Below are 125239 nucleotides of genomic sequence, written 5' to 3' on the forward strand. Positions count from 1 at the left end.
AGTAAACTTCCAGAAATGAAGCAGGGGACAGGGAGGTAAGCGGTACTGTGATAGTCAAATTGCATGACCTCAGCAACAGCCAAATACAGAGAAAATCTGAGCACAAAGTAGCCCAGAAAAGAGTTCGGGATTTTTGTCTAATGAGGAACAGTGTCGTTTACCAATTAACATCCGAGTGAGAGAAGTGGGTTAAGGAAACCTGATCAGGTAGATGGGCACTGGGGTTTCAGGCTTACGCTTTCATGCTTCCCAGCTTGGAGAGAAAGTAAAAGTCTCTTGCCCAGCTTGGCCCGAGTGCTTTCTCAGCAGGACAAGTCTACCTTAAGCTGTTTGTAGTCTGTCTTTCCAGTAAAATGACAAACTCTAACCTTGGCAGGCAGCCACTGTGCTATGATCAAACCCGAGTGGAAAAAGTGAGTGTCAACTGTTTGGGGGAAAAACAAGGGGAAGCAGTTCAGGCTGTGATATGGTTTGAGTTTTGCGCTGCCTTGGGTCAACCTCAATTTGAGGTTTTCGGTTTTAAATCCTTTGTTTGGCCTGGTGCAGGGTATCTGCAGAGCAAGGTGGGTTTCGGGGCATTATTATTTTGATCAATGCTGCGTGTGTATTTTGAAAGCGAAGCTGTTCACGTATTCTCTGCTTGCAGTAATTCTACCAAAAACCTGCTTTACCCTGGGAGAAAAATCAGGTGACTTCTTACTCAGACTGTCAAAAATAACTTGAAATAACTGAAAGCTGAAAGAGAACAACGGTTGAGAAAGACAGGAGGCTTCGTATGCCCGAAGCCCTAGAAGAGGTGGTATGGGATGCTCCGGGCTCCTCCTGTGTGGCACATGAGCGTGTGGCAGTTGGACGCCACGGGCTGCACATGTGATGTGGTAGAAATGTCTAGATCGGTCTAATTGGGGATGTCGTAGCTTGGTGTGTTGGTAGTGGGCTGGTACTAGAGGCTGCTGACTCTGGGCTGTTCCACGTGTGCTGGCGGAGGTGTCTCGATGGCTCGCTGGAGAGGAGCTGACCGCGCACGGAGCAGAGGGTGTATCGGGAGGTCGTGTTCCTGCAGCCAGGCCAAAGCCTCTGCTTTAGGAATGGGCTTGCAATTAAACTCAGAGACATCCCTTAACCTGGTAAGGCGTGCTGAGGTCTGAGAACTCATTCAACAGCCCCAGCTTCACAAGTTTGATTGCTTTTGATTCTGTGTCCCCGGATGCTGATTTATTAGAGCCTGAACATGCTTGATTTGAGAGATGTGTGTCTTCACTGCTCTGAGGGGATGGTAAATTCCTTCTGGTCTTGACCTGGAGCAAACAGCTGCTCTGTTAAGCCTGATAAGGACTCGTACAGCTTGGTCAGGTCTTAAGAAGGTTGGATGCCCTCCCAGCCTGGGCAGGTCAGCCCTGTGGGTAGGGGCTGGGCTCCAAGCTCAGCTGCCCTTGTAGTAAGATCAAGAAAGGCAAGATGGTTATGACAAAAGTTTCCCTGCTGGATGGTGAAGGAAGTATTAGGGCAAAAGAAATAATAAATATCTGTCTCTAATCTCTGGCACTTTGTTTATGAAACATATATTTGTTTATTAACCTTGCAGCAACTTATGTGGAGCAGATGAAATGTCTTTAGAGGAAAAAAACACCTGTCTCTTCATAACACAAAAGTATGTAGATTGTGCTGCCAGGTAATATTGAATACTGCTCAGATGGGGTAGACACGCTGGTAACTTGCACTATAGCTGCCCATTTGTCTCATTTGCAATACAATGAAGTTACAAGATTGCTGAAAATGTTTGCAGAATAGATTTTATCGTTATTATTATTATTTGGATATTGCTATGGCAACCATGCTTGATACAAAACCAGGTATGACTGAAGGTTTTGTCATCTGTGTTAGTCCAGAACAGAGAGACTCAAATTATTACTATTATCCCACTCAATACTGCGCTCTGAAAAGCCGTCCTGTCAAGCCTTCAAATGATTTTGCGAGGCTAGGGTAATCTTCTTGGGAGGTGTCACGACTACTGGGGTGACTAGTGGTGTGGGAACACCAGCACTAGCAAGTACTGCACAGGCTACTTGGTTTAGAGGAAAGTGTTCAGAATGAAGGTAGTAATGACTGTGACTGGCGAATATCTCTTAGGTTCCAGAAGTTTGTAGAATCAAATCAAATTCCAAACCAGTGGAATCTGAGATAAGGACAAGCACAACAAATGGATATGTCATGTGCGGGGGGGGGGGGGGGGGGGGGAAGAAAGGGCTATTAATATTAAAAGGCAAAAATGTAGGTATCTTTGTGGCAGAAGAAAGAAGCGACCACAGCCCCGCTGTGCCATGGCTCAGGAGAAATGAGGAATACTGCCTCCTGCCCACCTGGAGCTGGTAACAGTCAGCTGGAGGCAGTGGATGTAAAAGGCGAGAAAGTAATTGCTCATATGTGAAGTTAGTGCAAGTATGATTTATTTATTTTTAAACTCTGACAAGATTTAAATAGTGTGCTTTCAGAATATCTCTCTGGAGTATTGTGGTGATATTACTGCTGAATATAAATCTCGAAGCTCAGATCACTCTTTCGGTGCCATAAACACATGAATGTAAAGAACAGGCTGTACTGAAAATGAACTAACATTAAAATTCCTGCTTAAGAGCTGACTCTTCTGAGCTTCCCTCAGTCATAAACAATATTGTGTGGTTGGGTCCTTGTACTGAAACCCTGTTTCAAAATCCCCCAAGCCTTAGTGTCCAAAGTGCTGTCCTCTTCCAGCAGTGCTACACAAGCTCATCCCAAAAGCCTGCTTCCAGAGTCAGGGTCTGCCAAAGCTTAGCAGAAACATCTTCCATGGTGCCTAGTTACACCTTGTAAAGCTTCTGCTTTAACATGAAACAACAAAAAAAAAGATGGGGGAGGGGGGAGAAGCGATGTGGCACTGCGTGCAGTGCCTCACTATCCTTCCAAGGCTTGTTCAGAACCTTACGCACCCTCACACAATCGTGTTGAGCAGCGGAGCAGCAAAATGTAAAAGCCAATGTCACGGAGGGCAGTATGAGAATAGCGAAGGTGCTGGGCTTGGGGACATGTCCCTGAGTTGGAGGAGCTGCTGCGTGCGTTCAGCTGATGGCTGCTTATTCAGTTTTTCTCCCCTAATTTGCAAAGCCTGGAAACCCTAAAAGGTAAGCTGCTCAAAATGTATTAACTTCATTTACATCGTACAGGAAGTATTTTATGCATTAGTGTAGGAATTTTTCTCTGAATTGTGTAACCCTGGTGTCTTTAAAAAACAAACAAAAAAAGAAACCCTGAGAACACCACTATGGTACACTTATCGCTGTAGAATAAAGAATATCCTGTTTGTCTATTTGCTAGCGTGAAATTATCAGTTTGATTTAATTAAATAAAAATCGTACAATTCATTCTTATAGCCCAGGAAACAACAGCTTGATCCTCAGCAGTGAGTATTTTCAGTATAAGGTCAACTTCCACCATGAAGAATGGGAAGTGGAGTGTGCAAGAGTCACGTTTTGTCAGTAACGTCTTTTTTGCATCTTTCAGCCTCTTGAAAGAGGTGGGGGGTGTGCTGGTGAAGGTTTAACTGTTTCTCCCAATTGCTGTTTGTTTAGTTTAATCAGCTTGGTGGCCTCACTGCTCCCTGCCCAGGTCTTTTGCTGGCGTGTGGAGACATCTGCTGCCCAACCCTGAGAGCTGACTTTGATCTGCTTGCGGAATGATGGAGCAATCTTGTGCAGAGTAGTACTGTAGGATTAATCCTTTTCCCCTAAAGGTCAAGTTAAATGCAGCTTTTTCTGGAGATTGTCCACTTTCGTGGCTTTTTCTGTATAAAGTAATTGCAGGTGGTGTTAGAAACCAAGAATTTGTCTGCTGTCTTCCACTGTTAACTTCCAACTTTGTGCTTGCAACTGCTTTGTCTAGACTGAGTTCATGGAGTGTCCCGATTGTAACTGCATCATGGAGCTAGGTTTGTCCCAAAGAACTGTTACAGCAGTGAGGGCTGGCTGGAAACCTTGGTCTTCCTCTCTGAGCAGTCTCGGGAGTCTTGACTGTGAAGAATTTGGAGTGCAGACCTGTGTGGTATGCATTTGCCACCTCTGGGGAAGGTGTGGATAACAGCTTGAGTCACAACCTTTTGGCATTACCTGTGCAAGGCTGATTTGGCCCTGGGGTAGGGGGAAGGTCTTGGCTGTCCCTTAGGGTCTCTATCTGCTCTCTCCCAATTCTGTATCCCATGACCTTTGTGTTGTAGAAGGAAGAAGTGGAAGATAACACTGACGCAAACATGGAAGGGGCTCTGATAGCCCGGGACAGAGTCGGGGTGCAGGACTTTGTGCTTCTGGACTCCCACACCAGTGAGACTGCTTTCCTGAACAACCTTCGCAAGCGATACCAGGAAAACCTCATCTACGTAAGTGCCAGTCGTGTGCGTTCCTGCAGCCTGTGGCAGATGAAATGTCTCGAAGTGTGGCATGCATATATGTAAGGGTAAAAAAAAATTGTTGTCCATCTAGATGGGATGCAAGCTAACACTGCAGGGGCAGGAGGCACTATCAGTGCAGAGAATACTCTCGTACTCTCCCAGCTTTGTGCTCTGAGAAAACAAGCCTTGTCAGATGTTAGTATTACCCAGCAGAGTGATCACCCAGTAGCAGTCTGTCTACTTCACCTGATGAAAATAATATTCTCAGCCTGCTCAGAGTTGCCTTACAAAGATCCAAGCAGTATGCAGTAGTGTTTCACTTTCCTACTCCCTTACTGTATTCGAAGGCAAGTGCTGAACATGGCATCTCATGTGTCTGAGGAGTGCAGAGTACTTCGTGGTGCAAATGAAGACAACTTCACAGCCATGCCCATAGTCTCAGCAGCCTCAAGGTTATACGTGGGCTTACAGCAGTGGCGAGCAGTCTCTAAACATGCCCTTTATACAAATATCAGTCCTCATTTGACAACGCTAACAGAAAGAATAGAAAAGAAGGTAAAACAGGGCATTTTGACATGCTGAAAATGTATACAAATAAGGGAAAACGTAATGTGTCCCAAAACATGATGTTTGATCACCTTTCCCAGTCAAGAAGGAATTTTTTCTGTTGAACAGCTATCTATGGAATAGACACCCTGCCTGGCTTTCCTTCGCAGCATTAGTTATTGGCCATTTACAAAGATTTTTGTGAAACTGAGTTGGGATAGTAAATGCATTATTATGTTAGCTTTAAGTAGTGAAAAAAAAAAAAAATCCTTAAGCATCATGAGATATCAAAACCTTGTATATAACATGCAAGGCCCTAAACTTGGGTTTTGTAGCTCACCTCTACTCTTAACTAGGGAGATTTTGCAAGAAGTTTGGTGTTGGCTTTGAAGTAGTGACACCTGTGGAGGACTGTTTTGTTTGCTTTTTTCCTTTTTTCCTTCTCTCATAACAAGTTCTGTACCATCTTTTTCAGTCCTGATATGCTTGACTCCTCTTGCAGGAGCTGTCGTTGTAGTGATGGAACAGGTCTCCCACCCGTATGCACTCTTTCTCCCTGCAGACATACATTGGTACTCTTCTTGTATCTGTCAACCCTTACAAAGAGCTGGATATCTACACAGTGACACAGATGCAGCTTTATCGAGGGGTTAACTTTTTTGAACTGCCACCACATCTGTAAGTAGAACCACTGGGATTTCAGTTTATACCAATAAATGGGATTTTCTCTGTAATGCTGTGTACTAGCACCGTGGATGTGTAGCCACAGTCACTAGGTCTGGTGAATGCTGATATTCTCATCTTCCTGGAGGTAAGGCTGTATTTTTCTCTGTCTTCTAGCTGACTGCAAGAACAGAAGTGGACCAAAAGGATTGCAGAAGTGATATTGGGGAAGCTGTAGGGGAAGAGTTATCTTGAAGATAACTGTCCAGACTAGTGCTCAGTGTGTCCTTCTCATTACACATGGTCTAGTCAGACCATTGCCCAAGTCAACATCTTTTCCTTCAGTTGTCCAAAACACTCTGGTCATCTTTCCTTGTCCTCTGAGACCCTGTGTTGGTACAGGCAACCACAGGACTACCACAGCGCTTGTGCTCAGTCTCCACTTGAACTCCCCAAGAGGGGAAGAAACCTCAACTTTTGAACTCTGAGCTGGAATTTTTGTAATGGTTGGAAGCTGTTGTGTAGTCTGACTAAGTTTTTCTTTTTTTCTTTTCCTTAAGTGGCATATTGGTGAAAGCTCCACTGTTGGTTATCTTTGTCTCTATCAGCAGAAGTTGAGATCTTTCCTTTACTGAAATTTGGAAGAGGGAGTCCCTGCTGGGTATAAACTGTATTCACCAGAAATACATGGAGCCTGTATAAATCCTACAGCAACAGCGGGGGAAAAGAGCAAGCCCTACCTGTCCCTTGAATGCACACTGGGGTTTTACTATGAGACCTTAGGTCAGACTCATGTTTTGAGCTGTGCTTCCCCATCACGTACAACACTCGTCGTGTCAGCCGAGGAGTTAGTGCTTCTGAAAACTGCTGGTGCTCTGCTGCCTGTGGCCATTTCTAACAGATGCTTCTCCCCTGAATACTTCTTGTGATCCTTGTTCAGATATGCCATAGCTGACAACGCCTACCGGGTGATGTGCAGCGAGTACAACAACCACTTCATCCTCATCTCCGGGGAGAGCGGAGCTGGGAAGACAGAAGCATCCAAGAAGATCTTGCAGTATTACGCGGTAACCTGTCCGACTACAGAGCAGCTGCAGATCGTCCGGGATCGCCTGCTGCTTTCCAATCCTGTTCTGGAGGTAAAAACTAAATAAAGGCACAAAATGCAGAAGAGTTGGCGTTGGTGGCCTCGCTCCACAAGGCTTCGATGCGAGTCTACACACCCGCACCCAGGAATGGCCTCCTGTTTGACATGATTCTTGCCCCTGCATACACAACACGCATAGTAACATATGCCAGGCCTCTTGGCAGCACAACCTCCGCAAGAGTGCTTGCGGTTTAATATCACTTAACGTTTAGAAACTTAAACTTGGGTTTTGTAGTGGAGGATAGCTGAAACCTGGGAGTACAAGGAACCTGTACAACATGCAACAGTTCCCCATGCTTCAGTTACAGGTCATACAAGAAAGAGTGATACCTTGTTTAGCTGAATTCCACATCAAAGCTAGGGAAATATGCTAGCTTGGAATCATAGAATGATTTAGATTGGAAAAGACCTTTAAGATCGAGTCCAACCATAAACCTAACACTGCCAAGTCCACCAACTTTGTATTTCTGTAATCCCACTAAATTCAGTAGTAGGACCCAGCTGACACAGCAAATCTTTATTTCTGGAGCTTCACCCTACCATGGGTGTCAGTTCTCATTAAGATAAGTGACTTTATCTGTTTATCCTTAGGCTTTTGGAAATGCAAAAACTCTGCGTAATGACAACTCGAGTAGATTTGGAAAATACATGGATATCCAATTTGATTTTAAGGTGAGAACAAACTTAATGGACCGCTATTAAAACAAGCTATATCAGTGAACCTCTTGGACACTTACCAGGCAGCACAGGATTTATTAAGACTTACACTGCAGATTTCTGACCCTATTTTTACAGGCGTTGCATTTTGCGAGTAAAGTGATTAGTTTTACATCCTGAAAGCTTCCTATATTACTGGCAATACTGCCAGCACGCGGTAGAAAGCCACTATAAATTGTTGTAAAGCACAAGATACACTAGAAAGACACCAAACTCTTTAGATACAACTTGTACTATTGTCGGATGCTAGCTCTGAAACACAAGATGGCAGGTAAGTGACAGCAGAAACACGCTTCTCCTGACGCTGCTGCTTGCTCCAGGTTTGGAGGAACAGCCATCACAATGATGTTGTTTGTGTCTGTTGGTGTTGATCTGGCTGCTTTGTTCTGCCAGGGAGCTCCAGTGGGAGGGCACATCCTCAGTTACCTAATTGAAAAATCCCGAGTGGTCCATCAAAACCATGGAGAAAGGAACTTCCATATTTTCTACCAGTTGCTCGAGGGTGGAGACAAGGATCTTCTTTGCTGGCTTGGGCTGGAGCGCAACCCCCAGAAGTACATGTATCTCATCCAGGTCAGTGAGAGCTTGTCCCTCTCTCTTTATCTTCAATCTCAAACTGTAGGGATTGCAAATGCAGCTTTCCTGACGTACTACGGGCGCTGCTGAGCTGCGACGAGAACCCCCTGTGTGTCACGTTACAGCGGAACTTGCAGGCAGGTTGGTTGCAAACATGCTCGCTCTGGGGCTGTCGGACACCGTTCTACCCCGGGTGCTTTTGTAGCAGGAGCTGTTCCAGCTGTGGTGGCCCAAGGATGCAATGATAAGTGGCTTATGAGGGGCAACATCTCGTATTGGATCAGCAGATATGGTTGTGGGGACAGAAAGACGCTTTTGGGCAACATGACCCAGGGACAGCAAGGCCATCAGATTTTAAAAGTCACTTTCATCAGTTCTCTTATTGATTGCGTACTCCTCGTGTCCTGTGTGTGCAGAGTGGCTCGCTGCTGCCATTCATACTGCTGGTGTGAGAACGTAGATGCTCGTAAGCAGAAGTCACTAAACTGTTTGACCCTGGTCCCTCTGGTATGGTCAGGACGCTTCTTGATTCATTGAGAAGAGCAGCCTGAGCTACTAAACAGCAGAGTAGTGTCTGTCTGCGAGTTACACTTTGTATAAAGGCACTTCTTCCAATGCCCCTGTGTCAGGACCTGGTATAAAATGAGTTTCTCGGGATTTATGGACCTCCTATTCTAGAGGTCCATAGCTATGGCTATACAGCACACAGCTCACTTCGTGGTAGTGCTCTCTGTTTCCTCTCTTCCTTGGTAGTGAAGAATATTTGGGCAGAAGGTATTATTACCATAGAAATGGAAGATGGCTGTAAGCTCGAGCTCTTCACAAGACTTAGCCATTCTATGGTAATTCACTACTCAAGCTCAATGCTTTAAGTTACCTGAAGCTGAAGCTATAAACTGAAGTATCTGACCAAATAAGCTGCTTTCAGGATCAGCGGGAGTGAAATAAACTTGCTGGCTAGTTGCAGACTGTATCTATACAGGCTGAGGAAACTGGAAATGGAAGCAGTATGCCCAAAGTGTGCTTTATTTGTTGCTGATAATAAAATTGCTTTGCCAATTAATTGTATTCTTCATCTTTCTTTTACTGTATAGGGTCGATGTGCCAAAGTGTTTTCTATTAATGACAAGAACGACTGGAAAACAGTCCGCAAAGCTTTTTCTATCATTGACTTTACTGAAAAAGATATAGAGGTATGCATGTGAAAGGGACTGAGCCTACCAAGGGGAGCTTAAGGGAAGATAGCAGCACACTTGATCCTTAAAAGTGATGGAAGCAGTCTTGCTTGGGGGAGGTGATAAGGATGGAATAAGACATCACTTTGGGAGGGAGTGGGTGGGTGAAGAGCTCTATCCTTTGGCACAGCACGATGGCAACTGGGGGTAGCGCATCTCTGAAGCAGGTTGTCTGACTCACCTCCTTCAGCCTAGCCAATATTCCATTTATTAGCACACACAGCAAAGATTAGTACCATCCCATGGAGCTGTGGGGATCTGTTTTCTAACTGTGTGTATGTCTCATTATTAGCACCTCTTCGGAATTGTTGCTAGTGTGCTGCACCTTGGGAACATTCAGTTTGAAGAAGACAGCAATGGACATGCCATCATTCGTGATGGCACGCAGATCAAATGGATTTCAAAGGTATCTCTTCTGAGATAATGTTCGTGTTACAAGTGCTGTGAAGAAAGCCTTAACCTAGCTGTGTTTTCCTCTTAACCTGTTCCTGAAAGCAGAAGGATTGCTGTAGAAATACTCAGCTCTTGTTATAGACTACCCTGAATTGTAGGGCCCCTTTTCTCTGTAGGACATCTCACTGCAACTTCCTTACTGTTCCTCAAAGATGAGCGTAACTGGGAATGGGATGAGGGGTTGTGCCCTACTGATCACACAATACTGCTTATTTAAACAGTCTCCTGCTGGCCGTGCTCTCAGTGCAAGTATTTTGTTTTCTGCAGCTGCTGGGTGTGCACTTGTCTATTCTGCAGGAAGCTCTCACCCATCGGAAGATAGAAGCCAGATCTGAAGAGGTATCAAGCAGTCCTGGGGAATCTCAGGCAGCTGGGAGCCACCCCAGCTAGTGGTGGTGGTAGCAGATTAGGAGCTCTGTTTTTAGCAACATTACAGTAAAAAACAAATCGCTCTGGCTGTCTTTCTCCTGCTGTATCACCTTCCTCTTCTAGCCTGAGATGTTAAACGTGTTCCCAGTATTAGTTTTGCTGCTGAAGAAGGCAGTAACTGTTAAAAAGCTAGGAACAGGGACTTGCAGGCAGCCCTGTATTTGAGCCAAACAATTTTTTCTGCTCAGTCCCTAGAGTGAACTGGGAAACTGGGCTGCATAAATGGACAAAAGCACTGGTAAAAACTGTTCTTTGAGCATTTTGCACAAAGATTAGTAAAATTAAAAGCAGATCGGAATGCTTTACTCACTTATCTAAATTAGTACTCTCCAAAACATAGTATCACAGTCCTGCTGATGTGTGGCTGTACACCAGACCGAAGTAACGCTGAGGGTAAATAAATGGGTAGGCAGCTCCAGTTGAGATAGGCTGAGTGCTGTGCTGTGGTATACCGCAGGTGTGAACTGGCTTTGCAGAAGCTTGCTCTGATTGTCTCTGGTATATCTCTCATATTTTTTTAGGTCCTAAGCCCATTGAACGTGGATCTGGCGTTCTATGCTCGGGATGCAGTAGCAAAGGCGATTTATGGACGAACTTTCACTTGGCTAGTCAACAAAATTAATGGCTCTCTAGCCAACAAGGTTGGTTTCTGGTCTAGTGTCCTCCTAGACATTGAATGTGGAATGAAACCAGACTCAAAGATCAGCATCACACTAGTAAAGAGAGAGGAAACCCCACCACCACATCCCCAACACCCTCTTCTCCTCACTAACATGCTGAGCAGAGTTTCTCCGGTGAGGCTCTACAGCACTCATCACCAAGCGTCTCGGATGCTTGATCGCTGACACAGGGGTGTCCCACAGCTCTGAGCTGGAAAACTGTGTAGTTAGGTGTGGAAGGTGGTACGTTAAATAGTTCTAGTGGTTCACTACCTGCTTAAAGTGGTTAACTCCACTGGCATCTGACATGAAGCTCTCAAAGAAAAAGTTTAACACTTAGGTGAAGGAAACAACAAGAAACATGCAGGGAAGAAGCATCATCTGAAGCAGCAACTACAGTGCAATGGTGTTTTTAACAGGATTCAACTCGGAAAACAGTTATCGGGCTGCTGGACATCTATGGCTTTGAAGTGCTGGACACAAACAGGTAACAGCCAGTCCCAAGGCTTGGGGCAGTCTGTCCTCGTACTGGTGGGGGCATGTGCTGGAGTCCTACGCAGCTTCTTGAGAGTACTCTTCTCCCAGCAAGGCAAGCTACGGGGGACTGCAAGACCTGAGTGCCCCAGCTTAGCTGAACCCCCTGGGGAAAGCTTTGTCTTGGACTGCTTGCCTGGGGGTGAGCCCTTGGTACAACAGTGTGGGGGAATGTGTGGGTTTCATCTGTGTGGAAGTGGGTTGTTTGGCTTGAAAAGAGTAGGTAGTGGTGGGAGAAGGAAAACTGTCCATGAAATAAACAGAAACTAATGCTCATTTAACCACTCTGAAGCTTTGAGCAGTTCTGCATTAATTACTGCAATGAGAAGCTCCAGCAGCTGTTGATTGAGATGACCTTGAAAGCAGAGCAGGAGGAATATGAACTAGAAGGAATAGAGGTAACTTACTATTTTCCCCCTCCCTTTTTTCTTTGAACTGCCATTACACCAAATGCTTTTGATCATCAATGAGGAAGGCATCCTGCTTTTTTCTTTTTTGAGTTTGCATTTTTCATGTGGAAAGTATAAGACAGCCATGGGTCTCGTTCTGTAACCCTTTCTGCAGTGTAATTTAGCCAGGATTTAATCGTCTGAGCAAGGGGTAGGGCATGCCCCAAAACTCAGGTCAGTAGTGACAACGTCCCTGTAGAAATGAGGAGCTCCAACAGTGTGAGACACTGGAAGGTGGAGCGTGTTAGTGTAGAGAATAAGAGGATGGTCTTGGCTGCTGAAAGCTGGAAGACTGTAGTGTGGGGTGATAGATCACTGTGCTGTCACGTTCCCCAGCAGCTCGGTCAGTCCTAATTCATTACACTGATCTTTATGGGGATTGGAGCCTGGCTCCAAAGAACTTAAAACTTCTAAGGAAAAGATCTTCCTCTAAAACTTCTCTTCTTTTTATTTTTTTTTTTCCATCTTTCCAGTGGGAACCGATTCCGTATTTTAACAATAAAATCATCTGTGACCTGGTTGAGCAGAAGCATAAAGGAATAATCTCCATTCTGGTAAGAACAGAGTTTGTGCTACTTAATTTAAAAATGCCTGCCTGTACCCTGCTGTAATGGCCCATAATCATATATTTTTTTCCTCTAATTATGTGATGGCTCTGCATTATTCAGGACATAAACGAATAGACCTTGTTAGGAAAGACCCAGAAGACTAAGGTAGAGGCTCTGCTTGCTAGAGAGCTGTGGGTTTTAAAGGAGGTATGCTGCTTCCACAGCAACTCTGAGTGCTTGAGAAGGCAGACCTAGGCCATTCGCTCCATTTTTTTGCCTGGAGACACTGAGGCACAGAAGGAAGGTACCTGCAGCAACCTGGCTGGCTACAGTCAGCAGCAGGGATGGGACCTAGTCTTCTTCCGAGTACCCTTAGGGAGCCTGCGGAACGCCAGGAGTGCTCCTCCACCGCCCTCTGAAGCCAGACACCCGGGTTCTTGTGAAGGTGGAAGAGGACAGTTCATCCCATCTGCCCGTTAGCCTTGATGTCTGATGCTTCAGAAGGACTCAGCTAGGAAAGAAACCAGAGAGCTGCCTGCCTCCTCCTGAGCTGCAGGTCTTCCACTTGTGTCCTTGCCCTTTTGTTGTTACTGCTCCTAAAATCTGAAGATGATCCTTTTTGTGCCTTCATAGGGATGGCAGGAGAAATGGGAGAGGCTGAAGGCAGCTCCCTCCACAGCCTTTAACAAGGAACTTGTTCTGCAGTGCTGAGTACTGTTTGGTTTTTTGCTTCAATTAAGTGTGCAGTTCCACAGGGAGGAGTCTGAGCACACAAGCTAACTACTGCGGTGATACGTTCTTGAATGCAAACCCTAATTAGTAAGAAATCAAGTAATTTGCCTGTAGAGACTTGTAGCCTAACTTGGAGTGGAGCTGTCCCTTGCTGCCACCTCTGACGTGTCCACAAAGCTGAGACTTTTTATCGCCTCAGTCCAGGAGACAGCGGATTAGTACATCATAATCCAGAGAAGGCGCTGCTGAAGCTCAGCATTAGCTTCACGTTGTAACAGATGGCTCTTTTGAGCAGGACTTTTCTACCCATAGTACAACTGGGGGAGCAGGAGGAGTTGGGTTTCTTGGGTTAGAAAAGGGTAATCTGTAAGCTTGTCTTCCCCCTCCGACTCTGTGGTTCATCAAGACCAAGAGTCCTTCAGATCCTTCTGAATTTTGATATCTAATGATGTCATCTTTCTCACTGTTTCTGTTTAGATTAACTACAAATAATAAAGGATGAGGCAGGGCATTGCCAAGTTTGGGAGAAAAAGGCAGATTTGACTTAACTTGATTTATCTTGACAGTGCTCCTGAAAGCAGATGAACAAAGCTCTAAATTTAAACTAGGAAATTCTTGTATAGAATAGAACTCATCTCAAACTGTAAGCAAGCTCTTTGGTTTCGCATAACAAAGTCGTACTAAACACTGGCAAGGAGAGAGTAGTCTGTTCAGAGCAGTGTTTTGTATCTGGTGTCTGCTGTTTCAGGATGAAGAATGCTTACGACCTGGCGAAGCGACAGATTTGAGCTTCTTGGAAAAGCTGGAAGAGAAAGTAGGAGATCATGCCCACTTTGTGACGTATGCATTTATGCTCTGTATCCTATCGCAGAGGAAAGTCCCACCTCTTTCCCACAACAGAGTACTGGGGAGGGAGCAATTTGTGCTTTCTACCAAAGAAAATCAAGGAGCCCGTCTGCTGTCTAACACTGTCGTGTGCCACGCTGGTAGAGTATGACCTGGGGTATTGAGGAAGTGGGGGGGGGGATTCAGGAATCCCTCTTTACTTGTGTCATGCTGATCTTCGAGGCTGTTTTCATTCCACGCTAAAATTAGGGACTGGGACTGTAAAGATTAGATGGCTTTGGCCCATGAAGGTGGGATGGTTTTGGCCATAGATGGCATTGTCCCCCACTGACTCCATGGAAAGCTGAAGGTGTTGCGAAGAGGAGCCTAATGCCCCAGGCTGTGAGTGGTACATAAATATTTTTCACCGGTCCTCCTTGATACGTGGGAGCTTTGGGTCTGAAGAGGAAATGGAGAAACATGCTTCTGCTCAGATCTCCCAGCTGGGTGGCGTTTTGGTTAATACTCTGTTTGTAGTATTTTGGGCTTCAGTGCCTGGTGGCAGACGAACACGCTGGCGCTGGGCTGTCCTGGCAGTTCCCAGAAGCAGCCTAGGGAAGGGCTTTGGCAAGTCATTGATTCGGAGTTGTGCTGCTGAATTGTCACCGTTTCTACATCTCTGAAGTTCATCACAGCCAAGTGGAAAATGTATAGCCAACTTCCTTGTCACCACAGCGTGCTTTAATGCTGTTCTGCCTGATTAAAGGCTTTAAATAGAAGTGCTAGAGCTACTTAAATGGAATCTGTACTTGACGATACAATTGGAAGGAAATTTTGATGTACTAACGTGCTGTTGTGACACACAACTCCGCTGTTAGCAACTGCTTACAAAGCTGAAACTTAAGCTGTGAGGTTGCTCTTTTTTAAATTATTTTTTCCCTCCAGAAGTCCTTGCTTTCTAAAATTTTCCTGCTATTCTTGGAAATTTGGATGCCTCCTTTGTATTTGGGTTCTTGTTCTAGGGCAAAATATCTCAAACAAACCTTCTGGCCCCCTTTTTCACCTTGAAATTGAGGAAGCTGGTGATCTTTCTTATCTAGGCCATGGTAATGTATTTAAATGAGGGTTATAGGAAGAAATCTTAATACTTCCAGAAAGGGTGATCATTGACAAATGGCAATGAGTAGGTCACAAATATTTTGAGGGGTTTATGGGAACTGCCTTCATTCTCCAGCACTCAATTTTGCTGTTAGCTGTTCAGAATGGACAGATGATAATTTGATTATGGGCCATAATGCACAGTCAGAGCCACGTTGCTAGAACAGCCATAAAATAGGCTCCCAGCTCTGCTACAGCTGCTTTTTGTGCAGGTGACTTTCTGCAGGCTGAGGAAGCCTATCTGCTGCTTTTTCTCTTCGTGTGGTTTGGTTTTTTCCCTGCAGCCGCAAGCTTGCAGACCAGAAGACACGGAAATCGATTGACTGGGTGGATTTCCGCCTCCTTCACTACGCAGGAGAAGTCACTTACTGTGCTGTTGGTGAGTGGGACAGAAGTGCCAGGCTAGAAGACACCTGAGCTTTTAAGCCAATGCGGTAGAGAATGATTTGATGTGAAGACGAATTACAAAATACCTGCCCTCTGAAGGCACTGTTACTTGGAAGTCTTGAGCACGAATGCAGTGTGAATTTTGAGGATATAAATTTCCAGATTTTGTGTTAAAGTAGTCTTCAAAAAGAACCAAACCTTCTTTTTTTTCTTTAGGATTTCTGGAGAAGAATAATGATCTCCTGTACAGAAACCTGAAAGAGGTAACAACAAAAAAGGGTCTTGAGTTACCTTGCTTGAAGCAGAGGTGTTTTGCAGAAGATGTATTTAATCTCTGTAGCAAACGAGAATGTTTCTCTCTCCTTAGCAATGTTCTTTGGGCACCTATACACACATCCTAACCGCTGTGCTGTTCAAGCTTAGAAGGATGGCAGTAGGAATAACAGGTCTCCTAAATAAGGCAGCTCTTCACTTGTCCTGTTTCAGGTGCTGTGCAACTCTAAAAATGGCATCATTAGAGACTGCTTTTCACCGTCGGAGCTGGACAACAGGAGGAGACCAGAGACTGTGAGTTTAGTCTTGACTTTGAATATAAACTCAACTTCCCAAGTCTTCATTTAAGCACTGATCCCGTCCTCAGTTTGGAATTCAGTGGATTTTTTTTTTTTTTTTTTTGCTGGTGTTACAGCCCCGCTAGCTTCCCTGTAGTTGGACAGTGATGTTGCTGAGACAGCACCTACCCCCGTGACATCCCTTAATGTTATTATTAACGCATCCTTCTAAAACGAGCCCTGTGCCTAGCGCCCAGCAGTAGTTGGTTTCTGAAGGGCTCCCTTGCGTGTCCAGCTGCATGGCAGGGGTTCAGATACTCCGGCCAAGTGCTCTGTCCAGGTACCTTGTGATTTAACTATGCCTCAAAAGCTTTGGGCTACTGATGCGTACGTCAGCCTTTTGCTTCCCGTTTTAAGGTGGGCGTGGGGAAGGAGTTGATTTCAGTTACTGCAGTGATGGGTTCTAAAGCTAAGTCAGTTCTTCCAATGTTGTTTTAGGTTGCAACCCAGTTCAAAAACAGTCTGACGAGCCTCATAGAAATCCTAATGTCCAAGGAGCCTTCCTATGTCCGATGTATTAAACCGAATGAGAACAAGGAGCCTGGTAAGGCATTGGGCTGAAGATGCAGCTGAGAGAGTCTCCCCCACTTCATTCCTTTAGCTTGTAGCTAAGTACAGCATATATAGATAAATATATATACATACATTAAAAAGAACTTTGGTTAAGCTATCAGCAAAGTCATCACCTTGAGTAACTGTGGATTTGATTCCTTCCTCATTTGTCCCGATACACGGACAAGCGAGGGAGCTTCCGCAGAGTCTTTACCAGTGAACGTGTGCTCTTGCTGCAGGGAAGTTTGATGATTATCTGATCCGACACCAGGTGAAGTACCTGGGACTGATGGAGCACTTGCGGGTGAGACGAGCTGGCTTCGCCTACCGGCGCAAGTATGAACTCTTCCTGCAAAGGTAAGTGGGGCCGTGCAACCCTGCCTTCCCATGAGGGCTTCCGAGCAAGGTTGCTTTTAAATGTCAAGTTCCAGTGATACGAGATGTGGAAGCATCAGCAGACAGGTGGGTTCTTTTGTCTGTAGCCATTTTGATCTGCTTTGGCATCTTCTGTCTCGAAAAAAGGGGTAGGAATTTCAAGGCGAGAGTTTCAGGAAGGGGTTCCTCAAACATCAAGTCACTTGTGTTGATGTCTTGCTGATCTTTCAGGTATAAATCCCTCTGTCCAGCTACCTGGCCACATTGGCATGGGCCAGCAGCTGAGGGTGTGGAGAGACTCATCAAGCATATTGGTTACAAGCCCGAGGAATACAAATTAGGAAGGTAAATTCCCTTTTCCTGGCTGTGTTCTCTGCTGCTCAGCTGCGTGGTGCTTGCCATATTTGATCTTCTGTCTCTGACTGCAAGCCACTGTGTGGCCCTTCCCGGGGAGCTGCAAGATGTAGTGGTGTGAACAGATCCCTTTAGCTTGGCTCTTGCTTCACCACGTGAACTGGGTGAGCCTGCCTGGGTCTGCAAACCTGACGGCTTCTGATTAGTGACTTCTTTAAAACAGGCCGAGGTAACCTCACCCCAAAGGTGTACAATGCGCAGGAGCAAGGAGATGGATAAAAAGCCCAGATGCACAAATTTCCTCTTTATTTTTAATTTCCTGTTTCCATGGAAGCTTGAATCCAGCTGAGTTTCTTCCATCTCTGCATTAGGGGAGAAGGGCTGCGTTGCTTCAGCTCTGGGTCTCTCTGTGTGCTTGGGCAGCCAGAGGCAACTTACCTGTCTTAGGCTCAGGCTCTTTCTTAACCACCTTTTTCAACTGCTCCTGAACCACCATCTTGTCCTCCCTGCTAAAGGGAAGGCACGGGGCAAGGCAGGGCTCTCTAATGTCACCTTCAACCTGAATTAATGTCTAGGATAAGACAAGATAATATCTAGCTAAGACAAGAAAACCTGTTTTCACTGGCTTTCAGCTGCTTGTCCTGACCTCCACAGCCCCTGGGGAAACTTGCAGGGATCCCAGTGTTGAGAATTACAAGTTGTGTAAAGGCAGAGGTCTCCACACGGCACCTTCCAGGGACCTTGTGCAGTAATAGATGGTTTGCTTCCTTCCCTCTCCCTGCCACCCTTTGCCAAGCCCTTTGCACGCTTTTGGGATGTGCCAGCTAGACAAATGAAGAGTGGTTGTGGAAGGAGATGCAGCTTGTCAGCGTTACAGCTAGTTGGAGGACTCTGATCCTGGTCAGGGCAGCTGAAACAATGGCTCACTCTGAATAAGCTGTTCATGGTCTCTTTTTCAGAACGAAAATATTTATTCGGTTCCCAAAGACTCTGTTTGCTACTGAAGATGCGTTTGAATTCAGAAAGAACCTCTTGGGTATGGTTCCAGTTCTCTTTATATACAGACTAAGAGGAAGGGTCTGGGTGAACTGTGTTTCTGGGCTCCAGGTTCACGCAGCAGATGCACCGTGGTGAGAGCTGAGACCCCTGGTCTGCACAGCTCCGGAGAGTCCAAGGAAAACTCAGTAATCTCTTTCCAGCATGGGGAGAACTCGCTAGCTATATCGCTTGGGTTCTAGATACACATCTCCTTAGAGCTCCTTGGTTCTACCAGTAACTGTTGGTCCATGTCTAGATGCACCAAGTACCTTCCCTCTGGGACTGGGATGCCCCTGTCTCGTCCTACTGTTACCTGTTTGTACCTGCTTGAAATGCATAAACGCACGGGGCTGCCGAAGGGCACGGTTACCTACGCAGGCTGCTTTGCTCCTGTTGGTGTTCTGGCAGCTTTGTTCCTTGGTGATTGTGCAGACCCTCCTGTGCCCTGGCCCATGGTGTCTGATCACTGGGAGCACAGCTCCCGAATGCTGGGATCCTGTAGATAGGAGCAATGTCTCTGCTTTTTTTTTGAGGAGCAATGTCTCTGCTTTTTTTTTGAGGAGCAATGTCTCTGCTTTTTTTTTGAGGAGCAATGTCTCTGCTTTTTTTTGCCAGTTTCAAGACTCCAGGCCAAATATAAAGGATGCCTTGGGAAAAGAGAGTACAAGAAGAAGAGAGAAGCAGGTATGGGCTCTGGAATCAAGGATTTTCTTCTTAGGGCTACGCTTTCCAGCAGGATTTATAGCTTTGGGAGGTCACAAACCCACATTGCTGCAGATGGCAGTCGTGGTTTCCCTGCAGGGCTGTGGGTGCTGGTGACAGCTGTGCAAAGAGCGGTCACAGAGGTCTGTTTAGCTGCTTACACCATGTGCTGCTCGTGGTGTCACCCAGGCATCAGCTGTGGGAGCAGCTCTGTGCAGCGGCAGCACCCTCTGCTGTGCCCGTGGGGTCCTGAGGGACTTGCTCATTACCTGCTCGGGACACAACCCCCCTTAGCACGGGGCATGGGCTGATGTATAACGCTGCAGGCTCAAAGGCCACGTTCTAAGACGAGCTGCTGGCTGTGCACAGGACATACCTGCCTTGATGGCTGAGCTCTACAGTTGCAGGTAGTGCCAGATCAGCCAGTTACTACGGAGAGGAAAATGTTCTCTGCCTCTTACTGTAGAGATTAGCTGATGGGATGAGCTGCCAGAGCCAGTTATAACTCCTGCTGTGCGAGTTTAAAGGGTAGTATGGCACAGGACCTCTGATACTAATGCAAGGACCCGATCCATTCTTGCAGCTATCAAGCTGGAGGCTTGTTGGCGAGGGGTGCTGGCACGGAAGGAGGCCAAGAAGCGGACGTGGGCAGTTCAGATAATCAGGAAGTAACTATCGCTGCATGGTGGTCATGGGGAGGGGTGTGGGTGGCGGGGTGTAGCCTGGTGATGGTCTCTGGACAACGGGTCCAGAGTACTGACAGTACAGTGAGTCAAAACCATCTCCTTCACACCCATTTCTAAGCTGTTGTTGTAGTTAGGACGACAATTGCCCAATGGGGTTGAACAGAAATGCCTGTCGCCTCTTCAGGTGACCTCACTGATTTCTGTTGCTCTGCTAGTTTATACCGGTACGGAGAATCTCCCACCCAATTCTTTGTGTACCCTTCTGTTCTCCTGTAAATGGTCCTCCATCTCCACTCCCTTAAACCCAGCTCCTGAATACTGCATCAGAGTTAGTGCTGAATTTTTTTTTTCACTCCGTTTTGGCCAACAGAACTTGGAAAAACAGGTTAATGCTTGGACTATTACACAGCTTAAGATCTCCATTGCTGTAACACAGGTCACAGTGTATCTGAGTTAACATCAATGATGTGTCAGCCTGTTGTGCGCCCTCTGTGACCTGCCTTTCGTTTCCATTTATTTCTGAAGGTAACATCTAAGTTCTGGTTTGGGTATCTTCTGTAGATTCATAAATGGCTTCATCAATCGGAAGAAACCCCTTTGCCCAGAGAACATGGAGTTTGTGCATCTTGTGCAGTACAACTACTTGATGAAGCTCAGAGACCACATTCCAAAAAACGTCTTGGACAAGAGCTGGCTTGAACCTCCCACCATCCTGGAAGAGGTGAGGGTTGCCGCAGGCTTGAGGGAGCGGTGAAGATGGCTTCTGTTCTGTGCGCACTTCACGTAGGGAAAGAGCAAAGATCTCCTGCTGGCTTGGCCTCTGTTCAGGCATGATGGCAGAGCCTCTGGAAGACCTTGAGACCTTCTGAATTTGGGGGAGAACGGCAGCGGGAGGAACGGTGTTGTTGCTTAAGTTTCCAAGGGAAAGGAGGGAGCTCTGCGCTTTTGTTCTACGCAATAGAAAGGAAGAAGCACTGCTAGAAAAGTGAACTCATGAGCCCTATTAAAGACAAAATTAATCCCACAATGCTTCAAGCTTGCAGCACAGACACGTGTAGCCTTTCATCTTGTCGGGGCCCTTGGCAGGACAAGTAGCCTCAGTGCATGAATCGGACAAACTCTAATTGCTTCCAGCAGAGCTCTCGTTCAGAAACAGCTGCTAATATTTGTTATGGCCCCTTTCATCCTGCCTGTGCCCTGGCTTGAGCCCAGAGCAGGTCGCTCCCGTGCCAGCTGTGGATGGCGCTCAGTGGGTGAGGTGGTCCTGGGAAATTAGGAAGCTCAGGTGGAAGGTGGAGAGCGATGCTGATGGGACACTACCTGTGCGGGCCACAGTCTACTCTGGGGGTGGCAGGTGGGGTTTGCTGCTTTTGGTGACCTTGGTAATGGCTCGGCTGCTTGGTATCCTTCAGCTGCTGCTGGGCGTTAACCCTTCTCTGCCTGCAAAGCTCCTTGGTCAGTGGGTCTCTGGGCTGGGGGAGCTCATATGGAGTTGGGACTAGATGTTAACAACAGCTTGCACCAGGCAAGCATTTGTTAGGCATGCAGTGGGAGCTGTTTGCACGACTTCTCTGCTTCTTTTTTTTTTCCTTTTTTAATTGTAGATGTCCGAGATGCTACAGAAGATCTGCATTAGGAACTTAGTAAGGAAATACTGCCGAGGTGTTACTGCTGAGAGGAAGGTGCAGGTAACGGATATGTGGAATGCAAATGTGTGAGTTCAAACACTCTGTGCACACGTGGTAGCTGCTGTCTGTGAACTGCCCGAGACACAGACTGCACCTCCTGACAGACCACCGCTCCACTCGCTGAGCGAACGTGGCTGAGCCTGGATCAGGTGTTTGCTTTGGTGGCCCCTGCAGCGTACGGTGCAGGGCTCCTGCAGACACAGGGTCTTAATCTTACGGCGTTAAAGCTGCACTTCGTCCAATTGGCAAAGATCCACGAAAAATCTGTAGGACTGCTTAGTCCCTACTACCCCTCCATTTGGTGTAATAAAGGAATAAACCTAAAGATGTTGGAAGAAATGCAGCATGAGTCGGGTAGATACTGCATGATGAAAGGATGCTGTTGTGCAGTAACAGTGCCTGTGTTCTAACTGCCCATGTGGCTGATGGAGAAACTCCAAGAGGGTGAAGGCTGTTCCTTCTCAAAACAGTTACAGCAAAAAGTGGTGGCCAGTGCCATTTTCAGAGGGAAGAAGGAAGGCTACCTGCAGAGCATAAGCCAGCCTTTCGCGGACACCCGACTGAGTGAGTACACAACAAACCCCTGAAGGACTCGGCTGCGTGCTCCTCGCTCAGGAAAATTGCTTGACAAAACAGATTCAGTTCCTAAGAGAAATTCCCACCTGACAGAGGCAGCATCACCTGCTGCATTTGGGCTCTACCATTTAAATTCCCTGGCTGTGTTGTGTCTAGTGACACTAAACACGCCAGATTTTGTTCTCAGACTGGGAGTACCTGGAATCCCTCTTGGGACAGAGCTACTATAAACCCAAGCAAAAAATCCCTGATGGGCTGGGCTGGACCAGGACCCACCCTGGCTGTGCTGGATGGAGTGGGGAGGCTGAGTGGGGATGTTGCGGGGCAGCATCGCTGGCTGTGGGGATCCAGTCCTAAAGGCTGGAGCTGCTGGGAAGGAGAGATCTGAATCTTGGGAATCCACAGAGCGGGTGTTAAGCACAGGGTGCAGGGTCTGGGAGTCTGGATAGGGTGCAGAAGCTGTGGTGTGTGGGTGAAATGCTGGGGTCGTTAGTGGAAGCTCTCTGTGACCTTCAGCTGGAGCTCCGGGCAGCAGGAAAAATGCTGTGGGTGGTTCTCAGTGGGAGTCCTTCTGTGCCAGGGCCTGAACCGAGGGCAGACCCAAGAACAGCCAGTAACTCCCGGTGTGAATTGCTCATCAGGCAGGGAGACTCACCGAAATGGACTTAGGGGTAGCTGGAAGTGAACCCCCACAGTTTAGAAGGGGAGCGTGCCAAGGGGATGAGGACTAATGGGATGAAGACCACTAATGCAGCTCTCTGGTGTTTCACTGGTGGGAGTGGTGGCTGTCTGTCACCTGCGCTCAGGTTGTCTTTCTGTTTTGCTCCTCAGAAGAGAATGATCTAAACCCCAAAGTACTGCAGCTCATCCATGGTGAGAAGATCAAGGTAAGGGGAAGGACAGCTGGAGCTCAGCAGCCCTCAAACCAGCTTCACTGGAGTCCTGGAGCTGGCGGGTCACACAGACCGGGCAATCCGTGGTGCCTGAGGCCATCTTGCAGCCATGCCTGTAGGGCAAGTGTTTCCTTTTAAATTGGAGACGGGTTTCAAAGTGCACCTGGACAAAAAGCATTTAAGATTCCTTTAACAAAAGCTTCGAAAACGTCACTAACCCGATTTGGCTGTCAAGGGCAGGAGCAGTGCCGATGTGTGCACTGCACTTCCCGTGGATACGGCATAGAGGGCACAGGTAAACCGTCTTTCTCAAAGCGTTGATTCTGCCACCTGAACTCCCAAGGGCAGAGCAACCAGATCGCTGTAAGCAGAGGTTGGCAGGGGCTGCTGCGAGCTGGGATCTGCAGCTCCACGGGGCAGCGCTGCTCCTCGCTGAGCCGCTTCCAGCCCGGGACCCTGCGGGAGTGAGAAACGCTGACACCAACTCGTTGTTTTCAGTATGTGACCCCCGTGATAAAATATGACAGGAACGGGTTCAAAGCACGAGACCGGCTCCTCGTTCTGACCCAGTCCTCGGCATATGTGGTGGAAATGGCCAAGATCAAGCAGAAAATAGACTACGCCACTCTGAAAGGTAACGGTGGAAGTCTGTGGGACTTCCCTTTCTGCCTCTGACCCTGGGGGTGGAAAGATGAACTACTTAAACGTGGTCTTTCAAAGATATTGGAAGCAATGTTCTACGTGAGAACAGAGTTTTTCCTGGGGGATGGATAAAGGGTCTGTGTGTCAGCACACAGTTCCTCGGAGAATAAATCATGAGTAAGAGGACACAGTTTTTTTGAAACACTTAAATGCAGGAGGTCGTCACTTTCTGCTGAAATAGAGGGGAAAAAACAAACCAAAACAAACCCCCCAATCCCTTTCCTACCCCATTTTGTAGGTATTTTTTAATCCTGCCATTACAGTCCAGGAGTAGAATATATACTCTCTGCCTCCTCCCTCACCAAAACAAAGGTAGCATGGAAAGGTGTGGAGCAAACAACTAACGGGCTGTGTTTAAATAACCCCTGTTGGAAATGTGTTATGGACAAGTGGATGACAGAAAAAGGTACTTTTGAAAACTTCGATTAATTCTTAGATTAATTCAAAGTAACTCCGCGTTTTGCTTTAAGCAGGGGGATACTCTTTCTTCAGCTTTAATAAGGTGCAGAGCCCTGCTTCAGGAATGTAACTCCTGTAAATGGGTCAGGGCTGGAGTCGCTGCCCCCATGGGAACAGCACCCCGATGCTGGGAAGGTGGCGGCGGTGGTGGTGGTGGTGCAGAGCTGCCTTTTGGCAGTTTTTCCTCTGATCCTTGGATTTCTTTTGAAGGTATCTCCACCAGTAACCTGAGTGATGGGATCGTGGTCATTCATGTTCCCGAGGACAACAAACAGAAGGTAGAAAATTGTCGCGTAGCTACTGCGAGCTCGTGGTTAGAAGCAAGGTCTTGTAGCTGACGCTTCCAGTATCTTCCTGTGGAATGCTGGGATTACACAATTACTGATGGTTACTAATTCTGTAATAGCTGGACCTCCACGTTCTTGCTGTCTCGCCATGAAAGCTTTTACTCGCCTTTCCTAGAGCCCCAGTTGCTGTAAATCCCCAGCAGTCCCTGGGAAGGTGTGTAACAGGCCAGACTCGGACGTGACTGTCGTAACCGCTGTGGAGCTGCCGGTCGCTTCGGCGCAGCACTCGCTGCTCGGGCTTTGGGAAGGAGTTTCTCGGAGTGTGTGACTGCTGCGTGGCTTACGGGCTGCGGCGGTGCCGGGTGACTTCGTTCCTCTCTCTCTTTTTTTTTTGTTTCCAGGGAGATGTGATACTTCAGTGTGAGCACGTCTTTGAGACGGTCACTAAACTCTGCGTGCTGGCCAATAAGCAAAACCTTGTCAAAGTTGTGCAGGGAAGGTAAGGAAGGAAGCTGAGCCGGGAGGATCGTGCAGGCTGGGTTTTATTGAAGAACCTGCTTCGAAATCTTTTAGGCCTGGACTGCTTAGGTCCAAACTATTAACATCACCCAGAGCGGATCGGGTCTGTTGCAGTAGCACGGTGGTTTTCATGGCTTCCTTTCGCAGGCATAGGGGGAACAAAGATGGGATGGAAAAAGAAAATAAATTCAAACTCATTACAACCTTCACCCCTGCTAACGAAGGTTGCTTCCATGAGGGTTGTGGTTGCAGCTTGCCAGGTGTGCTGCTCCGCTCTAAGCGCTGCCCATGACCCATCTGCCTAAACCCCAACCTTCTTCATAGGTGGCTGGACTTTAAAAATCCCTTTTTTCAGGCTCCTGCTGATGTGACCTGGGCGTGAGGTGGTGGGTTTAGTGGTTTCACAACGGATCTGATTAGCACCAGCTCTGAGGAAAGCCTGCTGGGCTGAGCCTGTGGGTCACTTCAGGATAAAGGCTCCTCTCCCTGAAAGACTGAGGAGGCCCTGAAATGGGATTGCTGAGCACGGGGACCTCCTCAGTCACGCCACCAGGCTAATGGCAGGTGGATGCAGTCTGTCTCTCAAGGCTCTACAGGAATTGAAACTGGCACATGAAACCTGTACTTCTGCTCCAGCTTTTCTCTCTGGCCCTTGCGTTTCAATCGTAATTAGATTCTGTGTGTGCAGTGGTTTCCTCCAGGTCAGATCTGCTTATCTTCTAGTGCTTAATTGCACCAGGAAAATGCAAATGCCTGGACCAGGCAGGCATCCTCCATTCATCAAACCCTTCTGGGTTGTGTGGTATAATGCAATTGTTTAGGAAATTCACCTAAGCTGGAGGGCTCTGATCTTCTAATCTAACGAGATTTGCCGGGGGAACAGAAATAAAGGGGGCTTAGAGTAAAGCCTATTGCGAGGAAAGCATCTAATGACTCGTTCTGTCTGTATTTGCAGCCTTCAGTTTCGCATTGGCGCTGGGAAGGAAGGGACAATGGTGTTTGCCGTTGGGCAGGAGCCTCAGGTCTTCAGAGCCAAAAATGGACAACTAACAGTGGTGAGCACCGGGAGCACGGCTTGTGCCTTCTCCTTTGAGGAGCCAGCCCTGCAGGGAGCACAGCTCAGCTCTAGCGAGGGCCCTTCGAGTTCAGGAGGAGTTGATTCCTCTCAGAGCAGAGGTGCACAACACAACTACGCAGTCAGTGTGTACCTACAGCAGATGATGCACAACAGATGGTCATCGCTGGGGTGGGAGTTGCAGCTACGTACCTTGCATGTGAATTGTCACAGCCACCTGCTCGCAGGGGGAGAGGGAGCAAGGCTCTCTCCTGGCTTGGTCATTTAGAGAACAGCCTGACCCCATATTCAGTGTGCACATACAAAATGAGGACTCGGGGGAAGTTTGCCACCTCTTGTTGCCTCCCTCAGCCAAGTTACTTCTGAAATGGGTTGGGGGATGGAGGGGAAGCATTTCTTGTCCCCCAGGCAGGCTCTCTGAGAAGGAAGGAACTGAAGGGACAATGAATTCCAGTTCTGGCCATAGCTATGGAGAATGTTGGTGCTGTCCTTGCTCGTGGTCAGGCAGGGCGGTGTGCTCACCCCGCCTCCCTCTGCCCCCGGCTGCAAGGCAGTAAAGGGCAAGTGCGGCTGAAAGGCGTGGGTCTTTGCTGCCTCAGCGGGGGGCTCAGTGTGTTTGGTACTGTTGGCTCCAAGGAAGACTCAGATGCTGAGGTGTAACGCCCTCGGGACAGGGGGTGGCTGTCCCTGCAGCCTGGAGAGCAAGGGAGATGTCTTCATGTGCAACTGTTAAGCAGCAACAGGGGCACAGCCTCTTTCCCCGCAGCCGGGCCAGCAAGGACGTAACACTTGTACGTGACTGAAGGACTCCTTCCTTCTCTCCTTCTAGGTGTCAACCCAGGCAAAGCCTTGATGAGAAGCAGTTCCTGTTCCTGACCCCTCTCTGGGCTGGGAACAGAAAGGAGCCTGCAGGAGGAGACTAGCCCTCGCATCTCCCCCGGAGTCTTTGATGCCATAGGGCTGCTGTGATTTGAGAGTTTGCTTGCATCTTTTAGGCTCTTTTTTTATAGCTTAAAACTTTCAACTATAGCTAAATAAATACCCTTATGTCACTGTACCATCCCAGTGAGCACAGATGCTCATTCCATGGCCACAGGGACGTGTTTATACCAAAAGTCACAGTTCCACATGTAAAATGTCTGTCTGTGCACTTGGGAAGAGCTGAGAGCTCTGACTACTCAGGAAGGATTAAGATAGAAACAAAAAGGCTTCTCCAGCTGTACTGGGAGACACACCTCACCAGGAGAACTGCAGCACGTGCAGATCAAGGGAGTTAACAGTGGTCTGAACCCCCCTTTTCTCTAGGGCAGCCCAGCAACGCCTTTAAAACCAGCACTTGTCCTCTGGCAGGTACAGGGAGGGTTAAATGTCACAGTAGGGCTGGTGCTGATATTTTGGTTGGTGCATCAGCCTCGGGAGCTGCTTTCTCATCTGCTCTGACACGGGGGAAGATCTCTGCTTTCAGAGTAACGCTGCCCTGGTTCTCCCTGTGCAGCATGGCACAGCGGAAGCAAAACCATAAACAATGACCAAAATGCCTCCTCTTACTGAGGGAGGTGCTGGCTTGGAGCAACCCAGTTTGGAAGAAGCCACCCTCCTGCTGCTGGAAGACCTTCATCTCCCCTCCCTGAGCTGAGCCTCTGCTCCCTCAAGCGTGTGGTAGGTGCTACTCTGCCCTTGAGGTGTAGGGGGTGGGAGCTGGGAATTCTCTGCTGCCTCATGTTGAGGCAAAAGCTCTTGCTCCAGCTGCTTTGGGGTAGGCTGAGACTGCAGCCTGAAGGGCCTGGGCTTGCTGCCTTTAAATCCTGGGGTCTGCAGAGCCTTGAGAATCAGATTGCTGGTGCCTCTGCCAGCAGCAGTGCCAGCAGGTAAAACTAACACCTACGGAGAGGATAATGTCTGGTATTTCTTCCTGAAAATTCCTTCCAGCTCTGTGGACCATGAGGAGAGCATGGTTCAAACAAGTAATAAAGTGACCCACATGTAAATATGAAATATCTTCTAATTTATTGTGTTATATTTTTTAAAAAAAGTACACATTGCAAACATCAACCATACACTGAAATCCAGCTGAAGCTTTTTTGTGCATAAGTGTGAAGTGGGAGGGAATGATTGTACAGAACACACGAATCTGCTGCTGTTGTCCACGAGACACAACACCTCCCTGATGACTGAAAGGTTCTACCTCCCCTTTGCTCCAAGGCAAGGCTGGAGCTCAGAGCCTCCACTGACGGCTCTAACCAGGGGGTCTCGGGGCTGGATCCAACACCTGCCTTGAGGGAAGCCAGAGCCCCTGGGCTGGAGCTACAGCTGCACTCATGCAGGTGGGAGGAACCACCCTGGCAGGGAGCTCGGGGCCAGGGGCCCTTTGCTTCTGCTCTGCAGCCCCAACTGGGTTACAAGCTGCGGACTCCAGTCCAGCTTTGCTGCGTTACAGGGATGGACAAAATCACTTCCACCAGTAAGGTTTCCATCAGCTCTGCTGCCACTGGTGGTGCCTGGTGTGGGGGCTGGAGCAGAACAGCTCTGCGCTCCCCGTTAATACCCAGCAGCACCAGCTCACCTGAAGAGCTGCTGTGACCCGGCTGCCCCATTCCCCCCCCCCCCCCCCCCCGTCCTTCCCCCAAAAGCTGTAGAGGCAAAACCATTTACAGTAAAAAGGCTCAAGAGCTGAGAGCATTTGTGTGATGGCATTAACAAAGTCTCGCTGCCCAGCCCAAGGACAACGGGCCGGCAGGTAAAGGACGGGCCGAGGCAACAGCAGAACGTCTTTCCTACACCGCGACAGCACGCAGAGGGTTAAGTCAGGAGTGGGTTTAGGCAGAGTCTGCCCACAAACACGGTAACAAAACTGAGACTTACTCTAACCCTCCGGGAGTGACTCACTAAACCCACAGCTACACATGCCGCTGTACAAAGATTAAAAATAATCATCCCCTGGTTTTTAAGAACTTAGTTTGCAAAACCTGACCGAGGCAATCCCGAAGCCAGTTAAGAATCTATTTACAGAGAAGTTAATCACGTCGCTGTGATCTGTCAGGTGCTCAGCACTGGTGTCGGCGCATGTCACCTCCTGGAGCTGAACCCGCTCCTGCACCGCAGGAGGCGACTGGATTTTGTCCGAGCAGCCAGCACTGGGTTGCTGGAGCCTCCCCTGCGCTGTGCGGGGAAAGCCGGCGGTTCGGCGCAGCTGAGGATGAGGATGGCCTCTCCCCCCTGTCTCACAGGAGCGAGCCAGCTCTCGAGCAGGGCTTGCTGCAGGACCATCGGTGTATTCTACAGCCAGGGGCTGGTGTTGCCCTTCCGCCCAGGAGCGCAGCGGGACTGCTGAGACACGGGTGCCGGGCTGAAGGGCTCCCTGCAGAGCCTCGACCCCTTCAAGGGCAGCAGCTCTGGGAACAGGTGCCCCAAAACCCCCGAACAGCCCAGTGACGTGCCACCCAGGGTCAAAGTACACAGTGCTGGAGTAAACCGAGCAATTAGAGGCCCTCCCTTCCACGCTCCCCAGCTTATCTCCCGTAAGAAGGGAGAGGCACCGGGTCCTTCACCACGACACTCTGCACTATGGACTGCTACAAACCCAAAGTGTGTCACAAACGTGTGTAAACACGGCTCACAATCGAAGCCCATAACCGACAGGACACACAGAGCTGAAGCTGCTGACCTACAGGATGACTGTTACTGTTGAGCTCTCATAAATCAGCAGCTGAAGAAGAAAGAGGAGAGGGGACAGGTACAACCACCCCCTCTGCACGGACACCAGCTGTCTGTAACTCGGGGGAAAAAAGTCTTTGGTTACTAGAAGGATGACCTCAGCCTAACTCTGAAGACTTTTAAGCTTTACTTGATGATCCAAACTTGTGCCACTGAGCAAACACTTAATGCTTCACTTTAGCCTCTACAGACAAGCCACACACAGTCACTGCTACGGGAGCAGAAGCGCTGCAGTAACGCCGCTGGTGACGCTGGCAACACCTTTGGTTTTTAACACGCCGTGAAGAGCCCTGAGCCAGGAGTAGGAATCCACCCTGGGCAAAAGCAAATAACCACCTCACTGAGGGAGGAACAGGAACGTGGAGCTGCTGCTCTGGGGCAGACATCCGGCGCTGACGGCGAGATATTCCAGATGAAGGGTCAAAAACCCTCTAGACCCGGCCAAAGTACCCTGGCGTCTGCCAAGGCACCAGCCTGACTGCGAGTCTAAGGCTTCCCACATCGGGTGTCGCTCCCTCTCGGGATTTCTTACACTAACCATTACAGCCGTGGCTCTGCTCATTCTCCTCTAGCATCCAGTTCTACTGAATAATACACGACCTTCCACTACAATTGTCACTTGACTCCACAACAGGCAACAAGAGCTGAGGAGGTAGATAAAATATTCATAATAGAAAAGCACTCTTAGAAAACTAGACTACAGAGGCCTTCTCTACACAACATTTTAGCTCTGCCCTTTCACACACAGCTGCCATTTCTGAAAAGACTTCGAAACAAGGAACAACTGCCCCCGGGCCACCGCCTGCTCCTCTTCCCCGTGGTACTCGCGTTGCCCTCGCTCAAAGCAGGTATCGGTTACGGAGCCAAAGGACGGCTGCCGGCCGCCCCCCTGCGCTGGCCTGGCACGGGGTGGCGGAGCCTGCGCTGGCCACGGCTTCCCCTGCAGCAGAGAAAGCGCCGCCACCGACCCGCCACCCGAGGGAAAGGGCCTCCCCAGCCGAGAGCCGGGGTCAGGCAGTTCTGAGCGCTCACTGGTAGCAACACCACCCTAAGGAAAAGCAAGCGCGTGTCGTTTGCTCCCAAACCTCCTTTTGGAGGGATTTTAACAGCTCCCACCCTCGGACTGCGCGGATAAATCAGGGGTGGGTCTCCACAGCCCCAGAAGCTTCGCTGAACCCTCCGAGGAGCAGGTCCCAAGAGCTGCAGGGAGGCCAGCCCAGCCCAAGCAGCTCCCCCTGCTCCCTCCCAGCGCTGCCGGAGGGCTCCCTCTGCCCCCCGGCTCCACAGGGATCGAGGCAGCACGTGTCATCTGTCCTTCTGGGAGTCACCCCGAGGCGCTCCTGAGCCACCAGCCCCATCACCTGCAGGCCTGGGAGAAAGGGAGTGTGGAGAACCCTGCCTTTCTCCCGCGGCTGTGGGGAGATCCCTGCCTTTCTCCCACGCCTGAACGCCCGGGAGGAAACAGGGTCAGTGAGCGCCCAGAGGGAAGGCGTAGGGCTGACTGACCTTTCCTTTTTTTTTTTTTTTTGTCCGCTTTTTGTTTTGTTTTTAAAGTGCAGGATAATCACCAAAGCCAAAGGAAGCCAGCCCTCTTCCTCTCTAGCCACGAAACAGCAAAGATAAGAGCGCTGAGGATCCAGGGCATTTCTCCAGACAGGTCCTTACAGTATCTATCGTACGCCCAGTCACCTCGTTTCTCCTCATCCTAGAACTACTGCATTTAAATACCCCAAACAATCTAATTTGTGTTACAGAACGTAATTTACAGGCTTCGCCGAAGAGAAGTTAAACCACCCGGTTCTCTGCCGCAGGTCACCGACCAGAGGAAGGGCAGCACCTCCCCGAGCGAGCCGCGCAGTCCGTGGCCGCCGCTGGGCTCACTGGTGCAGGTGGGCCCTGTCGTCCGGGCGCTTGATGTGGATCCTCCGCACGCGCTCGATGCGCTCCCGCTCCTCGTCTTCATCCAAGTGATGGGAGCGGCCGGCCGCCCCTCCCGTGGCTTCCAAGAGCGCGTTGTCGGGTCCCCTCCCGTCCTGGGACTCGTACAGCAGAATGTTCAGCGTCTCCTCGTAAATGCGGGCTTCCGGGAACTCCACCTGCCCACCCGAGAAAGAGAAGGTCACTCTCACCTCCTGCCGCTCACTGCGGGCACCACGTTACCTCACTGTTAATCCCTGACACCTTTCTGGTTTTAAAACTACCTAATTGCACTCTGCCACAGAAATCCTTCCTAGCACAACTGTTTCTGTTCTCTTATTTGCTGTCAGCTTTTGAGACCCGGCAACCAGGGGGTTGGGTTTTTTCCCTCAGAGCTGGCCTGCCCGCAGGGCAAGCTCAGACAGATTTCTCCCGGGAAAAGTAAAAAGGCACAGGGAAGGCGTGCCATGGCTCACCAGGAGCTGTCCTTACACCGGGATGTAAAAGCACCAGTTTGCCCAAAGACAAAGAACTGGACTGAACTGGTGTTACGATCACAATCGCCCTGTGTGAAGCGCCACAGCCGAGCCGTCCCCGCCCCGAGGAACCCACAGGATGAGCTCCGCTGCGCCGCTCCCCCTCTGAATGGCACCCGTTATTCTACAGAGACGCTAAACAATGGCAGGAGTGTTGGGATGTCAGGATGCCAGGCTGGCAGCGGCGCTGCTGGAAGCACTCACGGGTTCGCTCGTACCTTTGTCTGTTTTTTCTCGGTGGCGTAAACAATGGAAGTGCAGCAGACTTCGGCGATCTTCCGGCCCTGCCCGTAGAAAGACCAGCAGCAGATCTCGTCTCCAATCACGTCTTTTATGAAGAGCACTCTCCCGTTAAACCTCAGGGACAGCTTGTCGAAGAGCTCGATGTTCTTCAGCATGTTGTCGTCAGAGTTGCTGTGGGAGAGGGGGGAAGGCGGCGGTTGCGTCAGGGGAAGGAAGACGGCACCCGGCACGGAGGAGGGGCTCGGGCAGTGAGCGTTTACAGGCCCCTACGCCCGGTTTGCTTTGATTTAGTGGGTCTCTAACCAAGGTAGTGCTTACAGCTGGTACCCAGGGCTGCAGTGGGTAACTCATTTGACCAGCACAAGCAGGAAAACCTGCTGCTGCCGAAGCAGCAGTGACACAGCACCACCAGCACCGTGAATAATACTGCCCAAGGCCGTTTCATTTGAGTACAAAATTCTAAAACCTCCAGCTCAGCACCAGCTGGATGGAAACAGCGCTATGTCACGGCACACGGGCAGGACAAGTAAGGTGGGAGCATGGTGGGAAAGGGGGACAAGGTCCCAGACTCGATGATTTCACCCCTTATTGAGAACACCGCACCGCGGAAGGCTTCCTGTATCCGACCCGTGTGCCACAGCCTACGGGGGACGCAGGCCAGCGGGGGGCCGGGAGTCCCTGCCAGCTGCACCTGAGCGTTAGAGGGACTCTCTGGCACAGGAACAGCACACGCTCAGCCCTCCATCGATGCCAGCAGCCTCCCTTCTGACTCAAGTTTGAAACCAGCTGGGAAAAGCCCGAGCGCACGCCAGCGCCAACCTGTCACTGGTTCCGAGTGAAGCAGCAGCAAACGCTGATCACGGATTTTAGTCTACGGAAAACTTCAAAGAAATCCAGCTGAAGGCGTTTACCTGGTGTAGGAATATTTGTTGTTGCTCCTGTTATACAGCAGCTTCACTGCTGGCTGTAAGAAACAAACCACAGATCCGTCACGGGAAGCGCAGCAAGAGCTGGAATCTCAGCTCAGCCCAAGACCCCACCGCAGAGAAGCCGCGATACGACGTGACACCACCGAGCCCCAGCCCAGGGGGATTTTGTTGCTGCTGTTACTGGTGTTGCTGCAAAACCGCCACGCACAGGTCGGCCACGGGGCTGCAATCCCCCCCGACCCCTTCTGTGACCAGAGCACCCTCTGTTCCCACCCGCCCCCCCGCCTTTTTGATGAGGCTGGTCCTCATCACCCCCAGCCTCCCCTCCCCCTGCCGCAGCGAGCGGCCTTCCCGAAACAGGAGGCGTTGATCCACGGCAGCTAAAGCAGAGCGGACACATCTCACCAGGGGCGATCTAGGAGCCCTGAGGATCTGCTCCATCGGCCTGCCACTGCTACGCCCTCTATTTTAACACCTTACGTGGTGAAATACACGGCCAGGCCCAGCCCGAGCAACACCCGACTTTTAATTCAGAAGGACTGTTTAGCCCGGGCGCTTTGCAGCTCAATAGCTGAGGGGTGTGTATTTTAGGGTAAGCCCATCGCTGGAAAGACCATTTTCTGAAGAAAACCTGGTCCAGGCCCCACGCAAGCCTGGGGCAGCAGGCCAGCACCCTCCCACGCTGCTGCACAGCCTGGCCTCTCTCACCTTGTTGGAGGTGGCTATAAGTTTTTGCTCTTCTTTGGAAGACGTGATGACTGGCACCTTGCAGAAGGGTTCGTACGCGTCTTTGTTCTGCTGAAACGAGAAGCAAAAGAGCAGCTCAATGTAAATAGGCCTCAGGGCACGTTCGTACCAACGGGGAAGGTCCCACACACTCTGTGCTGAGGCGGTGGGTGGGGAATCTGTCCCTGCGCCGCACTGAGCGGCCACTTGTGGTCCCTGCTCTGAGCCAGCTGGGCGCTCCTGCACGCCTCCGGGGCCACCTGAGGTGTCCACTTCTGCTCTCCACCGCTCTGCGAACACAGGGACTCAACGTCATGAGTCTACTGAAACAGCAGGAACTGGAATGTGGCTTCACTCCAACGGGACACCAATAAGAGCGGCTTCAAACCAAAGCTGAGCACCTCCAAGGAAAACAAGGAAAAAAACAGGACTCCCAGCAGCCTGTGGCTATGGGAAGCTGCTCTGGCCCAGCCAAAGGACCCACCCCATTACTGGTTGATGCTGGAAGTATTAACTTCTGTCACAGAGCTCACGCTGATGACAGATCATTTCACCACAGAGGACCCTGACAGCAGTGGAGAATGCTGCAGAGGAGCCAGGCTGCTGCTCCTTGCACACTCCCAGGAGTCAGTGGAGGGAAACTGAGCAACTGGTTACCCCTCACTGCAACTGGGCAGCACTAAGCAACTCAGTACATTTTTCTGGATGTGACCAGGCTCCAGCAGATCCACAATAGGAAGCATTTCAACTTCATCCCAGCCTCAAAAAGCCACCAAGTGGAGACCAGCAGAAAATCTCGCTCTGCCCAGACCCTGCTTCCCGCCCAGAGTAGCCTCTTCTTGACCCCTCATTGCAGCCAGAGTTGCCCGACTCCTCCTCAGCCCCATGACCTACCTGCAAGGCTGCTTGGCACTCGTCCACCAGCCCCTGGACCAGGTAGTACTTCGCTTCAGCCAACAGCTCTTCGATCTCCCTGCGGCTCTCGGGGAGCGGCACAGCCCCGTCGCGCAGGTAGTTCAGTATTGTCCCAAAATGCTTCCCACAGCGGTCAATCAGGATCCAGCCTGGGGACAGAAGAAGTTGCACAGTGCAGCAGAAGCAGAGGCAAATGTGGCAAAGAGCCTTGAGACTGGCTGGGGACTGCTGTGGCAAGCAGGTTCCTGCCAGGACAGACTAACTGCAGCTCCTCGCTGGCGTGGGCGAGCAGGGCGGCAGAAAGCACAGGGGATTTATCGTCTCCTCCTGCGTTTCGAGTGCGGAGCACGGGGGAGGAAGGCAGGAAGCTCACTGGTTTCTCACAGTTCCCTTGACAAACAGCTAAGTGACAGGGAGGAACGAACGCTTCTCATCCTCACACCGACCCCTCTGCTCTCCCTCGACTCCCAAAGCCCTGACACGTTATTTTCTTGCCTTCTTAGGGCCCCGTTGCACACTTGTGCACAGACAGCTTACTAGAGGCCGCCAGCCTTGGCCATTTGAGGTTGCTGTCCCTGAACACAACGCGGGGACCCACTGTGACCCGGGAGGCGCGCAAGAAGGGCGGCAAGAGAAAGGCGGTGTCGCGGCAAACACCGTCTCTCTATTCCCAAAGCGCCTGGATTGGGTAGAACGACGTGGTGGCCGGCACAAGGCCTTCAAGTGCTGAAAGGCACGACGTGACGGCCCGTGTCAGCAGCACGTAACGTGCAGCCCCTGCCCCGGAGCTCACCAGCACCGGTGAGAGGGATCCAGAGCGACAAGCGAAACGCGTCCCGGTGCTGCGCTTCGCCTCCCGCCGCCAGCCTGTGCCCGGATCGGGCCGGACCCTGAGAACCGTGAGGCAATGCTGAGGCTCGAGTTTCCAGAGTGGAACAGATGGCCACGCTTGCAGGCTGCAGCTCAGGAATGCAGCGAGGAAACGCTTGTGGGGAAGGAGTCATATTTTGGACAAATAAGGAAAGTAGGTTAAAGCAGACCCTGTACGTTCTGCCTGAATGGAATTACTAGTAAAGTCTGAGCGTTTGGTCCAATTTGGAAGGTGAACGCAGCCCTTTCATGCTGTTCTGTGGAAAAGTGAGGCTCTCCAGCACTGTACTGCAAGGCTTTCCATCTCCCTCGTTACCCTGCTGCCTACATCGAACGCAGCGTGTGCTCATGATTGCGATTTTACAGACTAATAACAAACGAGAAAGCTGGAGGCAGGAGAACTAGAGACAAGAGAAACCAAAAAGACTGATCCAGGCTAATGAACAGAGGAGCCAACCAGAGCAGAAATAAAAGCCCATTTGTCAGCGCAGAGGTACGTAAAGCGACATCTCCCACTGTACAGAGGGAGCACAAGGCGTGGTAATAAGTGAGGACGCCCACGTGCCACAAATGCAGGCGCTGACAGAGCTTACCAGGGTACACCACCGTGCAGGCAGGTAAAGGGCAGGCCGAGAGCAGAGTTATGATCCCCAGCCTCCTTTGTTAGCGCCTCTGCTGCGATTCCCTCCGGAGGCTGTAAAAATCTGCTGCAACTTTATGTTTACAGATGGCAAAACCCAAGCAGAATTGCTCATTTTCATGTGGAGAGGGGGAGGGGTGGGGATGAGAGAAATATTTCGAGCAGCATTGCAAAACACAAGCGGCTGCTAAAACAGCTTTCAAAAAACCTTCTGTCTTCACCCAACAGCCAAGCGTGCAGCCAAAGCGCGGGGACTCGCGGGAAAGCTCCGTCACGGCTGCGCGGAGCCTAAGTGGGCTGCAGCCACAGCCTTTGAAAGCTATTTTTTAATCATGGTGGTACCAAAACGTCCTGTGATCCACTCGCATCATCCACGAGCTGGGGGTACGCACATCAGGCTTTCAGGAAATTAATCTTTTGTTTTACAAGAAGTCACAGGGACGGTGTCCGAACACTCAGACTAACCCAGACGACATCATCTGGCAGATGAAACAGCGGCCTGACACTGAAGGCTGCCTGATGCTCTGCGGTCGTACCAGCAGCTGAACAAAACCACGCCTCCCGCTCAACGGGTTAACGGCAGCGGGGAGTGAGGAAGGAAAAAAACCCCATCATGCTGCAGAAAAGAAAACTGGAAACAGATGGATGCACCTGGAAAACTCCCATCCTCCCATCTGCTCATTACCATGAAAATAAAATTTTCAAAATACGCCGATTTGCTACAGCTCATGAACAATTTCTAAGCGGAAAATAATCATGTGCCACCCACCGGCAGAGAGCTCCGGGCTGTTCTCCTACGGCCCAACTCGCAGCGTGTCGTAACCGTTAAGCGTTGAGAACGAGCTGGGGAGATGGTGCTGGGGTCAGAAGAATGCATCGAGACCAAGGGGGGGACCCCGCGGCACACAGGCCACAGACTGTTTAAAAACTTCCCCGTTTCTCCCCAAGTCTGGCTGCTTTGGCTAAGAAACGCGTTGGTTTGTGCCAGGTTTTGGGTGTGACCAATTAGCCGTATTTTTGAAGAATTTCAGATAAAAAAGAGTTTCCTTTAACAGCTCCACCACTATTGTTCCAGTTTCCAGCATCACGCCAGGCAAGGGGAGATGAAGATAAAGCCCGAACCGCTGCGATGGGAGTGTCTCGGTTCCGACACGCAGGAAGGATCAAATTCCTCTTAAAACACCAACTGGCTGCGTGGAACAGCCCCACACGGACACCGCGGGATTCGCAGCACAATGAACTTATGACTTTATGTCTCGGGCCTGCTGGTTTGGCAGATTAAACTCCATTCACCCCCATTTTAGCAGTAGAGTAGTCAGTTGCTCCCCAGCAAAAAGCACCTGGGGGCAGACAGACGCAGAGCCTGGGGAAGGCGACGGGCCAGCCCTCCTGCCGTCCCTGCCCAGGACACCCGGAGGAAGCGCCGAGACCACACCAGGGTAGGCTTCCCAAGAGAATCTGGAATTTCCGATCCATTTCCAGATGGAAGGACCTGGGAAGTCCCGAATTATCAAATTTTGGGAAGCACAGAGCAGCTTTAGGGAGGGGCGGCAGGAGACTTTTGGAGTTGCCTGAAGTTTAGCAGCAAGGGGAGAGGTCGGCAAGGAACCAGTTCACCACTTTTCTGCTAGGACACCCCTCCAGTCTTCCCAGTAAGGGTGCTGGTTCCCTTCTGACAGGTGTGCGGGTTTGGTTGTTTTTCAATTTGACCCGCAGCTGGCTTCTTTACACCACCTGCACAGACCCCCAGCACCAAGGTCACTGCTCCACAGCAGCTGAATCGAGCAGGAGGCGTGGTGTAACGCCTGCAATGATGCAGCTCTTTTTCCCCCAGCTTAAATCCAAGGAATTCTGGCTAAAACATGAATATGTTTATATATATATATATATATATATATATATATATATATATCCTATATTATATATAGGATAACTAGGTTGTGGGTTTTTTTACATTTTTTTCCCTCCAAATCCACTTCCTCCTATCTCAAGAAAGCTCATCACACGAGCCCTACTAAATCCATCGCCTGTTCCACACAACCCCCAAATACAGACTATTCCTGAGCGTTCAAAACTCAGTCCAACCCGTGCAACCACACACCACCTCTTCCAGGCTTTCAGCAAGTTCCAACAACAATTGCAAGTAATTAATTAGTCACAAGAAAAGGTGTTTTGACCCTTTAGGCTCAGCAAAGCAGTAGCTGTTGTTAAAGACAAGGTATCGAGTCTGTAAACAGTTATGGGCAAAACATCAGCGCGCACCCAGAAATCTCTGCTTCCAGTTAAACTTTGTGACACTCCCGCAGCGTGAGAGCGCGGATCTAAACCTACGCTACCAGCTGCAGCCATCACAACCACATTTTAGCTGTATTATTAATTTAAACATGAACGTTTTGGAGAATCTCAGCAGAAGGTAACACCAACGTATCTGGTAAGGAAGCGAGGCATTTGAGCACTGCTCCCTTCGAGGACATACTGCACATTCCTTCTTTCCAGACCCATTTCACGTGCAGACACCCACTTGCAAGCTCTCTCCTTTCATTGTCAGTAACACTACAGCAAGTTTTCTGAGAATTTTGCAACTGGTTCTGTTTTAGTGAAGCCAACAATCAACATTCTCGCAACAAAAATCATTCCAGTTCAAAGAATCGGCTTTTAGCCCATAAACCCCGCCCCACAGAGGGAATTTTGTACTTCCATGTGAGGTAAGGACAGACGAGGAGGGAACTGCCTTCTGAGCTTCAGAGTAAACACGCCAGTCCTGACTCATAGTTTCTTAATCACTATCCCCACCATTTTCCATACACTTAAGAGCTTTAGCATTAGTGTTTCCAAAGAAAAAGTCAGCCCGTGCTATCAGGGCCTGACAGGAGCCACGGGACTTCTGGCTGACCCGCTGCTGTTCAGACAAACATTCAAGTCACACGTGTCTCCTGTTCCACATCTTTTCTCCGCTGGATAAGCTACAAGTTCTAACACTGAATAAATGTGGAAATACCTGGGCCTACGCTAGATGTTCCTCTCTGCTCCCTGGTGTTTTTCTCCAACCCTTTCTGACCCGTTTTCGGAAGGAAGCCGGTGGGAGGGAGCCCCTTACCTTCGCTGTCTGTGAGGACCTCCATTCGGCCACTGAACATGGCCTTGAGCATGGTGTCCTGCTTGGTCAGGGTCTGCATGGTGGTGTAGTAGAGGGCCCCACCGATGTTCAGCTTGACATACTTGGAGCTCGGGCTCGTCCCTTTGAAGGAGGTCGTGCGAGTCGCAGCCGCCGGCACCGCTGAGCTCACCACGCTTTCTCCCGACATCTCTTCCTGCGAGCAACAAGTTACCAGTTAGAGTTGTGGGGCCGCTGCACGACACCCAGCTTCGTGTCACCGTCGGTTATCTCACACAGAAGTGGTCAGAGATGTGCTGGGCATCTGCAGCCTCGGCTCCTCTCTGCCTCTTCATCAAGTTCTCAAACATTCTGGATGTTTAACTCTGTCTTCTTTCTGACAGCGACACAAACCAGCCAAAGAACATAAATCAACTCAGCCAGCGAAGAACCCTGGGAATGCTGAGCAGTATTTTACACTGCGGAAGCCAGTACTTCCCACAAAACCTGCATTCATTTCTTTCACAGCTTCTAAAGCTTAAGCTCTTACTTCATCAATAATCTGGTATGTAAGCGGGCAATTCCTGATACCCAGAGCTTGAGCAGGCGACTCCTGCATGTCAAAACGCAGACCTCCCACAGATTTTCTGGTGGCTTTTTTCCCTTAAAGCACACTTGGCTCTCCAGAGAGCACACACGAGCTTCCCGCTCTCTTCCCCGTCCTCCTGCGTTTCTCAGCGCACCCCGACGTCCAACACCCCCCGCCACCTCTGCCCGCCGCCCCACGCCAAGCGGCCTCCAGCCCGCTAACGAGGTCACACGCCGCAACAGGAACGCGTCAGCTTAGCGCTGCAAATGCCCCGAGAGCCGCTCACGATAAACCCCGAATCCCTGCGGTTAACTGCTCTGCCTCACGACGTGACGGGAGGGGACGATTACCGCCCCGCCGTCGCCGGCAGCCCCAGCTCCCGCAGCCTCCAGGCACGCTGGCCCACTGCCGGACCCCAGGATTTCTGCTCCGCTGGCGTGAAGAGCAGAACTATCAGACGGCAGATCTGAGCGGAGCTGGAGTTACGTGTCGACACGGCGTTTCACACGGCGAGGAGCGGGGTGGGACACCGAGGACTGTCCCCTCCGCCTTAGAGCCTGCCCAGGGCTCTCGGGAGGGCAAAGGCACCGGCCTCAGCCCCACGCCCTGGCTCCCTCCAGCAGCTGGACGTCCCTACAGCTCGGCCAGGAACCGGGCCCGGGGTCCCACAGCGGGACCCTGCCCCCAGCACCCCGCCACCCCCAAGGCACGGAGCCGCGGGGCGGCACCCCGAGCCCCCCAGCCCTGCTCTCCCCAAACCATCCCGGCCTCTGGAGCCTGGGGGGACCGGACCTTCCCCGCACACGTGAACACCAGACCGTGGGCACCCCGACTTTTGGGAGCCGCATCCCACGCGGGACCCCTGTACCCGCTCCCCAACCTCGGGGGCTGGACCACCCCCACCCCCCTCGCACCCCCTTCCCCAGCACCCCGCCCCTAGGGCCTGCAACCACCCAAACCCCACGCAGCCCCCACTCCCCGGACACCCCACCCTGGGGGCCGGATCCCCAAATCCTGCCTCACTCAACACCGTGTCGTCGTCGTCGTCGTCGTCGTCCCAGCCCACGACCGCCCCCCCGCTCCGGGGGAAGGACCCCCACCCGCGCACCGCGACCGCACCTGACCCCCCCCCACACACACACACGCCCCCAGACCCCCTCAGACCCCCCTCCCGTGGCCCAGAGCCCCCCCCCGCCGCCTCACCATGAACGGCGCAGCGCAGCCCCACGCAGTCAGCCAGCGGGAGCGCCGGGGCGGGGGGAACTTCCGCGCCCTCTGACGTCACTTCCGCCCCAGCCCTGGTGCTCCTGTAAACCCTTCCGGTGTTGCGCTCGGCTTCCCTGGGCGGCCTCTGGCTGCGCTCCCGCCCCCCCCGGGCCCGACCCGGCCCAGCCCGACCCGATCCGACCCGACCCGGCCTGGCCCGGCCCGGCCCGACCTACCCGGCAGCAGCGCGACCCGCGTCCGGCCGCCCTCTCTGCCCCGAGCGGAGCGGAGCCGGCGGGCGAACGGAACGGTAGCGGCGGTGCGCGTTGCCGGCCGGACCCGGAGCGAGGACACGGGGGCTGCCGGGCAACGGGGCTGCGGGCCTCGGCCTCGCCGGCGACGGAGCTGCCCCGGGGCCGCTCGGCCCGGCCCGGCCTCCGTCGGCGGTGCAGGTGAGGGTGAGGGCCTGGGAGGGGGGCAGGGGCCCGCGGTTGGCATCGGGGGCTGGGGGGGGGGCGGGGATGTCTCCGCTGGCCGCTTTGCTGGCGGCCTGGGCGAGTGGCAAAGCGTCGGAGCTCCGGTTTGGGGCCGCGGGGGTGGCTCCTGGGTCCTGCCCCCACTGTGGGGGAGTGGGAAACGGTGGCTGTGGGGGTGGCGGCTGCCCGGGGCTCGCCGGGTCCCGGGGCCCTGGCAGCCTTGAGGGTGGCCTTCGCTGTTGTCACCCATCGGATGGTTCCTTCGCTGCTCTGAAGGGTGAGGAGGCGGCTGGGCCGGCGATCGCAACTGAGCAGTGGTGCTGCTTCTCCTTTCCCGGAGCTTTTCTGACTTGACGTTTTCTTGAGGGTGTGGGGAGAGGCGAGTCTGGTCAAACAGGACTTAGAACCGCAAAGGGAAAGACTCAGTCCCCCGATCGTCTGCAGGTGATGTGCTTATCTGCGCGGGAGCTGCCCCAAGCCAGTGGATGAGGATCATGTCTGTGTATTGATGATGATCACACACTTCTTTTGAAGAAGTCAGCCCTCAGGTGAGCTCGTTCTCAGGTGTTTATAAAGCTGTTGTTGACTAGGGGTGTTTTGTCTTGTTGAGTGGCAATAAACTAGCTTCCAAGCATCCCTTATGCCCTTTCCTTCATGTCCTTCCTTATAGAATTGTTCTATATGTTATCTGTGAACAAGAAAATGGGAACAGTGAGGACTGGAAAGGTGGAACACAACGACAGCACACTGCTTTGGTTGTTGGGGCTTTTTTCGTTTAAAATCCCCTCACCTGCAGTAGGTTGCAGGCTTTGCTGGAGTGGCTCTGATATCAGCATTTGCCTGTTCTTACTACAGCCCCATTGATCAGTAGCTTGGGCTTTGCCTGGGCTGTATTTTGCACTTGCTTCTTTCTGTGCTGTTGGGAACTCTGTCCCGTATTCCCGTGTGGGAGGCAAGTCGTCAGCTCAGAACTACCCTTGCCTGCGTGTTTTGTGCACTCTGCTCCCAGTTCCCCAGCTGTTGGCTGCCATGATGCCTGGTTCCCTTAAACGTACGCTTTGGCAGGTTATAAAAATGTTCAGTGCGAGCCAGTCCTCCAAAGCCCAGTTCCTCGACAAGGCGCGCCAGGCTCGGGAGGAGCGGAGGGAGCTGAAGGAGAGGGAGCGCGCCGCAGTCCAGGTCCAGGCTTTGATCAGGAGGTTTCTCTGTCGCTGCCGCCTGCAGAGGGAGATCAGGTGTGTGAAACTCCGCCTTCCGGGCTTTGCTCTGCTCTGGAGAGGTGTGCTTGGTCTTTTTTTACCTACCAATGCTCGTTTTTCCCACTTTGATAGGAGAGAAGTGGAGGATTTCTTTGGGGCAAATGAATCTGTCTCAAGTAAAAGAAGTGCTCTTTCTGTCTTCAGAATTGCCAGGAAGCTGCTGTTTGTGTTTAATCATAAAGAGGACAAAGAGGTAAGGTGGCTCTTCTGGCACGCTTTTCTTTCAAGGACATATTTTGACAGGTTAAATGTGTTTGTTTCATTGTTTAGTGATCATGTTGGTTCCTGGGGTATACTTTGGCTTTGGAAATGTGATCTCTGTCTCCTGGTCCTTCTTGGAGAGATCTGCCTGTGAGAATGAAACAGAAGAACCCTTGAATTTTTTAGTAGCGGTTCCATATCCAGGGCATCGTTTAACGAATGTTTTTCCTGGTGACTGTGCCAGCTTCAGTAACAGAGCAGTGCCTTGTGATTGGGGCAGGTGCCTTGTGGCCCCCGGGAGGTGCCTTGTGGCCAGCTCACAAAGAGCTGTGCTGGCAGAGTGCAGGCTCTTTGTATCGCAGCTGCTTTTCTGACCGTGCCCTGAATTTGTGGTTTCAGAGTGAAGCCCTTTCCTGTAGGGTCTATGGAACGATGATGTTTGCCCCAGGAAACTGGGAGGGCTCATTGTAAGGAAGACAATTTGAAAATGAAAGGCTGTATTGAAATTACAGCAGCAGTGGGTGACTTTTTTCTTTTAAACCTGCGTTCCATCTAACTCCTCTTCTGTTGATGATGGTGCAAGTACTGCAAATGCTGTTCTCTGTGTGTACAGCATTAAAAAGATTGCTTATATTACATCCATACAGAATTTTTAAGTGCCTGGCATCCTCTGAAGTTCTACATTATATTAATGGGGTGATTCCTGAAACACATCTGCTCTGCTTCCCCTCCTTCCCCTTCCAGCAGCGAGTCAGTCCCTCGCGGGGCCGAGGACTAGACCGTGCTCCGTTAGGGCAACCCCAGCAGCCAGTTCCGTACCTCAGGATGGCTTTATAACTTGCCAGCCCAAGTGGGCTGAAATCCCAGTTAAGGAGCGGTGGATGTGATCTCCGAGTTCTGCTGCGACGGTCGGGAGCGGGGAGCACGCTGCCGCGCGCGTCGGCGGTGAGCTCCTCTAGCCGCAGCCCAGCAGGACGCTGCTTCCCCTGGCTGCAGCCTGTGGTGCTGAGGGAGGGAAGGCTGAGGAACTCGCCCGGTGACGAGCGCTGCGGGCAGGGAGGGAGCTCTGCTGCACCGCTGCAGCCCGCCCTGGAGCCGAGGGCGCGGGGAAGGAGCCGTCGGCGCTGTCTGGAGGGAGCGTGTTTGGGTCTTCCGTTTGTTTGACCCAGAGGGATCTTGCTCTCTCCGCTGAGCTCTTCCTGGTGCTTTTCCAGAATTGCCCTTCCTGGGGTTCAAACTAATGCCGCCTTTTTTTTCTTGTTCTTTTCCCCAGAGATTTGAAAAGCTGTGTCGTTGCATTCTTAACAGCATGGACGCTGAGAATGAGCCCAAGGTGAGCAGGATGGGGTTTTTCTTGGGGAGTAGGAGGGTGGTTTGGTCTTTTTAATCCTGTGTGTGGGGAGTACGTTGCTGATACTTGAATTTTTAGCTTTCAAAAGCCCATGAACGTGGCGAAAGTTTGGACAAGCTCTTAGTGTCCCTCTGATATTTTTACTCTGTGTACAGCTGTAGGCGTTAAAGGGAGATTTCTTTCTGTACGCTTTGAGCAGTGAGTTCTGGGGAGAGAGAGAACTTGGTTCCGCTGCCGGCTTCAGCAGGGCACCGAGGAGGTCGTGACAAAGCTCCCTGGTGCTGTGTCCTGCCAGGCTATAGCACAAGTACTAACCCCTGCTCCCGTGGGCGTCCTGCCTTCCTCAGGTGTGGTACGTGTCGCTGGCGCTCTCCAAGGATCTCACGCTCCTGTGGATCAAACAGATCAAAGACATTTTGTGGTTTTGCTGTGAATTTCTCAAGCAGCTTAAGGTAAATATTTTCCTTGTGATTTGTCTCCCTGCATTTAGTCCTTCTGTAGCGCGGCCCAGAGCTGATTCGGTTTATAAACACTGGTGTTTGTTATCGCAGCCTGACATCTTGCAAGACTCCAGACTGGTCAATTTGCACCTCACGATGCTCGTCACCTTCACGGACACTTCGACGTGGAAAATCCTTCGGGGAAAAGGTTGGTGCATCCGATTCGGTACTTTCAGCCACCGATTTGGGACTCGCTCTTGAAATCTCCCAAATGCTGTTTCTGCACCTTGTCTTCTCCCCAAGCTTGCCACTAAGACTCATTGTGCTTCTGTGCTTGCACAAAGCGCAGAACAGGCAGCGAGGATTCCTTTGAGGTTAGACAGGTGATTTTCCTTGGAACAGCGACAGTTACAACGTTTTTATAATGCTCCAAAATCTCACGCACGAGAATTGTTCAGAGGATAATGGAAAGTGGTTTTATGTCAGGGTTTTTGTAGGAAATACGCAGAGAAAAGGTAGACGAGTCTCATGAGAAAATACGACTTTTAAACAAGACTTGATGTGAAATGCTGCGAAAATGGTGGCTTTGCCTATGAGGACAAGGGCTTTGTGCAGGAAGGGGTGATGAACGGTGCTGTAGTGTGTAAGGAGGTGGGACTGTGGGGCTGATCCAGTAACGTCAGTGTTTTCACCCGGAAGGTGAGACCCTGAGGCCTGCCATGAACCACATCTGTGCAAACATCATGGGACACCTGAATCAGAAGGGATTTTATTCTGTGCTGCAGGTCAGTCTCGGGCTGATACCGTGATGTCTTCTCTTTGTTCAGAACAAGCCCCAGTCCTGCGCTGTGGCCCTTGTTCTGAGGAAGCTTTGTGGAGGTGGTCAGGGAGAAGCTGGTTGTGGAACGCTGGTAATTTGTGTGGGGGCGTATTTTTCTTCAAAGCAGTAAAGCCGAGTCTCCCCACTTGAGGCCAAATACACCATCTCCTTGTTGTCCCTGCTGCTGAATCTGAATCTTGGTTAATCATCCCATAACGAGACGGACAGGGAGGACTTTTGGATGTTTTTCCAAACTTGGCTGCTGCCATGTTGTATGGATTTGCTTTGCTGACTGTTCTGAAGGGGAAAGGAATTGATGTAGTTTTTCTTAATCTTTTAAATGAGAACGAGATTAGCAGGCAGCTATGAGCCTTGCTGTTACTTTGAAAAGGCCTGGAACCCTGAGTACAGGTCCTAGAGAAATGAGTACCGTAGAGCGGCCGATTGCAGTTTCTCTGTTGTGCCGTTATTAACCTGAAGCCTTTCTCGTTCTGCCAAATGACTGGTAGTAACTGGTTTTTAGGTTTCTTTGGTGGTGTTCTTTTTCTCTGTGTCTTTCAGGGGTAGTCATAATCTTTTTTCTGAGTACTGCAGGGGTTTTTTTGACTTTTGTTGTTATTGTGGGGTTTGGTTTTGTGTTTTGTTTTTCCAGATTTTGCTAACTAATGGCTTGGCACGATCCAGACCCTCCTTGTCCAAAGGCTCTTTAACTGCCATCTTCTCTCTTGCATTGCGGTAAGGCAGCCACAGTTGTCTTTATGGTGGGTTTTTTTGAAGACTTCTCACTCTGCCCGTCTCTCTGTGCCATTGAGAGTATCACCCTCAGGGAAGAAGCTGCTTTAGGCAAAACACTCGCTTTCCTGTCATCTGTTTTCAGATCAGAATGCTCTTGACTCAGTAATTCGTGTTTTTTGGAGAGCAGTTCCAGTTCAGAGTACAGGACCTGTACGTCTTTCTGTTGAACCATCACAAGGGGTTGGAGTTCTTGCCCTGAGTGTGGTTGTGCCTCTTTGTGATGCAGGTGTACCTGTTACTCGATGTGCAGGGGCAAAGTTTGTCCCTGAAACGAGGATTGGGTGCAGCTCTTCCTAATGGTTCAGTCTGTTCTCTTAAAAAAAGAAGAGTCTGCTCTTACCCTGACCTCACCTGCACAGCCCATGTCTCTTCCCTTTGGAAATCTGCAGCCAGTAACGAGCACTCGTTTAAGACCTCAATGGCTAATTGCCCGCTGCTTCCCTGCTGCAGCGGCCGCTGCTGGGGTGTTCAGCAGAGAGCAGTGGATGTCCTTGAATGTGTCACCTAACATCTTCCTAAGGAAAACAGCTAATTACTGACTGTGTGGCAGCGGGGAGAAGGGGACCTTAGGACATGGCCCGTATAACCCTCGCAGCGCTGCGGGTGGCGTGGATGTGCGGTGTCCAACTACATCGTGCTGTAGTTTGGCTTCTGTTCCTTTGAGTCATGAGCAATTTTGTGAACTTGCTCTGATAGCAGAAGCGTAAGTGAATGTTCTTTTTCCAGTGGTGCCTCTTGACAAGCCTAGAAGCAGAGGCTCGTTCCGGGTGGCTCGGCTGAAAGCTGCATCTCGCTTCGCTGGGTCAGGTTTCTTGCGCTGAAGTGTTTTTCTCTCTGTAGCCCTGTGGTTGCTGCGCAGTTCTCAGACAATCTGTTGAGGTCGTTTCTGATCCATATCATGTCTGTGCCTGCTATAATGACTCATCTTGCTACTCTAACACCTGAGGTAAGTGGGTGATGTAATAGTACCAAAAATCCACTGACTATCACATAAGGCCACTTGTTATTCCATTTTATCAGCTCTTGGAGCAGAGCATTACATTTCCCTCATTGCCAGGTTCAGCTCTCTGTTGTGGACGCGTGTGATACTTACACCTTCCAGATACTCTGGGTTTCTAATTCCACAGAAGTTATTAACGCCAGTGGGATGATGGGCTGCACTGCCCTAAAATGAACAAACGAACTAACAAAAAAAAAGGGTGAAACACAGCTTGAATGTTTGCACGTCCTTATTCTTCCATTTCTGTAACCATAGACAGAGCCAAAGCAGAAATCAGTCTGTTGCTGGGCAGAGAGTCTGTGATGGTGAGCAGTAGGCTGTCCGCTAACCTCATTTCATTTGTCTGCTCCTCTGTGTAGCTTGGTGCAGACAGGCGAGTTTTGTGCCAAACGGGCACTCTGTGTTCTTGCAGACAGACGGTTGTGAAGGTCTGTCTGCAACTCGAATGTTCTCCTGCAAGGCTTTGTGTTTACTAGGCCAGCTTCATGTCAAACACTCTTCAGTGCAGCAGTCTCAACTTGCTGCTTTGTTGGGAAGGAAAAGACAATTCGAATTGCCGGTGGCAGATCAGGCGCGGTGGTTCTGTGCGGTGCGTCTCAGCCGCACTGGCCGTTCAATTCTGTCTTTCAGCGCCTGGCAGTGATAGAATCTCATGATCTTTTCCGCAAGTTCGTCCTGTTTTTAAGTCGTGAGGCACAATGCCGAGACGTCTGCGTGTGCTTAGAAGGAAGCCACACTCTCTGTTTGTTAGGTAAGCACCTGTAACACCTTTGTTTGCTGTGCTTGGAAGAGCGTCTTGAGTCAAGTCTTCATTCTTCATGGGTCAGAGCTGCCTCCAACCCTTCGGTTTTTGTCCTTAGTTAGATGGCTGCTAAATAATAATTGGTTTGGGGATATTGCAAACATGATTGAAGGCCCTTGCAGATGGAGGAAGGGTAGAGGCTTGCTCTTGTATACATGTCTGAACTGAAGTGTTATCCCCCCTCTCTGAGAAAGTCTGGCAGTGTAGCAGACTTGAATTGTTAACTTCCCTACACGGATGTGCTACGGAAACGTCTAAGTTCTCATTACTGTAAAAGATCCAAGAGGAACAGCTGGAACTTGGGAATAACCGTGGATCGTCTGTAGCTTATAGTACTTTGTAGGAGGTGGGGGGGGGGATACAGATGAGAGGGCCGAGGTGACATGCCGCCTTAGTGGTCGGTGTGTGCTGGAAATGGCTTGCTGCAGGGTAGCCTCTAGCAGCCATTCTTCACAGAAATCTCTCCTGGACTTGACAAGAGGTGTGAGTTCACTGAGTCTGTGATGTCTGTAATCGCTGTCCCGCAGTTCCTCTTCTAAGTCTTGCTGTGCTGGCCCTTCCCCCAGGTAATCTTGTGTACCTGGGCTCCTTGAACGACAGAGTTCTCGAGGAGGAGACAGCTCACTTTGTGGGTGTGCTCATCCACATGCTCTCCTACTGCCAGAAGTACGTTTCACAAAAGAAATCCAACCTCACCCACTGGCATCCTGTCCTGGGCTGGTTTTCACAGACTGTGGATTATGGGTAAGTGAGGAGGGCCTGACGGTGGTAGAGGAATAGGCCTCTCTTTTTATTTTTTTTTCCTTTTTATTTATTTTTTTTTTTTATATGCTGCAATGTGTTTTATGTTTTGAGGTGAACAGTGTGACAGAATAACTCCTCAGATATTTCAGGCTGTATCTGCACAATATAAACCTCTGCGTTCGCACACAGACTATTGCATAAGGGAATTCATTTGGTATAGTTAGACTGGTAAACACTGGCCGTACCGGTACACTCGATAGCAGCTCTTCCTGTGAGGACCATCTGTAGGGTGGGTGCATACTCCATTTTGACTGGGAGCTAAATGTATCAAAGCATCCCTGTCTGATGTTTTATTCCAGTCTGCCTTCTAAGTGTCTCTCTGACTTGTCTTCTAGATTGAATGAGTCCATGCCTCTGCTGACGAAGCAACTGCAGCATCTCTGGGGAGTCCATATGATCCGCATCCTCTTCAGTGATGTGCTCAGCAAGAAATTGCTGGAGAATCAGGAAATAGCTCAGCTGCCAACACAGCCAGTTTCCCCTCAGAACAGCCTTCCCATGAAGAGTTAGTTCTGGAGGGTTGCTTTCGTTGTGTCTCCGTGTGTGTGTGTGTGTGTCTCTCACAGACTCCCAGGGCTTTGACTTTTCCACTTATGCTAAAAGCTTTGAGTAATTACTTGCAGCAGCTGCTGCTGCTTAGTTGGGGATATGGTCCCTCCTATTTGTAATTCCTGCTCAGAACGCCTCCGTGACCTGGGGCAAGTCTCTTTCTTTGGTGCTGTGAAAATATTTGCTTATTTTAGCAGGTTTCTTCCGTTGTTTCTCAAGCAGCTGAAGTGCTTACTGCATAAATTAGTACTTCCCCAGGCAAGGTGGGAGGCCAGCTTCCCGAGTGAAAAGCAAGGTGAAGCTGGCTCATGCACCTGCGGTGCGTGGTGATTCTGCGGAGGAGTATCTGGAGAAGAGAGATATTTGGATAAGATAATCCAGCTGGTTTCTAGCCACTGCCCGTAGCACTAATCCTGTGGTCATTAGTTACTGCAGTTCTGGCAAGGTTTTAAGCTCTAGACTAATGCCCCACTGAAATGTGCTTTGCGTGGCGAGCAGCTACACAGTGTTCTGCCAGGAAAGCCCACCCAAACCTCCTGCTTCTTGTGCTAAAATCCCCTTTACCGCAGGGCTGCCAAGTGGCTGAGAGTGAGAAGTGCTTTCGAGTAGCACTTCTGTGCTTCTCTGTCCCCAGATCTGTTCAAGAGAGCTTTCCAGAAGTCTGCCTCTGTCCGCAACATCCTCAAGCCCGTTGGAGGCAAGCGGGTGGACTCGGCAGAGGTGCAGAAGGTGTGCAGCATCTGTGTCCTCTACCAAACCACCCTCACGACGCTGACGCAGATCCGCCTGCAGATACTCACAGGTCAGGGCACAGCTGTGCTTTTCGAATCGCTTAAAAATGTGGAGAAAAAAAATAGATTTTTCTTATTAAATTCTGTTGACTTGTTGGTAGTTTTATTACTGACAACAGTTTATTGACTGGCTGGGTGGAAGGCTTGTTCCATCCTGAATCATACCTCTGATCAATAACATTCATCACTTCTTTATCAAGCATTAACTCTCCAGAATACAAATTGAAGCAACTTTTCCTATAACGAAGCCTTGCTTACTCCATATCAAACTTAAGACTGAGTCAGTGTTTTTGAGAAGCCTAGCAATATTAATCTTTATGTGGTGGAAACACTGAATGCTTCCATACGTCTTAAGAACAAATTACCTGTCTCGGGAATGGATGGAGGAGGAGATGAGCGCTGTTTTGGGCCAGTGGCTAGAGCAGAGGAATGAGTCCACAGCCTTGGATGCTTTGTTTGTGGCTGTAGTGGTGACCACAGGGACAACCCCGTCCCCATCTCCAGGATGGCTGCAATGGTGATTGGGCCGCAGGAATTAATTCAGAAGTTGCAAAATAGTCAGTGGGAAAGGGCTTCAGAAGTGCAGGCAACTAATGCCTCATTAAATTAATTAAATTAATGCCTTTTTTCCTGCTTTCCTGGGGATTGTACATCTCCCGTTAACGCAGACAGGCTTGGGAGCCAAATGTGATGCTGCTTTTCCCTTCAAGTAAAGCCTTGCTTTGCCAAAGGACCTTTCGGCTCCCAGTCACGCTCGTCCCTTTGAGCCTGCGTGAGCAAGCGGGCGGAACAAGCTTTACTGAGTGTGCTTTGTGTTTTTTCCATTGCTAGGCCTCACTTACCTGGATGATCTGTTGCCCAAATTATGGGCTTTTATCTGTGAGCTGGGACCCCAGGGTGGGTTAAAACTCTTCTTGGAGTGCTTGAATAATGATACGGAGGAATCCAAGAGGCTGCTGGCCATGCTGATGCTCTTCTGTGACTGCTCCCGCCACCTTATCACGTAGGTAGCAAGCGGAGGGTGCTCTCTAGGCGCGTGACATGAAGCTGTTGTGTTCCTTGAGTTTCAAGAGGAATAGTTAAGGTGTTGCTGCCTTCGCATAAAGATACCTGGGCAGAGGAAAGCAGCGAGCTTTTCGGATGCAGTCCTGCGAAATAAAGGTCTTCAAAAGGACTTTCCCCCTCAGCCCTGTGCTGCTTCAGGGACATGCAGCTGGCTGCCCTGGTAACAGAACAGGACAGCGCTGGGTAGGGAGGGGGAAGAAGAATTTCTTCGGCTGCTTGTGGACAACAGTTGTGTCAGTCCAAAGCGAACACTTCGGTGAGCCCAGATAGGCTTTGAGGACCAGTGTTACAATGCTGCTGCAAGAAAGCTGCCAGCTTAGGTGCTTCTGTTTGCAACTCCTTTGCCGTCTCGCTCGTGGACTTGGGTGGGAGAGGGGGTGGGAAACGGCCCTTGCTGGTCAGTAGAGACAGTGTTCGTAGCTTGAATGATGAACACGTTTTCTTGGGGATAAGTGCGCAGGTCCTTTTAACTATGAAGTGCTGGCTTTGCTTGTATCAGACCTTTCATAGTGGCTTCTGTTAGGGTCAGATATCGATCAAAAGCAATAAATACGGTTTAGTTGTTTATGACTTTGGATCCTTGTGGGTGTCAGTCGTCGTAGAAATAAGAGCTGCTGCTGAAGGATGATGTGCCTTTATGAAAATTTCAAAAGGCAATTTAAATTTACCCTTGTGCATTTACATGTGTTTTCTCTGGTAGGATTCTTGATGACATAGAAGTCTATGAAGAGCAGATTTCATTCAAACTGGAAGAGCTTGTTACCATCTCGTCTTTCCTGAATTCCTTTGTATTTAAGATGATCTGGGATGGAATTGTAGGTAAGTGCTTTTAGCAGCTTGAGTTGATGGTACTACTGGAACAACAAATGGCATTACTTTTGGAATTAGGACCTTGCTAGTTATGACTCTGCACAAAAAACATACTTCATCGTGTGGTGTGAGACTGTGTCCCAGACTTTGGGTGTCCAGATGCCACTGTTGTGCTCGGCACCAGAGATGGCACAATTCTCCATTTCCAGTAAGAATTTGTGTAACAGGCATGGGGGACATGTTGGTTTTTGCCAGAAACTATTTAGCATGACTGGGCCATACGTTGGACAAGAATGTGATACCGTGCTTTGAGGCAGCAGAGCAGGCTTGCGAGCGTCCCTGCGGATACCTGGTGTTGATCTGTCCGTTCGGTCCAGCTCAGTTCTGGCAGTCAGATGGGAGAGTCCGTTTCTGTGGTGATGGCTCAGTTGGAGCTGGCTGAGACGGCTCTGAAGTGGCGAGGAGTTTTTTCACTGTGATCAAAGAAGAGACCTGTCCTCTGGGAGACACAAAATCTCTTCCTTCCCTCTGAAGGCAGCGGGGGTTAGGAGAAACACACCCGTCCTGTTGGCGTGGGGAGGCGATCAGTGTGGTGCTCTTGGGCACTCCTGTTACCCGGGGTGCCTGGGCATTGCCGCTTTGTTCCTCTTGTCCAGAGAATGCCAGAGGGGAGACCCTGGAGCTGTTCCATTCCGTCCACGGCTGGCTCATGGTCTTGTACGAGAGGGACTGCCGCAGGCGGTTTGCTCCCGAGGATCACTGGTTACGCAAGTAAGTGTCTGGCTCAAGGCAAGGATCCTGTGCGGCTGTGGGCTTATCCCAGCATGCCAGCTGCCCTGTGGGTGGCTGCTTTGGGATACCTTACTTTAAATTGAGTGTCTGTCATTGTGCCTGCGAGGTCAGGGTCAGAACTGCTCCCTGGGTTTGCGTTTGAGGACACCCCTCCTCTTGCGCCTCTCTTCTGTGGCGTCAGGCTCAGGCTCAGCTGCTCCTGGTGGTGGTGCTTTGAAAACTGACTCAGCACCTAACAGCTTGAGTGGCTCTGGCCACCTTAGATGTGTGCACCTGAGCACTTAAGTTGTCTTTGAAATCATTACAGGTTTCCTCTCTCTCCTGCCCCCAGCTGTTTACCACTCCTGGGCATTTCTCAGGCATCTCTGTGCCTTTCTTTTTAAAGGGACCTCAAACCCAGCGTGCTCTTCCAGGAGCTGGACAAGGACAAGAAACGAGCCCAGCTGCTCCTCCAGTACATCCCGCACGTCATTCCCCACAAGAACGTGAGTGGGAACGGGGGCAGAGGATGGAGGCTGACAAGCCAGTGACCTGGGTGGCCTGGGATGGAAGGGACGTGCGTCTTGAGCGTTTCGTGACGAGCTGGTGATTGAAATGCCAGTTGAACAGAAGTCTTCTTCCCCCACCACTTTCTCCAGTATATTTCCTCTTAACTGTCTTGGTTTCTCTCGTTGAGAGCTTATTTGTGTGGGCAGCTGTGCAGAGTCATCCATGATGTGGCTTTGGAGAAAGCAGCAGGGTGTCTCTTTGCAGGTAGCAAATCTGCAGAGATGACAGGTTTTTATGTGGTGATAGAAAAGGTGCTTTTCCTTTCAGTATTGTGGGTACCTTGTCCCTCCCAAAGCAGAGGTTCAAGGATTTGTCTGCCCCACTGGGGAACAAGGAGGCAGATCTCACCATTTCTGGTGAGTAGGTGACAGTGGCATCGTTGGGCCTAGCTGGGAACGGGACAACGAAGAGCTGGTTCTGGGCGTGCCTCGGGAGCATCTGAACGCCCCGCTGCGCTGGAGAATAAGGATCCTTGTGGATGGAGACTTAACGTTTGTTCTCTTTTTAAGAGGGTGCTGCTTTTCCGAAACATGGTTACAAAGGAGAAGGAGAAGCTTGGGCTGGTTGAAACCAGCTCTGCGTCACCTCACGTCACACACATCACAATCCGCCGCTCACGGATGCTGGAGGTGAGTGACCTGCCTTGCAGAAGCCAACCAAAGGCCAGTAACGTGGCCTGATGAGAGTATGGGGTGTGGATATGTTTTTACCTTCCCTGTGAGGGACCCGGTGCTGGTTCTTTCTGCTTTTGTATGAAGTGGTGTTACAGGGAAATGCTGGACCTTAGTTCAGTTCAGACTGCTGCCAACCTGGAGGTTTGACTGGGAAAAGTGCTGGTCTTTGTGAGCACAAAATTCGATGACAAATGCAGATTTCTGTGGTGTGTCTGTCTCCTGTCTCTGCTGCATGTCTGCATGGGTGTTTCACGTGTCTCCCTGTATGATTGTCCTCTGGCTCTTCTGCTTTGTGTAGGATGGATATGAACAGCTACGGCAGCTTTCCCAGAACGCCATGAAGGGAGTGATCAGAGTGAAGTTTGTGAATGATCTGGGAGTCGATGAGGCTGGTATTGACCAAGATGGTGTCTTCAAAGAGTTTCTGGAAGAGATAATAAAAAAAGTGTTTGACCCAGCACTCAACTTGTTCAGGGTATGACGCAGGGCTGCAGGTGCTGACCGTGCAAGCAGAAGCAGGCTGGCTGACTGTGCCGTTACCTCTGTTTGTGCGCAGACCACGAGCGGCGACGAGAGGCTGTATCCCTCCCCAACATCCTACATTCACGAGAACTACCTACAGCTCTTCGAGTTCGTGGGGAAGATGCTTGGGAAGGCTGTGTATGAGGTGAGCCAAAAGTACCATAGTAGTACAGCCCTGCTCAGGTGCAGTTCTATGGTGGTGCCCCTTGCCTTTGAGAGCATCTCTCATTGCCTGGGGAGGTGGCACTGAAGAGGTGAGTTTGATAAAATAGCTCGGGTAAAGACGCTGATGGTGGAGCAGTTTGGCACTTCTTCAGGCCTGTATTAAAAATAATCTTGGAGGTAAAACCTGGGACATACCTTGATTATTATTCTTGCTGCTGGGGACCAGACTAGCTGGAGTAATCTGTTATTTTGGAGTTCTACCTTACAAACATCCGTTTGTTGATACCTTAGTTAAGGGGCTGTGTGGCTAAAAGGAGGATGGAATGACAGAAAGACCCTCTCCATCTAAGGCAGTTCTTCTAAACGAAACGTGGAGTTCCCCTGTTGCCTTTTTGCACCTGCTCCACCAATTTATGGTTTTTAAAAGGATGTGGTTTTCTTAGCTGGCTTCAATGTCTTGCATCTTTGCGCTGGTTCCACAGCACAGGATCTGCCTGCAGGTGACCAAAGGTGTTGCCCATGACAAGTAGGTGGCAGGACCTTACCTGTGTGTTCTTGTTGTCTGTAGGGAATAGTCGTGGATGTACCATTTGCCTCCTTCTTCTTGAGTCAGCTGCTTGGGCACCACCACAGTGTCTTCTACAGCTCCGTAGATGAACTTCCCTCCTTGGACTCAGAGTTCTATAAAAATCTCACTTCAATTAAGGTTTGAGCATTACTTTTACTGTTGTTCAACTCCCTTATTGGTACTAGATTTGAAAATGCCTTTGGGGTACTGATCATCTTTTAAAAACACCCTGGAAGTAACTGGTGATTCCGAAGCTGGTTGGTGGTAGCTGTCCTGTGTTTTTACTGGGGCGAGCAGGGATGAGAAAGGAGTCTGAAGTGTAAACCTGGAACTGGCAATCAGGAAATCCCAAGTTTTAGCCTCTGCTTTTGTGCAGGCTCTCCATGACCTAGAGCAACTCCTGTATTTGTTACGCTTTGATGCCTCATGCCTGCTGTGGATCACTTAGTGGAAGAGCAGTATGAAAATGCAGAGCTGCTGTTCCTGCTGGTAAGCACTGACCTTCTTTCCCTTTCTCTCTTGTTCCTCTAGCGTTATGATGGTGATATCAGTGACTTGGGCTTAACGCTGTCGTACGATGAAGATGTGATGGGTCAGGTAGGTGTTTGTTCAAGGACTGCGTTGGACCTCGTCTCTGCTTTGTCCCAAACATGCTCTTCGTGCGAGGTGGTGTTGAGCAGAGTTCTGGGCACTGATGGTCCCCAGCCCTGGCTCGGGCAGTCCCTGTTTCTCCGGGTTAGATCCTGGCTGCTTCGCCCGGGAGCATCTCCCTTGCTTGTCTGGCTGATGCTGCCATGAGGAGCCTTTGGAGCCCGCAGGGGGGTCCTGAGGATCATCGCCCACTCCTGTGGGCAAGCCTGCGGTGCCAGAAGTGGCAGGTTGCTGCCAACGGCTTATAGGCACAGAACTAGGTTTGGCTGCTGAGCAGAGGTCTCCTGGCTTTTATTAGTGTCCTCAGAGCAGAGGAATACCCCTGCAGCCTGACTTGCCCGCAGAAGACAGCTGGTATTCTCTGCTGAGCTCTCTTGAGAGCTGCTCTGGAGCATCTGACAGTCAGGCAGTCTGTCCAAGCTCGTGCCACACAGAGTGCTTTTTACTCGGGTACTTGTGTTTCTGGGGATGTCAGGTGGATGCTCTGTGTGGCCTGAGGGCCCTGACTGGTAAATGACCTTGTGTTTGATTGTTGTTAGGGCTTAGCTCGGCTCTTCGTTTACCAGAGAAAATGTCTGTGCTGAAAGGCTGGCTCAGCTTCAAAAGTTCTCTGAACTCAGCCATAGGATTCTGCGGCTTCGTTCAATATTTAGCTGTGGGCAGAGAACAGCTTTTTCCACAAAAAAAAGGTTGCCCTCTGACCTTTAATTTCTCTACTGCCAGGGTTTTTTTCCTTTCTAGTTGAAAAACATTGGTTTGTACTTTCCCTGCATAACTGCTTTTCCCCTCTTTTAAAAAGAAGGATCTGTTTGGGTAGGGAGGAATTCCTTTTCTTCAAGCGTAGCCGTTTCTGTCAGAGAAGCTTGAAGTGTGTCAGGAGGTCTCTTGACCTTGAGAGGAAAAAGCCTTTTTTCACAGTCCCTTGTGAAGGCTTGAAGGTACTTGGTTGCGCTTGAGCCCTGGGTTCTGTGATGCTGTGTGTGCATAGCTGGAAAAATACGGATAGATAAGATAAGAATGCCTTTGCTGTCTGTGTGTGCGGCTGTTACTGCAAATTCTGTGGGGAGACCCCAGCTAGCGCTAAGCCCGGGCACCGTTAGCGAGGCAGATCCAGCGGCACAGAGCTCGGAGACCATGAAGTCACGGAGTGTTTATCCGGGGCAGCTTGTCCTTGAGAGCTCTGTGTGCTGCAGTTTCTTGTTCCTCAGCTGGCTGGTTTGGACCAAGCACGTCTGATGGGCAGCAGCAGCGGTGTAACTGCACCTGCAAAGCTGCGAGGGTGGGTGGGGCGGCAGCTGAACTGACACAGCCCTGCACGAGGGAGAGGCTGCGTCCGCTGCGCGGTGGGCTGAGCGCCTTGCTGCCGCCTCAGGAGTGCTGAGCTTTCAGCCTCGAGGGGTTTCCCACCTGAAAAACGAAGGTAGGAAACAGCGTATGAGAACCCAGCAGCGAGGCACTGAAGGCAGCAGCCCTCAACCCTTCAGCATCAGCCAGGGCGCTCCTGTTTTCCTGGTGCTTTGGCCACGCTGCAGCGGCCAGGCTGGGCAACCCTGTGGTTCCTGAAGGAACTTGTGTGTCCCCACGAGGTACGGCTCTGCGTGGGACCCAGGGGAGCTGGGCTCGTTCCCTGTGCTGGGCTCCTTGGGAGTCACCTGGATCTGGAGCACAGAGGTCACCGTACTGGGTGGATAAGGACTTTGTGGCTCCTAGTGTTGGGGCAAAGCTGAGTCGTGGCTCTGTCGCTGTAGCCAGCGCCCAGAGAGTCCCCGCCACCGTCTCTGAGCGGTGCCGTGGGCTGAGCACCGGGCCCTGGCCTGGCAGGGGGCGAGGAGATCCTTCCCAGCCGTCTCGCTTTCTGAGCACTCTCTGCCTCTCGCCCCGAGTGCCCAGCTTGAGGGACAGGGCACTCGAGGGAGCTCTGTCGCTCGGTGGCCCTGGCTGAGGGCTGTGGAGCAGGTAGCTTTGGGTTGTGCCGTTGGGCTGAGCCGTGCAGAGGCTCTGAGCTTGTTCAGGCGCTGGATTCTGGGACTGTGACAGTCCCCCAGGGCTCTCGGAATTGATTGGTGTGTGGTTCAGCAGCGATGGATCAGGCTTGGGAGGAGGCTTCCTCGAAGGAGGGCTGGCTCCACTGGTGGGAGAGTCGGAGTTCCCTACTGCTCAATTACTGTGTTAGTAGTTAAGTGAAACTGGTTCAAGGCAGAAGCAGGATTATTACTTAAATTTTAAATCCTACTGTTCTACTGTAAAAATAAATGTTTTATGGGGAGGTAACAGCTTGGCATGGCTTTTCTTTCCATTGTGGTTCCAGGCAGTAATTAGCAATACAATCATTTCTTCCCTCAGCTTGTTTGCCATGAACTTGTTCCTGGAGGGAAGACCATTCCTGTTACCAATGAAAATAAGTAAGTACAGCAATTAGATTTTTAAGGTCAGCACTGCAAAATACTTTATTCTAGTTCCTTGGGCTTGCATCTGGAATGAATTGAGATAGATTGGAGTAGAAGGAGCACATAAATATCTTAATAGAATTTGCTGGTTACAGTTCATCGGCAGAAATTGTATTAAATTCGATTTGCAAAATAAAAATTGACAATTTACTTCTTGAAACAGCGCTTCGGAGGTCAAAGGCACACAGCCTGTGAGATTCTGCAGGATTTAATGACGGTGATAGATACAGACAGATGGATTCAAAGCAATTCAGGCACACAGTCGTGAACATAGAGGGCACAGATGCTCAAAGACACCTTGGAGCAGACAGATCTTCTCGGAATGATAACATGTGGCAGTTGTATAAAGCACTGTTCTTCAGAAGAGACAGTGGTGAATTCAAATGTAGTCGACAGTCGTACTTTAGACACAGGAAATCAGAGGAGACACCGAGCCCTGTAGCTATTTTCACAGATAACCGGCTTTTAGATAGTTATCGTAAATGTCAACTCCGGAGCCTGAAAACCAAACCCACGTTTTTGTTCCTTTCATTTTTTTTTTTTCCCTTCTCTGTACCCTTCAGTGATCATAAAAGCAGGATAAAATGTCTATTAAGCAGATGTGTGTTTGAACTGGTAATCTGGGGGTTGTTCCCTTTAACGGCAAGCGAAAGCTGGATCCTACCTGAGGATTTGTCTTTGTTAGCCGTGCTCTGCAATCTTGATGTTCCTCGTCTTTTGCCTCCTTGAGCTCTGACCAGGGAGTTTGCATTTGAAAGGATCTTTCTCTGGCTTGTCAGAAGTCAGCTCAGGGGGAAAGTTGAAAGTCCTGTGTGTCGCTCTGCTCACTTACGGCAGAAACTTTGAAGCTTTTGCGCAGATGGGCACACAAATTGGTAGCGGGGGGGAGAGCAGGAGAAGCGTTGTAAGTGGAAGCACTCTAGAAAGAGTTCTGCTAATGGCAACGTGAGGTTACCTGGCTGAAAAGCCAGTCAGTCTGGCTGTGGTGGTGTCTGCCTAGGAGCTGATGAAGAAGAATCGGCAAAGCTCGGTTGTTTTGGCTGTTGGTGAGAAGAGGAAGCCTGGTGGTGCTTCCCTCTAATGAACAGGGCACCTCCTCCCTACTCCTGGGATGAAGGTGGAAATATCCCAAGTGTTTTTTGGTGTGTTGGTGCTCCAGCTGTGGTGGCATCAAAGGCCAGACATTCTTTTCCAACCTCGAGGAGTGCCTGTGGCTGGGGATCTGATCCTTTACAGAGGAGCTGGACACGTGCTCCCCTCTGTGCGCTGCTGTCCGGCCAAGCTCGATCAAGCGATTATTAGAACCAGCCAGGCCCTGGGGTGGGAAGGAGCTCTAAGAAATGAGCAGTCCCAGAGGGGGTGGGGAGCAAAGTCTGGGCAGAAAAACAGCTCGTCCTGCTTAAGTAAAGTGCAGGGCCCTGGCGGGGAAAGCACAATGCGTCTCCAGGCAGTGCTGGTCCCTTCGGGGCTGGAGAGACGGGTCAGCGACCCGGCGAGGTGGGGATCCCTTGCGGCTCCGGCTCCCTCGCTGCCACCTTCCCTGTCACACGCAGGATCAGCTACATCCATCTCATGGCTCACTTCCGGATGCACACGCAGATCAAGAGTCAGACGGCAGCGCTCATCAGTGGGTTCCGGTCGATCATCAAGCCTGAGTGGATTCGTATGTTCTCTGCACCGGAGTTGCAGCGGCTGATCTCTGGGGACAACGCCGAGATTGACCTCGAGGACTTAAAGTAAGTGAGCCAGCCGGGCTGCTGGTGGTCTGGCTCAGCAAACCGAGCCATTTTATTACAGAGCTATTTGGAGGTTGGCAGGAGACTTGACTCTGTCACAACTTTCTGTTCCTCCTAATTGAAATTTGAGGAGCAGACAGAAACGAGTGGAGCCAAAGAGCATGTTCCTTAATGCTAATTCGGACAAAGTACTAATGAATGGGAAGGGACCCTTCTTCCACTGGTTCCTGATAGCAGAATTTCTCTCTGCCCTTCCCTTTTCTCTGATCAAGTGCCCCGTGGGGGGGGTTCAGTACTGGCAGTGTCTGCTGTAGCAGTGAACCCTGGCTCGTGGAAGGTATTGATCATCTGGCAGCTGTGACCTTCCTGCTGCAGCGGGACACGAGCCTGTCACAACCCTTCTCCCCCCAGAAAACACACGGTGTACTACGGGGGCTTCCACGGGAGTCACCGGGTCATCATCTGGCTGTGGGACATCCTGGCCCATGACTTCAGCCCTGAGGAGAGAGCCATGTTTCTCAAGGTAAATGAAGCCATTTCGGCCCAACCGGCGATTTGGGGTGGTTGGGCCAGTGCTGTTCTCCTCCAGTTGGCCGCGTGCTAATAGGAGGAGTAGTGGAATGCTTGATGCCTTGAAATCGTCACCCTGACACCTTGAAACCCTCACCCTGCTCCCCAGCAGAGGGGCAGGAAGCAGAGTTCTTACAAAGGCTCTTGTGTCACCACGAGTAGCCTTGTGCAGCTGGCAGTGTGGGGAGCGAAGCTCAGCGGTATTGTCCCGGGAGCTGCTCAAACGCCCGTCCGAGCAGCCGCCTGCCGTGCCTGCCGTGCCGCACGCGTTGCAGCCGAGCTGCTCTCACTGCTGCTCTTTCACTGTCCCGTCACTTTTTTCAGTTTGTCACCAGCTGCTCCAGGCCTCCCCTTCTGGGCTTTGCCTACCTCAAGCCTCCTTTTTCCATCCGCTGCGTGGAAGTCTCTGACGATCAGGTAGGCACCCTACTTGCTCGGGTCTCGTGTTCCCAGCCAGGCTTCTGGCAGCCTCCTTCCCTGCCCAGCTTCCTCCTCTCTCTCTGCCCAGGGAACTGTGGCATGAAGTGCTCTGTAGGGCGAGGTGAGAACACCCCTGCACTGAGGGGATGCGTATGGATGGCTACACCTGCCTCCTCCCCTCCACAGTGGCACTTGGGCTCCTACTGCCTGTCCCCAGGGTTGTGTTTTCTCCTCGGGACCTCCCCTGTGCACCCTGCGAGGGGACCCTGCGTGTCTAACGGCAGTTGCAGTTACAAGAGGAGCTCCCTCCGTGCTGGTGGGGCGGGACGACAGGGCTTTGAGGTTTGACTCCCTGTTCCCAGCAGACAGGTTTTGTGTTAGCACCTCTGCCCCGCGTACAGGCACCCTGCGTGGAAGGAGCACAGCAGAGAAGCGCGAGGGTGATGCGTTTCTGCCCTCTTCCAGGACACGGGCGACACGCTGGGCAGCGTGCTCCGGGGCTTCTTCACCATCCGCAAGAAAGAGCCAGGCGGGCGTCTCCCAACCTCCTCGACGTGTTTCAACCTCCTCAAGCTTCCCAACTACAGCAAGAAGAGCATCCTGCGGGAGAAGCTGCGCTACGCCATCAGCATGAACACCGGCTTCGAGCTGTCCTAGTTGCCGTGGCCCCGGACTCCGCGTTGGGGGGCTCTCGGAGCTGCTGACTGCTGCTGGGGGCGGAGGCCTTCAGGCGCAGAGGGTGGATCAGCTCCGCGGGAGCTGGCTGCTCGCTCGAGGGCTGGAGAGATGCAGCTGATCGTGGAGGTACACAGGGAAGAGCTGCTGGGCCAGGCAGGGCTGGCTCTTGGGCACTGCTCCAGGAGGAAGGAGGTGGATGGGCCTGACCCAATACACTTCGCTTGACACCCACGTAAATCGTCTTTCAAAGCAAACCCCGGGGGAGCATAAAAGGAACGTTACAAGTGCCAGTCAGATTAGTGACCGTCATACCCCCCAGCAGGCTGGGCAGGCTGGGCAGCTGCTGCTGTGGGAGTGTTTCTTTTCCCTTTCCCAGGAGATGGTCCAGTTTCTTGCTGGGTGGAAGTCAGTCTGTGGGAAGCTGCACTAAGGCAGAAACAGGACAGAGCCCCCAAGGAGACGAGCCCAAGGCTGCGGCGTTGGATGTGCCACGAACGGGCGGTTTTCTCAGGACAGGTACTGCAGCGGGGGGCGCTTCCCGATGCCCTCGCTCTGTCCAGGGCCCTTGCGTTCGTCTCGGAGAATGAGCCACTTGCCCAGAGTGGAGGGGCAGCGGGTTCAACGCACGCAGCTGGACCCTGCCGTTCTCAGGAAGGTTTTGGAGTGCCCGAGGTTCAGAGCTCAAGCAGCCGGCGAGGGGGTCGGCGTGCTGAGCCAGCTGCGCCTCTGCCAAGCACAGAGCCCGTGATTTGGACGAAAGGGGTTGTGGTCTGAATTTGCTCAGGAGCAGAAAAAAGTTTTCGTTTTATTTAGTTCCCAGAGGACAGGAGCTGGCACGGAGCTCGGGCAGCCCTCGCTCCCCAGCACAGCGGTCAGGTGGGGCAGGCGCCCCCTGCGCTGTCTGGAAGGGGGATGTGTCGAGCTGCCGAGAGCCCTCTGGAAACCTCTGCTGGCAAAATTCCTCTTACCGGGGAGAAGTTTCACTTTGTTTGCAGGCTCTTTTGTTAGGGAGATGTGCTGTTTCAAAGGAGGACTTGGCCTCTGCCTAACAGCCATGTTTGCTTCATTGCCAAACTATTTATTTTGTTCATTTCATCTCTTTCTGGCCTTATTTTTAACAGTTGATGTTTGCCTGTAGCAGGCAGCTTTGTCAGACGTGTGTGTGTGTGTGTGTGTGTGTGTGTGTTGGAAAGGTGTGGACCCTTCCCACCATTCCTAATGAAGTCCAGAGCCGCTTCCCCGCCTTGGTGTCCCTCGTGCTGCTGCAAGTCCTGGGTGGAAGTCGGCCCAGGCGGGGTGAGAGGAGAGGCTGCCGTCTCCCGGGCTGCGCTGCCCTGGCTGGGTTTCTGGCACAAAGCAAAGCCATGTACGTTCTCCTCTTTAGGACAGGATTAAAACCCAGTCCCCTTTCCCCTTCCCCTGTTGCTGCTCACTGGTAAAACAGGCTCCCACAGAGGCTCCTAGTACCTCCCCCGGATTTCCTTTCCCCTCCTGTGGCACTGGCAACCCTCACCCTGCGCCCTGGCCCCTCTGCGCCGTGTGGGCAGGTCGGCTCGGGGCCTGGCTGCACAGGTCAGCTCCGGCGCACGGCTGCCGTACCCTACCTCACCCCGGGCTTGCCTCGCTCCGTCTCGCGGGGATTCGCCTCCCCGGGCGTGCTGAGCGCGGCACAGGTCTGCTCCGCGCCCACAAGGCTCCCTGGGCTCTGGGAAAGCCCCTCTTGACCGCAGCATGGGGCACGTTTCAGGCGCACCAGGAAATACTTGGCGCTGTTCGAGCAAGAGCACAGAGATGGCCTTGGCTGCATCTTTCTCTTCTGTCTTGCTTCCGCTGGTTTCCAGAGAAGTAACCCTTTTTTTAGAACCGATGCCTGGAAACGCATCTGGAAAGCAACGTCAGGATCCTTTTTCTGTGTCAACTCAGTCATATTAAACAGGAGTGACTGGAAGTGTTAGTGAGGACAGGCCTGTCTGCACTCAGAGCGTTCAAGATACTGGACTATAAGTCCAGAGAAATTAGAGAGGAGAGTAAATTTCTTTTCTAATTTTCTTTTTTTTACATAGAGCATTTCAGCATTAACCAGGTGTTGACTGTGTAGTTGAGAGGTTTAGGCACTGACTTGCACCAATCGTAGTTTAAGATATCACACGAGATATCTTTTTTTTTTTTCTTCTAGGGAAATGCAGTGTGTCTAAATAGAGCACAATGATTGTTCAGTGAAGTGAGCTGTTGAACACGGTGAAATAAAGTCTTTGCTCTCCTTTTTTCCCTTCATTCCTCAGGAGTACAATTCCTAGAAAAGATCTTAACGCAGACTTGGCTAGGTCCCTCCGAACCTGGAAATATTGCACTATGAGGCACTGCATCCAATTTTGTAGCTAGCGAATAAAAGGGGGTTGGCTGGTAACCGCCCTGGTGGCTGTGTGTGTGCAACAACGGTTATTTCTCTTGAGCAGCTGATTTCTGTACGACTGGGAGGCTTTAATCCGTCTGTACCTGAGCAGAAGGCTGCGGGAGCGTAGCGGTCCTCACCTGCGCCGCTGTGTTCTGCGCCGGTCTTCTTTGTAGGGCAGGGATGGTTTTGCCGCGTGAGATTAATGACTATTTTTTCTATAGAAGACTTGCTGCTGTGGAGACCTTGGTTACATCCCTTGTATCAGAAATGCAGGGAAGAGAAAAATAAACCTGGTATGAGTAAGATGAGTGGACGTCTCCTCTTCCTTTCCCTAGAGGCAGGGAAGCCGCTGGAGCACGTGGCAAAGGGGAGAGCAGAGCTTCGGGGTGCTGCTGCCTCTGCCAGGGGGCTGTGAGGCAGGGGATGGAGGCTGCTGGTCCCTTGGAAGTCCCTTTTGCCAGTTGCTGGTCCGTGTGCTCAGGTGCCCCTGAGAGATGGGCTCCTTGGGGCGGCCATAGGAGTGCCTCTGAGCCCGAAGGGACCTGGCAGCGCTGTTTGAAGCAGGATTTGTTCTTGTGTCTTGGAATACGCTTGGAGAAGCGCTACGTGGTCCTGCAGGGTGCTGTGACCTCTGTCTTTGGTACCTTCCTGAGAGTATAGGTGTCCCTTGGCTGGAGGGGGTGGTGAGCCTGGCCCAGGGCGGGTGCTGGGGTTGGCAGTGCTCTGTGCACGTCCCCGGTCAGCTGGGAACGGTGGCTGGGGCCACTGGTGGAGAGGGAACGGGGCCAGAAAGCCAAGCAAGATCCCCCAGCGCAGAGGCAGCGGGTGTCTCTGTGCTCAGCACAGGCGCCCCGTGGGACGAGCGCCCTTTTCCAGGAGCTCTGCTGCGGGCAGAAGCTGGAGGTGGGTGGCGAAGCCGTCCGCCCTGGCAGGCTCCGCTGTGAGCTCTGGAACAGGGTTTGGATGGCCGGCGGGGCCGACTCGGGCCCTTTGCACCAAGGAACCGTAACGCTTCTTGGTTTGGGGAGGGAGAAGAGGCGTGGGGAGATGTGGGTTTGTGGAGCAAGGCTGCGCTTTGCGTGTTAGAAGCTGCCTGAAGGAGCGGCCACTGGGGCTGACACGGGGGTTGTCGTTAATAATAAAATTATAACGATACAGACATGTATCCCGCCTGGCTCCGGGAGCATCCTTGGAGGAGCGAGGAGCTGTGCTTGCCTCTGCTGCTCCAGCTTCCCCCCAAGCTCCGGGTTGGTGCGTGGCAGCGTAGCCCTTCGCTGACCGGCTCCCCTGGCTGCGGCGCCGCGGCGCAGCCCTCCCTGCCCGCTGGTGCCACCACGCTCGTCCCGAGCGCCTGGCGCCCTGTGGGCGCTCGCTCGGCTTCGCTGGGGAGGGGGCTCCCAGTCAGCGTGCAAGCGCCATTGTTTTGACACGGAGGCATATGGCGCCGTCAGAAACAGCAAAAAGAAACCCGGCAGCAGATGCCGCCGAGGCAGAAAGCTGGCAGCCAACAGCCAGGCCTGCCAAATGCCTGCTTCGCCGCCGCTGCCGCGCGGCGGGCCAGCACGGCACGGTCTTGCCAGGGCTGGCTCTGCCCACGCCGCCGCGCCTCGGGGCTGAGCGAAGGTGAAGGCTGACCGTGGCACTCGGACCACCGCCCGTGCCGGGTGCGGAGCTGGGCTGGATCGCCGGAGGCTGGCGCTCCCTCAGCGGCGGTGTCGGCAGAGCGCGGTGCTGGGGGGGTCCCAGCCGCGGCGGCTGCAGGGCAGGCACGGGCAGGTTTGGGGAGCAGGCAGCTCTTCTCGCTGCTCCTCTTCTGCTCCTGCAGCCTGTCCCAGCCCCTGGCTCCCGCCGCAGGCTGGCGTCCCCTCCGTCTGAGGCCGCAGTGTTGCACCACGCTCCGTGCCGGGGCTGGTTGCGCGTTCGGATGGAGAGGGAGGAGGGTGTGCCGAGCTCTGGTCTCCCCATCCCTGCGCAGAACGAGGTGAGGGATTCCTGCAGCCTCTCTTCGTGTTCGCTCACGATTACGGAGTCGTGCAGCGGCTTCTGCAGCGCGCGGTGACCTGGCTGGGTGGTCAGACCTACACGGCACTGGCTGGGCACCCTCACCTCTGGGTGAGTGGTATTTAACCGGCTGTTCAGAAATGCGCTTTTGTCGCTGTTTCTAAGGTCAAGTTCTTTGATACGGACCCTCTGCAGCTTCACCCTGGGGGGTTCTGAGCGCCAGCTCCGGCGCTGCCTACCCGTGCGTGCCCTGCGGCGCAGCTGTAGCGGGGCCGGGGCTCAGAGGTGGGCGCTTTCTGCCAGGTTGCAGCAGAGGGAGAGCCGAGAGGCCAAGACGGCCCTTTCCTCAATGGGAACGGGCTGAATCCGCTCCTGTCTGACGCAGGGATGGTGGCTCTTACCCCAAGGTGCCTTCCCTGCACGGCTGCCCTTTTCGAGCCAGGTCTTACCTTGCTGTAGCACGAGCTGTTTGGGGGGGGGGGGGGGGACACGGACGGACACGACATGTGTTTCTTTTTCCTGTGACCCCTTTCCAGGCAAAATGGGTATTTCAGGGGCCTGCGACTGCAGAGGACTTGACCTGATGGCAGATGTGGTCCCTTCTGGTCCTCCAGCTTGAGAGGAGGAGTGCAGGACCGCTGCTGGCTCCCCACTGCCGGGGCTGTGCGCCCTGGGACTCGCCCTTCTTCAGGTGCAGCACCGTGCCAAGCCCTGGGCGGGGGGTGGGGGGTCCCCACGTGCTCGTCCTTCCTTCTGTGCGTTAGCAGAGGAGACGCTGCCTCGGATCAGTTTCCATACGACTTGGCAAAATGTGCGTTTGTGTCGGTTCTGCAAGAGCAGCAGCCGGCTCCGCGGCGTACGCGTTGTGGCGGTAATAGAGGGGCTTGAGTTATAGTGAAACTTATTTCATTTTACAGCTCCTACAGCGCTAACAGATGTAGAGGCGTCTGATCCAATCATGCAGCAAGAGATTTTGGGGCCAGTTCTTCCAGTTTTGACAGTGTGTAAGCTAGGAGCAGCCATACATTTTACAAACAAGAATAAACGACCCTTAGCAACATATGTCTGCGCTGGCAGCTCCAGCGTAACCATAAATAAGGAGCCCTGCTAGGCAGGAACGTATCTGGGCGCCGCATACGGCCAGGACGGACAAAGCATCTGCCTTCTTCCCGTTATATTGATGAGGTGCAGGCACTGGAATCCCTGTGCTGTACAGCTGGATCGGCGGGGTGGGGACAAAGGACTTGGAAAAGCAAATGCTAACCCAGAGCAACGGAGCTTTATTTGGTTTAAAGCCTGTATTTCATTTGAGCCACGCTTCGCCCCTGCCCGCTCTCTCTCGCCAGGCTTGCCCCCGTTACTGCCCCCTGCTCCACGCCGGGTAGCGGACGCCAGCTCGGCCACGCTACAACTTCTTCACCGAAGGTCCCTGCTTTGGCCCCAGTGTCCCCCCTGCTCCCAGCCCAGGGCGGAGGGTGCACTGGGACCCCAGCCTTGCTGCAGCTTAATGGCCAGCAGCGCCCCTGTGTACCCTGGGGACAGCATTCGGGGCAGGAGGGTGCCGTAGGCCGAGGTGGGGGAGCAGAGGTCGCCCACTGCCGCAGCGAGCTCTCCCAGCCCCTGGGGAGCTGAGCTCTGTGCTGCTGGGACCACGCTCAGCCTCACCCCTGCTCGCTCCTGAATTCAAGCCCTGGCCCCCTGGCCCTGTAACTGGAACAACAGGGTCACCCCAGCCACCAGCTTCCCTCTGCGCCCTAATAAATTTAATCTCTCTATCATCTTAAAAGCGTGGTAGCTAAATTTATTTCTCCTTGCAATCAAAACAATGCTAGCTTTGGTCCCAAAACAGTAGTCACATTTCTTCCCCCTCCCAGCTGGAAAAAGAAAATACTATAAATCCAGCCCAGAGCTGATTTATACAGCATTCATGAAGAATTTATATTACAAAGAATTTTATTCAATTAAACTTGAAAAGCCTCTGGATTCCTAAGGTTCAATAGTGATCACTGAGACAGAGCTATCATAAAACTGGATGGCCTGTCTGGAGCAGGCATTGAGAAAATGTCTGATGTGACATTGCAGCTGACGGTACAGTCCAAATCAAGAGCATTTGTCATTGGGATGTGTTACAGGCTAAGGCTTGGAAAATTACTCTGTGAAAAATGTGCATTAACAATAGCCATGAAATATCTGTTTAAAAAAAAAAAAAAGGGTGAATAATGAGACAGCGGTATCTATTAGCGCTGGGCATTCTTCACACTGACCCCACTCTGATTAAAAAGTTAACACAAAAGCCAGAGGCTCTTTCGGGAAGCAAGTTTAAGGTTGTTTCAACTTAAATCACTGATGAGAGGAAGCTGCACGACTGCCTGAAAGGCTCCCACCACCGAAGCGGCCCCCTCAGTGCAGGACAAGCACCCTGGACGTGTGCGATCACCTCGCAGCCCGCAGGTTTCCCTGGCGCTCCTCCACCCAAGGGGGGAAGACAAACCACCCCGCCTGACACATGTTCTTCCCAGTTGTATTTCCAAGCTGTAAGTGGCTTGGACTTCACTGTAAAACCCCAATTGTCTGTATTCTCCGGGCAAGGTGGGTACCGAGGTGTTAACTTGCCCCGCTGGCTGCCATGCACTGGTTTACGCACCAAGGATGGGTTTGGGCAGTTTTCAGCCCATCAGGAGGCTGGAACAAGGGAGGTCTTTGGTGAAGCACTGGGATCTGCTGTCATGGTGTTCGCAGCCCGATCTTCCGGGCGGCAGGACACGCTCAGGTCTACTCTGCTGAGGGCTCCGTGACAGCAACGCCCGCGGGGTCAGCGCAGGCGTTACCATCGGTGAGGTACGAACCCCTGCGGGCGTCAGCCTCTCTCTTCCAGCTCCAGCCGTCAGCTGAGGCGGCCCCTGCCACTCACCACCACCCCTTCGTCTGCAAACAGCGACTGGAGCGGTGACTCAAGCTGACCAAGGGCTTTTCTCCTTCAGCTGGTACCTGCAGCCCCAACTCAGCGGGGTCTGCGTGCTCGGAGGGGCAGCTCCAGGGGGGGTTAACCCCAGCTACCTGAACAGAGTCACAGACTCACCTTCCCTGCCCATTACCTGCAGGATCGGGCCCTTCTTTAATCCCTCTGCCCTGCGTACGCCCCGCGGCTGGCAGAGGAGGCACTGGGCTGTCAGCGCGGAGGCGTTCTTCCCGTGCGCCGAGCGAGGCGGCCAGAGCCGCGGCGTTCTCGGTGCGTCCCTGTAAATCCGCCCAGCTCGGCTTCAGCCGGCGCTGATGGATGGAAAGCAGCTTGAAAAAGCAAAGCACGCCAGGCTCAGCGCTGAAGTGTGACAGTTCAGGGCCCTTTGGTAGGCGTAAATCACATTTATTATATCAGAGCTTTGCGGACAGAGCTCAGAACCTCCGCGCCGTCGCTGCTCTGCACGAGCGTTACGACTTACAAAGAGAAGCCGATCGTTTTCTCCTCAGAGTCCTGCCAAAGCCTTTCCCCAGCACCCACCCCTGCCCAGGGAAATGAAGACACCTCCAGAAACCAGCTGTAGGTCTTTGAAGTCTCCTGCCTCAACTCCAGCCCAGGGCAAACAGCAACTCGGATGCCATCGCCGCAGCGGTACGCAGGGATCCCTGGACGAGGCCCAGCGGACAGAACAGCCGCGTTCCTCACGGTATTTATGAGCGAGGTCCTGGTTATTTAAGCTGGGAGTTCTTGGCAGCTCACACTTCCAGTCCAGGCTTGTTCCCTTTCCCTTCCTTGATGGGGGAAAGCAGTCTGCTGGATTTAGCTTCCCATCATCACGGAAACAAACATCCCAGCTCCCAGTTACGGTTCAGGCTTTACATAGATTTTCTCCTCCTTCCCTTCCTTCATTGCAGCATAACGTGCCAGAACGAAGAGGTAGTCGCTCAGTCTGGAAACAAAGGGAAAAGCAGTGAAACCGCTTCTCCCCTCTGGCACGTTCGCAGCCAGCAACGCCCAACGCCGCAGTGAAGCAGGTCGGGTCAAGGCGGGCAGAGCGAGCCCACGCGAGAATCGCCTTCCCGAAGGGCTTTCAACAAGGGAGATGCCCCCTCCCTCAGCACCGCAGCACCCTGCGAACACACAGGCCTTGCAGAATGCTTTTTAACAAGCTGCTTGTTGAAACTGCAGAGATCTTGCTCCAGAAGGGACGCTTCTCAAGAGGTAAAACCCCGCAGTTCTACCCCAAGGCGAAGGGCCCGCCACCAGGCACACTGCACTAGTACGGAGTAAGGGTTTGGGATTTTATTTGGGTTTTTTACCTGTTTAAATATTTGGCCACGTTGGGATCCGCTTCTCCTGCTTGTACTAAAGGAATCACGCTAGAAAAAGAAAAAACTTTTGTGTATTTAACTTTCTAGCTCTGAATGCCCAAAGGCCTGGTATGTGCTGGAGCACCAACCTCCGCACCCCAACCGCGCCCGGAGTCCCGGCTCTTTACTTCCCCAAGAGGAATCCATGGTGGCTAAGTGACACCCGGCGGTTTTGTCACTGTTCTGGAGGGCTGCAGCTCCGCTCTAAAGGATGCTCCTCAGTGGGGGTCACTGAAGAGCGGGAGCAGTTTGCAGGATCATTCTCCTTTTCTGCAGGTAAGCAGGGCCCGTGCTGTCGCTGCAGGAACAGAGCTGTTCCTTGCCTCCTGACTGGCGCACAGCCCCCTTTTTCTGGCTTGCTTTTGACAAGCCACCACTGACTGTGATGTTAGTTTATTGAAGATCACTCTGCTCCAGTGTTATCTTGTCAGGGCAGCAACCCTCACAGCACAGCACACGCACCACAATGCCTTCCTGCGTGTCAGCAGCTTCAGGGAAGAACCCCCAGTGACTCCGAACAGCTGAGGAGCAGGTTCGGGCTAACCCAAGAGCCTCTGCATGGAAGGGATTGGCATCATGAGCAGCCAAGAGTTTCCTCCTAAGGACCTTCCCACGGGAGTTTCCGCCAGAGAAGCGGGACAAGGCAGTAACATCTCAAAGCTTCCCTGGATCTCCCAGCAGCCAGTGCCCAGCTTCCCCGTGTGCCAGCCCCCAAAATACACTCAGCACACCAGACACGAGCTGAACACGTGGCTGCATCTCCACATAAACCTGTCTGCTCTTTCTGAAGCTCTTGGCTCAGGTGACCCAGTTCAGGGGAGGGATGAGAGACTAGCTTTTGCCGACTGCACTCCGGGCATTTCACTAACACGAGCGTACGAAGCTTGACTCGAGCTCCAGCCTACGCAGCTCAAGCTACAGCTCCTCGCTCCATCACAATGATTTGCTACCGCTGCAGCCCTCTGATCACCTCTCACCCGTTTTATTCTGTTACTCACCACCTTTCAGCTCTGCGGCAGACAGCTCGGGAGAAGTGGAGAGCAGCGCTGCTCTTGCCTCCTGACTGAAACAACAACAGAACGGCGCGTCAGTGCCTGCTCACGACAGATACAGCCATCCCCCTTGTTGGGTGGCTGCAGCAAAGCTTATCACATCTCACACACTGAGCCCTGTGTTATGGCTAGGCCACTGGGAAGAGGTATCTGAAAGCAGGAGGATGGGGAAATTTAACTAAGCCGGGTCCTTCTCTCCGCTCTGTTTGTGGTATTTGCCCATGCAAATAATGGCCTCGCGACCTGTTTTCCCACGGAGAGTGGCAGAGCAGATTTCCCCGAACAAAGCGAGCTGTCCGCGGTCAGAGAGAGGCCTGAGCGGTACCTACCGGCAAGATGAAAGCTCTGAGCGGAGGAAGCTGCTCTGAGTAACTGTCGATCCACTGCTCCAGCTCCAGAACGGGCTTCTCACTAAAAGATGTTCGTCCTACACAGGGAAGGATCAACCAAATGAAATGCAGAGGTAGTTCACTCTACAGCCAGAGCTCTACTTTCGTATTTCTTGCATCAGCAAGCATCCCAAAAAACTCCTCCTGCTGTAGAGCAAGGCTGGCTCCCCCACTCAGCAGCCGTGGCTGGGGATCAGCGTGGGGGCAGCGCCTCAGGCCAGCTGCCACCGCTCCGAGCCACACGAGGACAGCAGCCTCTGGGACCCTGCGGGACTTCCCCAGCACCCGCTGCGGAGCAGCCCTTGGGCAGCTCTGACCACCCCGCTGGAGGCACAGCCTCCCCAGCGCCAGCGATCCTGCTGCCCAGGAGCGTTATCCCGGGCAAGGAGCTGCGGGGCTTACTTAAGTGAGCCTCCCTGGCCGAGGAGAGAGGCGTCGCGATGTTGGAGCCCACGTCCTGCAGCATGCACTGCACCTAGATGTGGCAGTCGGGACAAAAACGAGAAGCGCTTTCATTAACCGCCCTTTGATGCTCCGGGACAACGGCAGCAAGCTCTGGGAGGCGACAGCTGGTTGTGCTGATTAAAGAAGATCCTACCCGTGTTGTTCCTCATCCCCCAGCCTGCTGGCAGGGGGGATCAGATAAGTGCTCCCTAATTGCTTTACGAGAAGCCAGATTAGCGCATGGACTTGTTTTCACTGGCACATTAAACCACCCTGGCTGACTTTGCAGAAAGCAGACTGGGGGAGTGCTCCTATAATCCCTTTGCTGGTAGGACACCGAACCAGGAACCCCTGGGAGAAAGGCAGTGACCAATGGCTGCAGCCAGCCCTGGCTTGGTGTCACGTCTGCTTCTGCGAGGGGCATCTCTCCACAGCCCAGGATACCTGAGAGGGAGGTGGGTAAAGCTTCTTCCAACCTCTGATCAGCTCCTTCTGTGTTCTCGTGGCCCAGCGAAGCTCCTTAGCGAACCTCACAGGCTGCCAGGGTAGGACCTGCCTCCCATTGTGCCCCAGTTTCAAAGGTGACAAGACTTGTGTCCATGACCAGGTACAGTCACAGGTCTGAATAAAGCTAGAGACATCTTGGTCTGCCCACAGCTAAAGACTTGATCTACCAGTTTCCTTCTTGGTTAAAGAAATTTATTTATTGAGAGAGTAATCAAAGGTCAGAGTCTTCAATAGTTATTTATTTTAATACTAAATGTATTAAGTTTCTGTGTGCCCACGTGTCCGTGGGAGCACTGTGTCTATAATTAAAGAGTTTAAGAATACATTTCAGTAGCACAAAGGCAGTGACTGCACTGGGTGAGGGGTATCATGAATACTCACTTTGTGAAGTTGTTCAACAAACATGTGGCCCTTTTCACTGCTAAATTCACCAGCAAGCCTAGGTTTAAAAAAAAAAAAAAAGCCAACCAGAAAACAGTTAGCTGGAAATGAAAAAAACTGCCACGATTGTGCATATGTGTTTTTGCATAGGAAAACCATAGAATTTGGACACTCCTGGCTGTTTGTCAGCACAACCCTCCACAGAAATTTGGTCCCTTCCCTCCTGCCAGGTGCTGGCGTGGGGAGAGCGGTTCTTAAGGGCAGAGGGTGCTCAGGAGACCCCCCCCAGAAGGGGGCTGGGAGGGTGTGGCGAGGCCTGGGTGCATGTGGAGGGCCTGGGTTCGGCCTGCGGAGGGCCAGAGCTCCCCGGGCCGGCGGCGAGTTCCCCAGAGAGTTGCGGCCACCCCAACAGGACACGGCTGGGCCTCCACGGCCCCTCCGCCGCGGACGAGGGTCCCGGGGCAGGATTACCCGATGGCCGAGCTCAGTTCGTCCGTGGCTCCCAAAGCTTCGAAGATCCGGTCGCCCTTCGGCCTCCGCTCCCCGGTGAAGGTGCTGGAGAAACCTTTGGAAAAGGGCCCCGAGGAGGCGCTCAGAGGCCGGGCCCGGCCCAACGGTGCTGCGGGGGTCGGGCCGGGCTCTGCCCCGCGCTACCTCCGTGTCTTCCCCCCCCCCCCCGCGGGCTCTACCTGCGTCTCCCGTCCTCGTGTAGATCCTCGGGGCCCGGTCGCCGCGCTCGGAGGGGCCGCCGCCATCGGAGCTGCGGAGGCACAAGCCGTGAGAGGGGACGCCGGGCCCTACCCCACCCCCGTCAGGCCCCCGGCCCAGCCCCGCGCTCACCTACCTACCTACCTACCTGCCCGCCCCGCTCCGCTGCCGCCGCCCCGCCGCCCCCAGCGGCCCCCACAGGCCCCGGCCCGCCGCCGCCCGCAACATCCCTCCCGGCCACCGTAGCCGCCGCCGCCACCGCCCCCTGACCCTCCACGGCCGCCGTCCCTCCCTTCACCCACACGCGCTGTCACCCCAGCGCCGCACCACTCCTCACCGCCGCTTCCCGATTGGCCCTCCCGAAGCCCCGCCCTCCAACAGATCCTAGCTATTGGTTTAAGAGCGCGGAGGGCGGGGCGGAGCGCCGCTGCTATTGGCGAGCGGCGCTGTCAGTCCGCGCTCTTGGAGTTGGGCGGCTGAGGAGGAGGCGACGGCGGCGGTCGCGTCCTGCTGCGGGAGATGTGGGAGCGGAGCCTGGTGCTGTCCGCCCCGGGGAAGGCGATCCTCCACGGGGAGCACGCCGTGGTGCACGGCAAGGTAAGGAGCCTGCCGCCGCCGGGGGGCTCCGGCCCGGCTCCGGCTCCCCCTTCGCCTCCTCCTTGACGCCGCTTTTCCTCGCCCGCAGGTGGCCTTGGCGGTGGCGCTGGACCTGAGGACCTTCCTCCGCCTGAGGCCCTGCCGTGAGGGCAGGGTCTGCGTCCGCCTGCCCGGCGTCGGCGTCGTGAGGAGCTGGGACACCTCCCGCCTCCAGGCCTTGCGGAGGGGGTTTGCAGGCAAGCGCTGGCAGGAGGAGGAGGAGGAGACGGAGACTGCTGCCCGGGCGTCGTGCGGGGCTCTCGGGCCTACCTGGCGCCTTCTGCCCGGTGACTGGGGTTGGTTGTTCCCCATGCAGAGTGTCGCTGGGTCTTGTCGCCCGTGGCCGCGCTCAGTGCGTGCCTGACTCACCTGTCCCTGCACACACAGCCCTGGCTCAGGCGCCCGCCCTCCCTCCCATGACCTGCCTGATGCTCTGGCATCTGTGAGCGGCCCTTGCTGGGGCCGTGTGCTCCTGTTTTGGGTGCCCATGGGCTTGTTCTCGCACTGCTGTAGCTCAGGCAGCGTTGTAATCCATACAGGGGCCAGCTGGGGACCGCATCCAGGTGTATTGCTGGGGGTAGGGGGGCAAAAAGGAGTCTCTCTGAAGCTGGTCTGAGTTGAGGGCTCTGGGGAAGGGAGGGATATGAGGTGTTTTCCTGCCCCTCTGCCCCATGCCAGCCCTCCCTGGGATTTTTGCAGCATCTCATACCAGGGGGAGCCCCTGAGTGGTGGTTGTTGCCATTGCCCTCAGGGAGGACCTGGCGTTAACTCCTGTGATCCTCCTGAGCACCGTTTGCTTAGCAGAAGGTGGAAAAAGTCTGCTGAGTCGGAGTGTTGGTCACTTCCCTCAGCACTGACAAAAAGTTCTCTCACACTGATGCCTGCTCCTGGCCTTCTGGAGTCCAGACTTGTGTGAAGCGCAGCCGAATATCCACCTTCTTTATTAAAGAGTTTGTGACGGCAATTGCCAAGTTCCCTGTGGCAGTGGAGGGGCGCACTGGGAAGGGTAGGCAAGGAGGCGGTTGCTGTAATACACCGCAGGCGTGGGAACACAGGGGTTTTCAGAGCTGCTGGTGGAGACTTTGCTTTTATTTTATCATGAATCCTCAGGTCGAAAGTTTGTAGGTGAAATCTGAAATGGGCCTGCTATAACAGGAGACGTTTTTCTTGTCAATGCTGCTTTCACATTTAACAATTCCCTGGTTTCTAAGTGTTTAAATTCTCCCTGCTTGCTTCCATAGCTGACTTTGATGAATCTAAGCCCCCCAGCGTAGGACAGCTGGATACGCTGAAAGAGTTTGCTGGAATCGCTGCTGGAGACTCAGATCCCGAGAGCTTGGCTACTCTTGCCTTTCTTTATATGTGCCTGGCTATTTCGGCTAAGTATGGGTAAGGGTCTCTCCCTGCCCCACAGGAAACCTGCTGTCGTTCACCCTTAATTGCTTCTGTGAGGTCACGGGAAGAACCCAAACCTTGGAGGCCAAATAAGAAGGGCCAAGGAGTCTCATTTAGGTTCTGAGCGCCTCAGGAGACGCTCTTCAGGGCTGAGCTGGTGGGTGGGTGGGCTGCCCCAAGCAGGTGGGCTGGGAATCAGCCGCTCTCGTTTAGACATCGAGCTGCGAGGTGCTTAAGTCAGAGCAGTTCATCCCACCCTGGCCGCACAGCAGCAGCCAGGCGTCCCTCCCTCCAGCGGGCAGCTCGCTTCGTCCTGGCTTAGGTTAGGAAAACTGCTACAGAAATGCGCTGTGAGTCCGTTGTCTGAGCTGAGTTGGGTCCCTCTTGTGGGCTGAAGCTCCCTAAAAATATGAGAACTGGGGGTAACGGCAGCTCAGGGCTGTTCCAGTTTCTGAACTGGACCAACACTGTTGATGGTGTCGCTGGGAGTTACGGGACGGGTGCTCAGGGCGCTGTGGGACGCAGCACTGCTGCTATTTCAAACCAAGCCAGAACCTGACTTCGATATTCACAGCGAAGGAACCAAAGGTTAAAGAATGATGATGTGTTGCCACGTCGGGTTTTGCTTTGCAGTCTCCGAGTTGCTCGGTGACAGCGCTGGGGCTGTCATCAGCCTCCTCTGGAGCCATCAGTTCATAGTTCATGTCACTCACCAGCCGTGAAAAGCTCCTGGGTTTGATGTTAAGGTCTGTAACACAACCCGGATGCTTTCAGGGGAGAAGAGGGGCACGTGGGCACGGATACGTGCTCGGTTCATCTTCCCCATCAGCTTGTCGCTCCAGTGGGATGTAGCTGCGCAGCTACGGATTTGGGATATTTAGGCTTTATTCAGAAATACGTTTGAAATCGTGTTTACAACAATCTTTGAGGGGTCTCTTTATGGTGCTACTCAAGTATTTAGTTACTGAGTGCCCCTGCTAGCCGCTTGACAAGCTGTGCTAATCACAGATCCGATTCAGCCAGGCTTTGTTCTCCTACAATGGCTTAGCAGGGCTACTCCACTGCGCCCACCGAGCGCTCGTGAAGCCCCTCTGTGTCGGGTGCGTGGGCTGATGTTGCCACTTTCCAACCGGCTTTTCCCCTGATCCCTTCTAATTGGCACCTTTTTGCCTTTGAAATCTTGCCTCGAGGCGGAATTCGGGGTCGGTGTGTTACATCCTGCGTGTTTGTGTTTCAGAGACGTTCCCAGCGTGGACATCCTGGTGTGGTCTGAGCTGCCCACGGGCGCTGGGCTGGGCTCGAGCGCTGCCTACGCCGTGTGCCTGGCGGCGGCCCTGCTGACGGCCTGCGGAGCCGTTTCGTGCCCTCTGAAGGAAGGGGAGTCCACAGCCAGGTAACGCCTCCCGGCGCGGGGCGCACGGCCCGGGGCAGCGCCGCTCCCTGCGCCCCCGGCTCTGCCTTCCCCCCGCGCAGATTCTGGCGCTGGCACCTCCCTGGGTCTCCCTGCCAGCTCCTGGGCTGTGGCTGCAGCAGCGGCGCCCTGAGCCCAGCGCCTTGCCCTGCCTCTCCCATTGCTGCCCAGTGCTCCCAGCAGCAGAGACGTGTCCTGTCCCAGGGCTCTGACATTTTTTTTTAAAAAAAAAAAAGCTTTGTTTTGCCGAGCAAGTAAAACACTTTAATGTGGTGAATTTTGTTTTTAACCTCTATTTCCTCTCAGTCCCTGAGCATCTTCCAGGTTTTGCTTTGAGTCCTCAAGAGTTGAGGATCTTTTTTTTTGGTTTTTCTGCATCTTCCTGTGATTTTTTTTTTCCGCATGTGCTACATTTCCTCCTGATCTCCTGCCTGAGTTTTCCCTTTATCGGTGGCTCATGAAAGGGAGGTTCTTTCCTGCTGCCCTTGGGTTGCTTCCCCTTGGAGTTCAGTCTTGAAAAACTGCTCTGTCCCGCGGTGTGTCTGCGGAGGCTCCGTTTAAAGCTGCGGATCACAGCTGGGGCGGCAGAACCCTCTGTGGGCGCTTGGTGCCAGGTGCAACCTCTTGTGGTTGGCTTCTGCGGGTTTTGGGGGGGACTGACAGTGAGACAGCAAGAGGGGGTGACCATGCTCTGCCTCAAAAGCGGACCCAGAAACACGTTCCTAGAGCAGAGCGGTTTGTGCGCGGGCAGGTCTCCCAAACAGCCGCACAGCGGGAGAAATGAAGGGCCGGTTCCAAACGCGGCGGTGAGCAGCGAGGATGTCTTCATTCCCTGCTTGCGCTTCGCTTCAGCTTGAACACAGCATCACTTCTTTTTTTCTTCCAGCTGGCAGGCAGCGGGGTAAGTGAGAGATGGGGGTGTCAGACTTCAGAAGGTTTTTGCTTAACGTCGCAAGAAAAGAACAGCGTGAGATAATGACTCCTGTGTAGGGAAGAATCGCAGCCGCTGAAAGAGGATTAAAAACAAGTGGTTTACAGCAAACTGCGCTTCTATTTTGAGTAGCGGCGGGGCGAGCTGTTTTTGCTGAGTGCTTCACAGATGAAATATTGGCAAGCGAAGGGAAAGGTGTGGAGAGATGGATAAAGACGTTCAGCTGAGGCCCAGGGAAGCGGGAAGTTAAAGGATCCAGCTTCCAGGTAGCAGGCGGCTCTCCGACCTTCTGCCTGGCCTTAGCAGCGGGCAGTGACCCTTCTCGTTTCGTAAGGCTGCGTGGGGCTTTTCCAAAACCCACGTTTGTGCCTCTCCTCCATCGTGTAATACCTGTTCTGGGCCCCCTGTTGTAAAAACCTGTCGAATGCACGTTCAAACGCCAGCTCTGCTCGGTGGGGTGGGATATCCCAGCACTGGCGACATCCTGCTGTGCCTTAGACCGTTTGAACGGTGGCCTGGGATGCGTGCTGCGTGCCTGGGCTGCAGAGCAGGCAGCGCTGTGCTCCAGGGGTGGGTCAGGGGTGGGTATTTGTGTGCCCCTGCGAGGCTAAGTGTGCTCTAGCAGGGTGCAGGAGGGCTAGCTGGCTCCCGGTGGGGGCCGAGCGTCCCTTAGGGTGCCAGGGTTTGAGAGAGTCCTTCAGCATGGAGTGGGCGAGCGGGTTTGGAATAGACTGGGGAGTTCTGGAGGTGGCTGTGTGGGTGCATGCCGTGCAGAACCAGGCCTGGAGCAGCGGGTTTTGAGCGGTGCTGGGGGGGAAATCGCTGCGGTGGGATCGCGGTGGAGCTGCAGCCAGCAGTTGCGTTGTAAGCGGCAGCTCTGCGTTTGCTTTTTGTGTCGCTACAGCCCATTAATTGGTGTGTTCAATCAGAGGCCTTGATCCTTGCTGAGTCTGACCCAGCACCAAACTCTTTGTGCCAGCGTTTAAACTCTCAAAGCACTTACCAATTTATGTGACGGCTTTTAAGACGAAAGAAAGGGTTTGTGTTTTCAGCATAACACCTTCTGGGTCTGCGTTTGGTTCCCTTCTGTGCTTGAAGTGCCAGCACCCGGTGCAGCTTGAAGTGTGAGGAGTTAATCCCTAAGAACCAAAGTCTTTGCTGGAGATAGTAAATCAGTTCTAACGGCACCTTTTGACCCAATTTGTGAGGCTTCTGCAGCTGAGCCGCTGGCGATCAGAGGCTGAAGTTGCGCAAGTGAAATGCAACTTTTACTGTTCTCTTCTCACATCCCGCCTTCTGCGTCTGTAAATACACTGTCCTGCCCGCTGGGCAGCAGGGTCTGGGGCCAAGACGCGTGGTAACACGCGGTGTCGGGGAGGTGGGGATGGGTCTGGACTTGTGTTCAGTTAAATTTGATCTTCGCTAGGCTGGGGCTGGGGTCTTCCCCCCGAATCTGCTCCCTCCCTCGCCGCTGGCCGGCAGCGGGAGCACTGGCTGTGCCCGTCGCGCTGTCTCTGTCCGTGGAGCAGCACTGGTTCCCCTCGCGGGGCTGGGGGGGTTTCAATGCGCTGCCGGGCGGAGAAGTGCCCCCGCTCTCTGCTGGGAGTGCGGAGGGGATTCGTGGCGCTGGAGCTTCCTACAGCAACTGGGTGCCTTGGGGGGTTCCTGCTGCTTTTGTTCCTCTTGCAGCTTCTGGTGCTTCTCTCCGTCGCTCCGCGTGTGCTGGTTGCCGTGGTTTATTGGAGTCCTCTTCTTGCCTTGCAGGTGGACAGAAGAAGAGCTGGCTCTGATTAACGGCTGGGCCTTCCAGGGGGAGCGGGTGATCCATGGCACTCCCTCGGGTGTGGATAACGCTGTCGGCACCTGGGGTACGTGCGTGTTTGCTGCTCCCCAGCACTGAACGTGGGCGCTGAGGAGAGGCTGACGGGGGGACAGAGCAGCCGCCGGGGTTCCGCTCCTCCCTGCAGAGCGTGCAGCAGCCGGGGGGAGGTGGGGAGCGGGTGCCACAGGTTGCAGTTCTGCAGGCGATAAGGCTTGGCTGGGCTTGCTGCGGGGACCCTGGGTGGAGCAGGTTGCCTGACTGCACTGAGGTGCAGCAGAGGGAGCAAACTCCCAAATCCAGGTCCCTGTTTTGACCTGAGTGGAGGAAATCCTCTTCTGTCTTGGATTGTCCCGTCTGTAAGCTGGGCCTGGAGCCAGCCAGGCTGTTGGGGACTTGCTGCAGTAATGCTGGCGATCTGCATCCCCCAGGCAAGTGCCGTGGGGCAGAGACCCTGCTGCAAATAACTGATATTTAAACACTCTGGCGTGAACAAAGAAACCTAATCCTGTCCCAAGGATAAGGCGGTAGAAAATGCAGTTGGACAGCTGTCATTTAGTTTCAATTAGCAGAGACTTCCAAGTGTTTTGGAAGTGTCCTTGGAGACTTTTAATAATCTTTCTAATGAGACCTAATCGCAGTGCCCCTGTAAAAGTAGGAGCCAAGTGAGGCGTTCCTCCTGGACAATGAAATTCCGTGCTGAAGGACGGCGCCTGACGTGAGTGCACACATTCAGTCCAGTTTGAAACCCCCCTGCTTGGCTCTGCCCCAGGGAGTCGCTGCTTGACTTTTTTTTTTTTTTTCCCCAGTAAAGATTTAATGCCGGCCAAACTCTTTGCCTTTTTTAAAAATATTTAATGTGATCCCAGAGCAGGGGAGAGCAAAGGGGAAGGCACCGGGTTAACTACGTCCGGCCAGACCCTCTCATTAAGTCAGCAGGGTTAGGCAGATTCATGCTGGCTGAGAACATGGTTCATTTAGCTGGTGTTTCTTGCAATTACTGTCATAGGCTCTGGGTGAGGTTCTTAAGATGAAAGACCTTCTGTCTCTGACGACGCTGTGTTATCTCTCTGCTCGCTGTGTACTGAGACAATGCATATATTTTACTTTAGGTGGAGCCCTGAGATACCAATCAGGAAAAATCACACCATTAAAGAGGTAATATTCGAGTTTAAAAATAACACTTACGTACCGTGGGTGGAATATGTCAAGAGAGGCATTGGGTGGATCTCGTAGGGTGTGGGCTGGGTGGGAGATGGCTAACAGCATGGCGGCAGGGCTTCGTAGCCAGATTTTGCCGTGGGTGTCGCTAGCTGGAGTGTTGGTTTGGGGGAAAATGGGCACGATGAACTGTTTGGTCATTATCTGACATGAGATGAACACAGCACAAAGGATCAATATTAATTTCATGGCGTTATGGGCAGCAGGAACGGGTCTGCTCCTGGCAGCAAATGACATTGCGGGGAGGGGGAACTTTTTTGCTCACCTGGTGGTAGGGCTGCGTGAAAACCAAGCTGCAGAGACGAGTCCAGGTCCCGCGTGTTCCCTCTGCCTCCTGCCAACCAAGTATAATCTGACTCCATTAAAATCTTTCACAGTGCATGAAATTGCTCTATTAGCAGTTAATGGCTACTGCTGGCTAGTCTTGTAGATAGTATTTCAAAGGAAAAATTTTGCTTGAAAAACATGGATTTCAGTAAATATGTTACAGTCCTATTTATAGCACTAGTACAGTAGGTTTTTTGTATCTAAGAGGAATAAGGGTGAACCCAGCCAGCACTTAAGCACCTGCTTAACTGTTTTTTTTAAAGCTAATGGGACTACTTCTCTTGGGTGTCTTGCTCGAACAGGCCTTTGGGGGCAGAGGGGAAGGGTGGCTGGCTAGGCCTCGGGAGCTGCTGGGGGACTCTGAAGGAAAGGGGCGAGGAGATCTCTTGTTGCTTCCAGGGTGCCGACGCTGAGGATCCTGCTGACCAACACCAAAGTCCCTCGAAGCACCAAGGCCCTGGTGGCCAGCGTCAAGGAGAAGGTCCTGAAGGTGCAGCGCCCACGTGGTCGGCGGGGATGGGGATGTGCGCTGGTGCGGGGTGGGGAGATACCCCTCGTGAGCTCAGATTGGCCTCGTGTGGGACTGCAGGTCTCACAGGGGTCTCTTGGGAGATCCCTCCTGTGCTCACTGCATTCCTATCTGCTGCTAGCCAAGGCCTAGCTCCCCTGGGAATGGGGGTTCAGCTTGCCTCCTCCCTTTCTCCAGCATTAGCAGGGCTTGCCACAAAAATCACCGGTTTGCAACCATGAAAAGGATGGTTCCTTCCCCTGGCCTGTTTCCCCTCTCTTCCCGCTTTTTCTGCAGGTGGGAGCAACTTAGCATTGCCCTGCTTCGCGGTGGGTTTTTCTGCGAATGAGTAGCCCCAAATGGGGTGAGGAGGTGTCCAGCTCAAGGAGACCGGGGCCAGTTTTATCACAGTGGTATTAGAAGACTAGTGAGGAGCCTTCTCACCTCTTGCCTTCCCCCCTTCTCAGTTCCCTGCGATAATGAACCCAGTGCTGGACTCCATCGATGCAATTTCTCAGGAGTGCCAAAGTGTTCTGGAAGCGATGCCTGCAAATCCATCACCGGAATATTACCCTGTGCTGGAGGTAAGGGGCTTGTTCGCCAGTATTTTTAGCCACGGTTACTGTTGAACATCAAAATGTCATTTAAAGAACATTAGGTCTAAAGGAAAAATTTGATAGCAGGAAATGTTCAGTTCCGAGTGAAACCGTGGTCTGTGTGCGCAGCTTTTAATGCCTTTCCCGGAGCCAAGGGACAGAAAATGCTGCTGGTGTTTCTCCCCAGCCGTGCAGGGGGAGGGAGGGAGCGGGCCTGGTGCTTTGTGGACCTGTCGCTCTGAAGGTTTTGTTTCCCTCCGCGACCAAGTGTGGAGTGAGTCCGGGCCGAGACGCTGCCTCCCTGCACCGTGGGCCAGCCACGCTCGTTCCGGCAGTCGCTGCCTGTGAAGCAGCTGCTTTGTCATTGCCAAGGCTGGAGTGGAGGAGCAGAGAGCCCAGCGGCTACTGGTTTGTGATGGACTGGTTACGAGCCAGCTCCCATTGTTCTGTGCTCATCCTGGCTCCGGAGAATAACAGACAGAGTTGTGCCCAGAGCTGACCTGACATTGATGCATGAGGTGCATACAAAGATCGGTGTTTGTCTTGGCTTTGTTCAAAGTAGGAGAGGCTGCTGTGGGGAGGGGGAAACAGGCTTCCAAGTGGAAGAAGTTGGGGTTTTTTTGCAGCGCTGAGAGTGCTGTGATGCTGATTCCCACAGCCGTGGGGTAGGGATGCATGGCAGCGGCCCAGCTGAGGCAACCTGGCCTGGCCCTTGGTGCCAAGTGACTTGGACGGTCAAGAACCAGCGGTGCAGTTCCTTGTTGGGATCTGGATCCCTCCCCTTGGCTCTCCCGTGTGGGACCTCTGCTTGTCCTTGCTCTGGCTGGCAAGTTTTCCCCTCCACAGCCATGAGCGTGCTCCGGAGGTGCAGGAGAGGGCTCCGGGGTGGGACAGAGGGCTGCTGCAGACAGCCTTCTCCTTGCTTCGGGCTGTGGTGCACCTCGTTGCACGTGGGTGAGCTGCTGCTGGGACCACGGGGCGTCTCGTGGGATTCATAGCCAAGTCCTTCTGCTCCCTTCATGCCGGGTGGGTCTCTGTGCCCATCAGGGTGGGCTGAGCTGGCATCAGCCGGGGGAGACCTGGAGTCTGTTTGCGGCACGACTTCAGGCAGCTTAATGCCTTATTGCTCAGGCTGTCGGAATGACGGGGAGGTGGGGGAGAGGAGGGTTAATGTGAAGTGTGTGTCGAGATCTTCACGGGAGAGGTGCCAAAGCACCCTTGTAGGTGATGCCTGGGAAGCAGCACTGCAGTGAGCAGGTTTGTCTTGAATCTGTTGTTTTGTTTTGTGCTTGAATTGCACACCGAGGCACAGCTGACTATATGCAGCACATATATATATATATATATTAGGGCTGTTTCTGAAATGTGCAGCTCTGGGCAGCGTTGTATTTGAACCATCGAACTAGTCTACTGTGTCATAAGCTGTCATCCGATTCCTGGCAGATTTTGGATCAGGAGATGACAGGTGTCTTGGATCATCATAGCCAGTGCTGTGCCCTCACTCAGGCATATAAAGAGGCTTCTCGATGGACGCCTGTCCAAGCCAGCACAGAACCTGCGATCTCCGCGCTCTGCGCGCCACTGGCTAATTCATCTCCCCACGCTTTTATTTACAAGCAATGCAGAAATGCCCTGGAGGTGGCGGGGGGAAGAGGGATTATTCCTGCATCATCCCCTCCTGCGTGGCGTTGGCAGGAGACCCCTGCGGAGCTGAGGGAGGGGGATGTGACTGACACCTGCCCCGCTGTGGCCGGGCTCCTGCTGCTCCCCGCAAGCTGCGGGCGGGGGCGCGCTTGGTGGCACCGGCTGGAGGAGGGAGCACGGGGCTCCTGTTCGGGAGCCTCTCTGGGACTGGTCCCGTCTCGGGCGGCTCCCTGCTTGTGACACCCTCTGGGACAGCGAAGGGAACAGCCACCGCACGCTGGGGATGTGATTGAGTTGTGGTGTCAGACCAGCGTTGTGGAGAACGAGGCTCCTCCACTGATGGTGCTGATGAGCTGGGAGGGCGCTGCGGCGCTCGGCGGCCTGGTGTCAGCCCCTGGCTGTGCTCCGAGTGCAGGCAGAGTCCTTCCCTCTTAGTTCCTCACCTGGGGGGAGGAGGAGGAGCTGTAGCTGCCACCTCTGTGTGGTGCTGCCCATCCCTCGGGCCATTGGGACTTTGCTGCCATGGCAGCTTTCTCCAGGAGCAGCAGGGTTTGCGGCTGGCTGGGACGACGTGGCAGAGATGCAGCTCACCAGAGCTGGGCAGCTCCGCTTGGAGAGTGGCTTGCACCGCTCTCCCCAAAGGGAGGACCCTCCTGACCCCGCTTGTGCTGGGTGCCGTGTTCCCGGCGTGGTGTTGGCGAGAGGCCCCTCGGCTCGCAGCCCAGGCCCTGCCCGTGAGGAGGGAGATGTGCTGCACAACGCAAACGAGGGGGAGGTGACTCCGCGTCGCCTCTCCAGCGATGCTGTTTCGGATTTGGCTGTGTCAGAAGTCCCCTGGGTTGAGTTTTGCTGGATGGATTGCAGAGCAGGGCCGGGTGACAGCCAGGATTGAGTGATGCTGGCTTAGTGCCCTTCCCACGGCCGGCGAGGGGGCTCGCACAGTCTCCTGCTCAACGCTCCTGTGACAGGGGAGAGGTGAAGCAGTCGGGAGGCATCGGGGAGCTCTGGTTTAGCACCCGATACAAATGCCCGCTGGCAGCTCGCGGCGATGGGGGTTTCCTCAGGAGGTCCAGAAGCTGTTGTACCCCTGTCACTGCGGTGGGCAGCAGCAGCACGAGTCGTGACAAGGACAGATGAGCAGCCCAGGGCTCAGGCTCTGGCCTTGACTGTGCTGCTGGGCCCTGAGACACGCTGGTGGCCGAACTCCCTGCAGAGATGTGGTGGGTCTGTAGGGGTGGCTGGTGAGGCAAGGCAGCTCCCCTGCACCTCTCTGGAGGGGGAGCCACGGCTGTGAAGAGCCTCTGTCACGATGCCTGCTCATCTCGTGTGTGTGTGGTTGCTTTTAGGAACTCTTTGATATAAACCAGCACCACTTAAACGTGATCGGAGTCGGCCATCCCTCCCTGGACAGGCTGTGCCGGGTGACGGCGTCCCACGGCCTGCATAGTAAGCTGACCGGGGCTGGCGGGGGCGGCTGTGGCATCACCCTGCTGAGACCAGGTCAGTAACCCTCTGCTCGCCGCGGGCATCCTTCCCCTGTTCCGGGCGGCACTGCCGGCGGGGGCAGGTGTGGAAGCGGAGGGGTGCGACGCCGGCCCTCGTGTGGCGGCGGTGGGGTGCGAAGCCCCGTCGGGAGCGCGGGGTGGTGCCTCGCCGAGCCGCCTGGCAGGGCTGTTGGCAGCGTGGCGTACAGGGGCGGTTCGGCGCGTTCACTGAGCCGTGTCAGCTCCGCAGGGCGCTGGCCCCGCTCCAGGGGGCACGTGTTGGAACGCGCGATGGCCCGTTCCAGTCGCCCCGCGGCGGCCTGGCTGACTAACCGGCTGCTCTTGCCTTCCTCTTGGCAGACACCTCCCCGCTGGCCGTGGAAGCAGCCAAGCGAGACTTATGTGCCTGTGGATTTGAATGCTGGGAGACCAGTGTCGGGGCCCCCGGAGTGACCCTGCACTCCTCCTCGTCTTTAAATGCCGAAGTGCTGCACGCGCTCTCCGAGAGCTGAGCCGCCGCCTCTGGCGGGACACTGCTCTTGGCACCGCGTCCTCGGAGCGGTGGCTTTGGGCACCCTCGTGCCTGGGAATTCCTCTCCCCTCTCTCCTGTGCGGCTTGAGGGTCTCTAGATGTGGGGGTGCAGATCCAGTTTTGGTCTCACCAGGAGCGGGGGCTGCGGTGAGGCCCTGGGAGCAGCTGCTGGGCTGGGCGGGATTTTGGCGCGGGCTCTCGGAACCCTGCTTGGAATTGACTTACTCCGCTGCTGTGCAAATCCCAAGGGGCATGAGGAGGGGGTCTTGGCTGGATTCCAGTGCAGGTAATGACACTTTGCTTGGTTCTGCTGCTTCAGATGCACGTGGTGTCTCTTCCCTTCTCTCCTGGCATCCCACGAGGGCGGGGGCAGAGGCTGGCAAGGTGGATGTGCAGAGCGCTTTGACATTTTGGGGTGAAAAGTGTCTTGGCAGCTCAGGGCTTGACACTCAGGTCTGCATTTCTCCTGGACTGCAGTTCATGGTGGAGAGGAAACCTTTAAATACAGTTTTTGACTGCTACTAATTAAGAGCTGGATAATTAAAGTGAAAGATACAGCACAATTCTAGGGAAATTATCGCTGGTTTCACCTTTTTTTTTTTTTTTTTTTTTTTTTTTTTTCCCCCCCCCTATAATCCCTGCCTGGGTTGATAAGCAGGGTCCCGTAGCCAGACTCTGGTTTTCATTCCCATGCTCGAGGTCTGGTGCCAACAGCCACTGTCACCTGCAAAGAGGGTGGCTAAAGGTGAGGGCAGTCTTAAAATCTCTGCTTGCAGGAGCTGTTCTGGGATCTCTCGCACTTCAGTCTTAGATGAGGGCGCCCTTGACCTCGCCGCCTGCTGGGAATGTGAAACGTGCCGCTGCCTGGGCGGGGGGAGCCTGGGGGTGGACGGGGGGTCAGTGACAGAGCAAACACAAATTCCTTTGAGTTTGAAGTAATTGTTTTTAAGTAGGGGAAAAAAAACCCCACCCACCAAACCAAAACACTGCCTCAGAAGCTGACTGACTTGTCGTTGGCAAACGGTAAAACCCAAATGCACTTCAGCTTTCCATGCCAGTGTAAATGCAGTTTTTAGTCCTGAAACTTTAATGAGTTGTGCCACGGAACCGAAGGGAAGTGGCAGGTAAGGGGCTGAAGCCAGAGTATCTTGAAGTAATAAGCTGACTCTTAGTGGCTGTGGTCTCTCTGTACCTGCCAAAGAGGTTTTATCATTGTTCTGTTTGTCTAGGTAGTGTCTTAAGTGTTGCTCTGCTCAAGAATTGCTTCATTCAAGGCTGGGTAATAAATTGGTGGAGGCGGGGGAGCTTGCCTTCCTCTTCCAGCACAGGAATACAAAAATCAAGTGTGAGAAGTCAAGATGTACTAGCTCTGAAATCCTGGTGTCGTGATGACCAGCTTTCGTTCGCTGATCAGATGTAAAACTGTCTCTGGTTTTAATAAATCGATGTTTTTTTTATGTGCAAAGTGTTCTTTGATAATTATGCTGGATACAAAAGGAAAAAAGTACCTTACACTGCTTCAGTAAAAACAGGTTTCAGATGCTGCCTTTCTACATGTCTAATTACAATTCCAATTTGCATCCAAGAACGGCTTTACACTAATCATGAGTCAGAAAGCCTGATAAATTATTTACCATTTTCTAATACAGTGTAATCAATGTGAGTATCTGGAAGCGTGTTGACTCTAGAGCCGCTTAAATGTGTCTGTAGTTTCTGCTGGTTAGCACAAAGAGATGCCAAATTCCGTGCCAAGAAACTTCGCTTCAAAACAAGGCATCTGGGGCTGAGCCTCATTAGCTGCCTGCCTGGGAAGTCACAGCGCGCGCTGGAGGAGGGTGGAGGAAAAGAAGGGAAGAAAAATTGTGGTTTGTGGGTTTAAATGAGAATTAAAAAGGGTGAGTTAAATAGACCGGGTCAGTCAGGGCCTCCTGCTGAGCTGCCCCTGTTGCCTCAGCGGACAGCAGAGCCCGTGGAAGGTGCTGCCCCCGCTCCGGTTGTCGTCTGGCCGTGGAGGCCTCGGCTCTACCCCGTCCTGCGACACATTTGCCTGCAAGCTCCCGGCCGTCTCCGGTGCGTGGGTGGGTGCGATGGGGCGCGGAAGGGCTGCAGAGCAAGTCGGTGGCTGAGCCCCAGCGCGATCTGAGCGGTGCTGGGACACAGCGTTGCGGCAGGCTCAAGCTCCTCTTCCCGGGAAGGCTCCGGCCGTCTCCGGAGGTTTCCTCCACCCTCTGCTTCCCCCGCTCCGCTCCCTGCCATGGTGGCGGTGGGCGATGCTCCCAGTCTGGGTGAGGGGTTGGGGCAGCAACTGCCCCAGCCTTGGCACGGGAGGGTGACCCAGGGCTGGGCTCTGGGAGGCTCTGCTGCAGCAAGGGCCCTGCTCTGTGCTGGCACTGTGGGCAGGCTCGGTGCCGCCTGCCGTGGTGCCGGGGCTTTGCCAGAGCCGGGCTCTGCCTTCCCTGTGCCGCGGGGACCAGAAGTGCCGAAGTCAGCAGCTGGAGCCAGTCCCAACTTGTTAGAAGCGAGCGCAGGTTTCGCAGCCATCTGGGAGCAGGGGAGCGCCGGCTCCCTCCTTTCTGCGTTCCTCCCTCCCCGGCTCCCTCAGAGCCTTTGCAGGGGCCTCGCCACAACCACCGCGATAACCGGGGGGATGTTTGCCACGTACCCAACCCCAGCTCTGGCACGGGAGTTGCTTTTTGGTTGCACCAGCTTGTAACCACCCCCCGCGATTTCTCGAGCTTCGCACGCCTGCTTCCCAGCGGGGTTCGGGGGACCCCATCCCTGCGCCTGCAGCGGCTGCTCCCCTAGGCCTCTCATGCCCCGCGGGGGCACGGTGGGTGCAGAAGAGCGCACGGCCCTGTGTCTCCCCACTCTTTGCTGCTTGAGGAGCAAAACCAAAGCACAAATGAAGCCCAGCGAGTGCGTTCTTCCCCCCGGAGCCATCCCCTCCTCTCCCCCGGCCGCACCGCGCACACTCGAGCGCTTTCCCGCCTGCGCTGCCCCGGCTGCTCTCCCCGCTCCCCTGTTACGGATGCGCAGCCGAGCAGCGATTGCCGCTGAAGGATTAGCCTGGTAATTTGGCTAATTTTTCTTGAGCTTCATTTTTCACATTATGAGCTTTGCAAGAAAGACTAACGACGCTGGGTTTGCCTCTAATAGCCGGCGCAGGGACGGAGAGGGGAAGCTGCGCTTCATCCTTCTGCGAAAGCAAACGCACGGCAGGATCGGGGAGCGTGCCGGCCGGCCGGGCTGGTGTGGGGCGGCAGGTGGCCTGCCCGGTGGCAGCGGGGCAGAGCAGGGGGCTTTGCCACCACTGCGGGACCCAGCGGTAGCTGGGGGATGCTGGTGTTTCTTGCCAGCAAGAAGGAAAACACTTTAGTGTAAAAAAAAACCTTTCAAAAATCTTCCTTTTCTGTCCCTGCCCGCGTATGCGGCCAGTGCGCGGGGCAGCATCGCGGCTGCGGTGTCGGCAGCGAGCAGGGAGGGCCAGGGTGTCTCTCGCCACCCCGGGAGCGCTCCCAGCCCCCCACCCCGTGGGTCTCTCCCCCCCTGACCTGAGATCGTGCCTCTCGCTGCCTGTCGGGGCCCGGTGGGTGCTGCCAGGCACAGATGGTATTATTTTTTTTAAAAAATCCGTGTCAGCAGTGGCTTCTTTCTGCTCGGGTGAATAGATGCTGAAGAGGCAGTGACATTATTTGAGATAACGGAGAGAACAGAAAAAGGGTCAATGAGAGAGAGAGGAAATGTCAGTGCACAGGCACGGAGGGGGCAGGGGGCTGCTCGGGACCCTCGGGGCTCCCCGCTGCTCCCGGGGTCCCTCCCGGGGACAGAGAGGGGAGCGGGGCCAGGGCACCCCCCTGCACGGCTGGCAGGGCTCAGTGCTGTGCGTCGTGGGCTCGGCTCTGCGCAGGGAGCCCGGAGGGCTCGGTGCATCTGGGGGTGCCCCCTGGAGCTGGGGGTGCCCCAGCTGGGTGCTGCCCCGTGGCCCCCGGCAGCCCCTGGGCGAGCTGGGCCCCCCGCCCCGATGCTGTTTCAAGAGCGATTGGCAGATCTTGCATCTGCCGTTGCAGAAGGGCTCCCCGTGCCCTCCGCCACCCCGGCACCGGGGATTTCGGGGCTCCCTCCTGCCCCGGGGTCTGCCCGGGGCTCGGCACCGAGCATGCAGGGCGCCCGGCTGCGCCCCAGCGAGGCGAGTGCCCGTGGGGAGCCCGTCCCCCCCCGTCTCTCCCTTCCCTCTCCCCTCCCGGCGCGCTGAAGGTTTTGAAAGTTAAGTATTACCGTCTGCTTTGTTGTTGCCTAACTACGACAGACAAATTGAGAACTAGTTGTCAAAATGTCAGTGCACAACAAATCAACATTCAAAATGAGTCTCAGCGCTATGTGGTGTATAATTAAAAAAAAATCCTTTTTAGAAATTTCAGCAAGCGTTGGCTCCGCTTTATATTTGTCTGTGTGATTAATAAAGGCAGCTAATTTTCAGACTTTAAAAACAGCTAGAAAATAGCTCCTAATTACATATTAGGTTCCAAGCGGCCCCCGCTGAGCGAGGCTGGTATTGGTGGGCCAGAGAATTTGGCAGGGGCTTAATTACATTCTGAGCATCATCTAATTTTAGTTAAATGTAATGTAATCAGCAGCAGATGTCTGAAATAAAATATGAATTATGAATATGATGAAATTTCATTCTTGAATAAAAAAGTAATTTGCTATTTAGTTCATTAAAGTCGCAGAGGTTTATTAGGGAGCAGGTATACAGTGCGGCTGGGTTGTATTAAAATGGTATTTCAGAGAGTAGGAAATTGCATTAAAGGTGCTAAAATATTCCGCCGGGACGACGCGCCGGTTGGGAATTAACATCTACAAAAATACCAGAGCCCCTGGGCTGCCGCCAGCCCCCGGCAGTCGCCTCCAGAGCTTCTCCTTTACGCGAAGTGACATCCTGCATCCCGGGATGGGCCCCGGGACCCGCTGCCGTCCCGCAGCGTGTCCGGGCTCGCCGTGCTGGTGAGCTCAGCCATTCCCTCTGTTATGTGGGGATGTGGCAGGGACGAGAGCCCCCCGGCGTCAGGCCATCGAGCTGGGCTCCACCTTGGCCACGGGAGCAAAGCATCCGCTCACCTGGCGGCTCCGGCGGATCCCCACGGGACGCTGTTGCCTGGGCGTCTTTCCCCGCGGCATCCTCTGTGGTTTGAGCTCTGAAGTTGAAATTGCTTTTCCCTATTCCTCGGTGGCCCAGCCTGACAGATAAGCATCTTCAGGAGAGGGAGGAAGATGGCGTGTTCATTATTTCCTCGTGTTACAGACACCGTTGGTTTAATCCCTCCTGGATGCCGGAAGAAAGGCTGTGCCCGGGCACCGGCGTCGAGCCCTGCCCGCTTCCCACATGGGGTCTCCGAAGAAAACCCCGCGGCTGGTTCCTCCCACAGGCAGCAAGCGGGGAAAAGCCCCGCTCGGCAGCAGCAGGCAGCATCCCCATCTGCTGGGTCCCGGCACGGGTGAGCCTCACGGGCGAGCACCAGGGCCGGCGTGGGCGCGTGCGGTGCAGCCGTGCTGCCAGGCTCGCTCGCGTGGGTTAGCAGTCCTCCCTCTTCTATTCATCAAGGGCATGACAGCTAAAATTCATTTGAAGATGAAGAAAGTGCCGGCTAATCCTTTCTGTGAGACAGTGATAGACTAGCGGCTCGGGAAGAATTGCACAGCAGTAATGAAATTAGGCTAAAACTGCTGGCGGATAGCAGATAATTGCCCTTGTCTGTCACGAGGAATAACATCTCCCAAATCCAACACAATGATTGTTAAAGTTGCAGGGATTTATTGGTTTTTATTTATTTTAGGGGTTCGGGGTTGGCTTTCCAAAGGCCTTTCCCAGGAAAACACACCAAAAAAAGAGCGGGAGCTGCGCGCTCACCTCCCACCTTCCTCGGGCGCCTCCGCCGCCCGCGCCGCTCGGCTCGTTAGCCCTGACGAAGCGGGCGCACGTGCAGCATCGCCGCGGTGCCGAGGGCGCCCCGGCGCAGGACCGCGGGGGGAGGCTGTTCCCGGGGCGCGGGAGGTGAAGCAGCCGGCACGCTGCGCTGCGCCTCGGTGCCAGCACCACGGCTTTGCCGCGAGTCGGTGGCGGTGCTGCTGCCGGGGCATCCCCAGCTCCCGCTGGCCTTGCCGGCAGGACCCAGTGCTTTCCGGGGGGGGTGGATCCATCCCCCAGCGCCAGGGCCCTGCCTGCCCCAGCAGGACCCGTCTGTGCGGTGCTGGGGTGGATGCCGGTGCCGGGGTGGCCACCCGAGCCCCAGCTCCACGTCAGGGCTGACCACCGGCCATTTATTTTGTAATTTATGGGGGGCGGCAGGCAGCGCCGCGCGGGTGAGTGAGTGCCCTGGCCGGCAACTGCGATGTTTTATACGCGAGGGCTGGCACGGGTAATTTACTGCGGCCGGCAATAACATATTTCACTTTCCGTCTCCCAGATGAAGATTACTTGTGTTTGAAAGTGCCTGAACACACACTCAATTCTGCTTAAACACTCGCAGCCAGCCGAGCGCGGATCGTCCCGGCAGCACGGCCGGCTCAGCCCTGCGCCAGGGTGGCACGGGGATGAGGACAGGGACAGGGATGGGGACAGACCGCTGGGGATGCCCGCGGCGCTGGGGAAACCCACCTGCGAGCACCTGGCGCGGCGGCTGGAAATATTCAATGCACCATCCCTGACATTTAATCGGGGCGGGCGAGGAGCTCCGTGGCATTTCCGAGAGGGGCTCGGGAAAGGTCAGCGGGTGGAAAAGGTTGGCAGGGTCGGTGCTCCCGCCTCGCCCCGTGGCTCCTCCTGACCCCCCCACCCCAGGCAGCTGTGGCACAGCCACGGCGTCAGCTGGGTATCGGCTGCCGATGGCTGGCGCCGGCACGCTGGGAAGTGCCGTGTGCCGTCCCGGGGAGCCTCTGAGAAATGGGTTGGCGTGTAGAGCGGGGTTCATGCCTGCACCCCCCGAAAACATCCCTGCGAGAGGTGCGGAGGGCAGGGACTGGAGCTGGGAGCTGGGAGCTGCTGTGCCGGGTGCCGTGGGAGTAGAGCCGGGTGGCAGCTTGGCAAGTGCTCAGCGGAGATGTGAGGTGCCCTGTCCCTGATGCTCCAACAGGGCAGGAACAGCCATGACGGGCTCTCTCTGTCTTTTTCTTTTTTTTTTAATTAGGACTAACGTCCAGCCAGGAGCAGAGGGGCTCGGAGCCATGGCGGGGACCCGCAGCAGAGCCGTGCTGCCGGGGCCGTGCAGACCCCAGCTGCCTCCAGCCCACGGCTGCGGCTCGGCTTTGCTCGGTGGCAGCCTGGTTTGGGTGCGGTGCTGCCGGCGCCGAGCCAGAACTGGTGCTGCTGGGGAGCAGAGAGGAGCTGGCGCGGCTGCTGCGGCCGTGGGCACCCTCCTGCGTGGGGCATGCTCCAATGCAAAGGCCGAAAGAGCAACGCTCGCTCCGTGGGCTTTTGAAAACCCCGCTTCTCTCTCTCCCCCCGAGGTCAGCTCTGTTCATCGCCTCCTCCCCTCATGCTGTGCCCGTCTGCCAGTACAACTCGGGGCTCCCGCAGCTCCCCAGTGCTGTGCCCCGAAATAACGAGGAGGAGCCGACGCTCGCTTCAGCCTCCGAAAGCCAAACGTGGTCACGATGCTGCCGCCGAGGTGTGAGCAGAGGGAACGGGGAGCCCACGCGGGGCTGGACCCCATCCAGCTCCCTCCCAGCACAGGCTCCAGCTGTGGGCAGAGCTGAGGCGTCGGTGTGGGAGCCCCAAAGGCTACGCCAGCACCGCTGAGCCCTCCCCAGCACCCCTGGACCCCGCAAAGGGGGTGCCGAGCCCAGGGCTGCGGTGCTCTGCCCAGCAGCCTGGGAGCTGCGGTGCTTCTGCCAGCACCGGCGCGTCTCCCCGGCGCTCCCGTGAATGGATGCTGACGTGTCACCCGGCCCATTTGTCTTCATTTGGTGCCAGCCGGCGGCGTGCGGGGACGCAGCCAGGGCCGGGCACGCAGCAGGAGCTGGGCATGGATTTTTGGGGCACGGCCAGGCTGGGGTGGGACAGGCTGGCCCAGAGGCTCCCGCCACCTCCCCGCCGTCACCCGTGGTCACCCGTGGCCACCCGTCAGCCTCCCACGGCGGTTGTGCCCGAGGGGGACCGTGATGCTGCCGCCGCGTCCCGCCAGATTGCGGGATGGAGCCTCTCCACTGGAGCTGCTGGTGGGTAATTTCTGATTAAGGATTACTGTACCATCGGCTTCAGTTTGATTGCAGATGTTTTTAATTATATCGTATAAGATCGTATTATGTAATTGCATTTATCTGATTGAAGCCTTAATTGTAGGATTTCATAATGGTATGACTGGGTAAATACACCATTGCGTCTGTTGTCCCCCAGTGAAAATTAGGTGCTTCATGTCTTTATTGCATTATCCTGGAGAGGAGTTTAAATTGGGAAGAAAGAAATTAGGAGAGAGAGAAGAAAGGAAAGACAAGTTTGTCCTCCCAGTCCCGGTGAGCGTGGTCCCCTTCCCGGCGTGAGGACTGCTGTGGCACCCGGACGCTACTCTCTGCCATCCGGAGCCACCGGAGGCTGCCGGAGCTCCTGCCCGAGCGTCGCCTCCGTCCGGGCACCCCTGCCTGGGGCTGTGCAGAGCCCAGCCCGGGGCACAGCCGGGGTCCCACCGGCATCGCTGCCGGCGCGGGGCTGAACTGCCCTTCAGCTCCGCACTGAGATGCAGCCACCCGGCTTTCCCGCGGTGATTTCACTGCGAGATCGACGTCGCCGTTCTCGTTCGGCTAACGGCGGCCGGCGCGACACGCTAAGGGCGGCTGCGATGAACGAGCGGGGGGCTGGGGGGATGCTGGAAGCCGCGGTTACACCTCGTGGGGGAACCGAGCCAAACCTCCTGGCGCGTTCCCCGTTAGCACGAGCGTCCTTGGAGAACAGCCATCGGGTTGGAATGAGCGGGTGAGGGAAGGCGGCCCGGCGCTGCCGAGGGGCGCCGGAGCCGGAGGGGGTCACCGGGAGCACCGTCGCGGTTGCCGTGCAGCTGCCCGCTGCTGCCTTCCAGCTGCTTTTAAAATAAACTTTTTATTTTTTTTTTTCGGGGAGGGGGGAAAGATGCACTTGTGCAAAATTAATATTTCCATTCATAAGGGCGCGCGGCGGAACGATTGGAAAGCCCTCCCCCTTCGCCGGGGGCCGCGGGGCTCCCGAGCAAAGCACTAACGAAGGGCTTGCGCGGGGCTCGTTAGCGCGGGGAGGTGGAGGGCGCCGAGCCCCGGTGCGCTCGGTGCACCTCCCGCCACCGAGGGGGGGGTCCCGCGCCTTTGCGCCTCCCCGCAGCAATGAGAGGGAGGTTCAGGTTTTTGTCGGAGCCTTTTTTCTGGCCGTAATCCGCAACATGTGGTTCGCACGGAGCCTCCTGGCTAATGGGTTTAGGATTATGGGAATATGCACAAATCCAGCGTCTCGCTGTCACTCCGCTGGGCGCAGTAAGGTGATTTCATTAGGATTTAGGTTTAGAGAAAAGTCTCTCTCTCTCTCTCTCTCTCTCTCTCTCTCTCTCCCCCCTTAATATTATTTTTATTCAATTACATCAGCAATTCATGAAACTTCAAAGACGTTTCATCAGCGCAACCCGAATGCTGCCGGATCGCGCACTTGAAAGAGGGGAAGAGAAAGAAAACATAAGCTGCTGCTTGAATGGAATTACTGAAAGGGGCTTTTTAATTAAAAACAAAGGTTGAGGATGAGGTCTATCCATAATTTAGCGCTGCTGGATGTAATATCTGCTGGTGGTTTAATTTTAATAAATGTATGTATTATTAACGGTGAGATCTATATTTTCCAAGCCAGAGGAAGGCCCAGCTCTCCCCACAGGTGGGGCTGTCAATATGTGTGTCCCCTGGGCAAGGGGACACTCGATGGCCATGGGGCAAGGGACCAGAATGGGGATGGTCCTGGTGCCCTCCCCGGTGCCGCACCAGGCGCTGGAGCCATCGCAGCCCTAACAACTTAATTACGGGCTAGCACCGGCGTGGATTATTTAGTGCGACTCCATCCCCTCTTTTTGATGATTTCCTCTTAATTAGCCTTTATTAACGAGACGTGACCTCGTCCGGCGTGCTGGTTCCTCACCACCATCTGCTGGGAGGATGCCATGGCGTGGGACAGGGGTGTCCCCAAGGCCGAGGGCAGCCGGGCGGTGGCTGCGGGGGGATGATGGCACGGAGCGGTCCAGCTCGCTGCCCGGATGCTGCTCTCTTGGGGACAGTGATGGCAGCTGGGGGGGGTCCCCATCCCTGCACCGTGCCGGTGGGATGGCACCCACCCCTCCCCCCCGCCATCCCTTCTGCCAGCCGACGTGTGCTAATAAAAACAAATTAACTTGTACAAGCGTTAATTTTCCAGCATCCATCCATCCCGGCCTCATTACGACGGCGATCCCAGGAGCCGGGGGTTTGGGCATGTTGTAATGAGGCGCATGCGGTAGTAAAAGTCCTTCTAATAGGATTTATTTACTGTAATTGTGATTCGCGGCACAGTGCCATCGCCCGGCGAGCCGGCGGGACCGGGGAGGAAGGGGCATCGCCTCAGTGAGGCTGGAAAACTGCCGCCCCCGAGGCGGGGGGAAGGCTCCCAGGGGGATCCCGGGGGTCCCACCGGAGCCAGAACACAGGGCAGGGGCTGTCGCTGCAGAGCCACCCGCCATCCCTTGCACCAGCAGAGGTTTCCCAGAGGATAGAGACTGTCCCGGCGGTGCCAAGCGGAACAAGAGCCCAAACGGGTTGGGGGTTTTCCCCCCAAAAGCCGGGGTGGGCAGCAAGGAGGGGTGGGGGATGGAGGGACCGCGGCGCTAACGAGGTGCTGATTGACTTCCCTGCAAGACTAAATCTTGGGGTGCAGCAGCTGCTGAGCCCCATTACACCTCCCCAGCCCGATGGAGGAGGGGAACACCCATCCCACCGCCCCCGTGCCTGCTGGGAACCACCCCAGCACCCACCATCGCCATCCGGAAGGATGTTCCAGCGTGTGCCCCTTCCCCAAGTGTCCCACCAGGAGCTGCCGGGTGGGCTGTGCCGCCGTGCATTGCTGGGGGACAGGGTCACCCGTCGCATTCCGGGGGTTCCCCGCTGGAGCCGGGCTGCGGGAGCTGCTCCCGCCCGGCCCTGTCTGTGGCACATCACCATCGGGGCAGCTCAGAGAGTTACAGAGTCACAGAGGCATTTAGGTTGGAAAAGACCCTTAAGATCGTCAGGTCCAACCGTTGACCCAGTACTGCCACATCCACCACTAAGCCCCGTCCCTGAGCACCGCATCTACATGGTTTTTAACCACCTCCAGGGACAGTGGCTCCACCGCTTCCTTGGGCAGCCCGTTCCAGTGCTTGGCAACCCTTTGGGTGAAGACGTTTTTTCCTAAGATCCAAACTAAACCTCCCCTGGTGCAACTTGCAGCCATTTCCTCTTGTCCTATTGCCTGTTCCTTGATAGAAGAGACCAACCCCCACCTCACCACAGCCTCCTCTCAGGCAGTTGTAGAGCGATGAGGTCTCCCCTCAGCCTCCTCCAGGCTGAACACCCCCAGTTCCCTCAGCTGCTCCTCACAGACCTGTTCTCCAGACCCTTCCCCAGCTTCGTTGCCCTTCTCTGGACATGCTCCAGCACCTCAACAACCTTCTTGCAGGGAGGGGCCCAAAACTGCACCCGGCACTCGAGGTGTGGCCTCACCAGTGCCGAGTACAGGGGCACGGTCACCTCCCTGCTCCTGCTGGCCACACCATGGCTGGTACAGGCGAGGATGCTGTTGGCCTTCTTGGCCACCTGGGCACACTACCGGCTCATGTCCAGCCAGCTGTCGACCAGCACCCTGAGGTCCCCCAGCCTGTAGCACTGCATGGAGTTGTTGTGACCCAAGGGCAGGACCTGGCACTTGGCCTTGTTGACCCTCATAGCGTTGGCCTCAGCCCATCGGTCCAGCCTGTCCAGATCCCTCTGCAGAGCTTCCTACCCTCGAGCAGATCCATATTCCCACCCACCTTGGCGTCATCTGCAAACTTACCGAGGGTGCACTCAATTCCCTTGTCCAGATCATTAATAGAGACATTAAACAGAACTAGCCCCAGTACTGAGCACTGGGGAACACCCCTTCTGACCAGCTGCTGACTGGAGTTAACCCCATTCACCACCACCCTTTGGGCCTGGCCATCCAGCCAGTGCAGAAGACCCCTGTCCAAGCCATTTGGGAAGCGAGAGATGGCCATGGCCACAAGGATCATAGAACCATAGCACGGTTTGGGCTGGAAGGGACCTTCAGAGGCCACCGAGTCCAACCCCCTGCAGTGAGCAGGGACATCCTGAGCCGGATCAGGGCTCAGAGCCCCGTCCAAGCTGGCCTTGAATGGTCCCAGGGATGGGGCTTCTACCACCTCTCTGGGCAGCCTGTATTTATAGCAGGGATTGCCCCGACACGGGTGCAGGACTTCACGCTTGGCCTTGTTGAACCTCATGAGGTTCACAGGGACCCACTTCTCCAGCTTCTCCAGGTCCCTCTGGATGCCATCCCGTCCCTTGGGCTTGTCAGCCGCACCACTCAGCTTGGTGTCATCTGCAAACTTGCTGAGGGTGCGCTCGATCCTGGCATGTATGTCGTTGATGAGGGTATTAAACAGCGCTGGTCCCAGCACAGACCCCTGAGGGACGCCGCTTGTCACCAATCTCCATCGGGACGTTGAGCCGTTGACCACTACAGGATGCTCGAGCGGTGCCGGGGCCGTGCAGGCAACAGCGGCTCTTGCATGTGGTTTGGCTGCCGGCACACGCGGCACCGCTGAGCAATGCCCAGACCCCACCGGGGCCAACCCCAGTCCCGCACCAGCACCCAGCCCTGGTCATTCCCTTCTGCTGTCGGAGGTACCCGAACCCGCTGAGGAGTCCCGGAGGAGGGAGCGGAGCCGGGAGAGCTCTGCTCTCGCTCGCACTCCGTTATTGTTGCTAAGGAAACCTCTTCCCGGGATCTCGCCTGGAACATGTCTGCCTCGGCGGGGCCACACATCCATCTCGCCGAAACTGCCCCGCAAACTGGAGCCAGCGTAGACAAAGGCCGGGATGGAGGCGGGAGGCTGCGCCACAGCGGCAGCGCCGTGGTTGTGCTTTGAACCACGGCCGGGTGCCGGAGGGGTCCCAGCCACCCCGGCCATGCAGGGATGCACCGTACGGAGAAGTTGAGAGGGATCGTTAGGCAAGAAAAACAAATTGAAAAATGAAAATGAAAATCCCCTCGCCACCCCCAGCTCCAGCCAGCAGCAGGACGAGGCGTTGGCAGCCGTGTCCTCCAGCACGTGGCTCCAAAGGCAGCCGGGGGTGAGCGTGGCCACCGTGCTGGCTGGGGCGGTTCGTCCCACTCTCGTTTCAGCCCATCGTTAATTCTGGTCCCCGGCTTACAGAGGGGGCTGATGCTCATGGTCACGGGGCGAGCGCAGGGGTTCAGCCCCGGCCCGGTGTGTCCCCCCCTATGCCCAGCTAACGCTTCCCCCTGTGGCGAGACGAGTTCCCATCGTTGGGAATGGGCGACTCATTGATTTGTGGCTTCCTTTTGATGCAGCAAGAATTTATTCCTCGGGAAAGCGCTTTCTGTAGCCATCAAGGGATTATTGACGGCATTGAACTCCCCACTGCCCTTGGCATTGCAACCGGCCCCCGGTGCGGTGCAGGGGAACCGGGGCACCCCGCTTTCGGCACAGCGATGCAGCCGGGCTCACCCTGTGTAACAACTGCTGGGAATCGGCTGCTGGGTTTGGGGAAAAAAAGGTTTCCAGGGCTGGGATGGCCGTTGGGCGAACCATGGGTGACACGGTGAACCCAGCGCCTACCAAACTGGTGCTGTGTCTGTGTCCGTGGGGCCGCACCAGCACCGGCGCGAGCACCCAGCCCGCGTGGCTCCGTCCCTTGGCATGCAGCCGGTGGCGCTTCCCTGTGCCACGACCTCCTCACACGTCCCATGTGTCTCTGCAAGACCCCCGTGGGCTGGGAGCAGCGTTCGAGCACGACATCCAGGTGGGAGCCACCAGGAGCTGCTGGCACCCTGCATGGCGCTGCCACCCCCCGTTTCTCCAGGTGCTGGGGGCTCCTGCCGCCACCCCAGGGATGCTCCCAGAGCCCTGGGGGTGCCCGGCTCCAGCAGGGTCCCCCATCCCCTCCTGCCCTCTGGATGTGGGACGGGTGAAGCGAAGGTGCCCGCGGCAGCGTGCGAGCCCAGCGCCTCGTGGCAGCACCGCGTCTTCCAAAGCCCCGCGCCGTGGAGGGGCCTTTTGTCTCGTCCTCGCCAAGCCGCTATCTCCTCTTCTCCTCCTCTCTGGTTTTTCCCCTGCACTCCTCATTAAAGAAGACTACAGATTTCCCAGCCTGTCTCCTGGTTTTATATTGAAAAGGCTAAATGATATGCTGACACCTTAATTACACCCCATTGTCACAATGCAGCGTGGAAGTGGTGTGAGTGATATGAGAAGAAAGGGCTGCCGCGTGCGTGGCAGCTCCTTTGATTCGCGGTGGCAGGTTGGGAACGACACAAACGGGGGCTTGCGCCAACCTCACCCCCGGGTGCGGCACCCGCAGCCCAACCGTCCTCACCGGCCACCAGCACGCCCAGCCCGGCTGCCGGCTCTCCGGCACCACACAGGCCTGAGGACAGGTGGATTTGGGGGGTGGGGAGGGCGTGGGGGCCCTTCCAAGGCTAAGTGATGTGACCAAGGCCAGGCAAGGTGGGTGGCCCCAGCCACCCTGCCCGTCCCCGCTCTGTCCCCGGCTCCAGGCTCCTCTGCCGGCCGAGGGCACCGGGATATTTCGGGCCACGGCTGCTGGGAGCGGCGAGGCTGCCTCTTTGGCAGAGACCCCAGCCAGGCAGAAATGTGCCAATTAAGCAATCGCTCCTGATTAGCAGGGGCTGGGGGGGATTCATTGTGCCGGGAGAGCGTCGCCCTCTGCTTACACGCCGTGTTCTTAAACATTGTCCGAGCTGGCGGCGCCGTGCCTGGTCCTGGCTCACAGCATCGCCGAGGGGCTGGCGAGCGGCGGTGCCCGGCTGAAGAGAAACCCCCTCCTCCCGCGAGTTGGGAGATGTTTAAATACCTCCAGCACCTATTGTCACCGCTGTCACAAGGTCCATGGCTCCCTGGCTCCCCGCAGACTTGCCCTTGCCCTCAGGGGGTCCCCAAAGCTGGGTCGGGGTGCAAGGTTGGGGTGCAGACAGGGTCTGGCTATGCCTTTGGCAGGAGCAACCTGTGTGGGACACCCCCAGCCCTGTGAGACTCCCGGAGGAGCAACATCCCACCCCTGGGTGCCCTGGCCATACCCCAGGGGCTCGTTTTTACCCGGTGGGAGGGTGCAGGTGACACCCTTGTCCCCTGGGAGCCCCCACTGCCCCCCTTCCCCGCCATGACTGAGGGGACAGGCATGGCTCTCTGCAGAACCCACAGTTGGGACCGTGTTTCCCCCTCCTCCTCCTTCTCCTCCTCCTCCTCCTCATCAGACATTTGTGCTCCTGCTCATGTTTTAAAAAGCTCCGCTCAGCAGCCCCCACTGCCTTCGTGCCAGGCAGGGCGAGGGGAGGGACAGTGCTCCCCAAGTGGCACAGCACAGGGGTCCATGGTCTGCAGGGACAGCAGAGCCTCCAGCCACCCCAAATACACCCTCCTTGCCACCCGGCACAGCCACGTGTGGGCACACAGGGCTGGGACAGCTGCCGTCGTGGTGAGAGCACCCGGCACGGGTGAGGACGGTGGCAGCGGTGGTATGTGGGACACGCCAGTGGCCCACAGCCAGTCCTCTGTCCTGTCCCGCATCCCCCAAGGCTGGGATAAGAGGAGAGGGAACAGCCACGAAATGTTTTCCATTAACAAAATGTTACCCTTTAAAATGACATGATGTGGGAACGAGACATCAAACAGCCAGACGGATTGCCCGACTGAGAGGCACTTTTCCATATGCATTCGGCAAATGCATTTGTTTTTGAAAATGAAGTCCCGGGGGAGCGCAGGCACGGAGCGGGGAACTTGTTCAAACAATTGTAGATGCCTTTGTACGAGCACCAGCGGCGGCGCGGAGCCCCTCACGCTGACAGGGGAGCGGGGCAGAGCCGACGGGCAACACGCAGCAGCAGCACGCTGGGTCCCGGGCACCGTGGGGCTGGCGGCTTCCCCGGCGTGCCCCATGTCCCTCCTCCCTGTCCCTGCTGTATATCCCAGCTCCATGTCTCAGTCCTGTGTCCCATTCCCATGTCCCAGCCCCGTGTCCCAGCTCCAGGTCCAAGCCCCAGGTCCCTGCCCCATGTGCCAATCCTGTGTCCCATTGCCATGTCCCAGTCCTGTGTCCCTGCTCCTTGTCCCTGCCCCATGTCCCAGCCCCATATCCCAGCCCTGTGTCACATTCCCATATCCCTGTCCCATGTCCCTGCCCCATATCCCTTCCCTATGTCCCAGTCCTGTGTCCCTGCTCCTTGTCCCTGCCCCATGTCCCAGCCCCATATCCCAGCCCTGTGTCCCATTCCCATGTCCCTGCCCCACGTCCCTGCCCCATATCCCTTCCCTGTGTTCCAGTCCTGTGTCCCTGTTCCTTGTCCCTGCCCCATGTGCCAATCCTGTGTCCCATTCCCATGTCACATTCCCATGTCCCTGCCCCATGTCCCAGCCCTGCAGACGTTGGTGGCTCAAGCCAGTCACTGCAGAACAAAGCGGGGATATGGGTCCCAGCCTGATGTGCCACACTGGACTGTGCCGTGCCGTGCCGTGCCGTGCTGTGCCGTGCCATGCCGCGTCGTGCCGTGCCGTGCCGTGCCGTGCCATGCTGCAGGCACCCAGGCCTTCCAGGGCAGTGGGTGCAGACTGGGGGAGCTTCAGGTGGGGACAGACGGGAGCCTCCGCTCTGAAGGAGCCAATTTACATGCAAATGTCCTTATTAATCAAGGACAAGAGGAGGAATGAGCAGAAACCACCAAATACAAGGGCAGAGCGTTTTTTTACACCGGATGCTTTTCAAAGTTGCTAATGAGGCATCAGCAGCTCTTTTCATCGCCAGATTATTTGCTGTCTGGATTCTTCAGCGATCCCGTCTCCTCCCGGGGCTGGGGCTGGGGCTCCCTCGCTTCCCAGCATCGCCCAGCCCGGCAGGGCGCCTCGTCCCAGCTTGTCCCCAGCCACAGCCTGGCTGGAAGGCCAGCGGCAGGAGGAAAACCAGAGCAGGGACACAAGGGCACTGGTTGCAACGAGAACGATAAAGCAGCCGAGCCTTGGCCGAGCCTGCAGTGCTTTGCTTCGAGGACGTGATCCGCTCACTGTGTCCTGCCCCGGGGTCACTGTCCCCATGCTGTGTCCCCAGCTGCCCTCCCCAGGGCTCGGCCAGGACATGCCCGCACGGAGGGATGTGCCCCCGTCTCCATCACTCTTCATCTTCTCACGCTGGCAGGAGGGCCCAGGAACGGCTTAGCCGCTCGGAAAGATGCCGGCTTCATCTTCCGTGCGTTTATCCTTCCGTGTCCCCACGCTGCCTGGCGTGGGACGGGGGGCCCTGTGAGGGGACGTGGGGCTGAGCTGCCGCCGCTCCTGCTGTAGCCACCCCACTCCCAGGGGTCTTCCCGGCAGCCCTGACCTGCTCCCACCGTGTTTATTCTCACACGGGTCTCTCTCTGCTGCCCTTAATCTGATTTCGTGCAGCTCGGCGCAGGAACGACGCCCTGCAAAGGGGAGCGAGCTGGGGGGGGTCTCGAGGGGGGTCTCAGAGGCCCCGCTGAAGCACCTGCGGGGGGTGGGAACACACACGCCTTGAGAAGGACCCCTGGGGCCATTTTCCCAATCTGGTTGAATTTCTTGATTCCCACCCAGCGATGGAAGGGCTGCAGAGGGACTGGGAACCTGGGAAGAGAACGGGGGTTACAGGGTGCCCACACGCCCCGAGCCGCCCCTGTGGTCCCCACAGCCCACCTATGCCTCACCAAAGGACCCTGACCAGCACGTCCCCGGTGGGTGACCACGTGCCTGGCCCCGCTCCCAGCCCTGGAGGGGGATCTGCCACCTGTGAGGGCAAGAAGGACCTTGGCACAGGGGCTGAAATGAGTCCATCCATCTCCCTGAGCTGGGGTTGTCCCCTCAGGTCCCTGGGCAGTGGGACTGGGGACACCCAGGGCAGTGGGATGCTCAGGGACATCAAGGGCGGTGGGATGTTTGAGGATGCCCAGGGCAGCAGGGTGCTCAGGGACATCGAGGGCACCCGAGGCCGGAGCACTCACCTGGCGATGGCAGGACAGGAGGGATGGCACCATATGCAGAGGGCGGTGCTGGTGTGGGCAGACTGTCCCTGTGTCCCTGCACTGGTGGTCCCATCCCTGCCTTGCTGGGCCAGTCCCAGCCTCAGGCGCTCGAGCAAATCAGGGATTTCATAGCTAAAATCTGGGCCTGCTTCATACCCACCAGCAGCTGCTTTCCCTGCCCAGCCCTGCTGCAAGGCAGAGCCAGAATTAAAAAATACTAATAAAACACAAAAGTAGTCAAAATAAAATAGACTCGTTACAATGAACCCAACCTGAACAAACAAACACTGCCATGATTCAATTAATGAAGCAGTTAAGCATATAATATTGTTAAGCAAAGCAAAACAGCCTTTTGATGTGTTAATCATACTTGTGCCTGGCAAAAATCACCGAAAGCAAAGAAATCTGGGCCCCCACTTTGTGGGGGAGGTGGCGACACAGGGGCGGCAGCCGGCAGGCATGGGGAGCGGGGTCGAGGTCCCCGGCATTGCCCCCCCGGCCAGGCAGTGGCAGGGGGACGGAGTGGGGTGGGAAGGAGCCGGCGGGGACCGGCGTGCTGCCGCTCACCTTTGCATGTCAAACACGTCCCCGGTTTTATTTCAATTTCATTTAACCGAGGCAATTTCTAAGTAGCCCTGGGTCTGCGGCTGGCAGCGGCGGCTGCCGCTGTTTCTCTTAAATTTTATACAAAAATGTTCTCCCAGTGGGAAAGAACCAATATCGGAGATCTCGGGCGAAACCTGCCCCTGGCTTCAGCCGCGGAAATAAAACAGAACGGGAGGCGTGCAGAGCAGTGGCAGGTGAGGTCCCCGAGGTCAGCCACGGGCTGGAGCATCAAGGGGACAGTTCAGCCTTTTGGGGGTCCTTTGGGCGAGCGCCGGAGGTGGCAGCTCCCTGGGGCGTTCCCAGCTCTTCCTTCTCAATCCCATCGGGAATCTCGGCCCTGGGAGCGGAGGAGGAGGCCGGTGAGACCGAGGGGCTGCATGGGGGATGGGGACTGTCCCTCTCCCCGGGGAAGGCTGCTGTGGGTCAGCCCCGTAGCAGCCGCCAGAGAAGCCACTGCCTGGTCTCTGGGGGCGCGGCGGTGAGGAGGGATGAGCCCCCTTATTTAGCCCCCCCCCGAAATGCGGTTCATTGACCTCCACCCCATGAGGATCTTGGCCCCAGCACCCACCACCCTGCTGGAAGAGCTGGCAGCACCCATAGTCCCTGCAGCACCCACGGGGACAGCACCAGTGCCCCCAGACCCAACCCCAGGGACAAGCAGTGCCCGGCAGGGTCCTGGGGGTGGCGGCGTCCCCCGGGTACCCCACGGCACAGCGTGGCTGCCAGCCCCCGACGCACACCACGGCCCACCGCAGATAGTGCCATAAATCATGGTGACACCTCCTCGGGGCAGGACGGGGGCGATGACAGGGACCATCCATCTGCGTGTCACCCGCGCTGAACTGCCAGGGCAGCAATGGGGGCGGGAGGGGGCGGCACGGGGGGAGGGCTGGTGGCAGCATCCATGGCAGCCCCTTTGCCAGCGACACCGTGGGGTCAAGACCCTTGGGATGACGGAGGTGGGAGTCGATATTCCCCCTGGAAGCAATGAGGAAGCTCCAGAGGTGGCAGCACACCCAGCATTGTCCACCACCCTGGGATGGGACCCCAGGCACCGCTGGCTCTCGCTGTCGGAGCAGCAGAACAAGGCGGCTGCCAGGCGCCGGGCTGGAAAAATTGCCATTGGAGTCAACAGAAAGTTTATCCAAATCATTCCCACCGCCAACTGTCCACGGAAATGAACTCAAAGGCGGTTCTGGAGCAAGTCACTGGCTTAGCAGAAGCCAAGAGCGGGGGTTAACGGGGATCAAAGGGATCCTGTGGGAGCTGGGAATCCCTTGGAGGGGGCCGGGTGGGTGCTGCGGAGCAGTCCCGCTGCCTTCCCTTCCCCCTCCCAGTGGCAGAAATTGAATAATTGATGTAATTGGAATAGCGCTGGGGCTCGTAACGATCCTGAAATGCAAAGATGAAAAGGAACGGAACCCCGAGCGGGTGGCGAGCAGTTGTTACCGCGCACCGGGGGCAGGCGCGCGGTGCCGGGCGCACCGAGAGCGGCGTTAATGAGCAGAGAGGGGAGGCAGCCGCGGAGCCAGGAGTAAGGTGCAACATTGCCACCCGACTCGGCAGAGCCAGCACCGAGAGGGGCGAATCATTGAAACGCAAAATCGTTATCTTCCCCAGTCGTACGCAGAGGGGTCGGTCGCTTTGCTCGGGCACTTGGTGGGGTGGGGGCTCGGGGCTCGGCGCTGCGTTGGTCGCCCACCCTGCTCCCCACTGCGGCTGCTCTTGCCCTGCCGTGGGGCTCCTCAGCAGAGCTGCACCCACAGAGGGGTCCCCAGGCCCCCGGCCGCCTGCTCCAGCCGTGGGGCTCCACCGTGCCCCACAGCTGCCCTGCCACAGCCCACAGCCCTGCTGCCGGCAGCCCTCCACGGGAGCTGTCTTGGTTTGCAGATTTGGGTGTGTTTTTTCTTTTTTTCCTTTTTTTTTCCTTTTTTTCCTTTTTTTTTCCCTTTTTTTCCTTTTATTTTCCTTTTTTTCCTTTTTTTTTTTCCTTTTTTTCCTCTTCTTTTTTTTCATAAACCCCAGCAGTACACCTTGCTGACACCAAGAAGGAGGGGAACCTACCATGGCATGCATCACACCTCCACAGCACCCATCATGCCTCCACAGCACCCATCACACCCCCACAGCACCCATCACACCCCCACAGCACTCATCATATCACTGTCGCACCCACCACACTGCCACAGCACCCATCGCACTATCCCAACACCCAACTGCCGCTGCCAGGGGCTGTTTTCAGAGAAGCAAAGCGATTCTCCAGCCGCGGCACCATGGCGGTGGCAGCAGCCGAGCTCCTGCCCTGCGTCAAACAGAGTTTGCTGAATGATTTCTCTTGGGAATTGCGTGGAGTTTAACAATAAATCCTTCCCTGGGTGTCTGCAGAGCTGGTGTCTCCTGCTAGACCCACCCCCCCTGCTCCCACCGCATCCCCAGGGCCCCCCTGATGATGCTCTCGGGGAGCGGGCGGTGGAGGAGCAGCATCCTTTCGGAGAAAGCCAAGCCAGGAGGTTTTAGGGGCTGTACACGGTTGCCCTCGCACCCCTCCGTGCCCTTCTGCCCCGGGTGCCGGGGCTGGAGCACGCCCGGCTCAGCCGCGGTGACGGCAGTGCTGCTCCCCTTTACGGCTCCATTTAATCCGCCGCGATAAATAACAGCACAAAAGACTTTCTGAAGTTCTCCAAGCCGTGTTTGCCGAGCAGCCTCCAGGCACAGTTTGTGAAGAGAGGTTATTACATTGATTTTTTTTTTTTTTTTCCCTTTACATGCTCAATGAACATTAAAATTAAAGTTCTGCTTAGTCTCCCCCTGGGGCGAGGAGGGGCCGTGGTTCAGCGGAGGTGCGCCCACGTGCCGGCACCGCGTGCGGGAAGCGAAGAGGCCCTGCCATGCTGGCAAGTGGATCCCGGCGTCACCGTGGTGTGCGGGATGGAGCTCAGTGTGGACGGATTGAGGGGCACCTTGGCCCTGAGTGCTGGGGGGGGGGGGGGGGGGGGGGGTTGTCCCGGGAGCAGCGAGCCCCCAGGAGAGGGGCTGGGAGCACCACGAGCTGGGTGGGGGGCGACGGAGGCCGGGAGCGAGGACAGGTCCCGGTTGGGGATCGAAAACCTGCAGTGTGTCTGGTGGCCTGACGCGGTGCCAGGCAGCGTGTCCCCCCGCCACGGTGGTGTCCCCAGGGGCCAGCCTTCCTCCCAGCATCGCAGCTGGAGTGGACTGGGCGCCTGAAACAAGAGCCCCAGCTCGGGGAGCAGCCGCGCACCCACAGACGGGCGGCAGACAGGGAGGGATGTGCCGGCTCCATTGGGGGGACAGTGCTGGCGTCTGCCGGTGGGGGCTGTGGGTGCCATGGCGGGGCGACAGGGCCGAGGTGGGTGGCTGGACCACGGCTCTGCTGCCGGCCCTGCCGCTGGGGCACATCTGGTGCCGGGGCACATCTGGGCGCTGCAGGTTTTGCCGCGTCACGAAGGAGGTGAGGGGTGGCTGCAGGGAGGTGTCCGTCCCCTTGTCCCGCCAGAGACAGGGACCTGGAACTTGGGCTCTGAGGGGGGTCAGGAAGAGACACACCCCCCCCCCCATGTCCCCCCCCCCCTTCCTCCTCCTCAGCCCCATCACTTCTCCTCCCGCTCCAGCCCCAAGGACTCGAATCATCGCCTAATTTAGAAAAATGACAGGGAGACAGTTTTCCACTGACACAGTCACTACTGAAAATTTACTTCAAGGTTCATTGTTGGCAATGTCAAAAGTGATGAAAACCAATAAAAAGAACCAGCACAGCATGAATGTCTGGGTGACAGCGCGCGGGGGGGGGGCCGCCCCAGCCCCCTCGCCGCAGCCTGAGCCTGTACAGATAAAAGGTAATTGAAATGTTAGTTCCATTAATATTTCAGCGTGCCCCATATCTGACAGGCGCGCTCCTCACGCTCTCCCAGCCCTGTCTCTTTAGCTCCGTGGCTGCTGGGGGAGGAGGTTTCCCACAGCCCCAGCCCAGCGTGGGTGTCGGGCAGGGCTGAGTGACACAAGGGGTGTCCCTGAGCGGCACCGGAGCGGGGGGGTCCCCAGCACCCGTATGGGATGCTCATCCTGGAGCAGCCAGGCTCAACTGCGGTCCTGCAAGAGCTTGGGGTCACCCCAGCGTTGGCCTAAAGGTTGGGTTGGAGATGGAGAGAGCCCCCCACCCTCGTGCTGCGCCCCCTGCACCGCCACACCGCGCACCGGCACGTCACACACCGCGCGCTGGCACATCGCACGCCAGCGCGTCACACACCACGCAGACACCCCACCTTCCCCCCCCGCCGCCCCCCGCCACGTCCAACGGAGCTTTTCATCTCTCTCCGCTCCTGCCTCGCCGCATCCTCATCTATATCAAAGCATCAGGCAAATTAAATTGTTTGCAAAGTACCGTCTGCGCGTCTGTTTTATTCCTGCTTTGGGAACACGCGACGCTGCCGAGCTGCCGCGGCTGTGCCATTTTGTTGAGTTTTTTCCCTGTAATGCCTGTTCAAAGCGCCGCCGCCGGCCCCACGCTCCCGCCTGCCTCCCGCCATCAGGCGAAGCGCCGCCGTGCCGCTGCCGGCTGCCGGCGGCTCATCCCCGCGTCCCCCCCAGTGCACCCCTGGGAAGGAACACAGGGAGGGCCTGGCTCGGCGAACGGGGCTGTTGGGGGGTTTTCGTGGGTTCCCCTTCGGTTTGAAGTCCGGCCATGGGGAGGACGAGGGGAGCGTGCGAGCAAGGCGTCTGCTTTGGGAGACAGCGTGGAGGGTCCCCCCATGGGTCCCAGGGGAGAGGGAGGAGGATGGTGCTTTGGGAGCCACAGGGGGTCACACAGCCCTGGTTTGGGCACTCACGAGTGACGCCGGCTTGCTGAGCCACAGCGATTTGGAGATCCCAAAAGGGGCCCTTGCGCTGCTGGCGACCTCACTGTCCCCGCACCCAGCTGCCGTCGCAGCCCAGGGTCTCACACCACCGCGAAAGCAAACAAACCAAATAAACTCTCGCCACCAAATTGCTTCCCATAAATCCTCTGCTCCCCGCTGTGCTCCGGAAAAAGCCCTTTTTCTTCTTCACTGGCCAGCGGCGGCTGGAAACCGCCGTGTCCCAGAGCCCGGGCACAGAGCCGCTGGCCCCAGCAGGGATGTTTGTCACCGTCCCCTGGAGCCAGGGCAGCAGTGGCAGGGAAAGGGCAGACAGTAAGTCACCTTTTATTGAATTTGTGCTCTTCCTTGCTGTTCCCCTGCTGATTTTTCCCCCCTTTCTCACTTTTACGGCAAAGAATTGGATTTAGCTTGATTTTTTTTCTAATCTAGTGGTGAAGCCAGCCTGCCTGCAGCACTGCCAGCCCGGCCCAGCAGCACCTAGGGTGCCCCCAGGGTGCTGGGCGATGCCGGATCCAGCCCTCGCCACAGGCCTCTCCCCGCTGGGGGCTGGGGAGATTATTTGTGTTAGCAAAAAAGCAGATTAAAAGCCAAGAGAGCAATTCGTTGCTGCTGAATTGCTAACGCACTGTGTGCAGCGGGATCTGCTGCAGTTGTCTTGGTCCTGAGCCACGGTAATTGTATTCTATGAAATATTTATTCATTTTCATTTCAATTTCATTTCCAACACGTATTTCCTATAAAATGATGTGGGGGAAAAAAAAATAAAAAATCGCCCTGGATGCATTTATCATCATCTCAGATTCCTTCCCAAACCTTCCCCGAAGTGGCACCGCCAGGCAGGACCACACAGGCTGAGAGATCGGGTTTTTCTAAAAACTTTAAATGCCATTTTTCATTCTGCTGGGAGCCTGTGGGGACCCGGGTGGGGCAGGACCCACCGGAGCCCGGCTCCTGGCCCTCCTCCCCAGCCCTGGGGAATCACAGGGCAAAAAGTGAAGTACCCCCGTGCCCGGTAAAATGCATCCCTGCAGGGTAAAATACCCCTACGTAGAGTAAAATGTCCCTACACACAGTGTAATACCCCTATGCGGAGTAAAATACCCCTATGCACACTAAAATACCCTCATGTGCAGCAAAATACCCCTCTGCACACTAAAATACCCCTCTGCACACTAAAGTACCCCCATGGGCAGTACAATACCCCTCTGCACAGTACAATACCCCTCTGCACACTAAAATACCCCCATGGGCAGTACAATACCCCTCTGCACACTAAAATATCCCTCTGCACGGTAAAATACCCTTAAACCCGCTGCAGACCCCAGGCTGGCTGCCGGCGCACGGTGCCCAGGGGTATTTTGGACCCCGTGCCCACCCAGCACCGCGGGGAGGGTGGCACCCGCCGGCCCGCGCACGTGTCCCCCCGCCCTCAGGACCATAAATTTAAGGTGATGACCGTATAATCTCTGCCACAATCTATGTAAAACCCTTACCCCGGTTATTATTTCCAGGCTGATCGCATACGCCAGCTGATAAACAGTTGATTACTTCTCCTCCCAGCCCTGTGCCCGATTTGCATACAATAAATATCGCCCTCGGAAGCGTGCAGGGGAGAGCTGAACCTTGGCTCATGCCTTATTTATGAGAAATAAACACGAGATCAAGTTTGCATAATCAACACATATTTAATTTGTGAGCTCTTCCACTCGGGTCTCGGGCTGTAATCAGGCTCCGTGCGCGCGTCTGACAATCAGGTTGGAAATATCTTCATTAAGCGGCTGTCAGGGCTCGGAGCCGGTGCGCAGTCGCCGATGGCAAAGCGCGCGGTGCCCGAAATGCCGCAGCGGGATGGGGCACGGCCGGGAAGCACGACTGCCTCCCTTCTCAGCGGCTTCACACGTGGCTCCCGAGAAGTTCCCTTTACTGCCTCTAAAAGGGATTTTTGCTTTACTATAATTTGTCGATCTTTGCTTCTTTGTGCATGCTAATATATGCAAAAAAACACTGGGGCTCCTATTAAAATGCCATGAAAACCTAATGAAATTAATGTTGGCAACAAATATTACCTAATGGAAGAGCCTCCAGGAAAAAAAAAAAAAGAGTGCAAATATATATTTGCACATATTTAAAGGACTCTGTCAAGTAGTTTGGCTTCACAGTTTAGATTTTATTAAAAAGGAGGGGGAGGAAGCACCAAGCCCAACACGAGCAGAAGGGCTTTCATGAATTATATTTTTAATTTTGATGAAAACTGTTGCTAACATAGCCGAGACCCTCTCAGCTGAGCTGGATGCTCAGGTAGCGGAGCCCGGAGCAGAGGTGGGAGCCGAGCCGTGGAGGAGAGGTGAGCCGGGCACGCCGCATCGCGTCCAGCCGGCATCGCGTCCACCAAGTGTCACACCCGGCGAGCAGGGCCTGGAGAGCGTCCCGGCCAGCGAGCACCACGTCCAGCCAACAGGCATGTCGAGGGCTTCGGCGCCCGCCCGCCAGGCGTTGCACCTGGGGAGCATCGCGGCCAGTGACCAGCTCGTCTGGAAAGCAGCCCAGCCGGCCAGTATCACACCCAGAAAGCGTCCCATCGAGCAAACCTCCCGGCCATTGAGCGTTGTGGCTGGTGAGCATCCCGTCCGGTGAGCATCTCATCCGGTGAGCATCCTGTCCGGTGAGCATCCCACCTGGTGAGCATCCCATCTGGTGAGCGTTGCGTCCGGTGAGCTGGTGAGCATCCCGTCCGGTGAGATGGTGAGCATCCCATCCGGTGAGCATCCCGTCTGGTGAGCGCCCAGTCCGGTGAACATCCCATCCGGTGTGCTGGTGAGCATCCCGTTTGGTGAGCTGGTGAGCAGCCCATCCGGTGAGCATCCCATCCGGTGAGCATCCCATCCGGTTAGCATCCCGCCCAGTGAGCATCCCGCCCATCAGGCCTTGCACCTGGGCAGCATCCCACCCATCGAGTGTCACATCCAGTACCACCCCGCCTGGGGAGCACCTCAACCAGCAAGCCGCGTGTCCGGTGAGCATCGTATCCAGGGAACCCCAGATCCCACCAGCACCCTGGGTGCAGGACGGGGCAGGAGCCAGGAGCGATTGCTGACCCATCACCATGGCCATGTGTTGCTGGGGTGGGATTTCTGCCCCGCCTCGGCCCTGCGGCACAGCCGATGCTCCCCTCAGCCTCCTGCCCCGGGGGTGAACAACCCACGGTGAGGCGGCACCCACCCAAAACCCAGCAAGCCGGCAACCCCCATCAATAATTCACTCATTTCTAAACTTCATGGCAGCCCAGCCCGGCGCAGTTTGTGCTTAGTTAAGTGCCAGAGCGGGGAATTTCGGCACGCCTGCCTTTCAGCATCCCTTCAGCCGAATGGGCGCCATGCACGGCCTGAGCCGCCTGTTAATCAACTGGGTGCTGGGTGCTGGGTGCTGGGTGCTGGGTGCCACACCACTCGCCCAGCCGCCGGCTGCTGCCAACCACCCCGACACTGTTGCTCTGCCGCTCACCGCAGGGGCCGAGGCCTCCCTGGGGAGGGGACGCCCAATTATACATGTTTATTAACTCACGCGTTAATACTCTCAAGCCATCCGGCAACGACAGCTTATTATAAGCTTATCTCTCACAGAAGGCTACTCCTCACCGACAATTACAACAGCTACGATTAATTCCTCTTTAAAGGAGCCCTGGCAGGTAATATCTGCCCCGAAATTTAAGATTTGCAAAAAAAACCCAAGACCTCAGTGCAGATATTCCCATTAATTATTTTAGATTTGGCTGGGGTGTTTTTTCAATTTGCAGTCAACACAGCATGCTTCCCTTTCAGGCTCACCAGCACCTCTCAGGTGGCTTCGAAAGTCTCCGTAAAGACGTGTCCTTGCCAAAAGCCCAGGGGCGAGCCCCATCCTGCCCCATGGTGGGGTGAGAGCTGCCCCCTCCAGCACCCAGTGGGGTCCCCAGGGCCCTGGGCAGGGCCTATGCCTAGGAAGGGTGATGGGGACCTATCGCTGGTGGCTGGAAAACACCAACTTGGCCGATGGGTGGGAGTTTGGGGGGGCTGGATGATGCCCCCCTCCTTGTCCCCATCACTGCTGCGCCACCCATGGGACTCAGGGCATCGCCTCCTCCAGTGGGACGGGGCAGGAGGGGACGGTCCCCGTGGCACCCGTGCCCCACCACCCCACCAGCTTCTGCTCCAGTGACTGCAGCGAGCGGTAATGATAGATTTTATGATCCATAAAAGCCATCTTTAATGCTTAAGAGCTTGTATCCGTGGCGTAATGGCATTAAAACGCAACTGGCGGGCAGCCATCCCGCCTGCCAAGGCGAGGCCCTGCCTGCCTGCCGGGTTTTTCCCACCACGTTGCTGTTTGACCCACCAAAACAGACCACAAAAACTGCTGCGACGCTCCCAGCGCAGCACGGCCGCTTGGCTGACAGGAGCGCGGCGGTGGCGGCTGAGCCCCAGCACGCTCGAGGTACCACTGCTGGGGACACAACGCCACACCGCCCTGGCGTGGGGACAGCCAGCCACCAAGGCATGTCCTCGTGAAGGCACGTCGAGGGCTCCAGCGCCATCCCCAGTCCCGCACAGCGGGGATGGAAATGGGGGCGAGGACGCCGGCACGGCCACCCAATGGCTCATGGCACGGTGGGGCATCGGGGTGTGCGAGGGGCAGGGCCCCATCCCCCAAACTGGGCCTTGGGGGTTGGATAAACCCCAGGTTCGGTGTGGGAAAGAAGCACCGCTTGAAATAACGCTGAGCTGGGGGCGCGTTGACATTTCTACTGCAAAATAATCCAGGAAAAAAAATTGGTTTGGGTCAAACCAACTCGTCATGTTTGTTCTGAAATGCGAATATTTGAGATTTCCTGCCTTTTTTCAAGTTAAGCCTTTGCAAAAGCCTTCCCATAGATGTGTGTGTATATATATATACATATAAATATGAAGCTCTATTTTTATACTTATATAAAAACGATGTGTATTTTCAGCCATTTGTATGCCCAGAAAAAAAAGGGGCAGAATTTCACCTGGGAATCATCCGAACAAAAACTTCGAGCCCCAGGACCCATCTGCCCCCTGGATCCCAACCCGGAGCCCCTCTGCCTCCCCGGGGTGGAGGATTCACTCTTCATTTTAAAACCCAATACCCCCTACTTTGCCCATCTCTCTTCCCAAGTCCAAAATAGCTCCGGCGGTATCCGCTCGGCTTTTCCAGAAAGGATTGTTCAATATTTCTCTGCGAGCTGCGGGATGTCTGCTGTTAGTGAGCGCATTAAACAGGGGTATAAATTCATAATGAGAGCCCTGAAATGAATGGTGCTTATCATTTATGGATGGAATAATTAAAGATACTGTACTTGCAGGTTTTACACGGTCCTGTAAATTGTCGTCCGTGGAAGTAGGGGAATAAGTGGAATCGAAACAGCTTCGGTTGGGGCAGTCGAGGCAACCCGTGGGTGCACCCAGGGCCGTGGGACCCCGGAGGATGCCACCGCCAGCGGGGCTGCGGGGACGCCCCCGTTCCCATCCGTGGGCCCCCTTCCTGGCTCCCAGAGGGAGCGAGCCCGGGCCGTTGGGAACGGGAAGATTGAAGCTTTTTCAACGACTTTCCTGTCCTCGGAAATTGCCCTCTGGCAGCGCCAGCCCCAGGATACGGCACGGCACGGCACAGGGTGCCGCGGGCCGGCGGATGATGCTCTGCTCTGGGCACCCCAGGGCTTTGGGGGGGGTCTCGTTGCAGGTGCCCCCCAGGGGCCCTGCACAGCCCAGCCACAGACCATTCCCTGGCGCAGCGGGCTCAGGGCGGGGTGTCTGGCTATGGCACACTCCTTGCCGCGGGGTGGTGGGTGCAGGGGGGCACCCAGCCCACACCAGCACCCCCGGGGACCCCCACGACGCCCCGGGGGGCAGAGCCACCTCTCCTGGCACCGCGTCCTCCGTCCTATTTTAACTCTGATCATCTAAAATACTGTAACTATGGCAACTGCTGCAGGTGAGACTCATTACAGTTAATCCTCTAATTACTAACTACCTCTTCAATCAGTTGTAATTACTTTGGGGACACAGTTAACCTCTCATTAGAAACGCATGGCCACGTTTTACCAAAAGCACAAACAGTGACATGCCTGGTAATTTAGCACCGCGGCACTCAAGGCCACTCTCCGTCTTTTATGCCGGCACAATCTCATCCCTGTCATTAACCAGGAATGGTTGTCATGACAATTAATCATTCAATCCCTCATCAGCAACTTTTGCCAAATGTCACCCTGCTCTTGATCAAATGAGAAGGGAAAAATTAAATGAATCAATTCAGCACCCTGGCATTTGGGCCTCGGGTTGTTTTGTTCGGGGGCGGGGGGTGTAAGTTGGAGATCGCCGCGCAGCCGGGCTGCCCCGCTCTGCCCATGCACTTGGGGTGCCCGTCCCAAGTCCGGGGGGCACCCGGTGCCCTCCGAGGAGTTTCCCCGCTATGGTCGGGGGCACCCAGCAACCCCTCAGGGCTCCCTGGCCTGACAGTCCAGCCCCTGGGGCCATCAGGCCATCACCAGCCCTCGCCACGGCCACCCAGATGTGCCATCCCCAGATGTGCAGCGGTGACGGCTCGGTCAGGCTGGCAACCCCCGGAGCGGAGCAGAGCGCCCGCGCCTCCGCCGTGCCCCAATTTTGCAACAACCCTTCCTGTGATCATTTTCCTTTTAAACCTGCAATTAGCCGGAGTCATTTGCCGCATGCAAATCCCAGCCCTTAATTGCCGGCGCTCACCTTGAGCAGTGCTGGGGCTCCCGGTGGTGCAGTCCCGGACCCATGGCCATGCCAGATCCCCCCCTGCAGCCCCCAGCCCAGGCCTGGGGCTTGCCCAGGGGCTGCTGGGGCTCTTGGTCCCACACAAAAGGTGTTGGGGTCTCAGGGCCATCAGCCAGCGATGGGCTCTGTGCCATCCTGCTGTGTGACAAGAGAGGTCGTGGAGCCTCACGGTGGGGCAGAAGCCCCCCAAAATGTCCCGTCCTGATGTGGCACTGCTCCACTTGGGGCTTCATTTATAATTCCAGGGGGCTGATCCAAGCCAGCCCCCACGGGGAAAGCAGCGGGGCGCTCACCCAGCTCTACGGACCGTGGGGAGTTGGGTGCTGGGCACCAGCGCAGCCGGGCATCGGCACGGCCGTGTTTTGGGGCAGAGGCACCTCTGTGTGGGCAGAGGGTGGCCGCTGGCACCCCGAGGCCACAGCTGGTCCCAGGGGGGTGTTGACCACGGTGGAGAGCGCGGCACGGTCTTGGGGGTGAGGGAGGCCCCCACGGTCCTGTGATGGGAGGGGAGGTTGGGCAGGGCTGAACCCACCCCCCACCACGGCTGGGGAAGGGGGAAGTTTCGCCGCGACTCAATTACAGGAGCTCGTGAAGTGGCGTTGGGGACGTTGGCATTTACAGCTCGATGCGTTTGGGCAGGGCGGCTCTCCCCGGCGCAGGGAGAGCGATTCTCCGTCAGAGGGACCGGGCGGGCTGGGGCATGCGGCTCGCACCCTGCACGCCGCGCACACACCGCGCTCACCCCACGCACACCACAGACACCATGCACACACCATGCACACACCGCGCTCACACCATGCACACCACATGCACACCATGCACACCATGCACACACCGTGCACACCACATGCCCACTGTGCACACCACACACACACCACGCGCACGCACCGTGCACACGTGAACACCATGCACACACCGTGCACACCGTGCACACCACGCACACCGTGCACACACCGTGCACATGTGAACACCGTGCACACACCGTGCAAACCACATGCACACCATGTGCACACCGTGCACACCACACACACACCACGCACACCACGCACATCACGCACATCACGCACACACCATGAACACACCACGCACACCACACACACACCACGCACACACCATGCACACCACGCACACACCACGCACACACCACGCACATCACGCACACACCACGCACACCCCACGCACACCCCACACACACCGCACACCAGCAGCCAGGGCCAGGCAGCCCAGGGCCCCGCGGCTTGAGCAGGAGCTGGGGTCAGGGCTGGGGGCTCCCCCAGGACGCCCAGCTCCAGCGTCCCCCATCCCCGGGCAGGCGGGTGCCCGTGCCCCCGCACTGGAGAGCAGGGAGCCGGGGGGTGCCGCGGGGCTGCCTCCATCCCCCTGTGGCGGCAAGCAGCACGGCTCGGCGCTGTTTTATTTCGTAGCCTCGATGGCGAATTCCCGCCCTGTTTGCTCCCACGTGCGCGGCTCCGCTGGCGCTCCCGCCCAGGAGAGCCCATCTGCTGCCGAAAGCCGCCGGCACCCTTCGTGCTGCCGGGTCCGTGCCAGAGCCGGGGTCACTCTCGCTCCCCGGGTGCAGGGTGGGTGACACCGTTCAGCGTCACCTCCCCGGGATGACATGGGAAGTGTCACTGTGCCGTAGGCTCACACATTTCTGCTCCATGTCCCTCTTGGCACCTCAAGGCAGCCGGGATCCAGCCCCGCTGCAGTGCAGGTAGGGATGCATGGCTCCGGGGGACGGGGTTCCCGTTATACTGGGGTGTCCGAGGGTCCCTCCAATGGCCCAAATTCCCCCTGGGTGCAGGGAGAGCACCAGGCACCGTTGGCAACACCGGGCTGTGCTGGGTGCCGATATCACCCTTCCCACCCTGGCTGTCCCGGCTACCCAGCAAGTCCCTGATTAATTCCCTGAAACCTGCAGTGCGCAAATGAGTAATAATCCCAGCGAACGCTAATTGGTGAGCTGCGTCCTGACAAATTGATTTACCGGCGCGATGGTGCAACGGGGCTGTGTTAACACCGCACGCCCGGCCAGCCCAGCGCCCGCCGTGCAGGGGGGTCACACTGGGCTGCCGGGCACGGATCCCCGGGCCACAGGGTCGGGTGGCTCCTTCCTTGCCGGCTCTGGACCACACTGGGGTGGCCAGAGATTGTGGGTGAAGCTAGAGCAGCACCCAAAGCACCGTGACTTCACCCTGCTTGGGCTCAGGGGCTGCAGTCCTCCGGAGAGCCCGAGTCTCCAGCCACAGGAGCACCGGGCAGGGCGGGAAGGAGCCTGGCTCCAGGGATGCTCCAAGGGCTCCCAGTCGCCAATGCCACCATGACGCTCCTGTGGCACTGGCTCACACCAGGAGAGACCCAGAGGGAGCCAGGACGGTGCAGCCAGGCTCAGTCTCCGCACCTGAGAGTTGGATGAGTGGGGACAGTCCCTGCAGGGATGGGGACAGTTGGAGAGGGCGTTGGGACAGGCGGTGGCTGGGATCCAAGCATGCTGTCCCCTGGGTGGCATCCCTTGGGCTGGCAGCAAACCTCTCCAAACCCGCCCGTGCCTCCCCAGCTCCACAGCAGGCAGAAGCCCGGGGAGAAGCAGTCCTGTCTCCCCAGCACCCGTAGCGGAGCAGGGCCGGCTCCTGCCTCCCCACAGCTCCATCTGATCCCCTCCATCGTGGGGCTGGGGTCCCTGCCCCCCCCGGGCAATACCAGGAGAGGGACCACCCCAGCCCCAGTTGGTTTTTGGTGGAGAGGGGCTGCCTGGAAGGGGGGAGCTGGGCAGTTCAGAGCAGGGATTGGACCCAATGGGAGCCATTTGACCACATGGGGGGCACAGGCAGCCCCCTGACCCAGGCAGGGTCCGGGGAGGAGGCTCAGATGGGGTCAGCAGGGATGGAAACCTGGGAAGGAGCATCGGTCCCCACCGCCCCGGCTCACCCTGGCTCCGGCACCCGTGCGGCTCGGCCAGTCTGGCCGGTGACTTGTTGCTGCCGAGCTGGGCAGGCAGGAGCTGGGCAGGAGCCCGGGGCTGCGCCGCTGCCGCTGGCTCTCGTCAATTCTTTATGGCGCTGCATCTTTAATAGCTTTACAGAGCCCATTTAATGTGCTCCGAGACATGAAGTGCTGTCTAATCAGCACATTTAGGAGAATTGCCCACATCCTGGTCTCGCTGCCATAAAACAGTGCCCACAGAAGCATCTGTAATTAATGCTTTTTTTCGCTCGCTCCCTCTCTCTCCCACTGAATCAATTTATAAAGCGCGGACTTCCTCTGCGCTGGAGCTTTTAGGCTGTTTTACTCCGGCATCCGAGGTGACTAGGCAGCGCTCGTCAATTAAGCAGCTGTGTATAATGGATGCTTCAGAGTAAAAAACACAGCCTGATTCCCAGAAATGATCAATGCGCATTTTTCTCACAAAAACACAGGCTCACACGTACCCACTGGGTTCTGCTCACCCTCCCCGGGGCTGAGCGAGGCCACCAAAAAGGAAAGGGGGGGTGTGGGGCGGGTGGTGATGGAAAAGAGCTTCTCTTTCCTCCTGCCTTTGGAAGGGAAAAGATAAAACAGGCTGAGAATTAGGAGCAGAGCTAATGACTGTCACCCGCCTGAGCAGGGACCTGCCACTGTCACCTAGAGCGGGTGTGAGGTCCCCGGGGAAGGCACCGACCCCAAATTAGGGGTCCTGTGCTGGGGGGAGTGGGTCAATGTGGCCATGGAAGTTGGGAAGGAGCATGCTGGGGGGTCCTGTGCGCTGCGGACCCCGCCTGGGGCTCTCCGGGAAAGTTTGCCGGTGTTGTTGCATGAGCCGGAGGTGGCTCCTAATTGGGAAGAGGGAAATAAAACAGGAGAGAAAGCGGGGCTGGGTGGGGGCCGGGCTGGCAGGGAAGAGCCAGCCGCCCCCGCTGCATCCCCCGCTCCGGTTTGGGAGACTTCAAAGCCTCCCGGCGCACAAAGGCGGCTGCCTTTGCTCTTTTCGCCGTGGGGATCAAAGGCCTGCAGCGGGACAGACGCCCACCAGCGCTCGGAAAGCTCTGCCATGCACGATGCCAAGCGGCCCCCCCAGCCCCCCCAGGGATGCCCAGCACTGGCCAGCATTGCCGCCTCCTCCCTACTCCCACTGCCATGGGGTGCTACAAGAACTGAGCCCTCCCGTGCCCCATCCTGGCCATCAGCCCACTGTGGGTGTCCCCGTGTGCCCCCAGCATCCTCCCTGCATCCCAGTGCCCGGCACCAGCTGCGGCTCCCTTCACCCTGGGAGACCTGCTGCCCCAGGGATGGGGACAGCCCAAAGCAGGGCACTGCCCCAGTGCCCAGCACCGTTGTCCCCACGATGGGCAGTGCCACCATGGGGGGGGGGGGTCAGGGGTGGGAAGCCACCCTGGGGTGATGGTGTGGGGTCAGGAGCAGTTTCCCCCAAGCAAGGGCAGCCATGGGCTGCGGCAGGACCGCCGGCACCCAGCACGGAGCTGCTCTACCCGCTTGGCTGGTGGTAACCTGCTTCAAAATGGGAACGTTATAATGGTGTTTAAATTGGTTTTAAGGCAAAGCCTAATTAGGACCATACACCTGGGCATCGTGCTAATTTCCCAGCACTAATTTGCCTCATAAAGTGGAAGGGGTGGCACAGTCGGGTTGCAGCAAGCGGGATGCCAGCAGTGGGATGCCGGGAGCGGGGTCCTGGGAGCGGGGTGCCGCGGGAGGTGGGGTGGTCCTGCCAATCCGCCAGGCTGGGAGCCCCGCCAGGCTCTTGGCTCCGGCGAGCTTGTGTGAAGTTATCCTGGAACAACGAGGCTCTTGCTCAGGAGCACCATGGTTTTTCCAGGAGGGATTTCAGGGCCGGCTCCACACGGAGCCCAGCTCGGGGGCACACAGTGCCTGATTTGCACGGTCTCGGCAGCACACAAAGGCAGAGTAGCGCCAGCCGGGATGGACACGCTGGCTCGGTCAGCGGGGCTTGGGTTCCTCCTCCCTGGCCCCACTGGGGCTGACATGGTCCCACAGGGGCAATTGCAGCCCAAGCGGGGCTGGGGATGCTTGACGTTGCTGGCTGGGCTGCCAGGGGAGAACAAGGTGCTGGGGGGAAAATGGCTTTTGCAAAAACAGGAGTAAAATCATGCTTGAAATCAATTATCTCCCTCGGAGGCAACAGGCTTGGGAACACCCTGGTGAGGACGCGGGCAGGTAGCAGGGACAGCGAAGGGAGCAGAGCCCGAAGCTGGGGCAGCACGGATGGGTGGCAGCGACACGGCACCAACGGCCGAGACATCCCATGTCCCTTCTCCTCACAATGCTCTGGCCTGTGGCTGTGATGAAGCTTTTTATTTCCCTCCTGGAAAAACACCAGTTTCAATCGTTACCGCCATGCCTCCCCGGGGCTCCCGCAGCCTCACACCTGCCTCATCCTGCCGAGACCCCGAGCGGGGCTGAGCAGTGTCCCACAGGGAGGGGACAAGCGTTTCAGTGCCACGGCACAGCAGTGCCCTCAGCATCCTTGTCACATTGTCCCTTGCACCCAGTGAGCCCACACTAAAGCAGAGACAAAACTCTGATGGTCCAAACTGGAGCATCTTTGGGCGAGCAAGCCCCTGCAGGCAGGAGCCAGGGAGCTGGGGAGGGGGTTGTGGGGCTGGGGACACCCCCCCCCAGCATGGCCACAGCCACCCCGTCCCTCCCCTAAGGGCTCCCAGCTGAGGCAGGAGGTTTCCCACTCCTTTGGCTTTGTTTATGACTTTGCCCTAATAAATCCTCCCGGGAGCCAGAGCCCCCTAGAAAACATCATTGGGAAAATCCAGGGAGACGCCACAGCCATGGATCAACCCCAGCCCCACGCCTGCCCCCGCTGACCTCCCCTGTGCCGGGGCAGCCGGTGTCTCGGCCTCCCTCCGCCCTCGGCTCCACGGCTGAACTGCCATAACCCGGTTGATGGCCACGGGCTGGAATACATCACGCGGGAACGAAGCCGCTCGTACACTCCGTCCATCTCCATCAATCTTCCCTGGGCACCGCAGGTCATCGGGCCCCGCGCCTCAGGAAGGGACCCCCTGCTCCTGAGGGGAGAAGAGGCTGCAACCCTGCTGGTGAGGGGGGAGATGGGGCAGGGGGAGCAGAGCCCAGTGCCGCGGCAGCCGTGGTGCCATGACCAGGCTGGGCCGAGGGGTTCCTGCCCATCCCTTTGCCAGCGCGGTGCTCACCCGGCTGCGGCACGATGCTGCCTTCCCGGAGGTCACGGCTCAGCTGTAATGCCTCCCGAAGCCTGACTGTGTTTGCCTGCGGCAGTCTGCCGAAAATTAATATGCAGAGTGGGGGATCCTTCCCCTCCCGGCGCGGGTTGAGTGAGGGGAACATAAACCCGAGCTGAACGCGCCTGCCACGGGAGTGGCGCAGGAGGCGACGCTCTTATCAGAGCAGCGACACCGACAACCGGGCTTTATACATTTTTAATAAATCATTTTAAATTCTTGACTGTCAGGAGGATTGAATCAGGTGCTTCCCTGGCTGAGAGGCTGAGGGGCTGTGCCGGCTCTCCTGGCAGCCCAGCACGGGGCGCACAGGGGCTCTGGTCCCACCACGCAGCATCACTTGGGACCACCGGGCATGGCTCAGTGCTGCCTGCCGGGGTGGGCTTGGGAATCATTTTCCTCCCTCTTCCCCCTGGTCGGTGCCCTCCGCCATGGCGGGGCCGCTGGCAGCCCGGCAGAGCCATGCTGAGCCTGGAGCGGCACAGGGGAGAGGGGGAACTTGCTGAAACAAGCAAATTGCGATGATTCCCCTTTTCCAAATGTCAGCAGATTTGGAGGGGAAAGAAGCAAGTTAAGTTAAAGGTGAGGATCTCCCGGGAATCTCCAGCTTACTCTGATTTTGCTCCCGGAGCCTGGCTTCCAGCTCACAAACACCCGCTCCCCCCTGGTCTGCCCCCCTCAGCAGAGACCCCCCATAATCCAGGCTGAGAGCACACACCAGCACCGCTCCATAAATGCAATTAAGCATCGTAATCAAGTCATTTAGGGGAGAGGGAAGCTAGCTGCAGAGTAATGGAAGGGAAATTAAAAAATCCATGCAGGAGGGAGGTACGTAACACCGCACGCAAGGGATGGGGCAGGAGCAAACCCAGAAGCAGCAGCATCTCCTGCTCACCTCCTGTTTCCATGAACCGGCCACTCACAAAGCCAAAGGTTTTGGCCAAGGAGCTGGTGAATCCCTTGCCGTGGAGGTCTGACCCCCTGCCAAAGGAGGAGGCACTCTGCGGGCTGAAGGGTGCCCTGGGGACCATCAGGGAGGAGGTGACGCCCACAGGAGAGGGGACAGTACCCAGCTGGAGGTGGCCGTGACTGCCGACCCCTCTCTGGGAGCGGAGCTTTCTGCGATGGCCAGGGTGCTGCCTGTCATGGGTTCCCTCTGCAGTCAGAGCTGCGGGGACCCTCCGGACCCCCCGGACCCCCCTCGGCTTCACCTCCACCCAGCGACGCTGCTGAGCGCTTCGGCACAAAGAGGCTGCGAAACGGCCCCGTGCCGGATATGAAACGTTCCCAGGTGAGATAAAACCAAATCACCTGTCAGTCAGCCCCGTATCTCTCGTGGCATCAGAGGCTCGTGACTAATAGAGCTAGAAAATGCACCGCGGGCTGGAATCTGCTCTTCCTTCTGCTCCCGTCCCCGC

General features: G+C 55.0%; 5 protein-coding genes across 8 annotated transcripts; 3 read left to right on the forward strand and 2 right to left on the reverse strand.

The window, feature by feature from the left end:
* The first annotated feature begins 4252 nt into the window (after positions 1 to 4252).
* MYO1H (myosin IH) lies at positions 4253 to 31211 on the forward strand. The gene is made up of 34 exons (XM_086474015.1): positions 4253 to 4405; positions 5526 to 5641; positions 6567 to 6765; positions 7365 to 7445; positions 7884 to 8063; positions 9161 to 9259; positions 9594 to 9707; positions 10022 to 10093; positions 10705 to 10824; positions 11262 to 11329; positions 11669 to 11774; positions 12299 to 12379; positions 13854 to 13945; positions 15373 to 15467; positions 15692 to 15738; positions 15962 to 16042; positions 16525 to 16630; positions 16878 to 16995; positions 17245 to 17358; positions 18327 to 18403; positions 19021 to 19089; positions 19691 to 19775; positions 20355 to 20514; positions 21398 to 21481; positions 21952 to 22045; positions 22889 to 22944; positions 23449 to 23584; positions 24322 to 24389; positions 24800 to 24897; positions 25873 to 26180; positions 27298 to 27342; positions 27846 to 27975; positions 30555 to 30715; positions 30994 to 31211. Exons 1-34 carry the CDS (start codon positions 4280 to 4282, stop codon positions 31209 to 31211), a joined length of 3804 nt encoding a protein of 1267 aa, XP_086330141.1. The 5' UTR covers positions 4253 to 4279.
* A 367-nt stretch (positions 31212 to 31578) lies between these two features.
* Positions 31579 to 41401, reverse strand: KCTD10 (potassium channel tetramerization domain containing 10). Of its 2 annotated transcripts, none has more exons than XM_086474101.1 (7): positions 41369 to 41401; positions 39580 to 39793; positions 34952 to 35121; positions 34040 to 34126; positions 33314 to 33366; positions 32378 to 32573; positions 31579 to 31802 (listed from the first exon to the last, which is right to left on the reverse strand). In XM_086474101.1, exons 1-7 carry the CDS (start codon positions 41369 to 41371, stop codon positions 31584 to 31586), a joined length of 942 nt encoding a protein of 313 aa, XP_086330227.1. In that variant the 5' UTR covers positions 41372 to 41401; the 3' UTR covers positions 31579 to 31583. The 2 variants fall into 2 exon arrangements, with proteins under 2 accessions (XP_086330227.1, XP_086330226.1); XM_086474100.1 differs by having other exon boundaries at positions 34040 to 34129.
* Positions 41402 to 42303: 902 nt separating this feature from the next.
* On the forward strand, positions 42304 to 63401 carry UBE3B (ubiquitin protein ligase E3B). Of its 3 annotated transcripts, none has more exons than XM_009949691.2 (27): positions 42304 to 42395; positions 42913 to 43082; positions 43179 to 43299; positions 44581 to 44640; positions 45006 to 45110; positions 45210 to 45306; positions 45798 to 45883; positions 46571 to 46653; positions 47554 to 47659; positions 48344 to 48464; positions 49082 to 49259; positions 49655 to 49824; positions 50503 to 50670; positions 51491 to 51662; positions 52425 to 52543; positions 53191 to 53305; positions 53712 to 53811; positions 54385 to 54504; positions 54848 to 55024; positions 55106 to 55216; positions 55805 to 55942; positions 56336 to 56401; positions 58799 to 58857; positions 60456 to 60638; positions 61050 to 61161; positions 61533 to 61625; positions 62094 to 63401. In XM_009949691.2, the coding sequence occupies exons 2-27, from the start codon at positions 42922 to 42924 to the stop codon at positions 62283 to 62285; spliced, it is 3213 nt and encodes a 1070-aa protein (XP_009947993.2). In that variant the 5' UTR covers positions 42304 to 42395; positions 42913 to 42921; the 3' UTR covers positions 62286 to 63401. The 3 variants fall into 3 exon arrangements, with proteins under 3 accessions (XP_009947993.2, XP_086330628.1, XP_086330629.1); XM_086474502.1 differs by having other exon boundaries at positions 61544 to 61625; positions 62094 to 62128; XM_086474503.1 differs by lacking the exon at positions 62094 to 63401 and adding an exon at positions 61815 to 61838 and having other exon boundaries at positions 61544 to 61625.
* Positions 63402 to 68901: 5500 nt separating this feature from the next.
* On the reverse strand, positions 68902 to 74740 carry MMAB (metabolism of cobalamin associated B). The gene is made up of 9 exons (XM_086474300.1): positions 74661 to 74740; positions 74494 to 74564; positions 74276 to 74369; positions 73805 to 73862; positions 72875 to 72947; positions 72413 to 72510; positions 72030 to 72094; positions 70981 to 71040; positions 68902 to 70610 (listed from the first exon to the last, which is right to left on the reverse strand). Exons 1-9 carry the CDS (start codon positions 74738 to 74740, stop codon positions 70523 to 70525), a joined length of 687 nt encoding a protein of 228 aa, XP_086330426.1. The 3' UTR covers positions 68902 to 70522.
* A 291-nt stretch (positions 74741 to 75031) lies between these two features.
* On the forward strand, positions 75032 to 87615 carry MVK (mevalonate kinase). Its single transcript, XM_086474146.1, has 10 exons — positions 75032 to 75109; positions 75198 to 75345; positions 76390 to 76537; positions 77781 to 77936; positions 80650 to 80753; positions 81817 to 81862; positions 82652 to 82742; positions 83228 to 83344; positions 86347 to 86500; positions 86845 to 87615. The coding sequence occupies exons 1-10, from the start codon at positions 75032 to 75034 to the stop codon at positions 86994 to 86996; spliced, it is 1194 nt and encodes a 397-aa protein (XP_086330272.1). The 3' UTR covers positions 86997 to 87615.
* The last annotated feature ends 37624 nt before the right edge of the window (positions 87616 to 125239 follow it).

The sequence above is a fragment of the Leptosomus discolor genome, chromosome 16 (genome assembly GCF_034619465.1).
Source record: "Leptosomus discolor isolate bLepDis1 chromosome 16, bLepDis1.hap2, whole genome shotgun sequence".
NCBI lineage: Eukaryota > Metazoa > Chordata > Aves > Leptosomiformes > Leptosomidae > Leptosomus > Leptosomus discolor.

Coding starts and splice junctions, on each gene's coding strand:
- MYO1H (XM_086474015.1), top strand. CDS start 4,280: ATGGAAGGGGCTCTGATAGCCCGGGACAGAGTCGGGGTGCAGGACTTT. Junction 8,064..9,160: donor AGTACATGTATCTCATCCAG/GTCAGTGAGAGC, acceptor TTTACTGTATAG/GGTCGATGTGCCAAAGTGTT. Junction 27,976..30,554: donor AGTAATAAAGTGACCCACAT/GTAAATATGAAA, acceptor CGCTCAAAGCAG/GTATCGGTTACGGAGCCAAA.
- KCTD10 (XM_086474100.1), bottom strand. Junction 33,367..34,039: donor TTATAGCCACCTCCAACAAG/GTGAGAGAGGCC, acceptor TGTTTCTTACAG/CCAGCAGTGAAGCTGCTGTA. Junction 32,574..33,313: donor AACAAATATTCCTACACCAG/GTAAACGCCTTC, acceptor CCTCTCCCACAG/CAACTCTGACGACAACATGC.
- MMAB (XM_086474300.1), bottom strand. CDS start 74,740: ATGTTGCGGGCGGCGGCGGGCCGGGGCCTGTGGGGGCCGCTGGGGGCG. Junction 73,863..74,275: donor GAACTGAGCTCGGCCATCGG/GTAATCCTGCCC, acceptor TTTTAAACCTAG/GCTTGCTGGTGAATTTAGCA. Junction 71,041..72,029: donor TGCCGCAGAGCTGAAAGGTG/GTGAGTAACAGA, acceptor TTCTTTTTCTAG/CGTGATTCCTTTAGTACAAG.
- UBE3B (XM_009949691.2), top strand. CDS start 42,922: ATGTTCAGTGCGAGCCAGTCCTCCAAAGCCCAGTTCCTCGACAAGGCG. Junction 58,858..60,455: donor CCTGTTACCAATGAAAATAA/GTAAGTACAGCA, acceptor TGTCACACGCAG/GATCAGCTACATCCATCTCA. Junction 61,162..61,532: donor AGAGAGCCATGTTTCTCAAG/GTAAATGAAGCC, acceptor CACTTTTTTCAG/TTTGTCACCAGCTGCTCCAG.
- MVK (XM_086474146.1), top strand. CDS start 75,032: ATGTGGGAGCGGAGCCTGGTGCTGTCCGCCCCGGGGAAGGCGATCCTC. Junction 76,538..77,780: donor GCTATTTCGGCTAAGTATGG/GTAAGGGTCTCT, acceptor TTTGTGTTTCAG/AGACGTTCCCAGCGTGGACA. Junction 86,501..86,844: donor CATCACCCTGCTGAGACCAG/GTCAGTAACCCT, acceptor TCCTCTTGGCAG/ACACCTCCCCGCTGGCCGTG.